At 43.6% G+C, this 143,972-nt stretch overlaps 4 protein-coding genes across 5 annotated transcripts in view; 3 read left to right on the top strand and 1 right to left on the bottom strand.

Moving 5' to 3' along the window:
* The first annotated feature begins 23,589 nt into the window (after positions 1–23,589).
* Positions 23,590–27,211, top strand: mtnr1al (melatonin receptor type 1A like). The gene is made up of 2 exons (XM_039011983.1): positions 23,590–23,821; positions 26,409–27,211. The coding sequence occupies exons 1-2, from the start codon at positions 23,590–23,592 to the stop codon at positions 27,209–27,211; spliced, it is 1,035 nt and encodes a 344-aa protein (XP_038867911.1).
* Positions 27,212–33,277: 6,066 nt separating this feature from the next.
* On the bottom strand, positions 33,278–116,338 carry LOC120062519 (proton-coupled amino acid transporter 1-like). 2 transcript variants are annotated; one of them, XM_039012556.1, is made up of 12 exons: positions 116,159–116,338; positions 96,284–96,376; positions 95,427–95,553; positions 95,063–95,153; positions 93,179–93,267; positions 75,107–75,196; positions 74,742–74,826; positions 62,666–62,884; positions 57,210–57,308; positions 56,646–56,812; positions 49,961–50,130; positions 33,278–36,371 (listed from the first exon to the last, which is right to left on the bottom strand). In XM_039012556.1, exons 2-12 carry the CDS (start codon positions 96,312–96,314, stop codon positions 36,097–36,099), a joined length of 1,443 nt encoding a protein of 480 aa, XP_038868484.1. In that variant the 5' UTR covers positions 96,315–96,376; positions 116,159–116,338; the 3' UTR covers positions 33,278–36,096. The 2 variants fall into 2 exon arrangements, with proteins under 2 accessions (XP_038868484.1, XP_038868485.1); XM_039012557.1 differs by having other exon boundaries at positions 116,248–116,335.
* A 643-nt stretch (positions 116,339–116,981) lies between these two features.
* LOC120062079 (copper transport protein ATOX1-like) lies at positions 116,982–119,390 on the top strand. Its single transcript, XM_039011884.1, has 4 exons — positions 116,982–117,092; positions 118,412–118,484; positions 118,696–118,852; positions 118,994–119,390. The coding sequence occupies exons 1-3, from the start codon at positions 117,084–117,086 to the stop codon at positions 118,821–118,823; spliced, it is 210 nt and encodes a 69-aa protein (XP_038867812.1). The 5' UTR covers positions 116,982–117,083; the 3' UTR covers positions 118,824–118,852; positions 118,994–119,390.
* Positions 119,391–138,639: 19,249 nt separating this feature from the next.
* LOC120062518 (SPARC-like) overlaps positions 138,640–143,972 on the top strand; it is a 25,613-nt gene continuing 20,280 nt past the window's right edge. The window contains exon 1 of the mRNA XM_039012555.1: positions 138,640–138,747. The gene's annotated coding sequence lies outside the window, so the exon portion shown is untranslated. The remainder of the gene's footprint in view (positions 138,748–143,972) is intronic.

The raw sequence follows: 143,972 nt of genomic DNA, 5'->3' as shown, positions 1-143,972 counted from the left end.
CCTCCATCTGGTAGAGGGAGTTTGTCTTCCCTCCGTCTGGTAGGTGGAGTTTGTCTTCCCTCCGTCTGGTAGGTGGAGTTTGTCTTCCCTCCATCTGGTAGGTGGAGTTTGTCTTCCCTCCATCTGGTAGGTGGAGTTTGTCTTCCCTCCATCTGGTAGGGGGAGTTTGTCTTCCCTCCATCTGGTAGGTGGAGTTTGTCTTCCCTCCATCTGGTAGGTGGAGTTTGTCTTCCCTCCATCTGGTAGGTGGAGTTTGTCTTCCCTCCATCTGGTAGGTGGAGTTTGTCTTCCCTCCATCTGGTAGGTGGAGTTTGTCTTCCCTCCATCTGGTAGGGGGAGTTTGTCTTCCCTCCATCTGGTAGGTGGAGTTTGTCTTCCCTCCATCTGGTAGGTGGAGTTTGTCTTCCCTCCATCTGGTAGGTGGAGTTTGTCTTCCCTCCATCTGGTAGGTGGAGTTTGTCTTCCCTCCATCTGGTAGGGGGAGTTTGTCTTCCCTCCGTCTGGTAGGTGGAGTTTGTCTTCCCTCTGTCTGGTAGGTGAAGTTTGTCTTCCCTCCATCTGGTAGGTGGAGTTTGTCTTCCCTCCATCTGGTAGGTGGACTGGTAGGTGGAGTTTGTCTTCCCTCCGTCTGGTAGGGGGAGTTTGTCTTCCCTCCATCTGGTAGGTGGAGTTTGTCTTCCCTCCATCTGGTAGGTGGACTGGTAGGTGGAGTTTGTCTTCCCTCCGTCTGGTAGGGGGAGTTTGTCTTCCCTCCGTCTGGTAGGGGGAGTTTGTCTTCCCTCCGTCTGGTAGGGGGAGTTTGTCTTCCCTCCGTCTGGTAGGGGGAGTTTGTCTTCCCTCCGTCTGGTAGGTGGAGTTTGTCTTCCCTCCGTCTGGTAGGTGGAGTTTGTCTTCCCTCATTCTGGTAGGTGGAGTTTGTCTTCCCTCCGTCTGGTAGGTGGAGTTTGTCTTCCCTCCGTCTGGTAGGTGGAGTTTGTCTTCCCTCCGTCTGGTAGGTGGAGTTTGTCTTCCCTCCGTCTGGTAGGTGGAGTTTGTCTTCCCTCCGTCTGGTAGGGGGAGTTTGTCTTCCCTCCGTCTGGTAGGGGGAGTTTGTCTTCCCTCCATCTGGTAGGTGGAGTTTGTCTTCCCTCCGTCTGGTAGGTGGAGTTTGTCTTCCCTCCGTCTGGTAGGTGGAGTTTGTCTTCCCTCCGTCTGGTAGGTGGAGTTTGTCTTCCCTCCGTCTGGTAGGTGGATTTTGTCTTCCCTCCGTCTGGTAGGGGGAGTTTGTCTTCCCTCCATCTGGTAGGTGGAGTTTGTCTTCCCTCTGTCTGGTAGGTGGAGTTTGTCTTCCCTCCATCTGGTAGGTGGAGTTTGTCTTCCCTCCATCTGGTAGGTGGAGTTTGTCTTCCCTCCATCTGGTAGGTGGAGTTTGTCTTCCCTCCATCTGGTAGGTGGAGTTTGTCTTCCCTCCGTCTGGTAGGTGGAGTTTGTCTTCCCTCCGTCTGGTAGGTGGAGTTTGTCTTCCCTCCGTCTGGTAGGGGGAGTTTGTCTTCCCTCCGTCTGGTAGGGGGAGTTTGTCTTCCCTCCGTCTGGTAGGGGGAGTTTGTCTTCCCTCCGTCTGGTAGGGGGAGTTTGTCTTCCCTCCGTCTGGTAGGGGGAGTTTGTCTTCCCTCCGTCTGGTAGGCTGAGTTTGTCTTCCCTTCGTCTGGTAGGTGGAGTTTGTCTTCCCTCCGTCTGGTAGGTGGAGTTTGTCTTCCCTCCGTCTGGTAGGTGGAGTTTGTCTTCCCTCCGTCTGGTAGGTGGAGTTTGTCTTCCCTCCGTCTGGTAGGCTGAGTTTGTCTTCCCTCCGTCTGGTAGGTGGACTGGTAGGTGGAGTTTGTCTTTAAAGACAAATGAAATGGTTCGACACGGGAACACTTTGACTACCCGGTACGTAGGGCTTCTGAATTTCAAAAAAGAAGTGCAAGCCTTTATTGTTGGCTTTTCTACAGAAATGGTTGGTGATCAACTAGGTTGGTGACCACTGATTTAGATGGGTGACTGAGGGTTGAGAAATCTCAGAGGCTCAATGTTCTGTACCCTGGTCTACAGTAGTACACTACCCTATGGGCCCTGGTCTACAGTAGTACACTACCATATGGGCCCTGGTCTACAGTAGTACACTACCCTATGGGCCCTGGTCAACAGTAGTACACTACCCTATGGGCCCTGGTCAACAGTAGTACACTACCCTATGGGCCCTGGTCAACAGTAGTGCTCTATAAAGGGAATAGGGTATGTTTTGGGAATCACACAGGGTCATTGAGTTGGAACACAACACACTCATTTTGGTGGGTAATTGAACTACATAAAAATGACTATGACATGGGCCTGAACTTTCCCCTAATTACCAAAATGATATTGCTACATTCACAGCAATGCAATTATAGTAATCATAATTATATCACTCCCAACACACACACACACACACACACACACACACACACACACACACACACACACACACACACACACACACACACACACACACACACACACACACACACACACACCTGGTGAGGGTGTTGTTAGTCAGCAGCATCCCCTCACTGACAACCCTTTGTTTAGACCCGCTGTGTAGTAAGTCATCACATCCACCCAGCTGTCAATCACTCCCCAGGCCTGTCAGTCTCCATCAGGCTCTCAGACACTACCCTCTCTCTAAAAACATGACACCGTTGAAAAACTAGCCTCTCTAAAAACATGACACCATCCAGACAGGTGTGTGTGTGTGTGTGTGTGTGTGTGTGTGTGTGTGTGTGTGTGTGTGTGTGTGTGTGTGTGTGTGTGTGTGTGTGTGTGTGTGTGTGTGTGTGTGTGTGTGTGTGTGTGTGTGTGTGTGTGAAGTCTAGTTTGTCCATAGTGATTACAGTGAGAGGTATCCCTACTGTCTAGTTTGTCCATAGTGATTACAGTGAGAGGTATCCCTACTGTCCAGTCTGTCCATAGTGATTACAGTGAGAGGTATCCCTACTGTCCAGTCTGTCCATAGTAATTACAGTGAGAGGTATCCTACTGTCTAGTCTGTCCATAGTCCATAGTGATTACAGTGAGAGGTATCATACTGTCCAGTCTGTCCATAGTGATTACAGTGAGAGGTATCCTACTGTCCAGTTTGTCCATAGTGATTACAGTGGGAGGTATCATACTGTTCAGTCTGTCCATAGTGAATACAGTGAGAGGTATCCTACTGTCTAGTCTGTCCATAGTGATTACAGTAAGAGGTATCCTACTGTCCAGTCTGTCCATAGTGATTACAGTGAGAGGTATCATACTGTCCAGTCTGTCCATAGTGATTACAGTGAGAGGTATCCTACTGCCCAGATTGTCCATAGTGATTACAGTGAGAGGTATCCCTACTGTCCAGTCTGTCCATAGTAATTACAGTGAGAGGTATCCTACTGTCTAGTCTGTCCATAGTCCATAGTGATTACAGTGAGAGGTATCATACTGTCCAGTCTGTCCATAGTGATTACAGTGAGAGGTATCCTACTGTCCAGTTTGTCCATAGTGATTACAGTGGGAGGTATCATACTGTTCAGTCTGTCCATAGTGAATACAGTGAGAGGTATCCTACTGTCTAGTCTGTCCATAGTGATTACAGTAAGAGGTATCCTACTGTCCAGTCTGTCCATAGTGATTACAGTGAGAGGTATCATACTGTCCAGTCTGTCCATAGTGATTACAGTGAGAGGTATCCTACTGCCCAGATTGTCCATAGTGATTACAGTGAGAGGTATCATACTGTCCAGTCTGTCCATAGTGATTACAGTGAGAGGTATCCCTACTGTCCAGTCTGTCCATAGTGATTACAGTGAGAGGTATCCCTACTGTCCAGTCTGTCCATAGTGATTACAGTGAGAGGTATCCCTACTGTCCAGTCTGTCCATAGTGATTACAGTGAGAGGTATCCCTACTGTCTAGTCTGTCCATAGTGATTACAGTGAGAGGTATCCCTACTGTTCAGTCTGTCCATAGTGATTACAGTGAGAGGTATCCTACTGTCCAGTTTGTCCATAGTGATTACAGTGAGAGGTATCCTACTGTCCAGTTTGTCCATAGTGATTACAGTGAGAGGTATCCTACTGTCCAGTCTGTCCATAGTGATTACAGTGAGAGGTATCCTACTGTCCAGTTTGTCCATAGTGATTACAGTGAGAGGTATCCCTACTGTCCAGTCTGTCCATAGTGATTACAGTGAGAGGTATCATACTGTCCAGTCTGTCCATAGTGATTACAGTGAGAGGTATCATACTGTCCAGTCTGTCCATAGTGATTACAGTGAGAGGTATCCCTACTGTCTAGTCTTTCCATAGTCCATAGTTATTACAGTGAGAGGTATCCTACTGTCCAGTCTGTCCATAGTGATTACAGTGAGAGGTATCATACTGTTCAGTCTGTCCATAGTGATTACAGTGAGAGGTATCCCTACTGTCTAGTTTGTCCATAGTGATTACAGTGAGAGGTATCCCTACTGTTCAGTCTGTCCATTGTGATTACAGTGAGAGATATCATACTGTCCAGTCTGTCCATAGTGATTACAGTGAGAGGTATCCCTACTGTCTAGTCTGTCCATAGTGATTACAGTGAGAGGTATCCCTACTGTCCAGTCTGTCCATAGTGATTACAGTGAGAGGTATCCCTACTGTCTAGTCTGTCCATAGTGATTACATTGACAGGTATCCCCAATGTTCAGTCTTTCCATAGTGATTACAGTGAGAGGTATCCCTACTGTCCAGTCTGTCCATAGTGATTACAGTGAGAGGTATCCCTACTGTCCATTCTGTCCATAGTGATTACAGTGAGAGGTATCCCTACTGTCTAGTCTGTCCATAGTGATTACAGTGAGAGGTATCATACTGTTCAGTCTGTCCATAGTGATTACAGTGAGAGGTATCCTACTGTCCAGTCTGTCCACAGTGATTACAGTGAGAGGTATCATACTGTCCAGTCTGTCCATAGTGATTACAGTGAGAGGTATCCCTACTGTCTAGTCTTTCCATAGTCCATAGTTATTACAGTGAGAGGTATTGTACTGTCTAGTCTGTCCATAGTGATTACAGTGAGAGGTATCCCTACTGTCTAGTTTGTCCATAGTGATTACAGTGAGAGGTATCCCTACTGTTCAGTCTGTCCATAGTGATTACAGTGAGAGGTATCATACTGTCCAGTCTGTCCATAGTGATTACAGTGAGAGGTATCCCTACTGTCTAGTCTTTCCATAGTCCATAGTTAATACAGTGAGAGGTATCCCTACTGTTCAGTCTGTCCATAGTGATTACAGTGAGAGGTATCCCTACTGTCCAGTCTGTCCATAGTGATTACAGTGAGAGGTATCCCTACTGTCCATTCTGTCCATAGTGATTACAGTGAGAGGTATCCCTACTGTCTAGTCTGTCCATAGTGATTACAGTGAGAGGTATCATACTGTTCAGTCTGTCCATAGTGATTACAGTGAGAGGTATCCTACTGTCCAGTCTGTCCATAGTGATTACAGTGAGAGGTATCATACTGTCCAGTCTGTCCATAGTGATTACAGTGAGAGGTATCCCTACTGTCTAGTCTTTCCATAGTCCATAGTTATTACAGTGAGAGGTATTGTACTGTCTAGTCTGTCCATAGTGATTACAGTGAGAGGTATCCCTACTGTCTAGTTTGTCCATAGTGATTACAGTGAGAGGTATCCCTACTGTTCAGTCTGTCCATAGTGATTACAGTGAGAGGTATCATACTGTCCAGTCTGTCCATAGTGATTACAGTGAGAGGTATCCCTACTGTCTAGTCTTTCCATAGTCCATAGTTAATACAGTGAGAGGTATCCCTACTGTTCAGTCTGTCCATAGTGATTACAGTGAGAGGTATCATACTGTCTAGTTCAGGGGTGTCAAACTCATTCCACGGAGGGCCTAGTGTCTGCAGGTTTTTGGTTTTTCCTTTCAATAAAGCCCTAGACAACCAGGTGTGGGGAGTTCCTAACTAATTAGTGATGTTAATTCATCAATCAAGTACAAGGGAGGAGCGAAAACCCGCAGACACTCGGCCCCCCGTGGAATGAGTTTGACACCTGTGGTCTAGTTTGTCCATAGTGATTACAGTGAGAGGTATCCTACTGTCTAGTTTGTCCATAGTGATTACAGTGAGAGGTATCCCTACTGTCTAGTTTGTCCATAGTAATTACAGTGAGAGGTATCCCTACTGTCCAGTCTGTCCATAGTGATTACAGTGAGAGGTATCCTACTGTCCAGTCTGTCCATAGTGATTACAGTGAGAGGTATCCTACTGTCCAGTTTGTCCATCGTGATTACAGTGAGAGGTATCATACTGTCCAGTCTGTCCATAGTGATTACAGTGAGAGGTATCATACTGTCCAGTCTGTCCATAGTGATTACAGTGAGAGGTATCATACTGTCCAGTCTGTCCATAGTGATTACAGTGAGAGGTATCATACTGTCCAGTCTGTCCATAGTGATTACAGTGAGAGGTATCCCACTGTCTAGTCTGTCCATAGTGATTACAGTGAGAGGTATCATACTGTCTAGTTTGTCCATAGTGATTACAGTGAGAGGTATCCCTACTGTCCAGTCTGTCCATAGTGATTACAGTGAGAGGTATCCCTACTGTTCAGTCTGTCCATAGTGATTACAGTGAGAGGTATCCTACTGTCCAGTCTGTCCATAGTGATTACAGTGAGAGGTATCCTACTGTCCAGTTTGTCCATAGTGATTACAGTGAGAGGTATCCTACTGTCCAGTTTGTCCATAGTGATTACAGTGAGAGGTATCCCTACTGTCCAGTCTGTTCATAGTGATTACAGTGAGAGGTTTTCTACTGTCTAGTCTTTCCATAGTCCATAGTGATTACAGTGAGAGGTATCCTACTGTCTAGTCTTTCCATAGTCCATAGTGATTACAGTGAGAGGTATCATACTGTCCAGTCTATCCATAGTGATTACAGTGAGAGGTATCCCTACTGTCCAGTCTGTCCATAGTGATTACAGTGAGAAGTATTCTACTGTCTAGTCTTTCCATAGTCCATAGTGATTACAGTGAGAGGTATCCTACTGTCTAGTCTTTCCATAGTCCATAGTGATTACAGTGAGAGGTGTCCCTACTGTCCAGTCTGTCCATAGTGATTACAGTGAGAGGTATCCCTACTGTCCAGTCTGTCCATAGTGATTACAGTGAGAGGTATCCCTACTGTCCAGTCTGTCCATAGTAATTACAGTGAGAGGTATCCTACTGTCTAGTCTGTCCATAGTGATTACAGTGAGAGGTATCCTACTGTCTAGTCTGTCCTTAGTGATTACAGTGAGAGGTATCCTACTGTCTAGTCTGTCCATAGTGATTACAGTGAGAGGTATCCTACTGTCCAGTCTGTCCATAGTGATTACAGTGAGAGGTATCATACTGTCCAGTTTGTCCATAGTGATTACAGTGAGAGGTATCATACTGTCCAGTCTGTCCATAGTGATTACAGTGAGAGGTATCATACTGTCCAGTCTGTCCATAGTGATTACAGTGAGAGGTATCCCACTGTCCAGTCTGTCCATAGTGATTACAGTGAGAGGTATCCCACTGTCCAGTCTGTCCATAGTGATTACAGTGAGAGGTATCCCACTGTCTAGTCTTTCCATAGTCCATAGTGATTACAGTGAGAGGTATCCCTACTATCCAGTCTGTCCATATTGATTACAGTGAGAGGTATCCCTACTGTCCAGTCTGTCCATAGTGATTACAGTGAGAGTTATCCCTACTGTCCAGTCTGTCCATAGTGATTACAGTGAGAGATATCCCTACTGTCCAGTCTGTCCATAGGGATTACAGTGAGAGGTATCCTACTGTCTAGTCTGTCCATAGTGATTACAGTGAGAGGTATCCCTACTGTCTAGTTTGTCCATAGTGATTACAGTGAGAGGTATCCCTACTGTCCAGTCTGTCCATAGTGATTACAGTGAGAGGTATCCCTACTGTCTAGTTTATCCATAGTGATTACAGTGAGAGGTATCCTACGGTCCAGTCTGTCCATAGTGATTACAGTGAGAGGTATCCCTACTGTCTAGTTTGTCCATAGTGATTACAGTGAGAGGTATCCTACTGTCCAGTCTGTCCATAGTGATTACAGTGAGAGGTATCCCTACTGTCCAGTCTGCCCATAGTGATTACAGTGAGAGGTATCCTACTGTCCAGTCTGTCCATAGTGATTACAGTGAGAGATATCCTACTGTCCAGTCTGTCCATAGTGATTACAGTGAGAGGTATCCCTACTGTCTAGTTTGTCCATAGTGATTACAGTGAGAGGTATCCTACTGTCCAGTCTGTCCATAGTGATTACAGTGAGAGGTATCCCTACTGTCTAGTTTGTCCATAGTGATTACAGTGAGAGGTATCCCTACTGTCCAGTCTGTCCATCGGGATTACAGTGAGAGGTATCCTACTGTCTAGTCTGTCCACAGTGATTACATTGACAGGTATCCCCAATGTTCAGTCTTTCCATAGTGATTACAGTGAGATGTATCCCTACTGTCTAGTCTGTCCACAGTGATTACATTTGACAGGTATCCCCAATGTTCAGTCTTTCCATAGTGATTACAGTGAGAGATATACCTACTGTCCAGTCTGTCCATAGTGATTACAGTGAGAGGTATCCCTACTGTTCAGTCTGTCCATAGTGATTACAGTGAGAGGTATCCTACAGTCCAGTTTGTCCATAGTGATTACAGTGAGAGGTATCCTACTGTCCAGTTTGTCCATAGTGATTACAGTGAGAGGTATCCTACTGTCCAGTCTGTCCATAGTGATTACAGTGAGAGGTATCCTACTGTCCAGTTTGTCCATAGTGATTACAGTGAGAGGTATCCCTACTGTTCAGTCTGTCCATAGTGATTACAGTGAGATGTATCCCACTGTCCAGTTTGTCCATAGTGATTACAGTGAGAGGTATCATACTGTCCAGTCTGTCCATAGTGATTACAGTGAGAGGTATCCTACAGTCCAGTTTGTCCATAGTGATTACAGTGAGAGGTATCCTACTGTCCAGTTTGTCCATAGTGATTACAGTGAGAGGTATCCTACTGTCCAGTCTGTACATAGTGATTACAGTGAGAGGTATCCTACTGTCCAGTTTGTCCATAGTGATTACAGTGAGAGGTATCCCTACTGTTCAGTCTGTCCATAGTGATTACAGTGAGATGTATCCCACTGTCCAGTTTGTCCATAGTGATTACAGTGAGAGGTATCCTACTGTCCAGTTTGTCCATAGTGATTACAGTGAGAGGTATCCTACTGTCCAGTTTGTCCATAGTGATTACAGTGAGAGGTATCCTACTGTCCAGTTTGTCCATAGTGATTACAGTGAGAGGTATCATACTGTCTAGTCTGTCCACAGTGATTACACTGACAGGTATCCCCAATGTTCAGTCTTTCCATAGTGATTACAGTGAGAGATATACCTACTGTCCAGTCTGTCCATAGTGATTACAGTGAGAGGTATCCTACTGTCCAGTCTGTCCATAGTGATTACAGTGAGAGGTATCCCTACTGTCTAGTTTGTCCATAGTGATTACAGTGAGAGGTATCCCTACTGTCCAGTCTGTCCATAGGGATTACAGTGAGAGGTATCCTACTGTCTAGTCTGTCCACAGTGATTACACTGACAGGTATCCCCAATGTTCAGTCTTTCCATAGGGATTACAGTGAGAGGTATCCTACTGTCTAGTCTGTCCACAGTGATTACACTGACAGGTATCCCCAATGTTCAGTCTGTCCATAGTGATTACAGTGAGAGGTATCCCAAGATGACCTGTGTCTGCCCTGTACCAGACTCCTATGATACGTTTCTTACCTCTGACATTTGGAGTGAAACTCAGTGTATGGACAAAGTGCTACTTATCTTCTCCTAAGATACCTAGTGGTTAAGACAAGGTTCTACTTATCTATTAGGATACCTAGTGATTGAGACAAGGTTCTACTTATCTTCTCCTTACATACCAAGTGGTTGAGACAAGGTTCTAATATTCTAAGATACCAAGTGGTTGAGGCAAGGTGCTACTTATCCTTACCTAGGATACCTAGAAGTTGAGACAAGGTTCTACTTATCTTCTCCTAACATACCTAGTGGTTGAGACAAGGTTCTACTTATCTTCTCCTAACATACCTAGTGGTTGAGACAAGGTTCTACTTATCTTCTCCTAACATACCTAGTGGTTGAGACAAGGTTCTACTTATCTTCTCCTAACATACCTAGTGGTTGAGACAAGGTTCTACTTATCTTCTCCTAACATACCTAGAAGTTGAGACAAGGTTCTACTTATCTTCTCCTAACATACCAAGTGGTTGAGACAAGGTTCTACTTATCTTCTCCTAACATACCTAGAAGTTGAGACAAGGTTCTACTTATCTTCTCCTAACATACCAAGTGGTTGAGACAAGGTTCTACTTATCTTCTCCTAACATACCTAGAAGTTGAGACAAGGTTCTACTTATCTTCTCCTAACATACCTAGTGGTTGAGAAAAGGTTCTACTTATCTTCTCCTAACATACCTAGTGGTTGAGACAAGGTTCTACTTATCTTCTCCTAACATACCTAGTGGTTGAGTCTGATTTCCTCTCCAAGCATAAGGCTACATAAACATGGCATATGATGATGCTATGGCAACAGGAATTATGTTAATAGAATGTTTTAAATTGTCTTTTTTTAAATGTTTCCCCCATTGATAATTGTTTTATTTTATTATGAGTACAGTACATAGACACACAACCATACATATGACTACAATAACAACATCCCAGAAAGACAGTGATAATGTCCAGAGACCATATGACTACAATAACAACATCTCACAAAGACAGTGATAATGTCCAGAGACGATATGACTACAATAACAACATCCCAGAAAGACAGTGATAATGTCCAGAGACCATATGACTACAATAACAACATCTCACAAAGACAATGATAATGTCCAGAGACCATATGACTACAATAACAACATCTCACAAAGACAATGATAATGTCCAGAGACCATATGACTACAATAACAACATCTCACAAAGACAATGATAATGTCCAGAGACCATATGACTACAATAACAACATCTCACAAAGACAATGATAATGTCCAGAGACCATATGACTACAATAACAACATCTCACAAAGACAATGATAATGTCCAGAGACCATATGACTACAATAACATCTCACAATGACAATGATAATGTCCAGAGACGATATGACTACAATAACAACATCCCAGAAAGACAGTGATAATGTCCAGAGACCATATGACTACAATAACAACATCTCACAAAGACAATGATAATGTCCAGAGACCATATGACTACAATAACAACATCTCACAAAGACAATGATAATGTCCAGAGACGATATGACTACAATAACAACATCCAAAGACTGTTGGATGATCATTTTACTTTGGATGACCTGTTTAAAGTATCTTCATTTCCAGGCAGGTGGTGGTTCCTCAAGCTAAGTATTTATCCTTTCACATGCTTAGAGTAGAGCCATAGAGGAAGAGGCGAACTGAGAGGGTTTACTCTGCCCAAGATGTGTCCACGTTAAGCAGATCATGAATTATTAAAGGTCAACTGCACTTCCTGATTTGGCCTCATTTTAGATTTTTGTTCATGAAGAAATCCTAGAGGCCATTACCGAATTCAAAGGCTAGTTGGTTTCTGGGTGTGGTTTGATGAGGGTGTCTTGTGTATGTGTTCACAGGTGGGAAGTTAGCAAAATGATTTCACCGCTGGTGTGTGACCTTGGCAAAGTTGGTTTGACTTTGGATAACCGATCTCCGGAGCTAGTTAGGGCCGTCAATAAATTACACTATGTAAATAAGACAATATTTTCATGTTTTATGCCTTTTAGTTTTGTTATTAAATGTGTTCAATATTTGTATATCAATTTCAACAATTTATAGTTGGTTTGAGGATTTTAAGTCACTGAAATTTGTAGCTATTGGAATTTTAACATATTGTCCCATGTACATTGTGCAATTTACAGATGGTCCCTAACTAGCCACATAAGGGTATCCAAAGTCAACCCAAATTTACCAAAGGGATTCCAGTCGGATCACGTGCAGCTGCACTCTGAACTGATGATTATTTGTGTGCTGCCAGCTGTGGATATGTGGACAGTATTGAAACAAACCCAACATTAATTTAAGTTGTGATGCAGTCATGACCACGAGTCTCACAAAACTCTGTTTTGGATGAGACTGACTTCATGGGGTGTGGAAGAGACTTCCTGACACACAAGGAGCTATAGTGGTGGAGGTGCATACTGGGAAATAGCGAGTCATTCGGGACGTGCGAGGTTCGACTTCAAACAAGGAAGCGAAACAGAATCCATCGTTCTACAGTTGAAGTCGGAAGTTTACCTACACTTATGTTGGAGTCATTAAAACTCGTTTTTCAACCACTCCACTAATTTCTTGTTAACAAACTATAGTTTTGGCAAGTCGGTTAGGACATCTACTTTGTGTATGACAATTTTTCCAACAATTGTTTATAGACAGATTATTTCACTTATAATTCACTTTATCGCAATTCCAGTGGGTCAGAAGTTTACATACACTAAGGTGACTGTGCCTTTAAACAGCTTGGAAAATTCCAGAGAATTATGTCATGGCTTTAGAAGCTTCAGTTAGGCTAAATTACATAATTTGAGTCAATTGGAGGTGTACCTGTGGATGTATTTCAAGGCCTACCTTCAAACTCAGTGCTTCTTTGCTTGACATCATGGGAAAATCAAAGGAAATCAGCCAAGACCTCAGAAAAAGATTTGTAGACCTCCACAAGTCTGGTTCATCCTTGGGAGCAATTGCCAAACGCCTGAAGGTACCACATTAATCTGTTCAAACAATAGCACGCAAGTATAAACACCATGAGACCACGCAGTCATCATACCGCTCAGGAAGGAGACGCGTTCTATCTCCTAGAGATTAACGTACTTTGGTGCGAAAAGTGCAAATCATTCCCAGAACAACAGCAAAGGACCTTGTGAAGATGCTGGAGGAAACAGGTACAAAAGTATCTATATCCACTGTAAAACTAGTTCTATATCGACATAACCTGAAAGGCCGCTCAGCAGGGAAGAAGCCACTGCTCCAAAACCGCCATAAAAAAGCCAGACTACGGTTTGTAATTGCACATGGGGACAAAGATCGTACTTTTTGGAGAAATGTCCTCTGGTCTGATGAAACAAAAATAGAACTGTTTGGCCATAATGACCATCGTCATGTTTGGAGGAAAAAGGTGGATGCTTGCAAGCCGAAGAACACCATCCCAAACGTGAAGCACAGGGGTGGCAGCATCATGTTGTTGGGGTGCTTTGCTGCAGGAGAGAATGGTGTACATCACACAATAGATGGCATCATGAGGGAGGGAAATTATATGGATATATTGAAGCAAGATCTCAAGACATCAGTCAGGAAGTTAAAGCTTGGTCGCAAATGGGTCTTCCAAATGGACAATGACTTAAGGACAACAAAGTCAAGGTATTGGAGTGGCCAACACAAAGCCCTGACCTCAACCCCATAGAAAATTTGTGGGCAGAACTGAAAGAGTGTGTGTGAGCAAGGAGGACTACAAACCTGACTCAGTTACACCAGCTCTGTCAGGAGGAATGGGCCAAACTTCACCCAACTTATTGTGGGAAGCTTGTGGAAGGCTACCCGAAACGTTTGACCCAAGTTAAACAATTTAAAGCAATGCTACCAAATACTAATTGAGTGTATGTAAACTTCTGACCCACCGGGAATGTGATGAAAGAAATAAAAGCTGAAATAAATCATTCTCTCTACTATTATGCTGAAATTTCACATTCTTAAAATAAAGTGGTGATCCTAACTGACCTAAGACAGGGAATTGTTACTAGGATTAAATGTCAGGAATTGTGAAAAACTGAGGTTAAATGTATTTGGCTAAGGTGTATGTAAACTTCTGAATTCAACTGTATATTGTGGTAGGCTGTTTTAGCAACAGCTGTGCTGGACTGTGGTCGACATGGATGATAGTTCTGATGGTGTGGGTTTGGATGATGATGTCATGGACCTGGATGGTCTGTGGTGAAAAGGAAAAAGATTTGGCTCTGCTATAAGTGTTGCTGGGTGAAGGTAGTGAATGGCCCTGCTATAAGTCCTGCTGGGTAAAGGTAGTGAATGGCCCTGCTATAAGTCCTGCTGGGTGAAGGTATTGAATGACATTGCTATAAGTGCTGCTGGGTGAAGGTAGTGATTGGCCCTGCTATAAGTGCTGCTGGGTGAAGGTAGTGATTGGCCCTGCTATAAGTGCTGCTGGGTGAAGGTAGTGAATGGCCCTGCTATAAGTGCTGCTGGGTGAAGGTAGTGATTGGCCCTGCTATAAGTCCTGCTGGGTGAAGGTAGTGAATGGCCCTGCTATAAGTGCTGCTGGGTGAAGGTAGTGAATGGCCCTGCTATAAGTCCTGCTGGGTGAAGGTAGTGAATGACATTGCTATAAGTGCTGCTGGGTGAAGGTAGTGATTGGCCCTGCTATAAGTCCTGCTGGGTAAAGGTAGTGAATGGCCCTGCTATAAGTCCTGCTGGGTAAAGGTAGTGAATGGCCCTGCTATAAGTGGTGCTGACAGTAGTGGCACTTCTAGTGTTGAGACCGTGAAGAGGGTTAAGGTAGTAAATGGCCCTGCTATAAATGCTGCTGAGAGCAGTGGCACTTCTAGTGTTGAGACCGTGAAGATGAGGGGGTCATTTCTGGGGTTCCGCTATCTATGTCCAAAGAGGGGCAGAGAAGTGAAAGCCTGTCAGTATTATTCATGTTTGAGAAGGTTTTACCTAACAAAGTACAGATGGGCCTCATGCATTTCACTGTTAGAGAGTTTGTCTCACCTCCATTAAGGTGTTTTAATGGCTCTGTGTAAAGGAAAGAAAAGATGTGCCAAGTGTGGAGGGGAACGTGATTATGGTGAATGTGGGAACAATGTCAAGTTAAAGGTTTTAATTGTGTGGGGAGGGGGGGGGGGCAGTGCAGCATTTGGTGGATGCCAGGTGCAGAAAGAGGCTAGAGAGGCTAGATATAAAGATATAACATCACAAGTCTAATAGATTCTGCTGAGCAAATTGGCCCTTGTATTACGCATATTGTTAATGTCTCTCTTGAACAAGGCACCTTTCCCAGGGACATGAAACAAGCTAAAGTTATACCTCTGTATAAGAAGGGGATAAAGTCTGACCCTGGGAATTATAGGCCTGTATCTATCCTCTGTGTAAATTCAAAGATCCTGGAGAGAATTGTACATGAGCAAATGTATGAATATGTTAACAAACAGGGTCTAATGTATGATTTTCAGAAGGGTTTTATAAAAACATACTCCACTGATTCATGTCTACTTTACTTGACTGACTTCATCAGGAAAGAGATTGATGAGGGAAATCTGTGTGGAATGGTACTGCTTGACCTACAGAAGGCCTTTGATACAGTTAACCACTGTCTCCTAAGCTCCAAACTGGAGGCACTGGGGTTAAGCATTATCCCTCTAGGCTGGGTAAAGTCCTATTTATCAGGAAGGGAGCAAGTAGTAGAGGTTCATGGTTCAATGTCTCAGGCAAAACCAATGAGTTGTGGTGTTCCGCAGGAGCGTGCTTGGGCCTCTGCTGTTTTTACTGTATATTAATGATATGAAAGATGCTTGTTCTTGCCGTCTTTTTCTTTATGCGGATGGCTCTACGCTTCTGGTGTCTCACAAAAGTAAAACTATGTTGGAGAGCATACTTAGCACAGAGCTTACTACATTAGCAAATGGCTGGGAGATAATAAGCTATCTCTGCACTTAGGGAAAACTGAAGCAATTCTTTTTGGATCCAGACCTAAATTGTGTAGGTTGTCTGAAATCAGAGTTGAGTTAAGGGGTGAGGTGCTGACTACTAAAACCTCTGTTAGCTACTTGGGATCTATCCTTGATGAAAGCTTGGGAGGTGTGAGCATGGCCAATAAAGTGCTAGGGAAGGTTAATGCCAAGATTAAGTTTTTTGGCAAGAAAGTCCAAGCTGCTTGATAAGGACTCCATGAAGGTGCTAGCTACTGCCCTCATTCAATGTCATTTGGACTATGCTAGTACTTCCTGGTTTGGGGGCTTATCTAAATTTATGAAGGGGAAGCTCCAGATAGCCCAGAATAAGTTGATCAGGGTAGTATTGAAGGTGAGTCCACGTACTCACATAGGCAGGAGCTGCTTTCAGGAACTAAACTGGCTGCCTGTTGAGGCTAGGGTGTCCCAGATTAGACTAGGTTTGGTTTACAGGAGTATTTATGGTCCTGCACCCAGATATTTAAGTGATTACTTTCCTCGTGTTAGGGATGCACACAATGACAGCACCAGATCAGGTGTTGCTGATGTGTGCTTATACAGGTTCAGGAGTAATGCTGGGAAAGGTACTTTCTTGTATACTGGAGCCTCAGAATGGAATGAGTTGCCTCTGCCTATAAAAACAATGTCCTCTCTGGGCAGCTTTAAAAATAAAGTAAAAATATGTTTGATGTCCTCTGTGCCCATATGAATAACCCCTATGATGTAACTGGAATGATGAGATAGATGTTCTTCTTTTATGTTTTTGTTTTATTATTTCACTGCCATACTGTGTTCGACCTTGTCTCAAGAGGACCACAATGGAAATAAGTCCCAGACTTTATTGTGTGTTATCCTCGATGATTTTATTGATGTGCATGTATGGCTTTTAAGTTTTATGTGTGCTTGTTTTTTTAAATGGTCGAATTAATAAACTAAACTAAACATAATATCTCTTATGCAGAGGCTGTGAGGCAGATTGGTGGAACTATTAGGCAGAACGATGGAGATAACAGGTCCAGTCCTGGAATAAGTCGACCTACTGTAGGAAATGTTGCTTATGTTGGTCCAGACACAGAATACAAGACCTGTTCAGAGATTTTGCTCTCACAAATGTGTCGTTTCAATGGACACCTTAATAGTTAATCAGATTGACTTTATAGCCTTCATTGGAAAGGTTATCAACCGGACTGTGTTTGTGGAAAGAACAACTGGCAAGTTGAAGATCATTGTGGGAGCAGCAACAGAGTTTTAAGGAGTAACAGATGTTACTGTCACCATGACTGTTGATATGTTGCCTCCTGATAATACTAATGATGGAATGTTACTGTCACCATGACTGTTGATATGTTGCCTCCTGATAATACTAATGATGGAATGTTACTGTCACCATGACTGTTGATATGTTGCCTCCTGATAATACTAATGATGGAATGTTACTGTCACCATGACTGTTGATATGTTGCCTCCTGATAATACTAATGATGGAATGTTACTGTCACCATGACTGTTGATATGTTGCCTCCTGATAATACTAATGATGGAATGTTACTGTCACCATGACTGTTGATATGTTGCCTCCTGATAATACTAATGATGGAATGTTACTGTCACCATGACTGTTGATATGTTGCCTCCTGATAATACTAATGATGGAATGTTACTGTCACCATGACTGTTGATATGTTGCCTCCTGATAATACTAATGATGGAATGTTACTGTCACCATGACTGTTGATATGTTGCCTCCTGATAATACTAATGATGGAATGTTACTGTCACCATGACTGTTGATATGTTGACTCCTGATAATACTAATGATGGAATGTTACTGTTACCATGACTGTTGATATGTTGACTCCTGATAATACTAATGATGGAATGTTACTGTCACCATGACTGTTGATATGTTGCCTCCTGATAATACTAATGATGGAATGTTACTGTCACCATGATTGTTGATATGTTGACTCCTGATAATACTAATGATGGAATGTTACTGTCACCATGACTGTTGATATGTTGACTCCTGATAATACTAATGATGGAATGTTACTGTCACCATGACTGTTGATATGTTGCCTCCTGATAATACTAATGATGGAATGTTACTGTCACCATGACTGTTGATATGTTGCCTCCTGATAATACTAATGATGGAATGTTACTGTCACCATGACTGTTGATATGTTGCCTCCTGATAATACTAATGATGGAATGTTACTGTCGTCATGACTGTTGATATGTTGACTCCTGATAATACTAATGATGGAATGTTACTGTCACCATGACTGTTGATATGTTGACTCCTGATAATACTAATGATGGAATGTTACTGTCACCATGACTGTTGATATGTTGACTCCTGATAATACTAATGATGGAATATTACTGTCACCATGATTGTTGATATGTTGACGCCTAATAATACTAATGATGGAATGTTACTGTCACCATGACTGTTGATATGTTGACTCCTGATAATACTAATGATGGAATGTTACTGTCGTCATGACTGTTGATATGTTGACTCCTGATAATACTAATGATGGAATGTTACTGTCACCATGACTGTTGATATGTTGACTCCTGATAATAGTAATGATGGAATGTTACTGTCGTCATGACTGTTGATATGTTGACTCCTGATAATAGTAATGATGGAATGTTACTGTTACCATGACTGTTGATATGTTGACTCCTGATAATACTAATGATGGAATGTTACTGTCACCATGACTGTTGATATGTTGACTCCTGATAATACTAATGATGGAATGTTACTGTCGTCATGACTGTTGATATGTTGACTCCTGATAATACTAATGATGGAATGTTACTGTCACCATGACTGTTGATATGTTGACTCCTGATAATACTAATGATGGAATGTTACTGTCACCATGACTGTTGATATGTTGACTCCTGATAATACTAATGATGGAATGTTACTGTCGTCATGACTGTTGATATGTTGACTCCTGATAATACTAATGATGGAATGTTACTGTCACCATGACTGTTGATATGTTGACTCCTGATAATAGTAATGATGGAATGTTACTGTCGTCATGACTGTTGATATGTTGACTCCTGATAATAGTAATGATGGAATGTTACTGTTACCATGACTGTTGATATGTTGACTCCTGATAATAGTAATGATGGAATGTTACTGTCGTCATGACTGTTGATATGTTGACTCCTGATAATACTAATGATGGAATGTTACTGTCGTCATGACTGTTGATATGTTGACTCCTGATAATACTAATGATGGAATGTTACTGTCACCATGACTGTTGATATGTTGACTCCTGATAATACTAATGATGGAATGTTACTGTCGTCATGACTGTTGATATGTTGACTCCTGATAATACTAATGATGGAATGTTACTGTCGTCATGACTGTTGATATGTTGACTCCTGATAATACTAATGATGGAATGTTACTGTCACCATGACTGTTGATATGTTGACTCCTGATAATACTAATGATGGAATGTTACTGTCACCATGATTGTTGATATGTTGACTCCTGATAATACTAATGGTGGAATGTTACTGTCACCATGACTGTTGATATGTTGACTCCTGATAATACTAATGATGGAATGTTACTGTCACCATGACTGTTGATATGTTGACTCCTAATAATACTAATGATGGAATGTTACTGTCACCATGACTGACACAATGACGGTTAGAGTAATGTTTTTTGTTCTCCTTCAGAGGAATGCCAGAAGCCTTTTTGCTAACCGTCAGGAGTTTAAGAAATATGCAATAGATTTAGAGATCAAACCTGATGTGATATGTATTGAAGAAACATGGCTTAGACCACTTCTTGATTTTATTATTCCTGGTTGTTGTTCAATCACATCTGATAGATTAACTGGACAGGGTGGTGGGTGTTATACGTTCATAGGGGAAGGTCTTGTATATCGTAATATACCTGTCCCATCTGAATTTGAATGAGTGACGGTGGAAATCTACAGTTAAATTATTTTATTTATTTAACCCTTTATTTAACAATATTAAGTTACACAATTTTTACAACCCTTGTCGTCAACTATCTTTAGCGACGTTTGATGAAATAAGAATTGGGCTCTAGAGAGATATGGTGCGATGACTTTAATACACAAAGTAGTTTATGGGGAAACACACGTACAGATACGTGCAGGTAGCCTAGTGGTTAGAGCGTTGGTCTAGTAACCGAAAGGTTGCAAGATCGGATCCCCGAGCTGACAAGGTTAAAATATGTTGTTCTACCCCTGAACAAGGCAGTTAACCCACTGTTCCTAGGCTGTCATTGAAAATAAGAGTTTGTTCTTAACTTGACGTACCTAGTTAAATAAAGGTAAAAAAATACTAATGGTAACATTTTCCAAACCAGCAGAGGCGTCACGAAAGTCAGAAATAGCAATAAAATAAATCACTTACCTTTGAAGATCTTCCTCTGTTTGCAATCTCAAGGGTCCCAGCTACATAACAAATGGTTGTTTTGTTCGATAAAGTCCTTCTTTATATCCCAAAAGTCAGTTTAGTTGGCGCGCTTGATTCAGTAATCCACCTGTTCCACTCATTCAAAATGCATACAAAGGAATCCCAAAAGTTACCAATAAACTTCGTCCAAACAAGTCAAACAACTTTCTAATCAATCCTCATAATATGTAAATAAACGCTAGAATTTAAGACAGAGAATAGTATGTTCATTACCGGAGATAAATAACGAAGTGCGAGCCCTCATCCACGCACGCCACAAGACTACAGTCAAAATGAGAGCCACCTAGAAAAACTACAAATTCTTGCTAATTTTTCAAAAAACAAGCCTGAAACCCTTTCTAAAGACTGTTGACATCTAGTGGAAGCCCTAGGAACTGCAATCTGGGAGGATTTCCTTTTATTTTCCCATAGACAACCATTTCAATGGGTGGTGACCTCAAAAAAAGAAAAATCAGGATCTATTCTCCTCGGGTTTTTGCCTGCCATATCAGTTCTGTTATACTCACAGACATTATTTTAACAGTTTTAGAAACTTCAGAGTGTTTTCTATCCAATACTACCAATTATATGCATATCCTAGCTTCTGGGCCTGAGTAACAGGCAGTTTACTGTGGGCACCTCAGTCACCCCCCTATTCCTAAGAAGCTAAAGAAAGGTCGCTGGACCAAGATTCAAAGGTCAGATTAAGAAGGAAGAGGTGGTGTTTGCTTGATTGCGCTTTGGACATTGTACATTGATCTCGTCATTACATCTGGTTGGCAAGCATGTGAATGGTTTGTGTCTGGAGTAGGGCTCTTTTTTTATTTTCTCAGAAGTACTGAGTTAGGTAGTAGGATTTAGACATGTTGTAAACCGTGATTGACCACACTCCAGCACAGTAGGTGGCGGCATGCACCTTTAACGTTGGTTTACGGACCGCCATTATATCATAGAAGAAGAAGACGGACGTTATGACCAAAATTATCCTATTTACACGTAGTACATTTTGACATTAGAATAAAGGTTTTTGACTCACTTCGATGCCACATAGGCTGTTTTCTAAATGAGAAGTTGTTTTTTAAGGGGCAGTTACTCTTTAAGCAAGTAAGGAGTTTTTGTATGACGGCCAATGAGTGTCAAATTTAGTAAATTTAGCTTTTTTGCTACATGAGCTTTGTTTGAACGAATATACGTTTTGTAATACTTAGGTTGTTGTTGTTACGAGTGTACTGATATAAGTGTGACGCGCGCGTGACATCCTGGCAATTTTGAGAAAAAAACGATTTATCTCGGAGTTGTCCCTGTTGGAATACGAGATGGTCTATGTATATTCATGAGGCTGGCATAACATCTCACTCTCCATTGAATACAGGTGGTTGATGTCAACACCCCTCATCGAATATTCAAAAAAGTATTCAAATAACAAGATGTATCCACCAATCCAAAGAGGTGGGAACTTGACAGCTTGCCGTTCCTCTCTGTGGACAACAAATCTCATTGTTAGGGCGGAGACACAAGCATCTCATCACTATATCCAGTATCTCTGGTGGAGCAGCGTTTCTCGAACTTGGTCCTTTACTTTAGATACTTAAGTATATTTTAAACCAAATACTTTTAGACTTTTACTCAAGTAGAATTTGAGTCATTTTCTATGAATTACTTTTACTCAACGTATGATAGTTGGGTACTTTTTCCACCACTGGATGTATACATGAAATATAAAATGATCTGGGCACTCAGTTCTTCTCCCCTTGTTCTGTGCTGGTACCAAAGTGCCCTATATAGGAGTCATCCTGGTCTAAAGTAGTGCTCTATGTAGGGAATAGAATGTGAAAAGACATGGACATTCTGGGATTCAGTAACTTGCTACCTCTTTTACATTGACTAACCCATGCATTTAAAATCATTTGGAAGGTGTACAGTATTAAAGAAACATGACTGCAGTAGCTCTTCATAGAGGGTCATAGAGGGTAATAAGTTAGATGGAATCCGGGTGAACCATCCATGATCTGCATGTCTGACCATACAGTAGTGTGTTGATAATCAGAGTTAGTTAGTCAACCGAATAGAACTGATGACTTGTAGCTACTGCAAACACTGCATGTTTAAGGGGTGTGATTATAGGCAAGCTAACAGAGTCATTCAAACCAACTACACCAAAGTCATGCCGAGACTGGAAGAGAGGAGAACAGTTACATTCATGCAAAATCAAAATCATAATTCATTTACTTTATCTAAACTAGTGTTGTATACTAAATAATATGTCCAACCCTTAAAGTCATGTCATTAAAATGTAATAACAAAGGATTTTAGTGTCTACAATGATGACTCGTAAATAGCCTATTGAACACGTGATGCATTTATGAAGCCTATTATCCAGCAAGAGGTATCTGCAAAGTTACCATAATATAATCTCTGAAAATACTCAATTTTATGACAATAAAATATTAGACTGCAGCTTTTAAGTTTGTCATTAATCATGTTTTGAGCACACATAGTTGTTGTTGGTTTTTCTTAGCGCGGGAGGGGTGCTATGGCAGGGGAATAGCCTTAACTTGCACGGTGAACGTACCGTGTGCTGAGGAGAGCCCAACATCAGCAGCAGCAGCAGCATCATCTGAAAACCAAGGTGAGGAAAGCAGAGACTTTCTCACGCACAGGAGTGACAGGAGACAAGACAACACCGACGCTAAAGCGGAGATACGGAACGGAAGGCATAACTATTGCGCACCACCGGATTGATAGGGAGAAAGTGGGGATACTAACCGCTCGAGGTGGGAAGGGTGTGGAAAAGTTCGCTGTGTGCGCGCCATCAAGATAATTTGATGAATGAAGGATTAAAGATTCCAGATGAAGGAAGAGGTTTATGAATACATTGTAGAGATTTACTGTTTCTATCACCATGGGGTTCTGTCACACAATTTTGCCAATGTGAGAGAATTCAATTACCTCTGCATGCATTGACTATTTGCCTACCCATGAATAAGCTGTTGTTCCAAGTTTAAAAATAAGAATTTGCTAAAATATCATATTTTTTGGGTTCTAATAATTTATTCTCATTATAAAATATAATGATAAATTACAATTAAATCTGCTATTATTCCATTTCAAATCAAAGTAGAAGAAGACAACATTCTTCTTTAAGAAGATTAGTTATCCCGAAAAATAACAAATTACTTTTGTGCATTCACTGACTGGAAGGACATACAACTTAAACTCAATGCAAGTCGTCATTGAAAGGACAAGGACCATGCAGGACATATTGTCCCTGACGTTAAAGGATGAAGTGAGGACGGTTGAAGATACTGTGGCCCCTAGAAACTCTTCTTCACAAGGGGATGGCAGGGACACAGAGAGGCATCCTTACCCGTTGGTGGTCACTCTACTGGCAACAGTCCTGATCGTAACTATTGTGGTAGACATTCTGGGGAACCTGCTGGTCATCTTGTCTGTCTTCAGGAACAGGAAACTCAGGAAAGCAGGTAATAACCTATTGCAAGTAGCCACCCAGTCTGTTTTTTTTCTGTGTTGTTAGTAGTACTATATTACTGAGGTATCTGTGTTGTTAGTAGTACTATATTACTGAGGTATCTGTGTTGTTAGTAGTACTACAGTACTGTGGTATGTGTTGTTAGTAGTACTACAGTACTTATATGTGTCGTTGGACAATTTCATTTGCGATTGTGATATTATGTCATGCCTTCAGAAGTGCTCATCTCCGTTTCTGATCAATTAACTTCATCCAGTTATATTTTCCTGAGCATCGTGTCCAACAGAGAGGATTGTAAAGTGAAGACAAATACAGTATATTCATATAAATAGAAGAATAGTTGATTTATATTTATATGGATACAGTATCCAGTGATTCACTCAGTGGTGTTCATATCCTTTCTTCAACTGATTTGAAAAGCAGATAGTATTTTGTTCTGGTTTGGGCCACACGTTGTCAGACAGAAACACTGTTGTTAATACGTTTTGACCCTTTAACCAGTGCAGTTACTGCAGGCATAGAGGACATGGACCCTGGTTGTGCTGCTTCATAACTGAGATCATCAGCTGCAGGTCACCCATCACGACGTGTCACAACAGGCACAATTCAATTTACTTCCTGAAGTGAGCGATCCCTATTGACTACTGATTTATTGAACCTTTATTTAACTAGGCAAGTCAGTGAAGAACAAATTCTTATTTACAATGATGTCCTACACCGGCCAAACCCGGACGACACTGGGCCAATTGTGCTCCGCCCTATGGGACTCCCAATCACGGCCGGTTGTGATACAGCCTGGATTCGAACCAGAGAGTCTGTAGTGTCACATCTAGCACTGAGATGCAGTACCTTAGACGCAGTGCCTTAGACCGCTGTTTAACTGTACAGCACATCTGTGAGTGAATGCGTCAAAGTGTTGAGTTGGCTATTCAGTGTGAACTATGGCGAGGCAGAGACATGATGATGCAGTACTTCTGTAAAAATCCTGCTCTTTCTTGCACCGGGGGACATGAATCCACCTACCAAGCTAAACCTCTATGCAGCCCTCAGCTCAAAGGGCATACCAGGCATCTGAGTACACTGTAGATGTCCACGTTGGGGTTAATTAACTCAGTTTTCAATTCAGGGTATAGGATTTCAAAATTCAGGCTCCTATGTAGGTGTCACCTCAATGAAAGTTCTGTTTTCTACAAGCATATCTTACGGCTCTAGAGAGACATTTTTAATTATCGAGACAATAAGGCTGTGTTCACACAGGCAGCCCAATGCTGTTCTTTAGCCACTAATTGGTCTTTAGACCAATCAGATCTTTCGTAAATAATTGGTAATTGGGCTGCCTGTGTAAACGTAGCCTAAGATACAAACTACCTAGACACACTATCAATTGAAAAGTTGTAGGGAGAGGGAGGCTATTTCAGGGAGTTCTACCCCCTTGTTTGATAACCTTATTACGTTACAAATAAATTCACCTCACTCTTTCCTCCTCTCCTTATCCTCATCTTCCTCCCCTCTCATCTTCCTCTTCCTCCCCTCATCCTCGTCTTCCTCCCATCTCCTTTCTAGCTTGGCCTTGTCACAGGTAATTACTTGATTATTAGTAAAGTTCTGTCAAAGACAATCATGTAAAGACAATCGAGCATCGTCTCTCGATGTAGATTCACTGGCAGCCTTCGCAGAGAGAGAGAGAGAGAGAGACAAAGAGAGAAAGAACAAGGAGAGAGGAGAAAGAGAGAGAGAGAGGAGAAAGAGAGAGAGAGGAGAAAGAGAGAGAGGAGAAATAGTGAATGTATGGATTTGTATGAATACCATCCATCTATCAGGACACTGATATTACTATCTGACTGGAAGCAATATTTCAACTCATTAGACTCCGGTTCAAGTCAGATCGTGTGTCTGACTCCAGGGGCTATTCAACTCACAACGTGTAAATGTCATGTTTATGTATTATGTTATTGCACACGTGGATGGGATGCTGTGAATTAAATCAATGAATGAAATAATCTAGCACGCAAGCACTAGCTGATGCTGAAATCCTGGGGGTCTTCATTAACTATTTACAATTATTATCATGTAGTTTTAACACACAAGTCAGTATGAGAATTAACAAGGATCCTCAAATCCCCTGGTCTTTCGCTATGTACTGTACATACTAATGGGAGTTTTATGAGAGTTTGGCAAGACAGGAATGATAACAGGGTCTTAAGGATATACCCTTAGAAAAAGGAACTATAGTTCATTTGGAGCAACCAGTACATATTAGATAGGGTAGGATTATTTTCCAATAATTATTTGATTTATAACGTTTTGGTGATATTGAATGGTTTTACAAAGAGGGTGGGAGACCTCAAACTTCTACTAATGAACGGTCACAGAACAGAGCAAAACGGACTATTTAATCTGAGGTATCCTCTGCCCCATAGGAAATGCCTGTGTGGTGAGTTTGGCTCTGACAGACCTTGTGGGTGGAAATGTATCAATATTTTATTGTATTTATTCTGTTTTTAGATTATAAATGAATATATTTACAAAATAAAAAATGGCAGCCCTTGTTTACTGTCCTAACACTCTCTGCCCTACAGGAAATGCCTTTGTGGTGAGTTTGGCTCTGGCCGACCTGGTGGTGGCGATCTACCCTTACCCTCTGGTTCTGACAGCCATCTTTCACAACGACTGGATCGCCGGGTACACCCACTGCCAGATCAGCGGCTTCCTGATGGGCCTGAGCGTCATCGGCTCCATCTTCAACATCACCGGCATCGCCATCAACCGCTACTGTTACATCTGTCACAATCTGAAGTACGACAAGCTCTTCTCCAACCAGAACACCATGTGTTACGTCATCCTGGTGTGGGCGCTGACTGTGCTGGCCATCGTGCCCAACTGGTTTGTGGAGTCTCTGCAGTACGACCCGAGGGTCTACTCGTGTACCTTCGCCCAGTCGGTTAGTTCCTTGTACACCATCACCGTGGTCGTGGTTCACTTCATCCTCCCCATCAGTATCGTCACGTACTGCTACCTGAGGATCTGGATCCTGGTCTTACAGGTGAGGAGACGGGTGAAACCGGACACGAGGCCCAAGATCAAACCACACGACTTCCGTATCTTCCTGACTATGTTTGTGGTGTTTGTGTTGTTCGCTGTCTGCTGGGCTCCGCTGAACTTCATCGGGCTGGCGGTGGCTATCAACCCCAGACTGGGTGTGAATATCCCTGAGTGGCTCTTCACAGCCAGCTACTTCATGGCCTATTTCAACAGCTGCCTCAACGCAGTCATCTACGGAGTGCTCAACCAAAACTTCAGGAAGGAGTACAAAAGGATAGTTCTAATCATTTTCAAGTTCCACTGCAGAGGGTTCGCTAGGGCTTCGGAACAGCACTGCTGAGGGTTCCAGAGGGTCCTGGAACAGAACTGCTTAGGGTTCCAGAGGGTTCTGGAACAGAACTGCTTAGGGTTCCAGAGGGTTCTGGAACAGAACTGGTTAGGGTTCCAGAGGGTTCTGGAACAGAACTGCTTAGGGTTCCAGAGGGTTCTGGAACAGAACTGCTTAGGGTTCCAGAGGGTTCTGGAACAGAACTGCTTAGGGTTCCAGAGGGTTCTGGAACAGAACTGGTTAGGGTTCCAGAGGGTTCTGGGACAGAACTGCTTAGGGTTCCGTAGGGTTCTGGAACAGCACTGCTGAGGGTTCTGGAGGGTTCTGGAACAGCACTGCTGAGGGTTCCAGAGGGTTCTGGAACAGAACTGCTTAGGGTTCCAGAGGGTTCTGGAACAGAACTGCTTAGGGTTCCGTAGGGTTCTGGAACAGCACTGCTGAGGGTTCTGGAGGGTTCTGGAACAGAACTGCTTAGGGTTCCGTAGGGTTCTGGAACAGCACTGCTGAGGGTTCTGTAGGGTTCTGGAACAGCACTGCTTAGGGTTCCAGAGGGTTCTGGAACAGCACTGTTGAGGGTTCCATTGGGTTCTGGAACAGCACTGCTGAGGGTTCTGTAGGGTTCTGGAACAGAACTGCTTAGGGTTCCAGAGGGTTCTGGAACAGAACTGCTTAGGGTTCCGTAGGGTTCTGGAACAGCACTGCTGGGGGTTCTGGAGGGTTCTGGAACAGCACTGCTGAGGGTTCCGTAGGGTTCTGGAACAGCACTGCTGAGGATTCTGTAGGGTTCCGGAACAGCACTGCTGAGGGTTCTGGAAGGTTCCGTAGGATTCTGGAACAGCACTGTTGAGGGTTCCAGAGGGTTCTGGGACAGGTAAGACTGAGACTAAAACACTGTGTCATGATGGGGGATGAGTCAAATGATGATGTCCTGGTCAAAGTCAGAGCTGTTGGTGATGTCACAATTAACTGTCAGCTGCAAGCTTTGACTTACAAATTCTGAAACTTTGGTTTTGATCTCACACCTTTTCCATGAGTTGTCTGTCTTGCATTTTCCCTGGAGGCGTTTTAGTATGGATCTGAGTGTAATGAAAAGTTGAATGCCAATCTGTTGAAGTACATTGTTTGGTCATGATGGAAATCAACATCGTTACAAATGTTTTTTACTGCACAACTCAATTCAAATACATATTCAGATTTATTTCATAAGCAATAGACTGCACTTCCATTAAATACCCCAATCCTACCTATCCCTGTAAACAATGTCCAATTCAAACTCCACACATTTGCTTCATAGAAACAAAGAATGAGGAACAGAAAACAAGAATTAATTAATTAATTAAAAATCGGAAGTTTACATACGCTTTTGTTGGAGTCATTAAAACTCGTTTTTCAACCACTCCACACATTTCTTGTTAACAAACTAGTTTTGGCAAGTCGGTTAGGACATCTACTTTGTGCATGACACAAGTAATTTGTCCAACAATTGTTTACAGACAGATTATTTCACTTATATTTCACTGTATCACAATTCCAGTGGGTCAGAAGTTTACATACACTAATTTGACTGTGCCTTTAAACAGCTTGGAAAATTCCAGAAAATGTCATGGCTTTAGAAGCTTCTAATAGACTAATTGACATGATTTGAGTCAATTGGAGGTGTACCTGTAGATGTATTTCAAGGCCTACCTTCAAACTCAGTGCTTCTTTGCTTGACATCATGGGAAAATCAAAAGAAATCAGCCAAGACCTCAGAAAAAGAATTGTAGACCTCCACAAGTCTGGTTCATCCTTGGGAGCAATTTCCAAACGCCTGAAGGTACCACATTAATCTGTTCAAACAATAGCACGCAAGTATAAACACCATGAGACCACGCAGCCGTTATACCGCTCAGGAAGGAGACGCGTTCTATCTCCTAGAGATTAATGTACCTTGGCGCGAAAAGTGCAAATCAATCCCAGAACAACAGCAAAGGACCTTGTGAAGATGCTGGAGGAAACAGGTACAAAAGTATCTATATCCACAGTAAAAGAAGTCTTATATCGACATAACCTGAAAGGCCGCTCAGCAAGGAAGAAGCCACTGCTCCAAAACCGCCATAATTTTTTTTGCAACTGCACATGGGGACAAAGATCATACTTTTTGGAGAAATGTCCTCTGGTCTGATGAAACAAAAATAGAACTGTTTGGCCATAATGACCATCGTTATGTTTGGAGGAAAAAGGGGGAGGCTTGCAAGCCGAAAAACACCATTCCAACCGTGAAGCACGGGGGTGTCAGAATCATGTTGTGGGGGTGCTTTGCTGCAGGAGGGACTGGTGCACTTCACAAAATAGATGGCATCATGAGGGAGGAAAAGTATGTGGATATATTGAAGCAACATCTCAAGATATCAGTCAGGAAGTTAAAGCTTGGTCGCAAATGGGTCTTCCAAATGGACAATCACACCAAGCATACTTCCAAAGTTGTGTCAAAATGGATTAAGGAAAACAAAGTCAGTGTATTGGAGTGGCCATCACAAAGCCCTGACCTCAATCCCATAGAAAATTTGTGGGCAGAACTGAAAAAGCATATGCGAGCAAGGAGGCTTACAAACCTGACTCAGTTACACCCGCTCTGTCAGGAGGAATGGGCCAAAATTCACCCAACTTATTGTGGGAAGCTTGTGGAAGGCTACCCGAAACGTTTGATCCGAGTTAAACAATTTAAAGGCAATGCTACCAAATACTAATTGAGTGCATGTAAACTTCTGACCCACTGGGAATGTGATGACAGAAATAAAAGCTGAAATAAATAATTCTCTCTACTATTATTCTGACATTTCACATTCTCTAAATAAAGTGGTGATCCTAACTGACCTAAAATATGGATTTTTTTCTAGGATTAAATGTCAGGAATTGTGAAAAACTGAGTTTAAATGTATTTGGCTAAGGTGTATGTAACCTTCCGACTTCAACTGTATTTGATGCGTCACAATACTTCATTATAAGGTCCAATGGGATCTCACTGGTAACGTGGGATGGGAATATCAATTGGCCAATTAGCTGCAACTACCCAATCCTAGGTCCAATACAATTTGATTTACTTATTTAATTCAAATAATAAAATATAAGGAAACAATTAAGGGAATGTTTCGTTTTTTTCATAGTTATTAAAATAGCCAATGAAGAAATGTGTAAGGATCGACGCTGGAGACGAGAAGCAAGTACAGGGAGTGAACATTTAATGAAACAACGGACATGAAACAGGCACAGGAACCGCGTCTGGACAGGGGAAAAATAACGACATCAACGCTGACACAGGGAACAAACTAAGTAGCAGACAGAAATAGAGGGGGTAATCAACAACGTAATGGAGTCCATGTGATAATGGATATTTATAATGGATATTTGACTCTGTCCATTAAACGGCATGTAAGGTGCACATGTTAGAACGGTGTTTTCCCACAAATTTCATTTTGAAACATTCTCGCACAGGCCTACCGCTGTGTGTACATTGCTGCGCATAAAACGTGACGAAATAATACTTGATCAACATTTGAAGCTAAACCTTCTGATTGGTTCCATCAGCCTTATTCATTAATAGAGCGTATACCTCCACTACACTACTTTGATACGCATTGTGGGGATTAAGAAGTGAGTATAAGAAATGAATGAATGTTTACATCTATTGTTTACGTGTCAGGCGTACGTATTTGTTTACATATAATGTTTTTGTTACGTATCACGTGTATATGTCTATCCTGTGAGTTATTTGAATGTCCTGGGTAGCTTGGTGAAAAATATGATTATTATGAGAATGTACCAGTTTTGTTGACATTATGCTTTTTTTTGTGCAAATTATCATAAATTCATAAAGATGATGGAGAATGGTATTTATGACTTTAATAAGTTTGATGAGAACATTTTGTGTCTAAGATAATTCAAATCAGTTTTAATAAAGATGTCTTGTGGATGTGCTGTTTTTTTCTTCTCTAGCTTTATATGTATTCGGAAAGTATTCAGACCCTTCGACTTTTTCCACATTTTGTTACGTTACAGCCTTATTCTAAAATGTATAAATATTTTTTTTCTCATCAATCTACACACAGTACCCCCCGAAAGCAAATTTATTCAAAATAAAAACAGAAATACTTTATTTACATAAGTATTCAGACCCTTTGCTATGAGACTCGAAATTGAGCTCAGGTGCATCCTGTTTCCATTGATCATCCTTGAGATGTTTATACAACTTGATTGGAGTCCCCCTGTGGTAAATGCAATTGATTGGACATGATTTGGAAAGGCACACACCTGTTTATATAAGGTCCCACAGTTGACGGTGCACGTCAGATCAAAAACCAAGCCATGAGGTTAAAGGAATGTCTGTAGAGCTCCGAGACAGGATTGTGTCGAGGCACAGATCTGGGGAAGGGTACCAAAAATGGTCTGCAGCACTGAAGGTCCCAAAGAACAAAGTTGCCTCCATCATTCTTAAATGGAAGAAGTTTGGAACCACCAAGACTCTTCCTAGAGCAGGCCGCCCGGCCAAACTGATCAATCAGTGGAGAAGAGCCTCGGTCAGGGAGATGACCAAGAACACGATGGTCACTCTGACAGAGCTCCAGAGTTCCTCTGTGGAGATGGGAGAACCTTCCAGAAGGTCAACCATCTCTGCAGCACTCCACCAATCAGGCCTTTATGGTAGAGTGGCCAGACAGAAGCCACTCCTCAGTAAAAGGCACATGACAGCCCAATTGGAGTTTGCAAAAGGCACCTAGACTGTCAGACCATGAGAAACAAGATTCTCTAGTCTGATGAAACTAAGATTGAACTCTTTGGCCTGAATGCGAAGCATCACGTCTGGAGGAAACCTGGCACCATCCCTACGGTGAAGCTTGGTGGTGGCAGCATCATGCTGTGGGGAGGTTTTTTAGTGGCATGGACTGGGAGACTAGTCAGGGTCAAGAGAAAGATGAACAGAGCAAAGTACAGAGAGATCCTTGATGAAAACCTGATCCAGAGCGCTCAGGACCTCAGACTGGGTAGAAGGTTTACCTTCCAACAGGACAACGACCGTAAGCACATGGCCAAGACAACGCAGGAGTGACTTCGGGACAAGTCTCAGAATGTCCTTGAGTGGCCCAGCCAGAGCTCGGACTGTACAGCGAAGCTCCCCATCCAGCCTGACAGAGCTTGAGAGGATCTGCAGAGAAGAATGGGAGAAACTCCCCTAATACAGGTGTGCCAAACTTTTTTTTTAAATAAAAAAAACAGTTTTTGCTGTGTCATTATGGGGTATTGTGTGTAGATTGATGTGGGGAAAAAACGATTAAATCAATTTTAGAATATCTATGATGCATTGTGGGTAAATGGTGACTGACGCTCTGATCTACAAATAATAGGCTGTGTTCGAGACCATCAAATCCATGATGCATTGTGGGTAAATTGTGACTGACTGATTTACAAATCACATAGTTATTTAAAGTGATTTGTAGATCAGTCAGTCTCGACTTGCCTTTCAAGTCAGCTGCAATGTCCAACGTGCCCATAATGACTAGTTATTTATAATTTTTACTTCCTGCTTGAACGGCTAATAGATACACATTTAATAACAGGATAATTAAACATTAGTCACCCCAAAGCCCTCTCTCTATGTCACTCATCAGTTCAGTCAAAACAGGATAATTAAACATTAGTCACCCCATAGCCCTCTCTCTATGTCACTCATCAGTTCAGTCAAAACAGGATAATTAAACATTAGTCACCCCAAAGCCCTCTCTCTATGTCACTCATCAGTTCAGTCAAAACAGGATAATTAAACATTAGTCACCCCATAGCCCTCTCTCTATGTCACTCATCAGTTCAGTCAAAACAGGATAATTAAACATTAGTCACCCCATAGCCCTGCATACTTAGAAGTCCCAGCAACTTAAGTTGAGAGCATTTTAAATATTGAGGAAATATGCACATCTTTTCTATATTTCACACTACAGGAGTTTCTATTTTGCTGAAATGACATTCGGTGACTCAAATTAACAACAATCCACTGGCTTAACATACATCTGTGAAAACCCCAAGACAAGCTGTAATGATAGTTGAGATATTCAGAATATGCAAATATTTATTTCCATTAAAGACATGCTCCGGTACTTTGGCGAATAGTAAGTATTTTGGGCTGGATGTGTTCATGCATATTTCATACATACATAATCTATGAGGAGAATCATTGTTTCACCTCAATTAGCCACAAAATCCTTAGCGTGACAGCAACTTTTCTAGAAGCTGTGCGGTGCCATTTTCCCTATATTTATCCCCACGTGGGCCAGCCCCCTAGCAATTTTAAGTTTCAGCCCCTCGCCATTTGAGTGACAGCTAGGAAGACACAAACACACACAGTAGATTGAGGGAGAGAGAGCAATGACGTGGTGCACATATGACGTAGTAGGCAATTTTTGGGGACCACTTTTGGCTCGTGGGCCACTACTTTCAGAACTATTGGCTAAAAAGTATGCAAAAGTAGCGGCGAGTATCTTTAATTGAGTTCTTTGATGGTTAAACTCCGAGTCATCCCCTTGTAGATAATTGCTAGAGTGAGACTAGTGAACGAGACGCCCTCTGCATCCTAAATGGCACCCTATTCCCTATATAGTGCACTACTTTTAACCAGGGCACATTGGACTCTGGTCAGAAAGTAGTGCACTATGAAGGAACTAGGGTGCCTTTTGGGACGCAAGCTATATGATGAGTACAATGTTTAAGGGATGTAAACATCTGAATTCCCGTCAACACCACAAGCATCAAAACAAATCAAACACAAATAAATGCATATGTATAATTTCCAGAAGTGTGAACTTTTTCATTAAGGCTGTAATTAAATAAAAACAATATATATACATATTATTTTTTACATGTTCATGATCACGACAAAAATACACCTTATTAAATGCTCAGCAGTATTTTCTCGTGGACAATTCAGAATACTAGATTTTTTATTTACAATAAAGTCCAAACTCAACAATAGTTCAAAACTTGCCATTATTCAAATCTAGTTGAAAAAAGTGGCAATCAGTTAAGTTCTCCCAATGCCATGTGGTATCACCATGACTTCCAAACCACTCTAAAACTGGGCCCATTCAGTCCAACCCACTCTAAACTGGGCCCATTCAGCCCAACCCACTCTAACCTGGGCTCATTCAGGCCAACCCACTCTAAACTGGGCCCATTCAGTCCAACCCAGTCTAAACTGGGCCCATTAAGTCCAACCCACTCTAAACTGGGCTCATTCAGTCCAACCCACTCTAAACTGGGCCCATTCAGTCCAACCCACTCTAAACTGGGCCCATTCAGTCCAACCCACTCTAAACTGGGCCCATTCAGTCCAACCCACTCTAAACAACCGAGACAAGTGATAAAACAAATGCTGCCTAAATAAAATAATAGAGCATGATGAATACATCCAGTGCCCAACTTGAGACAAATGTAATAAATGAAAGCACCAACATAAATGACCTCAACTGAGGAATAACACATGGTATTAGCTCCACAATATACACATTATTTTGTCATATTTCTTTACAGTCCCTCAAGTTAATCAGTATTACAGTAGGTGATCTGTACAGCTTGACTTGAAACATGTAAATGATGCTGTTCCTTTTCAAAACAAAAAGTTACCTTTCAACTATTACATCTTATTGTCTCTCAATTTGTAGTCAGGAAACTACGGTATATCAAATTTGTAGTCACTAAACTGTATTCAATTTGCAGTCAGGAAACTGTATTCAATTTGTAGTCAGGAAACTGTATTTAATTTGTAGTCAGGAAACTGTTTTCAATTTGTAGTCAGGAAACTGAATTTAATTTGTAGTCAGGAAACTATTTAATTTTTAGTCAGGAAACTGTATTTAATTTGTAGTCAGGAAACTGTATTTAATTTGTAGTCAGGAAACTGTATTCAATGTCAATGTCATAGCTACATTTGCAGCAGCAATGATGATGGTGATCGTCAGACTACAGGTTGTAGTGTTCTGATAGTCATATTAAACACCGTCAATCATTTACCATTCTATTGGAAATAGTCTAGTTGAAAGATACATCTTCCCCTTCACAAGGCCTATAGAATTATGATATGATTCAAAATGGAACTTAACTGTTATTTAAATGCTATTGTATCACTTGAACAACTTCCAGGATGTATTTCAACAGAACATCTAACACGTATTAGTATTTCTATTAGTACCTTGTTTAAACAATATTAAATGTTACGAGAATGTGATTGCTCAATATTCAATGATTTGGTTAAATTATTAACATAAAATAATAAAACATGTAAGATAGGTGCTCTTGCGGGCATGGAAGAGTTAAAAATATAAAAGTACGTCATAAAAATAAGAAGTTAAAAACATCGAAGCTCATAAGGCACAGAGAGAATGAAGCTCGTGTCATAGGGCGGAAACCATTGGCCCAGCGTCGTCCGGGTTTGGCCGGGGTAGGCCGTCATTGTAAATAAGATTATTTTCTTAACTGACTTGCCTAGTTAAATAAAGGTTAAATAAAATAAACGAAATGTGTTATCTTCTTGGCTATACGGTTACTGTAAAAATTAGTTTGGTTTACACTTATATTCCATTAAATAATTGTTCCACAGCGACTAATAACTACAACAGTAAACATACTCACAATATCAATAAATGTTTAATCAATGGAATAGAGCAAGTGAGAAAAAAAACATGTCTGAAGCCAGGGTGAAGACATCTTTTAACTGTGATTGTTTGACAGCAGTGGAGGCTGGTGTCACTAAATCGAAGGAAGGTACCATCCATACTAAAATGAGCCTGTCTTCAGATTTCTCCACCCGCCAGCCTCCACTGTTTGCCAGACCAACCACTGTCAAGATATCCTCCTCTTCCTCACTAGATCTCTCACTGGACCTGGAAGAAGGTCACATCCATATTGTCATGTCTGCCGTTGCGTTTGATGATCTCTGTGATGGATATATAGGTGCCGGTGATGAAGCCGATGAAGCCGATGACAGAGATCAGGGTGTTCTTGACGATGACCCAGGGAGACAGACCTTCGTTGTGGTAGGTGAGGATCTGGAGGAGTGGAGGGAAGATGAGAGCCAGGAAACTGCTGCTGACGGACCCCACTAAAGAGATGACCAGGTCCAGCTGGGGGATCAATATGGCCAGGACACCTGGAGACAGAGACAGAACCATTACATCCCCTGGGGGGGGGAGAGGACAGAACCATATCTCCTGCTCTATACAGGTAGGGTGAGGGGTCAGGGATGAGATGAGACACAAATGGACACACAGAGTCAACTCTTTCTCTTACCTGGGGAGGTAGGAAGGGGTGAGGGGGAATGAAATGAATGGCGGTAGCATAAAAACAAGTACATTGAAAAACAACAACTACCAAAGAAGCATAATTGTTATTGACTGTGTTTTTCATGTCTTTGGGGCTGGTCGGTGGCCTTCCGGTGCTAGGAGACAACTGGGGATCACCCATCATCATCTGTTGCTAAGGAGATTGATGTGATGTGATGTGAAAAGGAACAGGGGAGGGGCAGCTGTGGCAGCCCAAATAAGTTGAGTTGCTGTGCCAATGTCACGCTGTTCCACTACCCAGCTCCTCTCTGATCCCCTCACAAACCAACCACCTAACGAGACGCTCAGAGAGAGCGAAACCAATCAGTTCCCGTAAAGGCCCGGTGAATACTTTCCTAATATTGCGTTACACCACCTTGCCCTCAGAACAGCCTCAATTCCTCAGGGCATGGACTCTACAAGGTTTTGAAAGCGTTCCACAGGGATGCTGGCCCATGTTGACTCCAATGCTTCCCACAGTTGTGTTAAGTTGGCTGGATGCCCATTGGGTAGTGGACCATTCTTGATACACACCGGAAACTGTTGAGCGTGAAAAACCCAGCAGCGTTGCAGTTCTTGACACAAACTAGTGCGCCTGGCACCTACTACCATACTCCGTTCAAAGGCACTTAAATCTTTTGCCCATTCACTCTCTGAATGGCAGACGTTCACAATCCATGTCTCAGTTGACTCAAGGCTTAAAAAATCCTTATTTAACCAGTCTCCTCTCCTTAAATCTACACTGATTGAAATGGATTTAACAAGTGACATCAATAAGGGATCATAGCTTTCACCTGGTCAGTCTGTCATGGAAAGAGCAGCTGTTCCTGATGTTTTATACACTCAGTATATTTTCAACATTATGAGGTTGGAATAATACTGTGCAATTGTGAAAATTATGATAATGCACTTTTAGTGTAAGAGCTGATTGAAAATAATGTCTGAAATTTCAGCCTGTTTCGGTGGGATGGAGTTTTGGCCATCCATGGTGACATCACCAGTCGGTAAATTAATTACTAGAAAACAAGGAAGAGTTCCAAACCTCTCTGCTAATAACAGATCATTTTGCAAAGCTGTCATCAAGGCAAAGGGTGGCAACTTTGAAGAATCTAAAATATTAAATATATCTAGATTTGTTTAACACTTTTTTGGTTACTACATGATTCCATATGTGTTATTTCATAGTTGTGATGTCTTCCCTATTATTCTACAATGTAGAAAAAAGTACAAATAAAAGAAAAACCCTTGAATGAGTCAGTGTGTCCAAACATTTGACTGGTACTGTATGCATGTACAGGTTCTGTTGTGTGGAATCTGTGACAAGGATAATATGACAAAACAGGGACACAACCTTCACGTTCACTGTTGCGGCAGGTAGCCTCGTGGTTAGAGCGTTGGACTAGTAACCAGCAGGTGGCCTCGTGGTTAGAGCGTTGGACTAGTAACCGAAAGGTTGCCAGATCGAATCCCTGAGCCAACAAGGTAAAAACCTGTCCTTCTGCCCCTGAACAAGGCAGTTAACCGACTGTTCCTAGGCCGTCATTGTAAATAAGAATTTGTTCTTTGTTAACTGACTTGCCTAGTAAAATAAAAAAAGTTCTGCAGGGTGACAATGGTCCAACATTATTGCTCCTTTAATTAAATCATACTGAATAAAAATATAAAACACAACCATTTCAAAGATTTTACTGAGTTACAGTTCATATGAGGAAATCAGTGAATTGGAATAAATTCATTAGGCCCGAATCTATGGATTTCACATGACTGGGAACACAGATACAGTACGCATGTGTCGGTCAAAGACGGCTTAGAAAGAAACAATGGGCCTCACAATGGGCCTAGATCTCGTCACGGCATTTCTGTGCAATTGATCAAATCAAATTGTATTTGTCACATGCGTCAAATACAAAAAGGTGTAGACCTTACCGTGAAATGCTTATTTACAAGCCCTTAACCAACAACGCAGTTCAAGAAATAGAGTTAAGAAAATATTTACTAAATAAACTAAAGTAAAAAAGTAACAATAAAATAACAATAACGAGGCTATATACAGGGAGTACCGGTACTGAGTCAATGTGCGGGGGTGCAGGTTAGTCGAGGTAATTTGTACATGTAGGTGGTGGGGGGGGGGGGGGGGGGGGCAATGTAAATAGTCTGGGTGGCCATTTGAGCAGGCTTATGGTTTGGGGGTAGAAGCTGTTAAGGAGCCTGTTGGACCTAGTCTTGGCACTCCTGTACTACTTGCCGTGCGGTAGCAGAGAGAACAGTCTATGAGTGACTGGAGTCTTTGACAATTTTTGGGCCTTCCTGTTGACACCGCCTAGTATAGTATGAGGGAGAGATTCTTGTCCTGGCACCACACTGCCAGGTCTCTGACCTCATCCCTATAGGCTGTCTCATTGTTGTTTCATGGCAAACGTAATGATGGTGTTGGAGTCATGCTTGGCCACGCAGTTGTGTGTGAACAGGGAGTACAGGAGGGGACTAAGCACGCACCCCTGAGGGGTCCCAGTGTTGAGGATCAGCATGGCAGATGTGTTGTTGCCTACCCTTACCACCTGGGGGCGGCACATCAGGAAGTCCAGGATCCAGTTTCAGAGGGAGGTGTTTAGACTCAGGGTCCTTAGCTTTGTGATGAGCTTTGTGGGCACTATGGTGTTGAACGCTGAGCTGTAGTCAACAGCATTCTCACATAGGTGTTCCTTTTGTTCAGGTGGGAAAGGGCAGTGTGGAGTGCGACTGAGATTGCATCATCATCTGTGGATCTGTTGGGGCGGTACGTGAATTGGAGTGGGTCTAGGGTTTCCGGGATGATGGTGTTGATGTGAGTCATGACCAGCCTTTCAAAGCACTTCCTGGCTACCAACGTGAGTTTTTTTCCCATGGTTGCACATATGACATGCTGGTAGTAATGAGGTAAAACGAATTTAAGTTTTCCTGCATTAAAGTCCCCGGCCACTAGGAGAGCCGCTTCTGGATGAGCATTTTCTTGTTTGCTTATGGCCTTATACAGCTGGTTGAGTGTGGTCTTAGTGCCAGCATCGGTATGTGGTGGTAAATAGACGGCTACGAATAATATAGATGAGAACTCTCTTGGTAAATAGAGTACCTCATGATAAGCTGTAGACCACACTACCTCAGGCGTGCAATACATTGAGACGTCTTTAATATTAGACATCGCGCACCAGCTGTTAATGGCAAATAGACACACATCCCAACCCCTTGTCTTACCAGACGTAGCTGTCCTGTCCTGCCGATGCACGGAAAACACAGCCAGCTCTATATTATTCGTGTCGTCGTTCATCCACGACTCAGTGAAACAAGATATTTCAAAAATGTATTTCCTGTTGGTAGGTTAATCTCGAACGGAGATCATCTAGTTTATTTTCCAGTGATTGCACATTGGCCAATAGAACGGATGGTGGAGGCGGGTTACCCACTCGCCGACAAATTCTCAAAAGGCACCCCTATTTCCGTCTTTTCTTCATGCTAATGATGGGGATTTGGGCTTGGTCTCAGGGAAGCAGTATATCCTTCGCGTTGGACTGGCGCCATTACATTTAATTATTTTATTTTCAATGTCCGTAGTTTATGCCTGCCCATACCATAATCCCACCATGGGGCACTCTGTTCACAACGTTGACATCAGCAAACCGCTCACCCACACCACGCCATACACGTGGTCTGCGGTTGTGAGGCCGGTTGGAGGTACTGCCAAATTCTCTAAACAACGGAGACGGCTTATGGTAGAGAAATTAACATTAAATTCTCTGGCAACAGCTCTGGTGGACATTCCTGCAGTCAGCATGCCAATTACACAATCCCTCAAAACTTGAGACATCTGTGGCATTGTGTTGTGTGACAAAACTGCATATTTTAGAGTGGCCTTTTATTATCCCCAGCACAAGGTGCACCTGTGTAATGCTCATGCTTTTTAATCAGCTTATTGATATGTTTCACTGGTCAGGTGGATGGATTATCTTAGTAAAGGAGAAATTCTCACCAACAGGAACGTAAACACATTTGTGCCCAAAATTTGAGAGAAATACATTTTTAGTGCGTTTGGCAAACTTCTGGGATCTTTTATTTCATCTCATGAGACATGGGACCAACACTTTACATGTTATGTTCATATTTTTGTTCAGTGTATATCTATCTCTCAAAGGGAGGGATAAATAAATAAATTAAATGTTCGCTGCTCAGTGTTCGTGTACATTTATTGTGAAACCATGATTAAAATAATTGCATGTATACATTTTGGGTACTATGGGTATAATAGAGTCAGGCAGAAGCAGCAAGTTTGTGAATGAGGTTCAAAGACAGGCTCATTTGCTATTTTTATTTTGTGTTTCTTTATTCTCAACACAAGGCTCTTGTCAGGTTTATTCACAACACAGAGAAATCCCTTTTCTACAGTTACTCTCTTCGCTACAGCTTAACTTTCAATCTAACATGGTCTGAGAGAGTGAGAGAAGAGCTACCATGGCTGAGAGAGAAAGAGAAGAAAAGCTATCATGGCTGAGAGAGAAAGAGGAGAAGAGCTACCATGGCTGAGAGAGAAAGAGGAGAAGAGCTACCATGGCTGAGAGAGAAAGAGGAGAAGAGCTACCATGGCTGAGAGAGAAAGAGGAGAAGAGCTACCATGGCTGAGAGAGTAAGAGGAGAAGAGCTACCATGGCTGAGAGAGAAAGAGGAAAAGAGCTACCATGGCTGAGCGAGACAGAGGGGAAGATCTACCATGGCTGAGAGAGTGAGAGAAGAGCTACCATGGCTGAGAGCAAAATAGGAGAAGAGCTACCATGGCTGAGAGAGTGAGAGAAGAGCTACCATGGCTGAGAGAGAAAGAGGAGAAGAGCTACCATGGCTGAGAGAGAAAGAGGAGAAGAGCTATCATGGCTGAGAGAGAGAGAAGAGCTACCATGGCTGAGAGAGACAGAGAAGGGCTACCATGGCTGAGAGAGAAAGAGGAGAAGAGCTACCATGGCTGAGAGAGTGAGAGAAGAGCTACCATGGCTGAGAGAGAAAGAGCGCCTGAGAGAGTGAGAGAAGAAGAGCACCCAAGCAGGGGTGAAAATCAGTTCAGGCTGGTCGCATGCAATCGGCACGTTTTCAAATGCAGACACATTCTCTAAAATGGACGAACAAGCGCCACCCACTAATCATAGTATCATCAATGGACACATGGACAGCATATGCTTTTAATATGCTTTTAAGAAGTACCTAACCAACACAACATATCATTTTCATCAGATCAGATGCACTGCTATTACTAAAAACCTCAACACAGCAATATCCATCCACAGTAGAACTGAAAACACACACTAGATAGGTCATTGGAGGGACCTTTACCCTTTTCTCCCTGTAATCTCTGTACCTTCAGAGATCTTCCGTGTTCTTTAACCCAGGTGTCTCTTTGATTTTGGGGTACTTTCTCTTCGTGAGGGAAGAAGAGGAGACAAATGAGGAGGGATTAGGTTTGTGTGCAGAGGGTCTGTTGCCCTTCCTAGCCCGGTAGGGGGGTGACAGGGTGCATGTGTCTCTCTGGCTCTCTGTGTGTGTGTGGTGTGTGTGTGTGGACACTATCCTCCTCAGATTGGTCGACCAGGTCCCGGATGCAAGGACACCCCTCTGGTCGCGTGTCATGGCTCTCTGCCCCTGTACTCTCAGACAAGTTAGAGGTCCAAGGAGGCTCACGCAACATCCTGTTTCAATCAAGAGACACAGCAACAGACACGCTAGCCTCATCTTCCTGAGGCCTGCAGCACAGGGGTTTAGTACCCTGGGAATTATTCCTTTCCTCATCTGCCGTTTCACATTCATTCATTAATTAATTAAATGTGATGAACCTCTCTCTCTCTCTCTCTCTCTCTCTCTCTCTCTCTCTCTCTCTCTCTCTCTCTCTCTCTCTCTCTCTCTCTCTCTCTCTCTCTCTCTCTCTCTCTCTCTCTCTCTCTCTCTCTCTCTCTCTCTCTCTCTCTCTCTCTCTCTCTCTCTCTCTCTCTCTCTCTCTCTCTCTCTCTCTCTCTCTCTCTCTCTCTCTCTCTCTCTCTCTCTCTCTCTCGACCACGTAAATGGCAATAAAATCACAGTATAGAATCGCCTATACATATAGAATTGTGAAAAATCGCAATACATATGGTATCCGCACATAATTCTGGTGATAATATGGTATTGGTGAGGTACCTGACAATTCCCAGCCCTAAATGATACCCTTGGATATAACTAAACTTGATATGTTTTGAATTTCATTCACTGTAATTAACTTGGTCTTGTTTGAAATAAGCTCCATGGACTGTAGTCACAAGCTGACAGCAGCTGTTCTGAATGTTCACAACATGTTGATGACGGTGTTTTGTAGCCCTCACAAGAAAGTTAAAAGTGCAGCTAGAGATTTCTGATCGTATGCACTTTTTTTCCTCGACAGAGAAAGACAAACCGTGTTTTTTGTTGTTGTTGTTGTCCAGTTCGAAGCAGGCTACAAGATCAAAAGAACTGGGAGCATAAAAGTAGATTATACCAAATACATATCTCGTCAACCCAGCCACTGAACTCCATTGAACAGACAAACCTCTGGGATGAGACAAAGAGAGCTGCAGAGCACAATAAAGCCAATCTCCAGAGAATCCAGGATACATATCTTTTTGGTTTTCAATGTGAAAGGATCTATACAAAAGCCTTTCCTTCATCCTGTATATATATATATATATATATATATATATAACTCCATCCATTGAATGTAAAGTACTGCTAGCCAATGGAGAGGATGTGTCTTTGTGTTTTGGCCGTATATTGGATATATCATACAATCGGCTCATTCACTCGAATTAGCCGAGAAGCTACACTGACCTGGCAAAGACCTGGCAGTAAAGCAGAGGAGTAAAAGAAGAAGGACAGGGTGTTTCAGGGGTATGGAAAGACAGAGGACAGGGTGTTTCAGGGGTATGGAAGGACAGAGGACAGGGTGTTTCAGGGGTATGGAAGGACAGAGGACAGGGTGTTTCAGGGGTATGGAAGGACAGAGGACAGGGTGTTTCAGGGGTATGGAAGGACAGAGGACAGGGTGTTTCAGGGGTATGGAAGGACAGAGGACAGGGTGTTTCAGGGGTATGGAAGGACAGAGGACAGGGTGTTTCAGGGGTATGGAAGGACAGAGGACAGGGTGTTTCAGGGGTATGGAAGGACAGAGGACAGGGTGTTTCAGGGGTATGGAAGGACAGAGGACAGGGTGTTTCAGGGGTATGGAAGGACAGAGGACAGGGTGTTTCAGGGGTATGGAAGGACAGAGGACAGGGTGTTTCAGGGGTATGGAAGGACAGAGGACAGGGTGTTTCAGGGGTATGGAAGGACAGAGGACAGGGTGTTTCAGGGGTATGGAAGGACAGAGGACAGGGTGTTTCAGGGGTATGGAAGGACAGAGGACAGGGTGTTTCAGGGGTATGGAAGGACAGAGGACAGGGTGTTTCAGGGGTATGGAAGGACAGAGGACAGGGTGTTTCAGGGGTATGGAAGGACAGAGAGGACAGGGTGTTTCAGGGGTATGGAAGGACAGAGGACAGGGTGTTTCAGGGGTATGGAAGGATCGAGAGGAATGGAATGATCTGATACATGATGAGTGGGTTGAATCAAATGGTACACTGTTACAGCTCTTCAAATGAACTGAGCAATTCTTCAGGGATTTCAAAATGGAAATTTAAAGAAAATCTGCTGCCTCCTCAAACTTCAAGACATCACAGTGTGTTCTTTATCACATCCACAGGTTTAGAGTTAGGTAGCTAACTCTACCTCAAACATGAGGGTTGGATACTATGCCTAAATGAGGTTAGACTATGGTGGTGAGGTTTAAACTATCCCATTCAGAATACTAACTCAAAATGATCAAGTAGCCTAGTCTGGAGTTTGACGTCCCCTAATCTTAAAGGAAGAACTGATGTGGTGGCTCTTCAAGCTATACAATGTTGTAAAGGTCATTTAAATGTTGAGCTGGTAAATTGTAGTTCTTGTCAGCAGAACATTCTACAAAGGGAAACCGAGCCGCAAGCTTCCCAGTGACGCGAGCCTACCAGACGAGCTAAATGCCCTTGACGCTTGATGAAAGGCAAGCAACACTGAAGCATGCATGAGAGCACCAGCTGTTGAGGACGACTGTGTGATCATGCTCTCCGTAGCCGATGTGAGCAAGACCTTTAAACAGGTCAACATTCACAAGGCCGTGGGGCTAGGGCGTGTACTAGGAGCATGCACGGACCAACTGGCAAGTGTCTTCACTGATATTTTCAACCTCTCCCTGACCGAGTCTGTAATACCTACATGTTTCAAGCAGACCACCATAGTCCCTGTGCCCAAGAAAGCCAAGGTAACCTGCCTAAATGTCTTTTGCCCTGTAGTTCTCACATCTATATCCAAGAAATGCATTGAAAGGCTGGTTCATGGCTCACATCAACACAATCCTCCCAGACCCACTCAAATTCACATACCGCCCCAACAGATCCTTAGCAATCTCTATTGCACTCCACACTGCCCTTTCCCACCTGGACAAAAGGAACACCTATGTCTTCCTTTAGAATACTGTTCCTTGACTACAGCTCAGCGTTCAACACCATAGTGCCCACAAAGCTCATCACAAAGCTAAGGACCCTGGGACTAAACACCTCCCTCTGCAACTGGATCCTGGACTTCCTGACGGGCCGTCCCCAGGTGGTAAGGGTAGGCAACAACACATTTGCCATGCTGATTCTCAACACTGGGACCCCTCAGGGGGGCGTGCTTAGTCCCCTCCTGTACTCCATGTTCACCCACGACTGCCTCCAAACAGGCCCCCCATTAACATCGATGGGGCTGAAGTGGAGCGGGTGGAGAGTTTTAAATTCCTTGGTGTCCACATCACCAACAAACGATCATGGTCCAAACACACCAAGCCAGTCGTGAAGAGGGCACGACAACACCTTTTCCCCCTCAGGAGACTGAAAAGATTTGGCATGGGTCCCCAGATCATCAAAATGGTCTACAGCTGCACCATCGAAGGCATCCTGACCGGTTGCATTACCGCCTGGTACGGCAACTGCCTGGCATCCGACCGTAAGGCGCTACAGAGGGTAGTGTGTTCGGCCCAGTACATTCCTGGGGCCAAGCTTCCTGCCATCCAGGACCTATATACTACGCGGTGTCAATAGGAAGGCCCAAAAAATTGTCAAAGACTCCAGTCACCCAAGTCCTAGACTGTTCTCTCTGCTACCGCACGGCAAGCGGTACCGGAACGCCAAGTCTAGGTCCAAAAGGCTCCTTAACAGCTTCTACCCCCAAGCCATAAGACTGCTGAACAATTAATCAACTGGCCACCTGGATAATTTACATTGACACCTCCCCCCCTTTGTTTTTACACTGCTGCTACTTGCTGTTTATTATCTATGCATAGTCACTTTACCCCTACCTACGGGTACAAATTACCTCAACTAACCTGTAACCCCGCACATTGACTCAGTACCGGTACCCCCTGCATATAGGCCTTGTTATTGTTATGTAATTTTAGTTTATTTGGTAAATATTTTCTTAACCAACAATGCAGTTGAAGAAGTAGAGTTAAGGGCTGGTAAGTAAGCATTAAGCAGTAAGGTCTACACCTGTTGTATTCAGCGCAATGTGACAAATAACATTGGATTCGATTTTGATTTGAGCCAGAATGAAGGATATTTCAAAGCATCTTGCTAAGAACGGACCAGTGACAGTTTGAAGAACTCTGATCCACATACAACACAAGGAGTCTGAAGTTAGTCTGATGGCCACTTTACTAAACACCTAGTTCTATAGATTACTACTCTGAGTCAGAGATTGTAGGTCAGCTGACTAAGTATCAATCCCAGATCTCACACCAAGCAACTGATTTTCAGTCTCAACAGTATTACATGCAGACAGAGTGTTCATGTTTTTGTATATAACTAGGCGAGTCAATAAGAACAAAATTCTTATTTACAATGACGGCCTACCAAAGAGGAAAAAGTCTTCCTGCAGGGACGGGGGCTGGGAATGAAAAATAAAAAATGTAGGACAAAAACACACAACGACAAGAGAGACACCACCACAACACTACATAAAGAGAGACCTAAGACAACAACAGCATGGTAGCAACACATCATGACAACAACACGGTAGCAACACAACATGACAACAACACGGTAGCAACACAACATGGCGGCAGCAGCACAACATGGTACAAACATGTTAGGCACAGACAACAGCACAACATGGTACAAACATGTTAGGCACAGACAACAGCACAACATGGTACAAACATGTTAGGCACAGACAACAGCACAACATGGTACAAACATGTTAGGCACAGACAACAGCACAACATGGTACAAACATGTTAGGCACAGACAACAGCACAACATGGTACAAACATGTTAGGCACAGACAACAGCACAACATGGTACAAACATGTTAGGCACAGACAACAGCACAACATGGTACAAACATGTTAGGCACAGACAACAGCACAACATGGTACAAACATGTTAGGCACAGACAACAGCACAACATGGTACAAACATGTTAGGCACAGACAACAGCACAACATGGTACAAACATGTTAGGCACAGACAACAGCACAACATGGTACAAACATGTTAGGCACAGACAACAGCACAACATGGTACAAACATGTTAGGCACAGACAACAGCACAACATGGTACAAACATGTTAGGCACAGACAACAGCACAACATGGTACAAACATGTTAGGCACAGACAACAGCACAACATGGTACAAACATGTCAGGCACAGACAACAGCACAACATGGTACAAACATGTTAGGCACAGACAACAGCACAAAGGGCAGAACGGTAGAGACAACAAAACACACCTCGGAGTGTGGTGTCAGGAAAATAACCTCACACTCAACATCAACAAAACAAAGGAGATGATCGTGGACTTCAGGAAACCGCAGAGGGAGCAGCCCCCTATCCACATCGACAGGACAGTAGTGGAGAAGGTAGTAAGTTTTAAGTTTCTCGGCGTACACATCACGGACAAACTGAAATGGTCCAACCACACAGACAGCGTTGTGAAGGCGCAACAGCGCCTCTTCAACCTCAGGAGGCTGAAGAAATTCGGCGTGTCACCAAAAACACTCAAACTTTTACAGATGCACAATTGAGAGCATCCTGTCGGGCTGTATCACCGCCTGGTACGGCAACTGCTCCGCCCTCAACCACAAGGCTCTCCAGAGGGTAGTGAGGTCTGCACAACGCATCACCGGGGGCAAACTACCTGCCCTCCAAGACACCTACACCCACCCAATGTCACAGGAAGGCCAAAAAAGATAATCAAGGACAGCAACCATCCAAGCCACTGCCTGTTCACCCCGCTATCATCCAGAAGGCGAGGTCAGTACAGGTGCATCAAAGCGGGGACAGAGAGACTGAAAAACAGCTCCTATCTCACGGCCATCAGACTGATAAACAGCCATCACTAACATTGAGTGGCTGCTGCCAACATACTGACTCAACTCCAGCCACTTTAATAAGGAAAAACGTATGTAATAAATGTATCACTAGCCACTTTAAACAATGCCACTTTATATAATGTTTACATTACATTACTCATCTCATATGTATATACTGTACTCTATACCATCTACTGCATCTTGCCTATGCCGTTCGGCTATCGCTCATTCATATATCTTTATGTACATATTCTTATTCATTCCTTTACACTTGTGTGTATAAGGTAGTTGTTGTGAAATTGTTAGATTACTTGTTAGATATTACTGGACGGTCGGAACTAGAAGCACAAGCATTTCACTACACTCGTATTAACATCTGCTAACCATGTGTATGTGACAAATACAATTTGATGAACATAAAATTCAACATACCAATTAGCATCTGGCTAAAAATACTTGAATCAGTCATAGAACCCATTGCCCTTTATGGTTGTGAGGTCTGGTGTCTGCTCACCAACCAAGAATTCACAAAATGGTACAAACACCAACTTGAGACTCTGCATGCAGAATTCTGCAAAAATATCCTCCGTGTACAATGTAGAACACCAAATAATGCATGCAGAGCAGAATTAGGCCGATACCCACTAATTATCAAAATCCAGAAATGAGACGTTAAATTCTACAACCACCTAAAAGGAAGCGATTCCCAAAACTTCCATAACAAAGCCATCACCTACATAGAGAATAACCTGGAGAAGAGCCCCCTAATCAAGCTGGTCCTGGGGCTCTTTTCACAAACACAAACACACCCCACAGAGCCCCAGGACAGCAGTACAATTAGACCCAACCAAATCATGAGAAAACAAAAAGATAATTCTTTCCAATGTGTCAAGTAATTAACAAAAAAACTGAGCAAACTAGAATGCTATTTGGCCCTAAACAGAGACTACACAGTGGCAGAATACCTGACCACTGTGACTGACCCAAACTTAAGGAAAGCTTTGACTATGTACAGACTCAGTGAACATAGCCTTGTTACTGAGAAAGGCCGCTGTAGGCAGACCTGGCTCACAAGAGAAGACAGGCTATGTGCACACTGCCCACAAAATTAGGTGGAAACTGAGCTGCACTTCCTAACCTCCTGACAAATGTATGACCATATTAGAGAGACATATTTCCCTCAGATTACACAGACCCACAAAGAATTCAAAAACAAATCCAATTTTGATAAACTCCCATATCTACTGGGTGAAATACCACAATGTGCCATCACAGCAGCAAGATTTGTGACCTGTTGTCACAAGAAAAGGGCAACCAGTGAAAAACAAACACCATTGTAAATACTAGTCCATTGCACCAGACAATCTCAATCAAGCACAGCTAAACTATCTGAAAGAAAACAGAATCTATTTGAACTCAGGTGTGGATGGCCAGGGGCCATTGTCAGAATCTATGGTGGCCAGGGCCCAGTGGCCAGGGGCCATTGTCAGACAAGACATTTGTGGGACTGCGTGTCAGATAGGAACGACCAGCCAGCCAGCCAGCCAGCCAGACAGACAGCCAGGTGATAATGTATACAATTTGAACCCAGGTCTACTACATTGGTGACATAACAAGGGATGTCCCACTGCCTCCGGGCAGGGGTCGGCAACAGGCAGGGGTCGGCAACAGGCAGGGGTCGGCAACAGGCAGGGGTCGGCAACAGGCAGGGGTCGGCAACAGGCAGGGGGCGGCAATCTCTTACTGGGCTTAATTGTGGTCAATTTGCAGTGTACAAAATATTATAACAAAATTTGGCCTGCGGCTGAGCCTAGTTGCCTACCCCCGGCCTAGGCGCTTGAGACTTCAGTCAGACTCACAGGTGAAGTGATATTTTCAGAGTGGACTCTAGCCAGATGCAATACTACACACTGAGGCATTGGGGATGGTAGACTGCCCTGGGGGCGTCAGACAGAAAGACAGACGTCATACTCACAGGTGAAGACTACGAGCGCAGTGCGGATCAGGAGATCAACCGTCAGTTCCCATCTCTCTGAGACGCGGGACACCACAGGAGGAATCAGGATCGCAGCTGGCACGTAGAACTGAAGGGCAAAGGTGATGTAGATACCGAAACAGTAGAGAAGCTTTACAATCTGATACATCCTGGAGAAAGAGAGAGAGAGAGAGAGAGAGAGAGAGAGAGAGAGAGAGAGAGAGAGAGAGAGAGAGAGAGACAGAGAGAGAAAGAGGGACAGAGAGAGAAAGAGGGACAGAGAGAGAGAAAGACAGAGAGAGAAAGAGGGACAGAGAGAGAGAAAGACAGAGAGAGAGGTTAAAGTCACAGCAAAGGCAGACACACACAACCACCATGGTTTTATTGATGACTGCATTTCAAGTTCCTGAGGAGACATCATATTAATTAATGAGTAGGACTAATTATTACGTAATCAGTAATAGAAAGTAATAGTCAAACAGCACAGCATTTTGACAATAATACATCATGTAGAAACAGAAACAGAGATGGTAGATACAATCTTATGCCTTTTGATGGCTGCAATTCAAGTTGGGAGTGAACCCCTGTATGAGAGTAGCCTGATATGAATGGACCCCTGTAAGACAGTAATGTAGTCTGATAGAATGGACCCCTGTAAGACAGTAATGTAGTCTGATATGAATGAACTGTAAGACAGTAATGTAGTCTGATATGAATGAGCCCCTGTAAGACAGTAATGTAGTCTGATATGAATGAACTGTAAGACAGTAATGTAGTCTGAAATGAATGGACCCCTGTAAGACAGTAATGTAGTCTGATATGAATGAACTGTAAGACAATAATGTAGTCTGATATGAATGAGCCCCTGTAAAACAGTAATGTAGTCTGAAATGAATGAACCCCTGTAAGACAGTAATGTAGTCTGATATGAATGAACTGTAAGACAGTAATGTAGTCTGATATGAATGAACCCCTGTAAGACAGTAATGTAGTCTGATATGAATGAACCCCTGTAAGACAGTAATGTAGTCTGATATGAATGGACCTATGTAAGACAGTAATGTAGTCTGATATGAATGAACTGTAAGACAGTAATGTAGTCTGATATGAATGGACCCCTGTAAGACAGTAATGTAGTCTGATATGAATGGACCCCTGTAAGACAGTAATGTAGCCTGATATGAATGGACCCCTGTAAGACAGTAATGTAGTCTGATATGAATGAGCCCCTGTAAGACAGTAATGTAGTCTGATATGAATGGCCCCCTGTAAGACAGTAATGTAGTCTGATATGAATGAACTGTAAGACAGTAATGTAGTCTGATATGAATGGACTGTAAGACAGTAATGTAGTCTGATATGAATGGACCCCTGTAAGACAGTAATGTAGTCTGATATGAATGAACTGTAAGACAGTAATGTAGTCTGATATGAATGAGCCCCTGTAAGACAGTAATGTAGTCTGATATGAATGAACTGTAAGACAGTAATGTAGTCTGATATGAATGAACTGTAAGACAGTAATGTAGTCTGATATGAATGAACTGTATGACAGTAATGTAGTCTGATATGAATGAGCCCCTGTAGTCTGATATGAATGGACCCCTGTAAGACAGTAATATAGTCTGATATGAATGAACCCCTGTAAGACAGTAATATAGTCTGATATGAATGAACTGTAAGACAGTAATGTAGTCTGATATGAATGAACTGTAAGACAGTAATGTAGTCTGATATGAATGAACCCCTGTAAGGCAGTAATGTAGTCTGATATGAATGAACTGTAAGACAGTAATGTAGTCTGATATGAATGAACTGTATGACAGTAATGTAGTCTGATATGAATGAACCCCTGTAAGACAGTAATGTAGTCTGATATGAATGGACCCCTGTAAGACAGTAATGTAGTCTGATATGAATTAACTGTAAGACAGTAATGTAGTCTGATATGAATGGACCCCTGTAAGACAGTAATGTAGTCTGATATGAATGAACCCCTGTAAGACAGTAATGTAGTCTGATATGAATGAACTGCAAGACAGTAATGTAGTCTGATATGAATGAACCCCTGTAAGGCAGTAATGTAGTCTGATATGAATGAACTGTAAGACAGTAATGTAGTCTGATATGAATGAACTGTATGACAGTAATGTAGTCTGATATGAATGAACCCCTGTAAGACAGTAATGTAGTCTGATATGAATGGACCCCTGTAAGACAGTAATGTAGTCTGATATGAATTAACTGTAAGACAGTAATGTAGTCTGATATGAATGGACCCCTGTAAGACAGTAATGTAGTCTGATATGAATGAACCCCTGTAAGACAGTAATGTAGTCTGATATGAATGAACTGCAAGACAGTAATGTAGTCTGATATGAATGAACCCCTGTAAGACAGTAATGTAGTCTGATATGAATGGACCTATGTAAGACAGTAATGTAGTCTGATATGAATGAACTGTAAGACAGTAATGTAGTCTGATATGAATGGACCCCTGTAAGACAGTAATGTAGTCTGATATGAATGGACCCCTGTAAGACAGTAATGTAGTCTGATATGAATGGACCCCTGTAAGACAGTAATGTAGTCTGATATGAATGAGCCCCTGTAAGACAGTAATGTAGTCTGATATGAATGGCCCCCTGTAAGACAGTAATGTAGTCTGATATGAATGAACTGTAAGACAGTAATGTAGTCTGATATGAATGGACTGTAAGACAGTAATGTAGTCTGATATGAATGGACCCCTGTAAGACAGTAATGTAGTCTGATATGAATGAACTGTAAGACAGTAATGTAGTCTGATATGAATGAGCCCCTGTAAGACAGTAATGTAGTCTGATATGAATGGACTGTAAGACAGTAATGTAGTCTGATATGAATGAACTGTAAGACAGTAATGTAGTCTGATATGAATGAACTGTATGACAGTAATGTAGTCTGATATGAATGAGCCCCTGTAGTCTGATATGAATGGACCCCTGTAAGACAGTAATATAGTCTGATATGAATGAACCCCTGTAAGACAGTAATATAGTCTGATATGAATGAACTGTAAGACAGTAATGTAGTCTGATATGAATGAACTGTAAGACAGTAATGTAGTCTGATATGAATGAACCCCTGTAAGGCAGTAATGTAGTCTGATATGAATGAACTGTAAGACAGTAATGTAGTCTGATATGAATGAACTGTATGACAGTAATGTAGTCTGATATGAATGAACCCCTGTAAGACAGTAATGTAGTCTGATATGAATGGACCCCTGTAAGACAGTAATGTAGTCTGATATGAATTAACTGTAAGACAGTAATGTAGTCTGATATGAATGGACCCCTGTAAGACAGTAATGTAGTCTGATATGAATGAACCCCTGTAAGACAGTAATGTAGTCTGATATGAATGAACTGCAAGACAGTAATGTAGTCTGATATGAATGAACCCCTGTAAGGCAGTAATGTAGTCTGATATGAATGAACTGTAAGACAGTAATGTAGTCTGATATGAATGAACTGTATGACAGTAATGTAGTCTGATATGAATGAACCCCTGTAAGACAGTAATGTAGTCTGATATGAATGGACCCCTGTAAGACAGTAATGTAGTCTGATATGAATTAACTGTAAGACAGTAATATAGTCTGATATGAATGGACCCCTGTAAGACAGTAATGTAGTCTGATATGAATGAACCCCTGTAAGACAGTAATGTAGTCTGATATGAATGAACTGCAAGACAGTAATGTAGTCTGATATGAATGAACCCCTGTAAGACAGTAATGTAGTCTGATATGAATGAACCCCTGTAAGACAGTAATGTAGTCTGATATGAATGGACCCCTGTAAGACAGTAATGTAGTCTGATATGAATGAACCCCTGTAAGACAGTAATGTAGTCTGACATGAATTAACTGTAAGACAGTAATGTAGTCTGATATGAATGAACTGTAAGACAGTAATGTAGTCTGATATGAATGAACTGTAAGACAGTAATGTAGTCTGATATGAATGAACTGTAAGACAGTAATGTAGTCTGATATGAATGAACCCCTGTAAGACAGTAATGTAGTCTGATATGAATTAACTGTAAGACAGTAATGTAGTCTGATATGAATGAACCCCTGTAAGACAGTAATGTAGTCTGATATGAATGGCCCCCTGTAAGACAGTAATGTAGTCTGATATGAATGGCCCCCTGTAAGACAGTAATGTAGTCTGATATGAATGAACTGTAAGACAGTAATGTAGTCTGATATGAATGGCCCCCTGTAAGACAGTAATGTAGTCTGATATGAATGGCCCCCTGTAAGACAGTAATGTAGTCTGATATGAATGAACTGTAAGACAGTAATGTAGTCTGATATGAATGGACCCCTGTAAGACAGTAATGTAGTCTGATATGAATGGCCCCCTGTAAGACAGTAATGTAGTCTGATATGAATGGCCAGTGATTGAGGAAACGAATGCCGCAGCTATTTTCCTATCAAGTCTGGTCTGTATGAGGCTTAACAAACGGCTCATCATTGTCTGACCCTTTCCTACAGGTTCATGGCCTGCTGACCTGGCGACCTGGCTAGATCCAGTCAACATCCAATCAATGCCACCGATTAGTCAGCTCATTGAGGAACAGGGTACTGATACTCCAGCTCAGACAAACACGCGTGAAAAACATTCAGATGTATGTATGGAAGTGCGTGTCGTTGTGTTCCATCGTGACAAGTTAAAGAGCGTCTCCTATCCGTCTATAGATAGTCAGAACAGAAGGTATCCAGGTTTAGATGTCCAGGTGGAGGAAGCAGAGTGACCTATTGGCACAGCTTCCTGTCATTTGAGCCAGGTGGTGTGTGTGTGTTTATTTATAGGTTTGTGTGTGCGTGGCCACTATCCTATCCTGCAATGCCGGCCCTATTGACAGCTGAGAGCAGCTCCGAGAGCACAGTGGACTTGGTCGTGAGCCACGCCTCCTCACAGCTTCACTGGTCACCTCTCTTTCATGCTGCCTCCCTCTGACCTGTTCAATCTGTTCCTTCTATATCTACCTGACTGATCTGTTCCTTCTATATCTACCTGACTGATCTGTTCCTTCTATATCTACCTGACTGATCTGTTCCTTCTATATCTACCTGACTGATCTGTTCCTTCTATATCTACCTGACTGATCTGTTCCTTCTATATCTACCTGACTGATCTGTTCCTTCTATATCTACCTGACTGATCTGTTCCTTCTATATCTACCTGACTGATTACTTTGATTAAGGCAAGATTGAGCAAAGTATCAGCAGGCTTTACTGCCTTAAATTGAATTCTCCCTGGCTCATGGTGTCTGGCTCATGGTGTCTGGCTCATGGTGTCTGGCTCATGGTGTCTGGCTCATGGTGTCTGGCTCATGGTGTCTGGCTCATGGTGTCTGGCTCATGGTGTCTTGTAACCTGCCACCATGAACGAATGTGACTGCTGCATCTCCCAGTCATTGTGTCAGTGTCTCCATAGAGACAGATACAGTAGTGGTATTTACAGAACATCTAGTATAGCCTGTTAACTACAACCTCAGAGGGAAACCTGCACTGATGTTTTTTAAGCATGAATATAAATGCTGAGAATGTCAAAAATACAAATCTGGTATTAACTTGATAACTAATGGCTGAGATAGATTTTAATTTGGTGATTAGTGTCTAGATGAGCTATGATGACAAAACAATCACACAAACATTCTAAACTTGGACTTAGGGCCACAGTAAAGACAGAGAGAGGATCCTGTTCAGGGCCGCAGTAAAGACAGAGAGAGGATCCTATTTAGGGCCACAGTAAAGAGAGAGAGGATCCTATTTAGGGCCACAGTAAAGACAGAGAGAGGATCCTGTTCAGGGCCACAGTAAAGACAGAGAGAGGATCCTATTTAGGGCCGCAGTAAAGAGAGAGAGGATCCTGTTCAGGGCCACAGTAAAGACAGAGAGAGGATCCTATTTAGGGCCGCAGTAAAGAGAGAGAGGATCCTATTTAGGGCCACAGTAAAGACAGAGAGAGGATCCTGTTCAGGGCCACAGTAAAGACAGAGAGAGGATCCTATTTAGGGCCACAGTAAAGACAGAGAGAGGATCCTGTTCAGGGCCACAGTAAAGACAGAGAGAGGATCCTTTTATGGCCACAGTAAAGACAGAGAAAGGATCCTCTTAGGGCCACAGTAAAGACAGAGAAAGGATCCTGTTTAGGGCCACAGTAAAGACAGAGAAAGGATCCTATTTAGGGCCACAGTAAAGACAGAGAGGATCCTATTTAGGGCCACAGTAAAGAGAGAGAGGATCCTATTTAGGGCCACAGTAAAGAGAGAGAGAGGATCCTATTTAGGGCCACAGTAAAGACAGAGAGAGAGGATCCTATTTTGGTCAAATCTTCAAGACGATGCACACTTCGGGCAATCCAAAAATGACCAAAAGCCTTTCGATGAATACAATTATGACAAGTGTTACACTGTTAAAAAATACAGCTGCTTTGTGATTCTATACAGCACCATCTCTTCAGTATCTATGTGATGATTCTATACAGCACCATCTCTTCAGTATCTATGTGATTCTATACAGCACCATCTCTTCAGTATCTATGTGATTCTATACAGCACCATCTCTTCAGTATCTATGTGATTCTATACAGCACCATCTCTTCAGTACATTGTAAGAAGAACGCACCAGCAGTTGGGTAAGTTAAGGGTGACACTTCCCCCTATGGCCTCTCCAAAGGTCATGTACCCTATGGTCCCCAAGCTGATATAGAGGAAGGTGACGATGCCCATTCCCAGACATAGAACCCTATTGAAACACTGAGGCTTCTGCATCTTGTTCTCCAGGGGCAGGACCTGGGACATGGAGAGGAACAACGTTAGGTAACACTTCACCTTAAGTTGCCATTATTCCTATGAAACTACACCGTCCTTACTGCAGTAACGTTGTAATATCATGCAATTATGTCCTTATTAACATGTAATTACATGGTAATCATGTTTTTTTTGCGGCATATGTTCAACATTGGGGCAGTAGGGTAGCCTAGTGGTTAGAGCGTTGGACTAGTAACCGAAAGGTTGCAAGTTCAAATCCCCGAGCTGACAAGGTAAAAAATCTGTCGTTCTGCCCCTGAACAAGGATGTTAACCCACTGTTCCTAGGCCGTCATTGAAAATAAGAATTTGTTCTTAACTGACTTGCCTAGTTAAATAAAGGTAAAATACATTTTTAAAAATGAACAGTAATACGTTACCACTCCTATCCCCTCGAAAGCAAAGATGGCCGTTCCAAAGAAGAGAGGGTAGTCTTTGGCATGACCCACCTTGGGCAGGTTGATATGATTTGGGATGTTCTGGAAATCGAAACAGAAAAATTGGTTGAATATCAAATTAAGTCCAGTTAGGTCATTAAATAACAATGCATAGCAGTTAACATTATAGGATGTTTGAGCCTTCGCATAGATTCTACTAGTGACTGGAACTCTATTGGAGGGAATACGACGCCGTTCTTCCATCACAAATTCCATAATTTGGTGTCTTGATGATGGTGGAAACACTGGCGGAAGCACACAGCTCATCAGCCGCCCCAATGGTCAGGGTCCCCCCGGAGGTCACAGTATATGAACACGTCATGAGCCATGAATGTTTGTATTTATTTTTCATTACAGGAAATTCCCTCTTCTTCTAGCCATGGTAGCCAAAGATAATGGGCCACAGGCCATTTTTATACACGGCCCTAAGCATGATGGGATGTTAACTGAATAATTAACTTAGAAACCACATCTGTGTGGCAGCACCTGCGTTCAGTATACTTTGTGTCCTTCATTTACTCAAGCAGTTTCCTTTATTTATGCAGGTACCTGTATTTTGATCTATTATACATCTGCTTGGGTTAGTGATCATTTGAAGTGGCTCCATTTGCCCTCCAGCATGCATTTGTTCACCATTCTGAATGTCTTTAGCAGAGATGGGCAACTTTGATGTAGGTGGGGGCCAGAAAACCAATCAGAACTCATCATGAAGGGTCGCAGGGGCTCACGGGTCTGCACCCACATCGATACCCACACAGTCAGAGCTGGCTCTAGCCTATTTGTTTGTTTTAAAGAAACACGTTTGCTGCAATTCTACACATTCGGCCATGGAGCAGAGAGAATATTTAGCCATGGGGCGGAGAGAATATTTAGCCATGGGGCGGAGAGAATATTTAGCCATGGGGCGGAGAGAATATTTAGCCATGGAGCAGAGAGAATATTTAGCCATGGAGCAGAGAGAATATTTAGCCATGGGGCGGAGAGAATATTTAGCCATGGGGCGGAGAGAATATTTAGCCATGGAGCAGAGAGAATATTTAGCCATGGAGCAGAGAGAATATTTAGCCATGGGGCGGAGAGAATATTTAGCCATGGGGCGGAGAGAATATTTAGCCATGGGGCGGAGAGAATATTTAGCCATGGGGCGGAGATAATATTTAACCATGGGGCGGAGATAATATTTAACCATGGGGCGGAGATAATATTTAACCATGGGGCGGAGATAATATTTAGCCATGGGGCAGAGATAATATTTAGCCATGGGGCGGAGATAATATTTAACCATAGGGCGGAGATAATATTTAACCATGGGGCGGAGAGAATATTTAACCATGGGGCGGAGAGAATATTTAACCATGGGGCAGAGAGAATATTTAGCCATGGAGCGGAGATAATATTTAACCATGGGGCGGAGATAATATTTAACCATGGGGCGGAGATAATATTTAACCATGGGGCGGAGATAATATTTAACCATGGGGCGGAGATAATATTTAACCATGGGGCGGAGATAATATTTAACCATGGGGCGGAGATAATATTTGGCCATGGGGCGGAGATAATATTTAACCATGGGGCGGAGATAATATTTAACCATGGGGCAGAGATAATATTTAACCATGGGGCGGAGATAATATTTAGGAGCAGAGATAATATTTAGCCATGGGGCGGAGATAATATTTAGGAGCAGAGATAATATTTAGCCATGGGGCGGAGAGAACAATGTGCAGTTTTTAAGATGATATCCGATGATCAATGAGGCCCCCCAGTCAGTAATTTGACCAGGATTACTTTAAAGTTTAGATAGCTGGCAGCTAGACTCACTATAACATGTTAGCTGACATTGGCTAACTGAGTAACTGTCAGTGACTGGCATAAAAAGAGAAAAACTGCTGATCTACAACCAAATTTCAAAATTAACTCTCAACAGTAATAACTCTCAACAGTAAATTAAGACCACGACAGAGTTCCCAATTTCCCATCCCTGGTCTAAATTGAATTGGACCCCTCACCCCTCACCACCACCCCAGCCCCCAGTCTTGGTCTCGACTCAGACTCGATTTGCGCCGGTCTTGAATCAGTCTCGAACACAACACTGCCTGCCACTAGTCATGGCCTCTTCATCCATAACAACCACAACCCAATCAGTGGAGAGATAGGTGGCGGGGCTGGTTGCTATAGAATGCCTACATGAGAATGATAGCATATTGTTGGAACATTTCATTATATACATAACATGCAGTGGATTTAGATGGCTACTACTGTTATGAATGGAATTTTTGTTATGAATGGATAACATTGTTAAGAATGGATGTTTTGGAGCTTTGCATCAAGTAAGTTATGTATTTACTGTAATTCAGCTTTTAAGTGCCAATGTCATGAATAAACTAAGTAAAGCTGAGACTGAGGGAACGACCCAGTGTGTTACAGGCTTTTACATTTATATTTCAAGGTTGGAGGTAATCACGTTAACACATTGGTGTCACCTCGTTAGTCAGTATGTGTTACACCTTTGCTGGCTTGACATTTCATTAGTCAGAAGGTGTTTTACCTGTGCTGGCCCAGTGGATATTTAATAGTGGCTGGCCCAGGGGATATTTAATAGTGGCTGGCCCAGTGGATATTTCATAGTAGTTGGCCCAGGGGATATTTAATAGTGGCTGGCCCAGTGGTTATTTAATAGTAGCTGGCCCAGTGGTTATTTAATAGCGGCTGGCCCAGGGGATATTTAATAGTGGCTGGCCCAGGAAATATGTAATAGTGGCTGGCCCAGGAGATATGTAATAGTTGCTGGCCCAGGGGACATTTAATAGTAGCTGGCCCAGTGGATATTTAATAGTAGCTGGCCCAGGGGACATTTAATAGTGGCTGGCCCAGGGGACATTTAATAGTGGCTGGCCCAGTGGATATTTAATAGTGGCTGGCCCAGTGGATACTTAATAGTGGCTGGCCCAGTGGATACTTAATAGTGGCTGGCCCAGTGGATATTTAATAGTGGCTGGCCCAGGGGACATTTAATAGTGGCTGGGCCAGTAGATATTTAATAGTGGCTGGCCCAGGGTTATTTAATAGTGGCTGGCCCAGTGGATATTTAATAGTGGCTGGCCCAGTGGATATTTAATAGTGGCTGGCCCAGTGGATATTTAATAGTGGCTGGCCCAGGGGATATTTAATAGTGGCTGGCCCAGGGGACATTTAATAGTGGCTGGCCCAGGGGATATTTAATAGTGGCTGGCCCAGGGGATATTTAATAGTGGCTGGCCCAGTGGATATTTAATAGTGGCTGGCCCAGGGGACATTTAATAGTAGCTGGCCCAGGGGATATTCAATAGTGGCTGGCCCAGGGTTATTTAATAGTGGCTGGCCCAGGGGATATTTAATAGTGGCTGGCCCAGTGGATATTTAATAGTGGCTGGCCCAGTGGATATTTAATAGTGGCTGGCCCAGGGTTATTTAATAGTGGCTGGCCCAGGGGATATTTAATAGTGGCTGGCCCAGGGGATATTTAATAGTGGCTGTCCCAGTGAATATTTAATAGTGGCTGTCCCAGTGAATATTTAATAGTGGCTGTCCCAATGGATATGTAATAGTTGCTGGCCCAGGGGACATTTAATAGTAGCTGGCCCAGTGGATATTTAATAGTGGCTGGCCCAGTGGATATTTAATAGTGGCTGGCCCAGTGGATATTTAATAGTGGCTGGCCCAGGGGATATTTAATAGTGGCTGGCCCAGGGGACATTTAATAGTGGCTGGCCCAGTGGATATTTAATAGTGGCTGGCCCAGTGGATATTTAATAGTGGCTGGCCCAGTGGATATTTAAAAGTGGCTGGCCCAGAGGATATTTAATAGTGGCTGGCCCAGTGGATATTTAATAGTGGCTGGCCCAGGGGATATTTAATAGTGGCTGGCCCAGGGGATATTTAATAGTGGCTGGCCCAGGGGATATTTAATAGTGGCTGGCCCAGGTGATATTTAATAGTGGCTGGCCCAGGGGATATTTAATAGTGGCTGGCCCAGGGGATATTTAATAGTGGCTGGCCCAGTGGATATTTAATAGTGGCTGGCCCAGGGGATATTTAATAGTGGCTGGCCCAGTGGATATTTAATAGTGGCTGGCCCAGGGGATATTTAATAGTGGCTGGCCCAGTGAATATTTAATAGTGGCTGGCCCAGGGGATATTTAATAGTGGCTGGCCCAGTGAATATTTAATAGTGGCTGGCCCAATGGATATTTAATAGTGGCTGGCCCAATGGATATTTAATAGTGGCTGGCCCAATGGATATTTAATAGTGGCTGGCCCAATGGATATTTAATAGTGGCTGGCCCAGTGCTCCAGCTGTCTGGAGAGACAGTGGAGGGTTAACACCTTTAGTTGGCTCTCCCCATTTTGATTTCTAACAAACAAAAACAAAATGAGATTTTTCCCTGTTCTGCTCCACTTTGCGGTCTCCTTCCTGTCTAAGTTTGGTGTTGGTTTTAATTTTGTTTGCCTCTTCTTGGGCAAATTTTAGTGGGTGCTCATGGTGGGTGTCTTTTAGGTCCCAGTTGTTGCAACTTTCAGTAGACACCTTCATGAGTGTTTTTCAGAACCCATCCTAAAACCCCACCTGTTTCGTTTTGGTTGTTGTTAGTTTCCCCTTCTGTTTGACAACATTTTTGTGGGGTTTCTTGCTAGGGAATGTAACACGTGCCATGGGACTGGAGTGTATTCATTAGTGCACACTGTAGCAAACTGTACCAAAATGTTTTGCAACAGAAAACGTTTCGCAATGAAAAGTTGCGTTTCTTATTTGGACAAGTCCATGTTAGTCCCTCCCCCCAAAAGACACAGTCCTGCAGTACCTACCATGAAGCAGAAGACAGTCCTGTAGTACCTACCATGAAGCAGAAGACAGTCCTGTAGTACCTACCATGAAGCAGAAGACAGTCCTGCAGTACCTACTGTGAAGCAGAAGCCAGTCCTGCAGTACCTACCGTGAAGTAGAAGTTGCAGTACCTACCATGAAGCAGAAGACAGTCCTGTAGTACCTACCATGAAGCAGAAGACAGTCCTGCAGTACCTACTGTGAAGCAGAAGCCAGTCCTGCAGTACCTACCGTGAAGTAGAAGTTGCAGTACCTACCGTGAAGCAGAAGACAGTCCTGCAGTACCTACCGTGAAGCAGAAGACAGTCCTGCAGTACCTACCATGAAGCAGAAGCCAGTCCTGCAGTACCTACCATGAAGCAGAAGCCAGTCCTGCAGTACCTACCATGAAGCAGAAGACAGTCCTGCAGTACCTACCGTGAAGCAGAAGACAGTCCTGCAGTATCTACCATGATGCAGCCCTGCAGTACCTACCGTGAAGCAGAAGACAGCCCTGCAGTACCTACCATGAAGCAGAAGATGCAGTACGTACCGTGAAGCAGAAGAAGTAGATGAGGACCAGACTAGCACACATGGCCAGGTTGGCTGCTAGAGAGAGGGGTGCCAGGTACTTCAGGTTTGGGGTGAACACCAGGAGTATAACGGCTGGCAGGAAACACAACATGTAGAGACGGGAGTCAAAGCTGGGGACGGTCACAGCCGTCTGGTTTCTGTGGCAGTTCATGGTTGTCCCGTTAGAAGCCTCCACCACCTGAAGGAAGAATGCCAAAGAATAGTGAACACATAATAAGGGTATCCTTCTCACACGTCATGCCATCCTAAACTGTACTCTGCTGGATCTGGTATTTTCTTCATATTGCCATTTCCAGCAAGGTGCAAGCAACTGATGGATAGTGATGGCTTTGGATTTCTGAACTTTAAATGTTATGAATCATTAGTTGTAATAGAGACCTGAGGGGTGCCATAGCCGAGGGGCTACACCAGAGGTTGATGGTTATCTGTAGGGGGTAGGTATATGGTGGGTGCAGTTAAGCTTGGAATGTACTGACTGTAGGGAAAACGATCACCTGGCAGGCATTGATAAGAGGAGAGAGCCATGGATTAGTGATGAAGGGGGTCCAGGTCAGGTCACATTAAGGGAGAAGGAAAATGTTATTGCCCGTATCACTTAGTTTCCTGCCTAGCAATAAAGATAATGTTTAGCGAGAAGGAGGAGACTCCACCCAAAGTGGGGTACAAATACCACCACTATTTTAAACATGTTTTTGTGGCTTCAGCAGTTCGATCCTTTGGGAAGAATAAAGTTGGTTTAAGCTTTCACAGTGTCCGTTGAGTTCTTACTCTAATAATTAGAACCTAACGGTTGGCGTTGTCGGCAGGATTCCCCATGATTTATAGTCAAACCAGAGAGTCCAGAGCTGGCAACAAACAAGGTAAGCACAGTTCCTACACCTGTTTCCACTCATTTTGACATCTTGGGGAGATGAGAATCGTAGGCTGAAAACTTATAGGATACGGATCTAGAAAGCCTGAGTTTATTCAGTAGGCCCATTGAGAAACGACCGGTCGTAAATATATGGTGTAGGGTGGGTTCCTTTAAGGATAGGTCCCAAGTGGAGGTTTTCCTCTGCAAGATCTGTAAAAGGGGACAAAAAGTCCCAGCTGCAGTGACAGTGAGGCAGTAGAGCGTATGTGGATATTGATAAGAAGGTTACCTATAAACTCTGAAGGAAAGCCACATGCATGGTTAAAAGAAAAGCAATAAGATATTCAAACACTGTTTGAGATTCGTGTAGGAACAATAGCAATAAGGAGAGAGGTTGGTTTATGCCCTATTGGGGCGGTGAACCGTGACAGATTATGTGGAAATACTAGGAAGACAAGTGTGAATCATTCTGGTAATGTGTGTTATCAACAACAGTGATATTTGATGCGCAACACTTGAATAAGACATTGAGTCATCCGTATTCTCCAGTAATACATTTGCAGACGCTATAGTATTGGTTCTAACACAAGGTAATAAGTGCCATGACCAATTAATAGGCACAAATACCATAACTATTCTCTGGGGAAGTGGGTAGCGCTACCTTAGAAAATAGTTAATAGACGGTGGGTTTTATAGATGGGAGTGAAGAAATCTAAACACCGTGGACACCATGGGGAGAGGTTCGGGAATAATAACTATTGATATGGTGACAGACGGCTCCGATTCTCCCTGTAGAGCAGAGCTAGAGGATTTTAATAAAGCCATGGAGGCGCTGAAAGAAGCGCAAGAGCATTCTACCAATTCGGCTCGAATATGGGAAACATTTTTGCAAACTGGGTAAAAATTGGCCAGCTGTTGACGGAAAATTAAAATCAAATAAAGAACTCAGAGATGCTGTTGTGCACAATGACGTCAATGAGAAATAGCAAGCTCAATATACAAGTGTTTTGATGTCAGCGTTTAATCAACAGAAGAGTATAACTGATAAAAATGTAATTAGTAGATGTACTCAGCTTCAAAAAGACTGGGTACGTGAGTACATAGATACAATTTGTACTTCAGTTTTGATGGCAGGTTTGAAACCTGTGACCAAAATGGCAAATGCAGGGGCAGTGGATGAAATAGAGCAGGATGCTTTATGAGTGAAAAAAAAAAACTCTGTTCACTTCACAGATGTGCAAGGGGTTAATACGGCCACAGGGAAAGTCACTAACTATAGTTTCAATGGCCAAGGTAAGACAAAGAAACGTAGAGAAAAAACATCAAAGCTGTGGGGCTGTTGGTCATTGGAAAAAGGAGTGTAAAGTAGGAAGGAAGCCTGCTATATATGGAAGAAACGCTGCCAAGCAAGCGTTTGCCTCTTTTTCAAAAGAGCAACAACAAATCCTCCTGAAAGTAGCGGGACAGGAAACTTCCACATAGCGGTGTATGGCCTCGGTACGATCAACCGTAGGTCATAGAGATTACAGTTTCTATGTGAAGGAAGACGTATGAGATCACGTCTTACACAACTTTTTAATAGATGCCAGGATCAAATATCTCGAATTCCTTATGATGAGAAATTGGCTAAATTTGCCAAAGGAAAAAGGCATTTTGGGTTGAAGAATCTAGGCGAAATACCAGGGGGATGGATTCTAAAGAGGTAACACATTAACATTATCTGGCCAAACACTTCTTGCAAACTCAGAAAACCTTGGGAGGTTTTTAATCTCATGAGACATTGTCATTTTATTATGAATAGATTTACATTTGATGTTGTCTTATTCTGAAATAGATTTCTAGAATGGACGAAAGGGTGGAGGGGTCACGAGGAATTAGCATAGGGGTACCACACCTAAAATAAACTTTACATTTCTTGTTCATGAACATGGTAGTGTGGTGGTTATGAAGAATCATGGGGAAAAGAAACCAGTGAATCGTTGGACTCGGTGGTGAGATAAGGTCGCCGTGTCTAAGGGTAGTACATGCTAAATAAAAGATAAATAAAGGATGGGGTGGATTAAAACAAATGTTTAATGATTGAGGTAAGGACAGTGGATTTACCATTATCTTTGGTTTAGAATTAATACTTTTGGATTGCTGATTAAGATGTAGCATAGTGAATGCTAACGAAATGTACACTTTGTTTTCCAGAAGAGGAGGGGGTTTCATTATCTCTCGTTGGAATGTTCCCTGAGACTGTGGTATTTGGGAGAGCAGTTAATGATATTCAGCAGTTTTAAGTGTAAAAGGTTCTGGATTAGAAACGGAGTTCCCAGATAAGACCTGTTCATGTGTGTTTTTGACACACACACACACACACACACACACACACACACACACACACACACACACACACACACACACACACACACACACACACACACACACACACACACACACACACACACACACACACACACACACACACACACACACACACACACACACCTTACCGGTTATGAGTATGCGTTAGTGGTGTTGATACTCTGGGATTTATTTTGTGTGGGGTTTTATCAATTTGGTTTTAAATTGGGTATGCAATTACTGTACTTTATGAGATACCATTATTTCCTTATGGAGTTATCAAGAGTTGTAATTCTAAGTTGATTGGTTATTCGAATTTGTTTATTTTTGATGGAACATGTTTTTGAATCACAATGTGAATCATGTGTTTCGACGGGGAAATTACTAGTTCCCTGGGGCACTGGTCTTTGGGTAAATACACAAATGTATTTTGTTCAGTCTGCATATAGAAGGAAAAATATATGTTATTGAGCGTCACACTTCTCGTGGGCTAAAGGAAGAGTGGACCAAGGTGCAGCGTTTAAAGTGTTCATGATTTAATCCAACAAACCAATCGAACAAAAACAACAAACAGGAGAACGAAAGCGAACAGTTCTGTCAGGCAAACAAAACAGATAAACCGAAAACAACTACCCACAAAAACCATGTGGGAAAATGCTACCTAAGTATGGTTCTCAATCAGAGACAACGATAGACAGCTGCCTCTGATTGAGAACCACACCCGGCCAAACAACAAAGAAATACAAAACATAGAAAATGAACATAGAATGCCCACCCAAATCACACCCTGACCAACCCAAAATAGAGACATAAAAAGATCTCTTCGGTCAGGGCGTGACAAAGAGGGTTGACAGTTACGCCAAATGGATTGTGATATGTGAATTGATGATTTCATTTTTTGTCTTTGTATCGATACAAATTTCACCAGATTGGGTCTACTGTATTGTTGGGTTAGGGTGTTAACTCCCTGATCTGGTAACTCTTCAGAGAGGTCAGCAGTAAAAGAAGGGAGTACGAACAAATTTTGACAATGGTTGTTTCAACAGTAACAGTATGTTGTTATGCTCTTTGACATTTGTCGTAGAGATAACGTTATTAAGAAAACTGGGAATGTAATAATTTGTCATATAGTCAATGCTTGTCTGGATTTCTTGAATCAGAAATTAATTGAACTAAACTGTTGTTCTGATCTGTCGAGGTTATCGTGGAAGGTGACATCCGATCATGTCTTAATGCATGTAGGAATAATTGATGACAAACAGTGTGTGTGAAACTGAAATCCCTCCCTAACCGGCTGAAGAAAGAGCAACAAAGGCGTTCAATGCAATGTGATTTTTAACACTCCAATCTGAGTCAGAGCCATGAATGAGAAGAGTCATTACCAGCAATAAAAGGCCCCGTTTATAAATGTACATTCTAACCGTGATGATGTGTGTCAGGTTGAGAAGCTCAAATTCACGTGATAGACTCAAAGTAAGGCACTAAGGACTGTCATTTAAAATTTGGGTTGGAAAATGTATCAAATGTTTTAGTTATGATTCAGCTAGAGAGAGTTGCTCTCAAACTGTGAGGGGTGTGTGCACTGCCCAAATGTATTATGCCTAGGGAGTCTCTAGAAACCTTATCTTTAAGTGTCCTCTGACAGGGAGGTTATTAGACAACTCACTGGATGATAGATTGGTTCAAACATCATTTCTTGTTAAAAAAAATTACCATGTCATCAGAATTTTAATGTTAAATCGCATCAATACATATAGATTGCTGGATGATACGGTACAATGAATTGCATACAAGGCTCATAGTCTCTGTCTTGCGTTAACAGCCAAGGATGAATATGGAAGGAGCCGGGAACAGAGACCAGCATCACAAGGGCATAGAACATAACGGATGGACAGTTCTTTCCCCAGTTTTAGTTGCATCAAGGGTGGTGTGAAATTATTAAACGTGTACTTTTTTTCCTCTTTCCTTTTCAAGTCAATATGTTTTTAGGTTTCGTGGAACATAAGAGTGATCATTGTTCCAGAGGAGGAACTGATGTATATTGACAAATTGATTTAAGAATGTGTTAGTATGTTTATAACTGTAGAAGTGCATTAGGAGTAGTGACTAGCGTGTTATGGGTTAGATGGAATGATATATGTGCAAATGTATCTGTAGCAGGAGGCGAGGTACACATGTGGCCTGTGGTTGAGACAGAATGTTTACATAAGGCTGTTAGTTGAGATGGAATGTGACAGGGGTGGAGATCAGTGGAGGCTCATTAATAAAGGTTGTGGTGATAGTGTGGTATCATTCCCAGAGACCATGTACAGTTGAAGTCAGAAGTTTACATACACCTTAGCCAAATACATTTAAACTCAGTTTGTCACAATTCCTGACATTTAAACCTAGTAAAAATGCACTGTGTTAGGTCAGTTAGGATCACCACTTTATTTAGAGAATGTGAAATGTCAGAATAATAGTAGAGATAATGATTTATTTCAGCTTTTATTTGTTTCATCACATTCCCAGTGGGTCAGAAGTTTACATACTCAATTAGTATTTGGTAGCATTGCCTTTAAATTATTTAACTTCGGTCAAACATTTCGGTAGCCTTCTACAACCTTCCCACAATAAGTTGGGTGAATATTGGCCCATTCCACCTGACAGAGCACGTGTAACTGAGTCAGGTTGGTAGGCCTCCTTGCTCGCACACGCTTTTTCAGTTCTGCCCCCCAAAAAATTATGGGATTGAGGTCAAGGCTTTGTGTTGGCCACTCCAATACCTTGACCATGTCCTTAAGCCATTTTGCTCACAACCTTGGAAGTATACTTGGGGTCATTGTCCATTTGGAAGACCCATTTGCGACCAAGCTTTAACTTCCTGACTGATGTCTTGAGATGTTGCTTCAATATATCCCCATAATTTTCCTCCCTCATGATGCCATCTATTTTGTGAAGTGCACCAGTCCCTCAAGCAGCAAAGCACCCCCACAACATGATGCCCCCCCCCCCCCCCCCCCCCCCCACCGTGCTTCACGGTTGGGATGGTGTTCTTTGGCTTACAAGCCTCCCCTTTTTTCTCCAAACATAACGATGGTCATTTTAGCCAAACAGTTCTATTTTTGTTTCATCAGACCAGAGGACGTTTCTCCAAAAAGTACAATCTTTGTTCCTATGTGCAGTTGCAAACCGTAGTCTGGCTTTTAAATGGCGGTTTTGGAGCAGTGGCTTCTTCCGTGCTGAGCGGCCTTTCAGGTTATGTCAATATAGGACTCGTTTTAATGTGGATATAGATACTTTTGTACCTGTTTCCTCCAGCATCTTCACAAGGTCCTTGTGTTTTTTAGGTCTTAGCTGATTTCTTTTGATTTTTCCCATGGATGTCAAGCGAAGAGGCACTGAGTTTGAAGGTAGGCCTTGAAATACATCTACAGGTACACCTCCAATTGACTCAAATGATGTCAATTAGCCTATCAGAAGCTTCTAAAGCCATGACATAATTTTCTGAAATTTTCCAAGCTGTTTAAGGCACAGTCAACTTAGTGTATGTAAACTTCTGACCCACTGGAATTGTGATACAGTGAATTATAAGTGAAATAATCTGTCTGTAAACAATTGTTGGAAAAATGACTTGTGTCGTGCACAAAGTAGATGTCCTAACCGACTTGCAAAACTATAGTTTGTTAACAAGAAATTTGTGGAGTGGTTGAAAAACGAGTTTTAATGACTCCAACCTAAGTGTATGTAAACTTCCGACTTCAACTGTATATTGTTACTGGAGATAGCTTTGTAGGGAGACAGAGGACAGTTAACTGTGCACAATATAGGGTATATTATGAGTTCAATTGAACGTTAACACAGACCCAGATCATGGTGAAAGTAGAAGAGATAGTAATGGCATTTCAGACACTATTGTCAACATTCAAGAAACCTGTGACTCAGAGTTTTGTTAGGTTGGATATTCTTCCAACTTCATCTCTTCCCCATTCATAACAACCGGTGAACACTTGACAGATTCCATGCAGTAGTTACTCATGGCAGTCGCTGTAGGGACAGTATTTAAAGGAGGCTATAGTAACAGCATGGAATGGGACTACGGTATAAATGAGGGAGTTTGAGGTATGCATCATGGGCATTACTTTAGTAGCATTGTTGGGATATCAGTTTATGAGGACTCATGTCACATGGCTTGGTAGCTGGTAAGTGGGAGACCGATGGGAGAACCGGGGGCTGTTAGTCACGTCACAAATTAGTGATCTTGCCATAAATGGGAGAGTCTACGTCGTAAGGAAATGACCCATGCGTTGCAGTGTGTATATTCCCTAGTGGAAGCGGCACATGAGGAGCAAGAGATAACCGAGGGCACGGGCTGAATTCTGGAGAATAAGTGCACACACAGTCCTCCTTACAGCACCTGCAGCAGTAAAGATCGTCATGTCTCTCCTCGGTGGGTGCATAGCTGTCACGTGAAGTGAGGTCCAGCTGCATAATGGGTGAGCTTGAAGACACCATGACAGAGGAAGCGGAGCTAATGAGAGAGAGAGACTAGATTCCTCTGTAGACATACAGATGGGTCGGGTCTGGAAGCTACTTTAACCGCCATAAAGATACAATGTTTAGCGAGAAGGAGGAGACTCCACCCAAAGTGAGGTACAAATACCACCACTATTGTAAACATGATTTTGTCGATTCAGCTGTTCGATCCTTCGGGAAGAATAAAGTTGGTTTAAGCTTTCACAGTGTCCGCTGAGTTCTTACTCTAATAATTAGAACCTAACGGTAGGACTCAAAAGAGGACTGAACAGTGTACAGAGCATTCGGAAAGTATTCAGACCCTTTTACTTTTCCCACATTTTGTTACGTTACAGCCTCATTCTGAAATGAATTAAATTGTTTTTTCCCCTCATCAATCTACACACAATACCTCATAATGACAAAGTGAAAACAGGTTTTTAGACATTTTTGCAAATGTATTAAAAACAAATACCTTATTTACATAAGTATTCAGACCCTTTGCTATGAGACTCGAAATTGACCTCAGGTGCATCCTGTTTCCATTGGTCATCATTGAGATGTTTCTACAACTTATACCACATGTGGTAAATTAAATTGATTGGACATGATTTGGAAAGGCACACACCTGTCTATATAAAGCTCCCACAGTTGACAGTGCATGTCAGAGCAAAAAACCAAGCCATGAATTGTCCGTAGAGCTCCGAGACAGGATTGTGTCAAGGCACAGATCTGGGGATGGGTACCAAAAACATTTCTGCAACATTAAAAGGTCCCCAAGAACACAGGGGCCTCCATCATTCTTAAATGGAAAAAGTTTGGAACCACCAAGACTCTTCCTAGAGCTGGCCGCCCGGCCAAACTGAGCATTTGGGGGAGTAGGGCCTTGGTCAGGGAGGTGACCAAGAACCAGACGGTCACTGACAGAGCTCCAGAGTTCCTCTGTGGAGATGGGAGAACCTTCCGGAAGGACAACCATCTCTGCAGCACTCCACCAATCAGGCCTTTATGGTAGAGTGGCTAGATGGAAGCCACTCCTCAGTAAAAGGCTCATGACAGTCCGCTTGGAGTTTGCCAAAAGGCACCTAAAGGACTCTCGAACCATGAGAAACAAGATTCTCTGGTCTGATGAAACCAAGATTGAAGTCTTTGGCCTGAATGCCAAACATCACATCTGGAGGAAACCTGGCACCATCCCTACGGTGAAGCATGGTGGTGGCAGCATCATGCTGTGGGGATGTTTTCAACGGCAGGGACTGGGAGACTAGTCAGGATCGAGGGAAAGATGAACGGAGCAAAGTACAGAGAGATCCTTGATGAAAACCTGATCCAGCGCGCTCTGGACCTCAGACTGGAACGAAGGTTCACCTTCCAACAGAACAACGACCCTAAGCACACAGCCAAGACAACACAGGAGTGGCTGTTTTTTCTTTGTCATTATGGGGTAGATTGATGAGAGGGGAAAAAAAAACATTTAATCAATTTTAGAATAAGGCTGTAATGTAACAAAATGTGGAAAAAGTCAAGAGGTCTGAATACTTTCCGAATGCACTGTAGCTGAGTAAAAGAACGAGCAGAAGAGTTTGGCTGGAATCTTGTCCACACCAGTGATGATAACATCTAAACTGCTTGTCCACACCAGTGATGATAACATCCAAACTGCTGGAATCTTGTCCACACCAGTGATGATAACATCTAAACTGCTGGTATCTTGTCCACACCAGTGATGATAACATCCAAACTGCTGGTATCTTGTCCACACCAGTGATGATAACATCCAAACTGCTGGTATCTTGTCCACACCAGTGATGATAACATCCAAACTGCTGGTATCTTGTCCACACCAGTGATGATAACATCCAAACTGCTGGTATCTTGTCCACACCAGTGATGATAACATCCAAACTGCTGGTATCTTGTCCACACCAGTGATGATAACATCCAAACTGCTGGTACTGCTCAGGAAGAAGTAAACAATACCACCTGGTGGTGTGAAACAGTACTAGTCAACATGATGACATGTCCCCTCCCTGTTTGACGTTGTCACTGAGGAAGACAAAGTAGACAGTACTAGTCAACATGATGACATGTCCCCTACCTGTTTGATGTTGTCACTGAGGAAGACGAAGTAGACAGTACTAGTCAATATGACGACATGTCCCCTACCTGTTTGACGTTGTCACTGAGGAAGACAAAGTAGACAGTACTAGTCAACATGATGACATGTCCCCTACCTGTTTGATGTTGTCACTGAGGAAGACGAAGTAGACAGTACTAGTCAACATGATGACATGTCCCCTCCCTGTTTGACGTTGTCACTGAGGAAGACAAAGTAGACAGTACTAGTCAATATGACGACATGTCCCCTACCTGTTTGACGTTGTCACTGAGGAAGACAAAGTAGACAGTACTAGTCAATATGACGACATGTCCCCTACCTGTTTGACGTTGTCACTGAGGAAGACAAAGTAGACAGTACTAGTCAACATGATGACATGTCCCCTACCTGTTTGACGTTGTCACTGAGGAAGACAAAGTAGACAGTACTAGTCAACATGATGACATGTCTCCTACCTGTTTGACGTTGTCACTGAGGAAGACAAAGTAGACAGTACTAGTCAATATGATGACATGTCCCCTACCTGTTTGACGTTGTCACTGAGGAAGACAAAGTAGACAGTACTAGTCAATATGACGACATGTCCCCTACCTGTTTGACGTTGTCACTGAGGAAGACAAAGTAGACAGTACTAGTCAACATGATGACATGTCCCCTACCTGTTTGACGTTGTCACTGAGGAAGACAAAGTAGACAGTACTAGTCAACATGATGACATGTCCCCTACCTGTTTGACGTTGTCAATGAGGAAGACAAAGTAGACAGTACTAGTCAACACGATGACATGTCCCCTACCTGTTTGATGTTGTCACTGAGGAAGACAAAGTAGACAGTACTAGTCAACATGATGACATGTCCCCTACCTGTTTGACGTTGTCACTGAGGAAGACAAAGTAGACAGTACTAGTCAACATGATGACATGTCCCCTACCTGTTTGACGTTGTCACTGAGGAAGACAAAGTAGACAGTACTAGTCAACACGATGACATGTCCCCTACCTGTTTGACGTTGTCACTGAGGAAGACAAAGTAGACAGTACTAGTCAACACGATGACATGTCCCCTACCTGTTTGACGTTGTCACTGAGGAAGACAAAGTAGACAGTACTAGTCAACACGATGACATGTCCCCTCCCTGTTTGACGTTGTCACTGAGGAAGACAAAGTAGACAGTACTAGTCAACACGATGACATGTCCCCTCCCTGTTTGACGTTGTCACTGAGGAAGACGAAGTAGACAGTACTAGTCAACATGATGACATGTCCCCTACCTGTTTGATGTTGTCACTGAGGAAGACGAAGTAGACAGTACTAGTCAACATGATGACATGTCCCCTACCTGTTTGACGTTGTCACTGAGGAAGACAAAGTAGACAGTACTAGTCAACATGATGACATGTCCCCTACCTGTTTGACGTTGTCACTGAGGAAGACAAAGTAGACAGTACTAGTCAACATGATGACATGTCCCCTACCTGTTTGACGTTGTCACTGAGGAAGACAAAGTAGACAGTACTAGTCAACATGATGACATGTCCCCTACCTGTTTGACGTTGTCACTGAGGAAGACGAAGTAGACAGTACTAGTCAACATGATGACATGTCCCCTCCCTGTTTGACGTTGTCACTGAGGAAGACGAAGTAGACAGTACTAGTCAACATGATGACATGTCCCCTACCTGTTTGACGTTGTCACTGAGGAAGACGAAGTAGACAGTACTAGTCAACATGATGACATGTCCCCTACCTGTTTGATGTTGTCACTGAGGAAGACGAAGTAGACAGTACTAGTCAACATGATGACATGTCCCCTACCTGTTTGACGTTGTCACTGAGGAAGACGAAGTAGACAGTACTAGTCAACATGATGACATGTCCCCTACCTGTTTGACGTTGTCACTGAGGAAGACAAAGTAGACAGTACTAGTCAACATGATGACATGTCCCCTACCTGTTTGACGTTGTCACTGAGGAAGACAAAGTAGACAGTACTAGTCAACATGATGACATGTCCCCTACCTGTTTGACGTTGTCACTGAGGAAGACAAAGTAGACAGTACTAGTCAACATGATGACATGTCCCCTACCTGTTTGACGTTGTCACTGAGGAAGACAAAGTAGACAGTACTAGTCAACATGATGACATGTCCCCTACCTGTTTGACGTTGTCACTGAGGAAGACAAAGTAGACAGTACTAGTCAACACGATGACATGTCCCCTACCTGTTTGACGTTGTCACTGAGGAAGACAAAGTAGACACAGCAGAAACCCAGCTGGGTGATGATCAGAAACACGTTAACTATCCGCCTGAAGGAAAACAGGGACAAGGACACAAATAAACATCGGTTCTAAACATTAGAGGGGACTGAAAACACCAGATATTAAACCAAACACTAATTGAATAAGGTGAAAACACAAGGCATAATATAGAAGACTTATTACAGAATACATTTCATATGATTCATAACCTTCCTGTAGGTTCTTCTACAGTAACTACTGTAGACACATTCTACTGTAGACACATTCTACTGTAGACACATTCTACTGTAGACACATTCTACTGTAGACACATTCTACATATATTTACCTCCCCCATATTGAGTGCCTTCTCAGCCACGAGACATTCTCCATACCATACTGCACAGCATCACCATAGTCCAGAAAGGGCTTGTTCAACCTAGAACAGAGGGAACGTCACTCAGAAGAGGCTTGTTCAACCTAGAACAGAGGGAACGTCACTCAGAAGAGGCTTGTTCAACCTAGAACAGAGGGAACGTCACTCAGAAAGGGCTTGTTCAACCTAGAACAGAGGGAACGTCACTCAGAAAGGGCTTGTTCAACCTAGAACAGGAGGAACGTCACTCAGAAGAGGCTTGTTCAACCTAGAACAGAGGGAACGTCACTCAGAAAGGGCTTGTTCAACCTAGAACAGAGGGAACGTCACTCAGAAAGGGCTTGTTCAACCTAGAACAGAGGGAACGTCACTCAGAAGAGGCTTGTTCAACCTAGAACAGAGGGAACGTCACTCAGAAGAGGCTTGTTCAACCTAGAACAGAGGGAACGTCACTCAGAAAGGGCTTGTTCAACCTAGAACAGAGGGAACGTCACTCAGAAGGGGCTTGTTCAACCTAGAACAGAGGGAACGTCACTCAGAAGGGGCTTGTTCAACCTAGAACAGAGGGAACGTCACTCAGAAAGGGCTTGTTCAACCTAGAACAGAGGGAACGTCAATCAGAAAGGGCTTGTTCAACCTAGAACAGAGGGAACGTCACTCAGAAAGGGCTTGTTCAACCTAGAACAGAGGGAACGTCACTCAGAAGAGGCTTGTTCAACCTAGAACAAAGGGAACGTCACTCAGAAGAGGCTTGTTCAACCTAGAACAGAGGGAACGTCACTCAGAAGAGGCTTGTTCAACCTAGAACAGAGGGAACGTCACTCAGAAAAGGCTTGTTCAACCTAGAACAGAGGGAACGTCACTCAGAAGAGGCTTGTTCAACCTAGAACAGAGGGAACGTCACTCAGAAAGGGCTTGTTCAACCTAGAACAGAGGGAACGTCACTCAGAAGAGGCTTGTTCAACCTAGAACAGAGGGAACGTCACTCAGAAGAGGCTTGTTCAACCTAGAACAGAGGGAACGTCACTCAGAAAGGGCTTGTTCAACCTAGAACAGAGGGAACGTCACTCAGAAAGGGCTTGTTCAACCTAGAACAGGAGGAACGTCACTCAGAAGAGGCTTGTTCAACCTAGAACAGAGGGAACGTCACTCAGAAAGGGCTTGTTCAACCTAGAACAGAGGGAACGTCACTCAGAAAGGGCTTGTTCAACCTAGAACAGAGGGAACGTCACTCAGAAGAGGCTTGTTCAACCTAGAACAGAGGGAACGTCACTCAGAAGAGGCTTGTTCAACCTAGAACAGAGGGAACGTCACTCAGAAAGGGCTTGTTCAACCTAGAACAGAGGGAACGTCACTCAGAAGAGGCTTGTTCAACCTAGAACAGAGGGAACGTCACTTAGAAAGGGCTTGTTCAACCTAGAACAGAGGGAACGTCACTCAGAAAGGGCTTGTTCAACCTAGAACAGAGGGAACGTCACTCAGAAAGGGCTTGTTCAACCTAGAACAGAGGGAACGTCACTCAGAAAGGGCTTGTTCAACCTAGAACAGAGGGAACGTCACTCAGAAGAGGCTTGTTCAACCTAGAACAGAGGGAACGTCACTCAGAAGAGGCTTGTTCAACCTAGAACAGAGGGAACGTCACTCAGAAGAGGCTTGTTCAACCTAGAACAGAGGGAACGTCACGCAGAAGAGGCTTGTTCAACCTAGAACAGAGGGAACGTCACTCAGAAGAGGCTTGTTCAACCTAGAACAGAGGGAACGTCACTCAGAAGAGGCTTGTTCAACCTAGAACAGAGGGAGCGTCACTCAGAAAGGGCTTGTTCAACCTAGAACAGAGGGAACGTCACTCAGAAGAGGCTTGTTCAACCTAGAACAGAAGGAACGTCACTCAGAAGAGGCTTGTTCAACCTAGAACAGAGGGAACGTCACTCAGAAGAGGCTTGTTCAACCTAGAACAGAGGGAACGTCACTCAGAAGAGGCTTGTTCAACCTAGAACAGAGGGAACGTCACTCAGAAGAGGCTTGTTCAACCTAGAACAGAGGGAACGTCACTCAGAAGAGGCTTGTTCAACCTAGAACAGAGGGAACGTCACTCAGAAAGGGCTTGTTCAACCTAGAACAGAGGGAACGTCACTCAGAAGAGGCTTGTTCAACCTAGAACAGAGGGAACGTCACTCAGAAAGGGCTTGTTCAACCTAGAACAGAGGGAACGTCACTCAGAAAGCGCTTGTTCAACCTAGAACAGAAGGAACGTCACTCAGAAGAGGCTTGTTCAACCTAGAACAGAGGGAACGTCACTCAGAAAGGGCTTGTTCAACCTAGAACAGAAGGAACGTCACTCAGAAGAGGCTTTTTCAACCTAGAACAGAGGGAACGTCACTCAGAAAGGGCTTGTTCAACCTAGAACAGAGGGAACGTCACTCAGAAGAGGCTTGTTCAACCTAGAACAGAGGGAACGTCACTCAGAAGAGGCTTGTTCAACCTAGAACAGAGGGAACGTCACTCAGAAGAGGCTTGTTCAACCTAGAACAGAGGGAACGTCACTCAGAAAGGGCTTGTTCAACCTAGAACAGAGGGAACGTCACTCAGAAGAGGCTTGTTCAACCTAGAACAGAGGGAACGTCACTCAGAAGAGGCTTGTTCAACCTAGAACAGAGGGAACGTCACTCAGAAGAGGCTTGTTCAACCTAGAACAGAGGGAACGTCACTCAGAAGAGGCTTGTTCAACCTAGAACAGAGGGAACGTCACTCAGAAGAGGCTTGTTCAACCTAGAACAGAGGGAACGTCACTCAGAAAGGGCTTGTTCAACCTAGAACAGAGGGAACGTCACTCAGAAGAGGCTTGTTCAACCTAGAACAGAGGGAACGTCACTCAGAAGAGGCTTGTTCAACCTAGAACAGAGGGAACGTCACTCAGAAAGGGCTTGTTCAACCTAGAACAGAGGGAACGTCACTCAGAAAGGGCTTGTTCAACCTAGAACAGGAGGAACGTCACTCAGAAGAGGCTTGTTCAACCTAGAACAGAGGGAACGTCACTCAGAAAGGGCTTGTTCAACCTAGAACAGAGGGAACGTCACTCAGAAAGGGCTTGTTCAACCTAGAACAGAGGGAACGTCACTCAGAAGAGGCTTGTTCAACCTAGAACAGAGGGAACGTCACTCAGAAGAGGCTTGTTCAACCTAGAACAGAGGGAACGTCACTCAGAAGAGGCTTGTTCAACCTAGAACAGAGGGAACGTCACTCAGAAAGGGCTTGTTCAACCTAGAACAGAGGGAACGTCACTCAGAAGGGGCTTGTTCAACCTAGAACAGAGGGAACGTCACTCAGAAAGGGCTTGTTCAACCTAGAACAGAGGGAACGTCAATCAGAAAGGGCTTGTTCAACCTAGAACAGAGGGAACGTCACTCAGAAAGGGCTTGTTCAACCTAGAACAGAGGGAACGTCACTCAGAAGAGGCTTGTTCAACCTAGAACAAAGGGAACGTCACTCAGAAGAGGCTTGTTCAACCTAGAACAGAGGGAACGTCACTCAGAAGAGGCTTGTTCAACCTAGAACAGAGGGAACGTCACTCAGAAGAGGCTTGTTCAACCTAGAACAGAGGGAACGTCACTCAGAAGAGGCTTGTTCAACCTAGAACAGAGGGAACGTCACTCAGAAAGGGCTTGTTCAACCTAGAACAGAGGGAACGTCACTCAGAAGAGGCTTGTTCAACCTAGAACAGAGGGAACGTCACTCAGAAGAGGCTTGTTCAACCTAGAACAGAGGGAACGTCACTCAGAAAGGGCTTGTTCAACCTAGAACAGGAGGAACGTCACTCAGAAGAGGCTTGTTCAACCTAGAACAGAGGGAACGTCACTCAGAAAGGGCTTGTTCAACCTAGAACAGAGGGAACGTCACTCAGAAGAGGCTTGTTCAACCTAGAACAGAGGGAACGTCACTCAGAAAGGGCTTGTTCAACCTAGAACAGGAGGAACGTCACTCAGAAGAGGCTTGTTCAACCTAGAACAGAGGGAACGTCACTCAGAAAGGGCTTGTTCAACCTAGAACAGAGGGAACGTCACTCAGAAAGGGCTTGTTCAACCTAGAACAGAGGGAACGTCACTCAGAAGAGGCTTGTTCAACCTAGAACAGAGGGAACGTCACTCAGAAGAGGCTTGTTCAACCTAGAACAGAGGGAACGTCACTCAGAAAGGGCTTGTTCAACCTAGAACAGAGGGAACGTCACTCAGAAGAGGCTTGTTCAACCTAGAACAGAGGGAACGTCACTCAGAAGAGGCTTGTTCAACCTAGAACAGAGGGAACGTCACTCAGAAAGGGCTTGTTCAACCTAGAACAGAGGGAACGTCACTCAGAAAGGGCTTGTTCAACCTAGAACAGGAGGAACGTCACTCAGAAGAGGCTTGTTCAACCTAGAACAGAGGGAACGTCACTCAGAAAGGGCTTGTTCAACCTAGAACAGAGGGAACGTCACTCAGAAAGGGCTTGTTCAACCTAGAACAGAGGGAACGTCACTCAGAAGAGGCTTGTTCAACCTAGAACAGAGGGAACGTCACTCAGAAGAGGCTTGTTCAACCTAGAACAGAGGGAACGTCACTCAGAAAGGGCTTGTTCAACCTAGAACAGAGGGAACGTCACTCAGAAGAGGCTTGTTCAACCTAGAACAGAGGGAACGTCACTTAGAAAGGGCTTGTTCAACCTAGAACAGAGGGAACGTCACTCAGAAAGGGCTTGTTCAACCTAGAACAGAGGGAACGTCACTCAGAAAGGGCTTGTTCAACCTAGAACAGAGGGAACGTCACTCAGAAAGGGCTTGTTCAACCTAGAACAGAGGGAACGTCACTCAGAAGAGGCTTGTTCAACCTAGAACAGAGGGAACGTCACTCAGAAGAGGCTTGTTCAACCTAGAACAGAGGGAACGTCACTCAGAAGAGGCTTGTTCAACCTAGAACAGAGGGAACGTCACGCAGAAGAGGCTTGTTCAACCTAGAACAGAGGGAACGTCACTCAGAAGAGGCTTGTTCAACCTAGAACAGAGGGAACGTCACTCAGAAGAGGCTTGTTCAACCTAGAACAGAGGGAGCGTCACTCAGAAAGGGCTTGTTCAACCTAGAACAGAGGGAACGTCACTCAGAAGAGGCTTGTTCAACCTAGAACAGAAGGAACGTCACTCAGAAGAGGCTTGTTCAACCTAGAACAGAGGGAACGTCACTCAGAAGAGGCTTGTTCAACCTAGAACAGAGGGAACGTCACTCAGAAGAGGCTTGTTCAACCTAGAACAGAGGGAACGTCACTCAGAAGAGGCTTGTTCAACCTAGAACAGAGGGAACGTCACTCAGAAGAGGCTTGTTCAACCTAGAACAGAGGGAACGTCACTCAGAAAGGGCTTGTTCAACCTAGAACAGAGGGAACGTCACTCAGAAGAGGCTTGTTCAACCTAGAACAGAGGGAACGTCACTCAGAAAGGGCTTGTTCAACCTAGAACAGAGGGAACGTCACTCAGAAAGCGCTTGTTCAACCTAGAACAGAAGGAACGTCACTCAGAAGAGGCTTGTTCAACCTAGAACAGAGGGAACGTCACTCAGAAAGGGCTTGTTCAACCTAGAACAGAAGGAACGTCACTCAGAAGAGGCTTTTTCAACCTAGAACAGAGGGAACGTCACTCAGAAAGGGCTTGTTCAACCTAGAACAGAGGGAACGTCACTCAGAAGAGGCTTGTTCAACCTAGAACAGAGGGAACGTCACTCAGAAGAGGCTTGTTCAACCTAGAACAGAGGGAACGTCACTCAGAAGAGGCTTGTTCAACCTAGAACAGAGGGAACGTCACTCAGAAAGGGCTTGTTCAACCTAGAACAGAGGGAACGTCACTCAGAAGAGGCTTGTTCAACCTAGAACAGAGGGAACGTCACTCAGAAGAGGCTTGTTCAACCTAGAACAGAGGGAACGTCACTCAGAAGAGGCTTGTTCAACCTAGAACAGAGGGAACGTCACTCAGAAGAGGCTTGTTCAACCTAGAACAGAGGGAACGTCACTCAGAAGAGGCTTGTTCAACCTAGAACAGAGGGAACGTCACTCAGAAAGGGCTTGTTCAACCTAGAACAGAGGGAACGTCACTCAGAAGAGGCTTGTTCAACCTAGAACAGAGGGAACGTCACTCAGAAGAGGCTTGTTCAACCTAGAACAGAGGAACGTCACTCAGAAAGGGCTTGTTCAACCTAGAACAGAGGGAACGTCACTCAGAAAGGGCTTGTTCAACCTAGAACAGGAGGAACGTCACTCAGAAGAGGCTTGTTCAACCTAGAACAGAGGGAACGTCACTCAGAAAGGGCTTGTTCAACCTAGAACAGAGGGAACGTCACTCAGAAAGGGCTTGTTCAACCTAGAACAAAGGGAACGTCACTCAGAAGAGGCTTGTTCAACCTAGAACAGAGGGAACGTCACTCAGAAGAGGCTTGTTCAACCTAGAACAGAGGGAACGTCACTCAGAAGAGGCTTGTTCAACCTAGAACAGAGGGAACGTCACTCAGAAAGGGCTTGTTCAACCTAGAACAGAGGGAACGTCACTCAGAAGGGGCTTGTTCAACCTAGAACAGAGGGAACGTCACTCAGAAAGGGCTTGTTCAACCTAGAACAGAGGGAACGTCAATCAGAAAGGGCTTGTTCAACCTAGAACAGAGGGAACGTCACTCAGAAAGGGCTTGTTCAACCTAGAACAGAGGGAACGTCACTCAGAAGAGGCTTGTTCAACCTAGAACAAAGGGAACGTCACTCAGAAGAGGCTTGTTCAACCTAGAACAGAGGGAACGTCACTCAGAAGAGGCTTGTTCAACCTAGAACAGAGGGAACGTCACTCAGAAGAGGCTTGTTCAACCTAGAACAGAGGGAACGTCACTCAGAAGAGGCTTGTTCAACCTAGAACAGAGGGAACGTCACTCAGAAAGGGCTTGTTCAACCTAGAACAGAGGGAACGTCACTCAGAAGAGGCTTGTTCAACCTAGAACAGAGGGAACGTCACTCAGAAGAGGCTTGTTCAACCTAGAACAGAGGGAACGTCACTCAGAAAGGGCTTGTTCAACCTAGAACAGGAGGAACGTCACTCAGAAGAGGCTTGTTCAACCTAGAACAGAGGGAACGTCACTCAGAAAGGGCTTGTTCAACCTAGAACAGAGGGAACGTCACTCAGAAGAGGCTTGTTCAACCTAGAACAGAGGGAACGTCACTCAGAAGAGGCTTGTTCAACCTAGAACAGAGGGAACGTCACTCAGAAAGGGCTTGTTCAACCTAGAACAGGAGGAACGTCACTCAGAAGAGGCTTGTTCAACCTAGAACAGAGGGAACGTCACTCAGAAAGGGCTTGTTCAACCTAGAACAGAGGGAACGTCACTCAGAAAGGGCTTGTTCAACCTAGAACAGAGGGAACGTCACTCAGAAGAGGCTTGTTCAACCTAGAACAGAGGGAACGTCACTCAGAAGAGGCTTGTTCAACCTAGAACAGAGGGAACGTCACTCAGAAAGGGCTTGTTCAACCTAGAACAGAGGGAACGTCACTCAGAAGAGGCTTGTTCAACCTAGAACAGAGGGAACGTCACTCAGAAAGGGCTTGTTCAACCTAGAACAGAGGGAACGTCACTCAGAAGAGGCTTGTTCAACCTAGAACAGAGGGAACGTCACTCAGAAGAGGCTTGTTCAACCTAGAACAGAGGGAACGTCACTCAGAAGAGGCTTGTTCAACCTAGAACAGAGGGAACGTCACTCAGAAGAGGCTTGTTCAACCTAGAACAGAGGGAACGTCACTCAGAAGAGGCTTGTTCAACCTAGAACAGAGGGAACGTCACTCAGAAAGGGCTTGTTCAACCTAGAACAGAGGGAACGTCACTCAGAAGAGGCTTGTTCAACCTAGAACAGAGGGAACGTCACTCAGAAAGGGCTTGTTCAACCTAGAACAGAGGGAACGTCACTCAGAAAGCGCTTGTTCAACCTAGAACAGAAGGAACGTCACTCAGAAGAGGCTTGTTCAACCTAGAACAGAGGGAACGTCACTCAGAAGAGGCTTGTTCAACCTAGAACAGAAGGAACGTCACTCAGAAGAGGCTTTTTCAACCTAGAACAGAGGGAACGTCACTCAGAAAGGGCTTGTTCAACCTAGAACAGAGGGAACGTCACTCAGAAGAGGCTTGTTCAACCTAGAACAGAGGGAACGTCACTCAGAAGAGGCTTGTTCAACCTAGAACAGAGGGAACGTCACTCAGAAGAGGCTTGTTCAACCTAGAACAGAGGGAACGTCACTCAGAAAGGGCTTGTTCAACCTAGAACAGAGGGAACGTCACTCAGAAGAGGCTTGTTCAACCTAGAACAGAGGGAACGTCACTCAGAAGAGGCTTGTTCAACCTAGAACAGAGGGAACGTCACTCAGAAGAGGCTTGTTCAACCTAGAACAGAGGGAACGTCACTCAGAAGAGGCTTGTTCAACCTAGAACAGAGGGAACGTCACTCAGAAGAGGCTTGTTCAACCTAGAACAGAGGGAACGTCACTCAGAAAGGGCTTGTTCAACCTAGAACAGAGGGAACGTCACTCAGAAGAGGCTTGTTCAACCTAGAACAGAGGGAACGTCACTCAGAAGAGGCTTGTTCAACCTAGAACAGAGGGAACGTCACTCAGAAAGGGCTTGTTCAACCTAGAACAGAGGGAACGTCACTCAGAAAGGGCTTGTTCAACCTAGAACAGGAGGAACGTCACTCAGAAGAGGCTTGTTCAACCTAGAACAGAGGGAACGTCACTCAGAAAGGGCTTGTTCAACCTAGAACAGAGGGAACGTCACTCAGAAAGGGCTTGTTCAACCTAGAACAGAGGGAACGTCACTCAGAAGAGGCTTGTTCAACCTAGAACAGAGGGAACGTCACTCAGAAGAGGCTTGTTCAACCTAGAACAGAGGGAACGTCACTCAGAAGAGGCTTGTTCAACCTAGAACAGAGGGAACGTCACTCAGAAAGGGCTTGTTCAACCTAGAACAGAGGGAACGTCACTCAGAAGGGGCTTGTTCAACCTAGAACAGAGGGAACGTCACTCAGAAAGGGCTTGTTCAACCTAGAACAGAGGGAACGTCAATCAGAAAGGGCTTGTTCAACCTAGAACAGAGGGAACGTCACTCAGAAAGGGCTTGTTCAACCTAGAACAGAGGGAACGTCACTCAGAAGAGGCTTGTTCAACCTAGAACAAAGGGAACGTCACTCAGAAGAGGCTTGTTCAACCTAGAACAGAGGCTTTGTTCCCTAGAACAGAGGACGTCACTCAGAAGAGGCTTGTTCAACCTAGAACAGAGGGAACGTCACTCAGAAGAGGCTTGTTCAACCTAGAACAGAGGGAACGTCACTCAGAAGAGGCTTGTTCAACCTAGAACAGAGGGAACGTCACTCAGAAGAGGCTTGTTCAACCTAGAACAGAGGGAACGTCACTCAGAAGAGGCTTGTTCAACCTAGAACAGAGGGAACGTCACTCAGAAGAGGCTTGTTCAACCTAGAACAGAGGGAACGTCACTCAGAAAGGGCTTGTTCAACCTAGAACAGGAGGAACGTCACTCAGAAGAGGCTTGTTCAACCTAGAACAGAGGGAACGTCACTCAGAAGAGGCTTGTTCAACCTAGAACAGAGGGAACGTCACTCAGAAAGGGCTTGTTCAACCTAGAACAGAGGGAACGTCACTCAGAAGAGGCTTGTTCAACCTAGAACAGAGGGAACGTCACTCAGAAGAGGCTTGTTCAACCTAGAACAGAGGGAACGTCACTCAGAAAGGGCTTGTTCAACCTAGAACAGAGGGAACGTCACTCAGAAGAGGCTTGTTCAACCTAGAACAGAGGGAACGTCACTCAGAAAGGGCTTGTTCAACCTAGAACAGAGGGAACGTCACTCAGAAAGGGCTTGTTCAACCTAGAACAGAGGGAACGTCACTCAGAAAGGGCTTGTTCAACCTAGAACAGAGGGAACGTCACTCAGAAAGGGCTTGTTCAACCTAGAACAGAGGGAACGTCACTCAGAAGAGGCTTGTTCAACCTAGAACAGAGGGAACGTCACTCAGAAGAGGCTTGTTCAACCTAGAACAGAGGGAACGTCACTCAGAAGAGGCTTGTTCAACCTAGAACAGAGGGAACGTCACGCAGAAGAGGCTTGTTCAACCTAGAACAGAGGGAACGTCACTCAGAAGAGGCTTGTTCAACCTAGAACAGAGGGAACGTCACTCAGAAGAGGCTTGTTCAACCTAGAACAGAGGGAGCGTCACTCAGAAAGGGCTTGTTCAACCTAGAACAGAGGGAACGTCACTCAGAAGAGGCTTGTTCAACCTAGAACAGAAGGAACATCACTCAGAAGAGGCTTGTTCAACCTAGAACAGAGGGAACGTCACTCAGAAGAGGCTTGTTCAACCTAGAACAGAGGGAACGTCACTCAGAAGAGGCTTGTTCAACCTAGAACAGAGGGAACGTCACTCAGAAGAGGCTTGTTCAACCTAGAACAGAGGGAACGTCACTCAGAAGAGGCTTGTTCAACCTAGAACAGAGGGAACGTCACTCAGAAAGGGCTTGTTCAACCTAGAACAGAGGGAACGTCACTCAGAAGAGGCTTGTTCAACCTAGAACAGAGGGAACGTCACTCAGAAAGGGCTTGTTCAACCTAGAACAGAGGGAACGTCACTCAGAAAGGGCTTGTTCAACCTAGAACAGAAGGAACGTCACTCAGAAGAGGCTTGTTCAACCTAGAACAGAGGGAACGTCACTCAGAAAGGGCTTGTTCAACCTAGAACAGAGGGAACGTCACTCAGAAGAGGCTTGTTCAACCTAGAACAGAGGGAACGTCACTCAGAAGAGGCTTGTTCAACCTAGAACAGAGGGAACGTCACTCAGAAGAGGCTTGTTCAACCTAGAACAGAGGGAACGTCACTCAGAAGAGGCTTGTTCAACCTAGAACAGAGGGAACGTCACTCAGAAAGGGCTTGTTCAACCTAGAACAGAGGGACCGTCACTCAGAAGAGGCTTGTTCAACCTAGAACAGAGGGAACGTCACTCAGAAAGGGCTTGTTCAACCTAGAACAGAAGGAACGTCACTCAGAAGAGGCTTGTTCAACCTAGAACAGAGGGAACGTCACTCAGAAAGGGCTTGTTCAACCTAGAACAGAGGGAACGTCACTCAGAAGAGGCTTGTTCAACCTAGAACAGAGGGAACGTCACTCAGAAGAGGCTTGTTCAACCTAGAACAGAGGGAACGTCACTCAGAAGAGGCTTGTTCAACCTAGAACAGAGGGAACGTCACTCAGAAAGGGCTTTTTCAACCTAGAACAGAGGGAACGTCACTCAGAAGAGGCTTGTTCAACCTAGAACAGAGGGAACGTCACTCAGAAGAGGCTTGTTCAACCTAGAACAGAGGGAACGTCACTCAGAAGAGGCTTGTTCAACCTAGAACAGAGGGAACGTCACTCAGAAGAGGCTTGTTCAACCTAGAACAGAGGGAACGTCACGCAGAAGAGGCTTGTTCAACCTAGAACAGAGGGAACGTCACTCAGAAGAGGCTTGTTCAACCTAGAACAGAGGGAACGTCACTCAGAAGAGGCTTGTTCAACCTAGAACAGAGGGAGCGTCACTCAGAAAGGGCTTGTTCAACCTAGAACAGAGGGAACGTCACTCAGAAGAGGCTTGTTCAACCTAGAACAGAGGGAACGTCACTCAGAAAGGGCTTTTTCAACCTAGAACAGAGGGAACGTCACTCAGAAGAGGCTTGTTCAACCTAGAACAGAGGGAACGTCACTCAGAAGAGGCTTGTTCAACCTAGAACAGAGGGAACGTCACTCAGAAGAGGCTTGTTCAACCTAGAACAGAGGGAACGTCACTCAGAAGAGGCTTGTTCAACCTAGAACAGAGGGAACGTCACTCAGAAGAGGCTTGTTCAACCTAGAACAGAGGGAACGTCACTCAGAAGAGGCTTGTTCAACCTAGAACAGAGGGAACGTCACTCAGAAGAGGCTTGTTCAACCTAGAACAGAGGGAACGTCACGCAGAAGAGGCTTGTTCAACCTAGAACAGAGGGAACGTCACTCAGAAGAGGCTTGTTCAACCTAGAACAGAGGGAACGTCACTCAGAAGAGGCTTGTTCAACCTAGAACAGAGGGAGCGTCACTCAGAAAGGGCTTGTTCAACCTAGAACAGAGGGAACGTCACTCAGAAGAGGCTTGTTCAACCTAGAACAGAAGGAACGTCACTCAGAAGAGGCTTGTTCAACCTAGAACAGAGGGAACGTCACTCAGAAGAGGCTTGTTCAACCTAGAACAGAGGGAACGTCACTCAGAAGAGGCTTGTTCAACCTAGAACAGAGGGAACGTCACTCAGAAGAGGCTTGTTCAACCTAGAACAGAGGGAACGTCACTCAGAAGAGGCTTGTTCAACCTAGAACAGAGGGAACGTCACTCAGAAAGGGCTTGTTCAACCTAGAACAGAGGGAACGTCACTCAGAAGAGGCTTGTTCAACCTAGAACAGAGGGAACGTCACTCAGAAAGGGCTTGTTCAACCTAGAACAGAGGGAACGTCACTCAGAAAGGGCTTGTTCAACCTAGAACAGAAGGAGCGTCACTCAGAAGAGGCTTGTTCAACCTAGAACAGAGGGAACGTCACTCAGAAAGGGCTTGTTCAACCTAGAACAGAAGGAACGTCACTCAGAAGAGGCTTTTTCAACCTAGAACAGAGGGAACGTCACTCAGAAAGGGCTTGTTCAACCTAGAACAGAGGGAACGTCACTCAGAAGAGGCTTGTTCAACCTAGAACAGAGGGAACGTCACTCAGAAGAGGCTTGTTCAACCTAGAACAGAGGGAACGTCACTCAGAAGAGGCTTGTTCAACCTAGAACAGAGGGAACGTCCCTCAGAAAGGGCTTGTTCAACCTAGAACAGAGGGAACGTCACTCAGAAGAGGCTTGTTCAACCTAGAACAGAGGGAACGTCACTCAGAAGAGGCTTGTTCAACCTAGAACAGAGGGAACGTCACTCAGAAGAGGCTTGTTCAACCTAGAACAGAGGGAACGTCACTCAGAAAGGGCTTGTTCAACTTAGAACAGAGGGACCGTCACTCAGAAGAGGCTTGTTCAACCTAGAACAGAGGGAACGTCACTCAGAAAGGGCTTGTTCAACCTAGAACAGAGGGAACGTCACTCAGAAGAGGCTTGTTCAACCTAGAACAGAGGGAACGTCACTCAGAAGAGGCTTGTTCAACCTAGAACAGAGGGAACGTCACTCAGAAGAGGCTTGTTCAACCTAGAACAGAGGGAACGTCACTCAGAAGAGGCTTGTTCAACCTAGAACAGAGGGAACGTCACGCAGAAGAGGCTTGTTCAACCTAGAACAGAGGGAACGTCACTCAGAAGAGGCTTGTTCAACCTAGAACAGAGGGAACGTCACTCAGAAGAGGCTTGTTCAACCTAGAACAGAGGGAGCGTCACTCAGAAAGGGCTTGTTCAACCTAGAACAGAGGGAACGTCACTCAGAAGAGGCTTGTTCAACCTAGAACAGAAGGAACGTCACTCAGAAGAGGCTTGTTCAACCTAGAACAGAGGGAACGTCACTCAGAAGAGGCTTGTTCAACCTAGAACAGAGGGAACGTCACTCAGAAGAGGCTTGTTCAACCTAGAACAGAGGGAACGTCACTCAGAAGAGGCTTGTTCAACCTAGAACAGAGGGAACGTCACTCAGAAAGGGCTTGTTCAACCTAGAACAGAGGGAACGTCACTCAGAAGAGGCTTGTTCAACCTAGAACAGAGGGAACGTCACTCAGAAAGGGCTTGTTCAACCTAGAACAGAGGGAACGTCACTCAGAAAGGGCTTGTTCAACCTAGAACAGAAGGAGCGTCACTCAGAAGAGGCTTGTTCAACCTAGAACAGAGGGAACGTCACTCAGAAAGGGCTTGTTCAACCTAGAACAGAAGGAACGTCACTCAGAAGAGGCTTTTTCAACCTAGAACAGAGGGAACGTCACTCAGAAAGGGCTTGTTCAACCTAGAACAGAGGGAACGTCACTCAGAAGAGGCTTGTTCAACCTAGAACAGAGGGAACGTCACTCAGAAGAGGCTTGTTCAACCTAGAACAGAGGGAACGTCACTCAGAAGAGGCTTGTTCAACCTAGAACAGAGGGAACGTCCCTCAGAAAGGGCTTGTTCAACCTAGAACAGAGGGAACGTCACTCAGAAGAGGCTTGTTCAACCTAGAACAGAGGGAACGTCACTCAGAAGAGGCTTGTTCAACCTAGAACAGAGGGAACGTCACTCAGAAGAGGCTTGTTCAACCTAGAACAGAGGGAACGTCACTCAGAAAGGGCTTGTTCAACTTAGAACAGAGGGACCGTCACTCAGAAGAGGCTTGTTCAACCTAGAACAGAGGGAACGTCACTCAGAAAGGGCTTGTTCAACTTAGAACAGAGGGACCGTCACTCAGAAGAGGCTTGTTCAACCTAGAACAGAGGGAACGTCACTCAGAAAGGGCTTGTTCAACCTAGAACAGAGGGAACGTCACTCAGAAGAGGCTTGTTCAACCTAGAACAGAGGGAACGTCACTCAGAAGAGGCTTGTTCAACCTAGAACAGAGGGAACGTCACTCAGAAGAGGCTTGTTCAACCTAGAACAGAGGGAACGTCACTCAGAAGAGGCTTGTTCAACCTAGAACAGAGGGACCGTCACTCAGAAGAGGCTTGTTCAACCTAGAACAGAGGGAACGTCACTCAGAAAGGGCTTGTTCAACCTAGAACAGAGGGAACGTCACTCAGAAGAGGCTTGTTCAACCTAGAACAGAGGGAACGTCACTCAGAAGAGGCTTGTTCAACCTAGAACAGAGGGAACGTCACTCAGAAGAGGCTTGTTCAACCTAGAACAGAGGGAACGTCACTCAGAAGAGGCTTGTTCAACCTAGAACAGAGGGAACGTCACGCAGAAGAGGCTTGTTCAACCTAGAACAGAGGGAACATCACTCAGAAGAGGCTTGTTCAACCTAGAACAGAGGGAACGTCACTCAGAAGAGGCTTGTTCAACCTAGAACAGAGGGAGCGTCACTCAGAAAGGGCTTGTTCAACCTAGAACAGAGGGAACGTCACTCAGAAGAGGCTTGTTCAACCTAGAACAGAAGGAACATCACTCAGAAGAGGCTTGTTCAACCTAGAACAGAGGGAACGTCACTCAGAAGAGGCTTGTTCAACCTAGAACAGAGGGAACGTCACTCAGAAGAGGCTTGTTCAACCTAGAACAGAGGGAACGTCACTCAGAAGAGGCTTGTTCAACCTAGAACAGAGGGAACGTCACTCAGAAAGGGCTTGTTCAACCTAGAACAGAGGGAACGTCACTCAGAAGAGGCTTGTTCAACCTAGAACAGAGGGAACGTCACTCAGAAAGGGCTTGTTCAACCTAGAACAGAGGGAACGTCACTCAGAAAGGGCTTGTTCAACCTAGAACAGAAGGAACGTCACTCAGAAGAGGCTTGTTCAACCTAGAACAGAGGGAACGTCACTCAGAAAGGGCTTGTTCAACCTAGAACAGAAGGAACGTCACTCAGAAGAGGCTTGTTCAACCTAGAACAGAGGGAACGTCACTCAGAAAGGGCTTGTTCAACCTAGAACAGAGGGAACGTCACTCAGAAGAGGCTTGTTCAACCTAGAACAGAGGGAACGTCACTCAGAAGAGGCTTGTTCAACCTAGAACAGAGGGAACGTCACTCAGAAGAGGCTTGTTCAACCTAGAACAGAGGGAACGTCACTCAGAAGAGGCTTGTTCAACCTAGAACAGAGGGAACGTCACTCAGAAGAGGCTTGTTCAACCTAGAACAGAGGGAACGTCACTCAGAAGAGACTTGTTCAACCTAGAACAGAGGGACCGTCACTCAGAAGAGGCTTGTTCAACCTAGAACAGAGGGAACGTCACTCAGAAAGGGCTTGTTCAACCTAGAACAGAGGGAACGTCACTCAGAAGAGGCTTGTTCAACCTAGAACAGAGGGAACGTCACTCAGAAGAGGCTTGTTCAACCTAGAACAGAGGGAACGTCACTCAGAAGAGGCTTGTTCAACCTAGAACAGAGGGAACGTCACTCAGAAGAGGCTTGTTCAACCTAGAACAGAGGGAACGTCACTCAGAAGAGGCTTGTTCAACCTAGAACAGAGGGAACGTCACTCAGAAGAGGCTTGTTCAACCTAGAACAGAGGGACCGTCACTCAGAAAGGGCTTGTTCAACCTAGAACAGAGGGACCGTCACTCAGAAGAGGCTTGTTCAACCTAGAACAGAGGGAACGTCACTCAGAAAGGGCTTGTTCAACCTAGAACAGAGGGAACGTCACTCAGAAGAGGCTTGTTCAACCTAGAACAGAGGGAACGTCACTCAGAAGAGGCTTGTTCAACCTAGAACAGAGGGAACGTCACTCAGAAGAGGCTTGTTCAACCTAGAACAGAGGGAACGTCACTCAGAAGAGACTTGTTCAACCTAGAACAGAGGGACCGTCACTCAGAAGAGGCTTGTTCAACCTAGAACAGAGGGAACGTCACTCAGAAAGGGCTTGTTCAACCTAGAACAGAGGGAACGTCACTCAGAAGAGGCTTGTTCAACCTAGAACAGAGGGAACGTCACTCAGAAGAGGCTTGTTCAACCTAGAACAGAGGGAACGTCACTCAGAAGAGGCTTGTTCAACCTAGAACAGAGGGAACGTCACTCAGGGCCCTGATTCAGATCTGGGATCAGGTCTCCTCTGTCCATGTAACCTTATTCATTTTGGTCTGAATGGAAAAACTGAATATGGGCCCAGATTTCAACGACCACACAACTTGAAACAACCATCAATAAAATGACCATACACGGTGACCATACCCCGTGTACACGAAATGTGACCGTGTTACTTCAACTGGGGCCTGGTACCTGGTCACTAGTGTGAGGAACCTGACAGACAGGTTAGTGATATGACATTATTCACCTGTTTGATTGTGTAATAGAGAAGAGGGTTGTGAACAATGGATGTAGAGTATCCAACGCAAACTGAAATCTAGGGTGCATTCACATCGTGCTCATTTAGTTTCAGTTTGCTAGCATTACAACATAAACACGGTTTTCACTTCTCCTACAAAAGGAGACTAACCGCACTAGTTCAACAACATAACTTACAGTCTGAACACACCCATAAGGGTGTTACTAGAACATAGTGGACTGACGACTGGCTTGGTTTGTTTCATTAAAACATCCTGCTTTATCCAATGCTAGGCTTGATGGCATCGCTGCATCGTGGTGACATTGACTTAGATTAGCCTATGAACTGAACACATTTCAACAGTCCAGTTGCCAGGACAACGTGAGAGATGTCCTCATAGACGTCAAACTCAAAAAAGGAAGTGCATAATGTGAAAGTGCTGTACTTCTCTTCTTGATTCTTGATTCAAACCAAACTGAACAAAAATAAACAAATGCAACGTGCTACAATTTCAAAGATTTTACTGAGTTACAGTTCATAAAGGGAAATCAGTCCATTGAAATAAATTCATTAAGCCCCTGTAGAATCAGCTTCTTGATATGCCACACCTGTCAGGTGGATGGATTATCTAGGCAAAGGAGAAATGCTCACTAACAGGGATGTCAACAAATTTTTACACATAATTTTAGAGAAAGCTTTTTGTGCATATGGAACATTTCTGGGATCTTTTATTTCAGCTCATGAAACATGGGACCAACACTTTACATATTGAGTTTATATTTTTGCTCAGTATAGCTGTACAACAGTATCCACACCAATTGGATCTGTTTATGGGGCTCCCGAGTGGCACAGCGGTCTAAGACACTGTGATTGAGGCGTCACTACAGACACCCTGGTTCAAATCCAGACTGTATCACAACCGGCCGTGATTGGGAGTCCGGGTTTGGCTGGGGTAGGCCGTCATCGTAAATAAGAATTTGTTCTTAAGTTCTTAACTGACTTGCCTAGTTAAATAAAATAAATATATATATAATTATGGAACAACTGAGAAGTGCTGCAGACAAAAGGAGTGGGAAAGGCTCCACTTACTTTGCACTGAGGTGGTGGGAACATTTTGCAAGCAGATTCATACAGTGGACTGCTATTATCCCCATGGCAAACAGACTCAGAGGTCCTAACTGGACAGGAAGAGAGAAGACAGTGTCATTAGGTATAGTCACTAAGGTTGCAAAATTCAGGGAACTTTCAATAAATTCCCTGGTTTTCCACAAATCCCGGATGGAGGTTTCTAGAATCAGGAGAGAATAAGCAGAGAATCCGGAATCCTCCAACCAGGATTTATGGAACCCTAATAGTCCCATTGTGTCATTCCCTCACACCGCACTGGCAGAATACAAGCATTAGCCATGGACATCTACTAAGGAGCTCTAGAATAGATCAAAGTAAGATTGTTGAAATAATGATAAAGGTTTTGAACAAATACAAGAGGACAATTAAATAAAATGGTGGTAGAACGATGTTCCCTTTCTAACCCTAACCCTTACCACAAGGCCTGTGTTCCTGACAGCCAGAGGTAGGCCTAGCAGCCCTGTACCGATGTTTCCCCTTCTAACCCTAACCCTTACCACAAGGCCTGCGTTCCTGACAGCCAGAGGTAGGCCTAGCAGCCCTGTACCGATGTTCCCCCTTCTAACCCTAACCCTTACCACAAGGCCTGCATTCCTGACAGCCAGAGGTAGGCCTAGCAGCCCTGTACCGATGTTTCCCTTCTAACCCTTACCACAAGGCCTGCATTCCTGACAGCCAGAGGTAGGCCTATCAGCCCTGTACCGATGTTCCCCCTTCTAACCCTAACCCTTACCACAAGGCCTGCGTTCCTGACAGCCAGAGGTAGGCCTAGCAGCCCTGTACCGATGTTTCCCATCTAACCCTAACCCTTACCACAAGGCCTGCGTTCCTGACAGCCAGAGGTAGGCCTAGCAGCCCTGTACCGATGTTTCCCATCTAACCCTAACCCTTACCACAAGGCCTGCGTTCCTGACAGCCAGAGGTAGGCCTAGCAGCCCTGTACCGATGTTCCCCTTCTAACCCTAACCCTTACCACAAGGCCTGCATTCCTGACAGCCAGAGGTAGGCCTAACAGCCCTGTACCGATGTTTCCCTTCTAACCCTAACCCTTACCACAAGGCCTGCATTCCTGACAGCCAGAGGTAGGCCTATCAGCCCTGTACCGATGTTCCCCCTTCTAACCCTAACCCTTACCACAAGGCCTGCGTTCCTGACAGCCAGAGGTAGGCCTATCAGCCCTGTACCGATGTTCCCCTTCTAACCCTAACCCTTACCACAAGGCCTGCGTTCCTGACAGCCAGAGGTAGGCCTATCAGCCCTGTACCGATGTTCCCCTTCTAACCCTAACCCTTACCACAAGGCCTGCGTTCCTGACAGCCAGAGGTAGGCCTATCAGCCCTGTACCGATGTTTCCCTTCTAACCCTAACCACAAGGCCTGCGTTCCTGACAGCCAGAGGTAGGCCTAGCAGCCCTGTACCGATGTTCCCCTTCTAACCCTAACCCTTACCACAAGGCCTGCGTTCCTGACAGCCAGAGGTAGGCCTAGCAGCCCTGTACCGATGTTCCCCCTTCTAACCCTAACCCTTACCACAAGGCCTGCGTTCCTGACAGCCAGAGGTAGGCCTAGCAGCCCTGTACCGATGTTCCCCTTCTAACCCTAACCCTTACCACAAGGCCTGCGTTCCTGACAGCCAGAGGTAGGCCTAGCAGCCCTGTACCGATGTTCCCCCTTCTAACCCTAACCCTTACCACAAGGCCTGCGTTCCTGACAGCCAGAGGTAGGCCTAGCAGCCCTGTACCGATGTTCCCCTTCTAACCCTAACCACAAGGCCTGCGTTCCTGACAGCCAGAGGTAGGCCTAGCAGCCCTGTACCGATGTTCCCCCTTCTAACCCTAACCCTTACCACAAGGCCTGCGTTCCTGACAGCCAGAGGTAGGCCTAGCAGCCCTGTACCGATGTTCCCCTTCAGGAGGTGGATCAGGGTCTGTAAAAAACTACAACATAACAAATCAAACATGATCAGCGTCAAATCACATCACTTAACGCAATAATGTCATCAAACAATTATGAACACAGTGTCTCATACGCTCTCATATAATCAGCTCTTTGTATGGGGCCTCAGGTCTCAGGATGGAAACTGTGCTGCTAGGGATTGACTTGGACTTTGTTTCAATTCAACAATACAAGTTACGCTCTTTGATTTTGTATTGACCAAGAGCTGGAATGAAAAAAAGAGATATATATGCATGTAACATAACCGTACTTACGAAGTCCCTGTTCGGCCTCCAATTCTCTCGTACCGAGAATCAGGTCTGGGGGGCAGAGGTGGAGAAGGACAGAGAACATCCTCCTCGGAGGTGCTCGCTGATATCCTGGAGAGAACTGGACCTGGGCCTGCAATACGGGGACACACAGTTGTTCCTACAGTTAGATTGGTACAACGGCAACTTCAATAATACTTTATATTCAATCACAAACATTCCCCAGTCAGAAGAATGCCTTAATTCTGCTGCTGAGATGACAGATTCTGCTACATTACTTCATACTGTAGATAGTAGGGTTGTACTACACAGAATCCCCACAGAAGGACCAGAGTTCTAGCCATAATCAGTCTGCTAGGCTGGGCCCTGGTTTGTTGACACAAACAAAGCAGTGTTAGCTAATGATCATCCACAAACAAGACACTTTAGGCTACTTCTCATCCAAAAGAAAAACACTGAATGGAAAGTAATGAAATACATTATATCAGAAGAAAATAGCCTCTGTATGTGGAAAAATGTGTTATCTAATCAAATCACTCGTTACATCAGTTTCCTGGATATGTTCACTAGGCAAATGTCAGGAATAGACATGATCTTCTTCTACATGTCAGAGAATCTTGTTTGTCCTACATAATATATTGCAAATCAGCACGTTCCACAACGTTGAGCCCTGCTGAATGCAGCCCAGGGCCTGTAATCATGAAGCTACTCAGAGTAGGAGTACTATTTCTAGCATAAAATAATATATCAGCCTCCTGCTCATTCGGAGACACCGGTAGTAGATGAGCAGTCCTACTCTGAGACACTATGAATGCAGGCCTCTGTTCTGACTAAACAGAGCCATGGGGTTTCAAATTCAATACCGTCTTGACGATGGTCAGGGTCAGAGGTCATGGTTGGTCCGCTGGCGCTGGGTGGATCCTCCTGTTGCCTCTCGGATTCCTCCTCCAGAGACACTGTGGACAATGTAATGGTAGTTCATTCCATGCTAAACTCACCAAAAAAAAGAAACGTCCTCTCACTGTCAACTGCGTTTATTTTCAGCAAACTTAACATGTGTAAATATATTTGTATGAACATAACAAGATTCAACAACTGAGTCATAAACTGAACAAGTTCCACAGACATGTGACTAACAGAAATGGAATAATGTGTCCCTGAACAAGGGGGGGGGTCAAAATCAAAAGTAACAGTCAGTATCTGGTGTGGCCACCAGCTGCATTAAGTACTACAGTGCATCTCCTCCTGGACTGCACCAGATTTGCATGGACTGCACCAGATTTGGCAGTTATTGCTGTGAGATGTTACTCCACACTTCCACCAAGGCACCTGCAAGTTCCCGGACATTTCTGGGGGGAATGGCCCTTGCCCTCATCCTCCGATCCAACAGGTCCCAGGCGTGCCCAATGGGATTGGTACAGACATTGCAATTAATTGCACTGGCCACATCTGCAGTCCTCATGCCTCCTTGCAGCATGCCCAAGGCACGTTCACGCAGATGAGCAGGGACCCTGGGCATCTTTATTTTGGTGTTTTTTAGAGTCAGTAGGAAGGTAGTGTCCTAAGTTTTCATAACTGTGACCTTAATTGCCTACCGTCTGTAAGTTGTTAGTGTCTTAAGGACCGTTCCACAGGTGCATGTTCATTAATTGTTTATGGTTCATTGAACAAGCATGGGAAATATTGTTTAAACCCTTTACAATGAAGATCTGTGAAGTTATTTTGATTTTTACAAATTATCTTTGATAGACAGGGTCCTGAAAAAGGGACGTTTCCGTTTTTGCTGAGTTTATAAATGGTCTACCAGATACCAGACCTCAAGCACCAGCAGTGTTCTTAACTGGAGAAACTTAGAACTGCTGGAGTCGAGGCTAGTTCTATGCTATTACTGTACAGTCAGATTCTGACTGCGACTGCCGAACAACCTTGAAATTACAATTGCTGTACTGAAAAGGCAACGAGACAGGCTACATTCTTTCTGTTCTCCTGTACTGAAAAGGCAACGAGACAGGCTACATTCTTTCTGTTCTCCTGTTCTGAAAAGGCAACGAGACAGGCTACATTCTTTCTGTTCTCCTGTACTGAAAAGGCAACGAGACAGGCTACATTCTTTCTGTTCTCCTGTTCTGAAAAGGCAACGAGACAGGCTACATTCTTTCTGTTCTCCTGTACTGAAAAGGCAACGAGACAGGCTACATTCTTTCTGTTCTTCTGTTCTGAAAAGGCAACGAGACAGGCTACATTCTTTCTGTTCTGCTGTACTGAAAAGGCAACGAGGCAGGCTACATTCTTTCTGTTCTCCTGTACTGAAAAGGCAACGAGACAGGCTACATTCTTTCTGTTCTTCTGTTCTGAAAAGGCAATGAGACAGGCTACATTCTTTCTGTTCTCCTGTACTGAAAAGGCAACGAGACAGGCTACATTCTTTCTGTTCTTCTGTTCTGAAAAGGCAACGAGACAGGCTACATTCTTTCTGTTCTCCTGTACTGAAAAGGCAACGAGACAGGCTACATTCTTTCTGTTCTTCCGTTCTGAAAAGGCAACGAGACAGGCTACATTCTTTCTGTTCTGAAAAGGCAACGAGACAGGCTACATTCTTTCTGTTCTTCTGTTCTGAAAAGGCAACGAGACAGGCTACATTCTTTCTGTTCTCCTGTACTGAAAAGGCAACGAGGCAGGCTACATTCTTTCTGTTCTCCTGTACTGAAAAGGCAACGAGACAGGCTACATTCTTTCTGTTCTCCTGTTCTGAAAAGGCAACGAGACAGGCTACATTCTTTCTGTTCTGCTGTACTGAAAAGGCAACGAGACAGGCTACATTCTTTCTGTTCTTCTGTACTGAAAAGGCAACAAGACAGGCTACATTCTTTCTGTTCTCCTGTACTGAAAAGGCAACGAGACAGGCTACATTCTTTCTGTTCTTCTGTACTGAAAAGGCAACGAGACAGGCTACATTCTTTCTGTTCTGCTGTACTGAAAAGGCAACGAGACAGGCTACATTCTTTCTGTTCTCCTGTTCTGAAAAGGCAACGAGACAGGCTACATTCTTTCTGTTCTTCTGTACTGAAAAGGCAACGAGACAGGCTACATTCTTTCTGTTCTCCTGTTCTGAAAAGGCAACGAGACAGGCTACATTCTGTTCTACTGGGAGTGTGACTTTTAATATTTTGTTGTCTCTCTCGTGCGACAACATCCCAGGGCTTGGTTTAACTTCAACTTCTTTGTCAACACATGTAGGCCTATGTACACACACACACGTACCAATCCGTCAGATCCTCCCTCAGGGGAGTGATGGACAGTAAGTTATTAGCAGCACAACGTGCTACCATGTGTGCTGAAGAACAACTTAGACAATTAGCAAGTAGTCAAGTCAGTTTTATTGGCTATTAGGCCTAATCAATAGATTATTTTTACACTATCAAGTACAGTTCTTTTTTTCTTGTCGCTGGATCGAAGAAAAATGATCTTGCATTGAAGATGCATAGCTAGAAGATGATACCATTCTGGGAAATAGCTAGGACATGATACCATTCTGGGAAATAGCTAGTAGATTCTATTCATAGCCTAACCTGTTGCCGTCATGAAGCAATTCAATTTGCTGAATGTTGTCACTATTTATTTACATTGTTGCAGGTTATGTTAAAAACGCAAATAAGCTGATTTCTTCTGACACGGAAAATGCCAAAGTCATGCATAGTTCTACGGACGATGCAATAGAAACACAGCACTGGAGCTCTTATACAGACAGTGAGTCCAGACCTCACAGACTCTCTCTTATACAGACAGTGAGTCCAGACCTTATAGACTCTCTCTTATACAGACAGTGAGTCCAGACTTTACAGATTCTACAAGTGTTTGGAACTCTATTACAGGGATGAGCACCATTCTTCCACAATAAATTCCATCAAATGTTGTCAGGTTGAGGTTTATTGTCATGAGTCTTGCCCTGGAGATAGAACTGACAATTTCCGCTTGATAGGCCAGCTGCAAAGTCAAACTTGTCTGTTGTAAAAACTGATGAGCAGTGTGGTTAACGTTAGGGTTAAGGTTAGGTTAACAATATGATTTTATGACAACTCTGCATTGCTGCCTCCAGGGCAAGTCTCATGAGCAGTGTGGTTAACGTTAGGGTTAAGGTTAGGTGAAAAAAATCTAATTTTATGACAACTCTGCATTGCTGCTTCCAGGGCAAGACTCATGACAAGAATTATAAACAGGTTCAGCCCCTGGTTCGACTGTGACCTTGCAGAGTTACTCCACCTCAAGAATTGCATTTGGCAGGCGAAAGGCTCGGCACACGCATACTCAGGCTGACTGGCTCTCGTTCAGGCAAATGAGAAATAAGTGCACTCAGGCTATCCAGAAGGCCAAAGTTAGTTACTTTAAGGAACAGTTCTCTCTCTGTGGGTCTAACCCCAAGAAGTTCTGGAAAACGATTAAGGAAGAAAGGGTCTAAACCATCTGACCCAGATGTTTTTTGGGGGTCAAGTCTCAGGAGCTCCTTTAGCATCTCGGAATCAGTGACCTGCAGGGAGAAAATGTGTAGTGGGGCATTGGAAAAAGACAGAGAAGCATCGGGGATAGTCACATTAGAAGGGGTGGGAGATGAGGAAATGTTGGACGGGCAAGGAGGCATGGCTGAGTCAAATAGGAATCCTGACTTAATGAAGTGGTGATTTAAAGAGCTCAGCCATATGCTTCTTGTCAGTAACAACCACATCATCAACTTTAAGGGACATGGGCAGCTGTGAGGAGGAGGGTTTATTCTCCAGGTCTTTAACTTTTTAATAACAGGGGGCAGTATTCGGAAATTCGGATGAATGACATGCCCAAAGTAAACTGCCTGTTACTCAGGCCCAGAAGCTAGGATATGCATATAATAATTGGTAGATTTGGATAGAAGACATTCTAAAGTTTCCAAAACTGTTAAAAAAATGTCTGTGAGTATAACAGAACTGATATGGCAGGCGAAAACCCGAGGACAATCCATCCAGATTTTTTTTTTTTTCAGCTCACCTCTGATAACAATGGCTGGGAATGGGAATATAAAAGGAAGTCCTCCCAGATTGCAGTTCCTAGGGCTTCCACTAGATGTCAACAGTCTTTAGAAAGAGTTTCTGGCTTGTTTTTTGAAAAATTAACTAGAATTTGTAGTTTTTCTAAGTGGCTCCCATTTTAGCTGTAGTGTTTGTAGCGAGTTCCGGTGAGTGTGCGTACTTCGTTATTTATCTCCGGTAATGGTCTCCGGTATTCTCCGTCTTAAATTGTATTGTTTATTTACATAATAGGGTACCTGAGGATTGATTAGGAACATTGTTTGACTTGTTTAGAAGTTTATTGGTAACTTACGGGATTCATTTTGTATGCATTTTGAACGAGGGACACCGTTGGATTACTGAGTCAAGCGCGCCATTGAAACTTACTTTTTTGGGATATAAAGAAGGACTTTATCGAACAAAAGGACCATTTGTTATGTAGCTGGGACCCTTGTGATTGCAACCAGATGAAGATCTTCAAAGGTAAGTGATTTATTTTATCGCTATTTCTGACTTTCGTGACGCATCTGCTTGGTTGGAAAATGTATGTTACATGCTTTTGTACGCGGGGTGCTGTCCTCAGATAATCGCATGGTGTGCTTTCGCCATAAAGCCTTTTTGAAATCTGACAACGCGGCTGGATTAACAAGAAGTTAAGCTTTTAAATGATGTATGACACTTGTATTGTCATGAATGTTTAATATTACGATTTCTGTCATTTGAATTTGGCGCTCTGCAATTTCACCGGATGTTGGCCAGGTGGGACGGTAGCGTCCCAATGATCCATTAGAAGTTAACTTCTCTAGGATAGGGGGCAGCATTTTCACATTTGGATGAAAAGCATACCCAAATTCAACTGCCAGCTACTCATCCCCAGAAGATAAGATATGCATATTATTAGTAGATTTGGATAGAAAACACTCTGAAGTTTCTAAAACTGTTTGAATCATGTCTGTGAGTATAAGATAACTTATTTAGTAGGCGAAACCCCGAGGACAAACCATTCAGATTTTTTTTTTGAGGTCACTCTCTTTTCAATGGGTTTCATTGAGAATCCAGATTTCTAATTGACCTTCTTGCAGTTCCTACCTCTTCCACTGGATGTCAACAGTCTTTAGAAATTGGTTGAGGTTTTTTCATTTGTGTAATGAAGAAGTACGGCCATCTTGAACGAGGGTCACTTGAGGTGTACTGTTAGATAGAGGCGCGTGACCAGAAAGCTAGCTACAGTTTGTTTTAATCCTGTATTGAACACATATCATCCCGTCTTCAATTGTATCTATTATTTACGTAAAAAAATACCTAAAGTTGTATTACAAAAGTAGTTTGAAATGTTTTGGCAAAGTTTACAGGTAACTTTTGAGATATTTTGTAGTCACGTTGCACAAGTTGGAACCGGTGTTTTTCTGGATCAAACGTGCCAAATAAATGTTGGATTTATATCGACGGAATTAATCGAACAAAAGGACCATTTGTGATGTTTATGGGACATATTGGAGTGCCAACAACAGAAGCTCGTAAGGCATGAATTATATTTTTATTTCTGCGTTATGTGTCGCGCCTGCAGGGTTGAAATATGCTTCTCTCTCTTTGTTTACTCTGTTGCTATCCTCAGATAATAGCATCGTTTGCTTTCGCCAAAAAGCCTATTTGAATTCTGACATGTTGGCTGGTTTCACAACAAGTGTAGCTTTAATTTGGTATCTTTCATGTGTGATTTGATGAAAGTTAGATTTTTATAGGAATTTATTTGAATTTGGCGCTCTGCATGTTCTCTGGCTTTTGGCCAAGTGAGACAGTAGCGTCCCGCCTAAACTCAGATTTTTGGATATAAATATGAACTTTACCGAACAAAACATACATGTATTGTGTAACATGAAGTCCTATGAGTGTCATCTGATGAAGATCATCAAATGTTCGTGATTAATTCTATCTCTATTTCTGCTTTTTGTTACTCCTCTCTTTGGCTGGAAAAATGGCTGTGTTTTTCTGTGACTTGGCTCTGACCTAACATAATCGTTTGGTGTGCTTTCGTCATAAAGCCTATTTGAATTCTGACATGTTGGCTGGATTCACAACAAGTGTAGCTTTAATTTGGTTTCTTTCATGTGTGATTTAATGAAAGTTTGATTTTTATAGTTTTATTTATTTATATTTGAATTTGGCGCTCTGCATTTTTACTGGCTTTTGGCCAAGTGGGACGTTAGCGTCCCACATATCCCAGAGAAGTTAAGGTTGCGGCCCCAATCATCGCCAAGCCTATCGCCAACCTTTTTAACCAGTCTTTCCTTTCTGGGAAGGTTCCCATTGCTTGGAAGGCAGCCACGGTTCATCCTTTATTTAAAGGGGAGATCAAGCTGATCCTAACTGTTATAGGCCAATTTCTATTTTGCCCTGTTTAATCAGAAGTTTTGGAAAAACTTGTCAATAATCAACTGACTGGCTTTCTTGATGTCTATAGTATTCTCTCTGGTACGAAATCTGGTTTCCGCTCAGGTTATGAATGTGTCACTGCAACCTTAAAGGTCCTCAATGATGTTACCATTGCCCTTGATTTGAAGCAATATTGTGCTGCTATTTTTATTGACTTGGAATGGTCTACCGTATCAAAAGCTTTGGCCATTCTTGTGGGCCGGCTAAGGAGTATTGGTGTCTCTGAGGAGTCTTTGGGCTGGTTTGCTAACTACCTCTCTCAAAGAGTGCAGGGTATAAAGTCAGAAAATCTGCTGTCTCAGCCACTGCCCGTCACCAAGGGAATACCCCAAGGCTGGATCCTAGGCCCCACTCTCTTCTCAATTTACATCAACAACATAGCTCAGGCAGTAGGATGCGCTCTCATCTATGTATATGCAGACGATACAGTCTTCTACTCAGCTGGCCCCTCCCCAGATTGTGTTAAATGCTCTACAACAAAGCTTTCTTAGTGTCCATCAAGCTTTTCTCTAACCTTAACCTTGTTCTGAACACCTCCAAAACAAAGGTCATGTGGTTTGGTAAGAAGAATGCCCCTCTCCCCACAGGTGTTATTAATGCCTTTGAGGGTTTAAAGATTGAGGTTGTCACCTCATACAAGTACTTGGGAGTGTGGCTAGACGGTACACTGTCATTCTCTCAGCATATATCAAAGCTGCAGGCTAAGGTTAAATCTAGACTTGGTTTCCTTTATCGTAATCGCTCCTCTTTCACCCCAGCTGCCAAACTAACCCTGATTCAGATGAAAATCCTACCCATGCTAGATTATGGAGACATAATTTATAGATTGGCAGGTAAGGGTGTTCGAGCGGCTAGATGTTCTACTATTCGGCCATCAGATTAGCCACCAATGCTCCTTATAGGACACATCACTGCACTCTACACTGGTCATCTCTGTATACCCGTGGCAAGACCCACTGGTTGATGCTTATTTATAAAACCCTCTTAGGCCTCACTCCCCCCTATCTGAGATATCTACTGCAGCCCTCATCCTCCACATACAACACCCATTCTGCCAGTCACATTCTGTTAAAGGTCTCCAAAGCACACACATCACTGGGTCCCACCTCTTTTCAGTTCGCTGCAGCTAGCTACTGGAATGACCTGCAATAAACACTCAAACTGGACAGTTTTATCTCAATCTCTTCATTCAAAGACTCAATCATGGACACTCTTACTGACAGTTGTGGCTGCTGTGTGTGATGTATTGTTGTCTCTACCTTCTTGTCCTTTGTGCTCTTGTCTGTGCCCAATAATGTTTGTACCATGTTTTGTGCTGCTACCATGTTGTGTTGCTACCATGCTGTGTTATGTGTTACTGCCTTGCTATGTTGTTGTCTTAGGTCTCTCTTTATGTAATGTTGTGTGGTCTCTCTTGTTGTGATGTGCGTTTTGTCCGATATTTATATTATTATTTTTTTTTAAATCCCAGGCCCCTGTCCCCGCAGGAGGCCTTTTGCCTTTTGGTAGGCTGTCATTGTCAATAAGAATTTGTTCTTAACTGACTTGCCTAGTTAAATAAAGGTTAAATAAAATAAACAGGAAATGCCAACCTGCGTTTTGTTAACGGTGTTGGAAAACTTAGGTGTCAGGTGCAGCTCTAGAATCTCCCATAAGTGTTCAAATTTGGTTGAGATTAGACCCACTAATAATTACATTTTAGCAAAATAGTGATCTATGAAAAAAAAAATATATATATATATAATAAATTCAGAACCATTCATGCGTAATGCACATTCACTAATAAATTACTAACTTATTGGAGCAGGCTTTAGAAAATGAACACAGGTCTCATAAACCTCCCGGGTGGCGCAGTGGTCTAGGGCTAGTGCTAGCTGCGCCACCAGAGTCTCTGGGTTCGCGCCCAGGCTGGGCTGGGTTCGCGCCCAGGCTCTGTCGCAGCCGGCCGCAACCGGGAGGTCCGTGGGGCGACGCACAATTGGCATAGCGTCGTCCGGGTTAGGGAGGGTTTGGCCGGTAGGGATATCCTTGTCTCAGTATGTAAAAATGTAATAAAATGTATGCACTCTACTGTAAGTCGCTCTGGATAAGAGCGTCTGCTAAATGACTAAAAATGTAAAAATGTAAATGTAAATAAACAATCTCTCAAGCACAAGCCCACATTCTAGTGAGTAGCCAGCTAATCCTTATATTTCCAGTTTAGCCAACTTTTATCTATTTGCTCGCTAACAAGGTAGAACAGTTGAATTGTTATGAACACACCCTTCTGTCAGTCTCCAACTGTTTGAACAGCACGCTAGCTTGTCCAGCATGCACTTTGTTCAGATGTTGAAATCAAGTGGCCTACCTTATTTCTCAAAATGAGAATGAGTTGCCAAATCCTTATATAAATTGTTATTTTTTCTGCTTATTGCACATTTATCAAACAACAGACTATACAGCTAGTATAACAGTGTTTTGCTCAAATGATGCAACAAACTGCGCATTCATTTTCCAGAATCAATATTCATTGATACTCCTGTTTTAGTAGTGTCTGCTAGGCCGCATTTGAGGAGTTGAGACATAAAAGGTATCATTAGAAAAGTTAACTTCTCCTCTACTAAATAACGTCTCCATGTATTTCGGTGTCCATATGACCCATTCGGTTGGGCCAAAACTCAAATAGTGAGTTGACACCGCTTGTCAGAGAGGAAGTGATCTCTCATCTTTGAAGCTAAGCATACTGGGATTAAACCCCTCCCTCTGCAACTGGATTCTGGACTTCTTGACGGGCCACCCTCAGGTGGTGAGGGTTCACAACAACACATTCGCCAAGTTGACCCACATGGGGGCTCCTCAGGGGTGAGTGATTTGTCCTCTCCTGTACTCCCTGTTCTCCCACAACTGTGTGGCCACACACACACACACACACACACACACACCTCAAAATCCATCATTAAGTTTGCAGACGACATGACAGTGATAGGCGTGATCACTGACGACGAGACAGCCTACAAAGAGGGGGTCAGTGACCAAGCAATGTGATGCCAGGACTACAACCTCTCCCTCAATGTCAGCAAGACAAAGGAGCCATCGTGGACTACAGGAAATGGAGGGCCGACCATGCCCCCATTCATGTCGACAGGGCTGCAGTGGAGCAGATTGAGAGCTTCAAGTTCATCAGTGTCCACATCACTAAGGAATTATCATGGTCTACACACACCAACACAGTCGTGAAGAGGGCACGACATCCACCTCTTCCCCCTCAAGAGGCTGAAAAGATTCTGCATGATTCCCTCAGATCCTCAAAAAGTTCTACAGCTGCACCATTGAGAGCATCTTGACTGGTTGCATTACCGCTTGGTATGGCAACTGCTTGGCCTCCGACCGCAAGGCACTGCAGAGGGTAGTGCGTACAGCCCAGTACATTCTGCCATCCAGGACCTCTATACAAGGTGGTGCAGAGGGTAGTGCGTACAGCCCAGTACATCCTGCCATCCAGGACCTCTATACAAGGCGGTGTCAGAAGGCCCTAAAAATTGTCAAAGACTCCAGCCACCTAAGTCATAGACTGTTCTCTCTGCTACCGCACGGCAAGCAGTACCGATGCACCAAGTCTGGAGCCAACACTGAACAGCTTCAACCCCCTAGCCATAAGTCTGCTAAAATAGTTAGCTATATGCGTTGACCCTTTTTAAACTATAAGGCGGCTTTCAGCTCCACGCCGTTGATCTACGTGCGTGCGTGCACGTGGGTGGTCTTTTTTTGGGGTAGAGGACACTTTTCGTTGCATTACACCCAGAGAGGAAGTCCGCTTTGTGTAGTGTACAGTATATCCACTAGGGGGCTTGGGGAACCAGAGTAGCTGGCCAAGCAAGAGGAGCCTTGTGTTGTGGATATCCACTAGGGGGAACCAGAGTAGCTTACCAAGCAAGAGGAGCCTTGTGTTGTGGATATCCACTAGGGGGACCCAGAGTAGCTTACCAAGCAAGAGGTGCCTTGTGTTGTGGATATCCACTAGGGGGAACCGGAGTAGCTTACCAAGCAAGAGGAGCCTTGTGTTGTGGATATCCACTAGGGGGAACCAGAGTAGCTTACCAAGCAAGAGGTGCCTTGTGTTGTGGATATCCACTAGGGGGACCCAGAGTAGCTTACCAAGCAAGAGGAGCCTTGTGTTGTGGATATCCACTAGGGGGACCCAGAGTAGCTTACCAAGCAAGAGGAGCCTTGTGTTGTGGATATCCACTAGGGGGAACCAGAGTAGCTTACCAAGCAAGAGGAGTCTTGTGTTGTGGATATCCACTAGGGGGACCCAGAGTAGCTTACCAAGCAAGAGGAGTCTTGTGTTGTGGATATCCACTAGGGGGACCCAGAGTAGCTTAACAAGCAAGAGGAGCCTTGTGTTGTGTATATCCACTAGGGGGAACCAGAGTAGCTTATCAAGCAAGAGGAGCCTTGTGTTGTGGATGTCCACTAGGGGGAACCAGACTAGCTTACCAAACAAGAGGAGCCGAGGCACTCTTTTTGACTCTAGCTAGCGACGATGTTTAAACTTCCGTATCTGATGTTATGCCTGTTTACAAATCCTAGCTATATACCGGGCTAGTCTGGTGTTCTATGCTTTTTGACGCTACTTTTTAGCCACAGAAGCAAACATGTCTCTTTTTGAATTGCAACTTCTAGCGTTTGAACAACAACAGCTTGAACTGCTATTACTAATGAGGAGGAGAAGGGGGGGGGGGGGGGAAAGACTGAGAAAATGGCAAGTTCGTCGGGACAATGGAGAATTACACGTCTCTTGTCCAACCTATGCGAAGCATTGACGAGGAAAGACATTTTCAATATTTTCGGATGTTGTTTGCCAGATTTGACGACTTGCTTCAGCGGCTTGCCCCTCACATCTCGCACAAGATAATGCACAGCTAGCCAGTAAGTACTGCAGAAAGGTTGACTGTGACCCTTCGGTTTTTGGCACTGAATATTTCCCGTTCAATGTCTCCCATCCAGAAAAGAGCTGATTTCACATGTTCTAGCTAGGTCTGCTAAACATAAGATCACAAACACACACTGACTGTACAAAAGGACTCATATCGTATCTGGCATATTGCTGTCTGTCTGACAATGTTTCACATGAACACAAAGCCAATCCAGTTGTCTGACAATCGGTGGGACACACACCAGCGGCAGCTACACTCCTCGTCTCCTTAACCCTTTTCAGATTGCAAACATACCGGTCCCAAATCTTTCTCCATGTTTCTTTAATATCGGTATTGGTGTTCACTTCGTGATATCTCCCTCCAGCTGTCTTTTGCTTGCCTGTCTGAAATACAACCACATCGACGAGGTCCTCGTATTGTCTCACCAGCTCGCACAGACGCTCCTCCAAACTGGACATAGACATAATTGTGCTTAGCAAATCTCTAAATAAAAAGCACAAAAAAGGAAGCTTGTAAGAAGTACAAGCGTGTTTATACCAGAAGTAGCAGAACGTCCATCTCTTCTGTGTTTATACCAGAAGTAGACGAACGTCCATCTTTCCTGTGTTTATAGCAGAAGGGATACCGGAAAAAATGTGATACAGACACAGCGGCGGGACTTCCGTTGAAAAGAATAAAATAAAACTGCCCCTCAGTATTCGCAAGGAATGATACGTCCAAAGACGGCGCGTATTACAAGGAGCCATCCCCTTTGTGACGAAAAACGACATTGCAACACTGTGCTACGCTCCGTTGGCCCTTATTGCGTTTTGACTGTAAACACCTTTACTCTTTTAACTCAACATACGCTGGCGTTACTGTTTACTATCTATCCTGTTGCCTAGTTACTTTACCCCTACCTATATGTACATATCTAGCTCAATTACCTCGTACCCCTGCACGTCGACTCGGTACTGGTACCCCGTGTATACAGCCAAGTTATTACCTCATACCCCTGCACGTTGACTCGGTACTGGTACCCCGTGTATGCAGCCACATTATTACCTTGTACCCCTGCACGTCGACTCGGTACTGGTACCCCATGTATACAGCCAAGTTATTACCTCATACCCCTGCACGTCGACTCGGTACTGGTACCCTGTGTATACAGCCAAGTTATCCTTACTACTTACTTATTGTTAGCCACTCCTTGGGCTACAATACCTATTTTGCCAATTGGCCTGGACCCCTTTTACTACACGAAGTCCTGCTAATCCATCACGACTGGACTACTGATGTAATCTGCCCGAGGGTTCTTTTTGCAACAGGCCCCTCCGTCGCGATGTCCCCTGAATGCCCATCTGCTAGCCTGCTAGCCGCGGTCCACTAGCTTTCTAGAGCATATCGGACTGTTAGCTGAATAGGTCCATTGGCCAATTTCTTGGGCAACTATACCCATTTTGCCAATTGGACTGGGCACCTTTACTACACGGAACCCTACTAATCCATCAATGCTGGTCTGCACGAGGAGGCTCCGCACAAGGAGGCTACAACAGACGTCTTACGTCGCGACCTCTAAGGCCCTTCTGCTAGCTTGCTAGACCTGGCCCGCTAGCTGTCTGAATCGCCGTGTCTCCAGCCAGCTTAACTACTCACTTGGACCCCTATGATCACTCGGCTACACATGCCTCTCCCTAATGTCAATATGCTTTGTCCATTGCTGTTCTGGTTAGTGATTATTGTCTTATTTCACTGTAGAGCCTCTAGCCCTGTTCAATATGCCTTAGCTAACCCTTCACTTCCACCTCCCACACATGCAGTGACATCATCTGGTTTAAATGATGTTTCTAGAGACAATATCTCTCGCATCGTCACTCTATGCCTAGGTTTACCTCCACTGTATTCACATCCTACCATACCTTTGTCTGTACATTATGCCTTGAATCTATTTTATCGCACCCAGAAACCTGTTCCTTTTACTCTCTGTTCTGAACGTACTAGACGACCAGTTCTTATAGCCTTTAGCCGTACCCTTATCCTACTCCTCCTCTGATGATGTAGAAGTTAATCCAGGCCCAGCAGTTCCTAGCTCCACTCCCATTCCCCAGACTTTTGTACCTGTAAAAGCCTTGGTTTCATGCATGTTAACATTAGAAACCTACTCCCTAAGTTTGTTTTATTCACTGCCTTAGCACACTCTGCCAACCCGGATGTCCTAGCCGTGTCTGAATCCAGGCGTAGGAAGACCACCAAAAACCCAGAAATTTCCATCCCTAACTTTAACATTTCCCGACAAGATAGAACTGCCAAAGGGGGCGGAGTGGCAATCTACTGAAGAGATAGCCTGCAGAGTTCTGTCATACTATCCAGGTCTGTGCCCAAACAATTCGAGCATCTACTTCTAGCAATCCATCTTTCCAGAAACAAGTCTCTCACCGTTGCCGCTTGCTATAGAAAACCTTCTGCCCCCAGCTGTGCCCTGGACACCATATTTGAATTGATTGCCTCCCATCCATCTTCAGAGCTCGTGCTGCTAGGTGACCTAAACTGGGACATGCTTAATACCCCGGTCATTCTACAATCTAAGCTTGATGCCATCAATCTCAAACAAATTATCAATGAACCTACCAGGTACAACCCCAAATCCGTAAACACGGGCACCCTCATAGATATCATCCTAACCAACTTTCCCTCCAAATACACCTCTGCTGTCTTCAACCAAGATCTCAGCGATCACTGCCTCTTTGCCTGCATCCGTATTGGGTCTGCGGTCAAACGACCACCCCTCATCACTGTCAAACGCTCCCTAAAACACTTCAGCAAGCAGGCCTTTCTAATCGACCTGGCCCGGGTATCCTGGAAAGATATTGACCTCATCCCGTCGGTAGAGGATGCCTGGTTATTCTTTAAAAGTGCCTTCCTCACCATCTTAAATAAGCATGCCCCTTTTAAAAATGTAGAACCAGAAATTGATATAGCCCTTGGTTCACTCCAGACATGACTGCCCTTGACCAGCACAAAAACATCCTGTGGCGTACTGCATTAGCAACAAATAGCTCACGTGATATGCTACTTTTCAGGGAAGTTAGGAACCAATATACACAAGCAGTTAGGAAAGATAAAGATAAATTTTTCAAACAGAAATTTGCATCCTGTAGCACAAACTCCAAAAAGTTCTGGGACACTGTAAAGTCCATGGAGAATAAGAGCACCTCCTCCCAGCTGCCCACTGCACTGAGGCTAGGAAATACTGTCACCACCAAAACATCCACGATAATTGAGAATTTCAATAGGCGTTTTTCTACGGCTGGCCATGCTTTCCACCTGGCTACCCCTACCCCGGTCAACTGCCCTGCACCCCCCACAGCAACTCGCCCAAGCCTCCCCCATTTCTCCTTCACCCAAATCCAGATAGCTGATGTTCTCAAAGAGCTGGAAAATCTGGACCCCTACAAATCAGCCGGGCTAGACAATCTGGACCCTCTCTTTCTAAAATTAACTGCTGAAATTGTTGCAACCCCTATTACTAGCCTGTTCAACCTCGCTTTCGTATCGTCTGAGATCCCCAAAGATTGGAAAGCTGCCGCGGTCATCCCCCTTTTCAAAGGGGGAGACATTCTAGACCCAAACTGCTACAGACCTATATCGATCCTACCCTGCCTTTCTAAGGTCTTCGAAAGCCAAGTTAACAAACAGACCTTCTCCGCTATGCAATCTGGCTTCCGAGCTGGTCATGGGTGCACCTCAGCCACGCTCAAGGTCCTAAACGATATCATAACTGCCATCGATAAGAGACAATACTGTGCAGCCGTATTCATCGACCTGGCCAAGGCTTTCGACTCTGTCAATCACCACATTCTTATCGGCAGACTAAACAGCCTTGGTTTCTCAAATGACTGCCTCGCCTGGTTCACCAACTACTTCTCAGACAGAGTTCAGTGTGTCAAATTGGAGGGCCTGTTGTCCGGACCTCTGGCAGTCTCTATGGGGTGCCACAGGGTTCAATTATTGGGCCGACTCTCCATACAACACTCCTTCCGTGGTCTCCAACGGCTCTTAAATTGTAGTAAAACTAAATGCATGCTCTTAAACCGATCGCTGCCTGCACCTGCCCAGCATCACTACTCTGGACGGTTCTGACTTAGAATATGTGGACAACTACAAATACCTAGGTGTCTGGTTAGACTGTAAACTCTCCTTCCAGACCCACATTAAGCATCTCCAATCCAAAATTAAATCTAGAATCGGCTTCCTATTTCGCATCAAAGCATTCTTCACTCATGCTGCCAAACATACCCTCGTAAAACTGACTATCCTACCGATCCTCGACTTTGGCGATGTCATTTATAAAATAGCCTCCAACACTCTACTCAACAAATTGGATGCAATCTATCACAGTGCCATCCGTTTTGTCACCAAAGCCCCATATACTACCCACCACTGCGACCTGTACGCTCTCGTTGGCTGGCCCTCGCTTCATACTCGTCGCCAAACCCACTGGCTCCAGGTCATCTACAAGTCTTTGCTAGGTAAAGCCCCGCCTTATCTCAGTTCACTGGTCACCATAGCAGCACCCACCTGCAGCATGCGCTCCAGCAGGTATATCTCACTGGTCACCCCCAAAGCCAATTCCTCCTTTGGCTGCCTTTCCTTCCAGTTCTCTGCTGCCAATGACTGGAACGAATTGCAAAAAAAAAAAAATCGCTGAAGCTGGAGACTCTTATCTCCCTCACTAACTTCAAGCACCAGCTGTCAGAGCATCTCACAGATCATTGCACCTGTACATAGCCCATCCAACTACCTCATCCCCATACTGTATTTATTTAGCTCCTTTGCACCCCAGTATCTCTACTTGCACAGTAATCTTCTGCACATCTATCACTCCAGTGTTTAATTGCTATATCGTAATTACCTCACCACTATGGCTTATTTTATTGCCTTATCTCCCTTATCTTACCTCATTTGCACACACTGTATATATACTTTTTTTCTACTGTATTATTGACTGTATGTTTGTTTATTCCATGTGTAACTCTGTGTTGTTGTATGTGTCGAACTGCTTTGCTTTATCTTGGCCAGGTTGCAGTTGTAAATGAGAACTTGTTCTCAACTAGCCTACCTGGTTAAATAAAAATACTCATTGTGTACTTATTTCCTTGTATTATTATTTTTCTATTATTTATTTCGCTGCATTTATTTCTCTCTCTGCATTGTAAAAGGACCCTTAAGTAAGCATTTCACTGTTAGTCTACACCTGTTGGTTTATTAAGCATGTTGCAAAAACATATATTTGATTTTGAGAGTGGCGGGGGGAGGGGTTTGGTGTGTGTGTGTGTGTGTATAAAACAGAAAGGAAGAGGCAAAGCGAGAGGTTTCACTCTGGCCAAAATCTCTCAAAATAAGACCAATGCCTTTCTATGGGCTAATTTTGTCGTCTGCCTTCCCACTTTCGTGACAACGACTCCCATTGTTAGGACGGAGGCATCTCGTCATTATATACAGATCTCTGGTGTAAAATGGCAAGGTGCACACAGCACAGCAGGAGTGAAGGAGACAAGACCAAAAAAAAGAAACAACTTGATTATTGTGATACAGGCATTTGGAATATAGCTCCAAAAAACATGAATTACATATATATTGCCTTAGTTGAGATCTGGTGACGGACAAACAACCTTTATTTTAGCAGTTACCTGTACATTGTGTGAAAACTGCATGGCCACTAACCCTTACTTTGCATCTGAATATAAACATGCTTGGATTAGCCTAAAATGTTGAAGAACCTGGCACAGTGATGTCAGACGTCATTACTCATTTACAGTGCATTCGGAAAGTATTCAGGCCCCTTGAATTTTTCCACATTTTGATACGGTACAGCCTTATTCTAAAATTGATTGGTATGTATTTAAAAATATATATTTAATCTACACACAATACCACATAATGACAAAGCAAAAAACATTAGATTTTTTTGCAAATGTACTAAAAAGAAAAAAATTGAAATATCACATTTACATAAGTATTCAGACCCTTTACTTGAGTCTTCTTGGGTATGACGCTACAAGCTTGGCACACCTGTATTTGGGGATTTTCTCCCATTTTTCTCTGCAGATCCTCTCAAGCTCAGTCAGGTTGGATGGGGAGCGTTGCTGAACAGCTAATTTCAGGTCTCTCCAGAGAAGATCGATTGGGTTCAAGTCCGTGCTCTGGCTGGGCAACTCAAGGACATTCAGAGACTAGTCCCGAAGCCACTCCTGTGTTGTCTTGGCTGTGTGCTTACGGTCGTTGTCCTGTTGGAAGGTGAATCTTCGCCCCAGTCCTGAGTAGGTTTTCAACAAAGATCTCGTTGTACTTTGCTCCGTTCACCTTCCCCTCGATCTTGATTAGTCTCCCATTCCCTGCCGCTGAAAAACATCCCCACAGCATGATGCTGCCACCAACATGCTTCACCATAGGGATGGTGCCAGGTTTCCTCAAGACTGACATTTGGCATTCAGGCCAAAGAGTTCAATCTTGGTTTCATCTGACCAGAGAACCTTGTTTCTCATGGTCTGAGAGTCTTTAGGTGCCTTTTGACAAACTCCAAGCGGGCTTACATGTGCCTTTTACTGAGGAGTGGCTTCCATCTAGCCACTCTACCATAAAAGTCTGATTGGTGGTGCTGCAGAGATGGATGTCCTTCTGGAAGGTTCTTCCCTCTCCACAGAGGAACTCTGGAGCTCTTTCAGAGTGACCATCCGCTTCGCCCTTCTCCCCCGATTGCTCAGTTTGGCCCGGTGGCCAGCTTGGTGGTTCCAAACTTCTTCCATTTAAGAATGATGGAGGCCACTGTGTCAAAGATTTTTATAACTAAGCCAAGATAGACCACAGCTTGTCGTTTCCAACAGGAACAAATGAGTCATAGTGGGCAGAACAAGCAAGGAGGTGGGCAGAGCCAAGCACGCGCTAGCGATATCCTATTGGCGCGTTCTAGTATACATCTACATATTTCCGTTAGGGAAAGCCTAATCTGTGAAGTGCGCATGTGCAATAACTAAATGTACCTTTGCACTCGTAAACAGTACGATTTTTTACAACTTTTGTAAAGGGTAAAGTCTACAAAACTTAGTCTGTTCTGTTCATAACAGACTTTACTTTTGGGAACAAAGAACTGTATTGAGATCAAATGTGTAATTGATGGGAAGATTTGCATGTCAGCCAAAATCAATTTTATTCCATCTTCTCCCACTGCCTGACAGTGGGCTTCCTCTCATTACCATATTTGGTAGTGAGTGGAAACGCCAACCGGATGCTTCACATTTATACATCCAGTGAAATATCTGTCTCATTGTTCTGTGACTGTGTTCTTGGGGACCTTCAATGCTGCAGAAATTCTTTGGTACCCTTTCCCAGATCTGTGACTCGACACAATCCTGTCACGGAACTCTACGGACAATTCCGTCGACCTCATAGCTTGGTTTTTGCTCTGACATGTACTGTCAACTGTGGGAGCTTATATAGACAGGTGTGTGTGTGCCTTTCCAAATCATGTCCAATCAATTTAATTTACCACAAGTGGACTACAATCAAGTCATAGAAACATCTCAAGGATGATCAATGGAAACAGGATGCACCTAAGCTTAATTTCAAGTCTCATAGAAAAGGGTCAGAATACTTATGTAAATAAGGTCTGTTATTTTTTTAATGAATTTGTAAACATTTCTAAAGACCTGTTTTTGCTTTGTCATTATGGGGTATTGTGTGTAGATTGATGAGGGGAAAAAAACGTAACAAAATGTGGGGGGGGGGCAAATCAAGGGGTCTGAATAGTTTCCGAATGCGCTGTATGTGGACACAATAAGGATACATTAACTGATCATCAATGAACAGAATTACCAATAAAAGGGCTTTCGCACAGTAGCTGTCAGTTAGCTACTGTAGCTACTTACCCACAGCTATCCACTTATTTTACTAGTAGACAACAACAAAAAAGCTTTTGGTATGACGTTAACTAGGTACTGCACTTTATAGTAGCAAGGCTATGACCCCCTTACGAAAAAAGATTGCAGTAAGGGTGCAGTATAACTGCAGTAATTCTGCAATTACTGCGTCCAAAATACCACAGTCGACTGCAGTTAGTACACTTTTACTGCAGTTTAAAAACTGTCATATTGTTTTGAATGGTCTCAAAGCCATTATCAGAAACCGTTCTGTTGGGGCTGTATTCGTTAGCCAAACTAGCCTATATCAAGTTACAACATCATTGTTTGATCACATATTACAGCTATACCACCTCCAGCTGGATAATGTTAGTTGACAACACATCCGTTTGTTTTGCATGCTCCAATCCTGGCTAATTAGCTAGTCAGTTTGCCATGATTATTGTATGTTAATTCACCTGTAAAGCTGTGATTCCTGGCTCGGTAGTATTTACATCAAAGAAGTTAGCTGGAGAGGCATATCTTGCTAAAGCAGTATTTTTCCTACCGTCGATATTGTACTGGTTGTGAGAGGAAGAGGCGATCTCTGGTTCAATTACAAGTGAACTGCTAGTGCTACCTATCTGAAGACCCCTTCCGAAACACAGGGGGTTTGGTCACATGATCTGGAAGATGCCGCATATCAGCTGATTGCATTTTGGGTGCTTGGTTTTGTAGCTAGCTAGCTGGCTTGTTAGCAAACTAACTTTCCATCAAAATTAAGTCAATTATCGTTAGTGTGAAATCATGCCGATTGTCTGGTATGAAACATCACCCCAAACATTGAATTGGTCAAGTTGCTACAAGCGTGAGCCCTGCGTGTTGTCCCATGGAGCAAGCTGGGCTAGTTGTTATTATCAGAAAATGCGCGCCATAATCTATCGTTATTGTGATATGTTTCTTTTTCGCGGTCTCTCATATTTGGTTAATTTGTAGCAGTTTTGTAAAAAAAAAAAAAAAAAATCCACAATGTTCCAAGCTTCCAAGCCCGTATTCCGGTGTGACGTTTTAAGGGCTCTGGAAAAGTTACCTGCAGCAATATTTTTATGAAAAAAAACGACTTCTCCCCAAATAATGTAATTTGAAAGTGTTCTGCAAAATAATTCTATTGATATTAGTCAGTATAATTGTGCACTCGTCCCACCAACTTTCTACATGTAAATATTGAGTCAAATATGCAAAGTTACTTTCACCAATATCTAGCAACGTGTCGATGGTCCCTAACATTGATGTACTTTAGCTAGCAAGCAAGGCAAGGCAGCAACATATTCAGCAGCTAGTTCGTCGTGCAAGCGTTGAAAGAGGAGAAAGTCCATTGATCTTACGCTCTACCTCAACAGCAACATGACGACCGTGAGATATTGAATAAATTCGCACATTGTTATTGTTACATAGTGCTGAGATTGGACTGCAGTGCTTTATACATAGCTAGTTAGTCTGATTAATCATGTTGTAATGGACAATTAATTGGTGAACTGCATAATGCCTGCAAAATCGTGTAATTGTTCCTTACAAGCCAGAATGTTTAATACCATTTATATTTAAACGTACTCGACCGGTTGTCTGTGCGGTTTGTCCTTGAGACAAAATATCCACAGGAAAGTATAGTTTACCTAAATCAGTATCTGGGCGTTAGGGACCGAAAGCTCCGATTTTAAACTCTCATTCACCAGCTTTACAAGCGTTATGTCAAAATACGTTCGTTGATCACCAAATATGGAGTTTCGTTGAGCAACTATCTTAATTTACCCCCGTAACGGCCGGTATGTACTTCGAAAAAAGGTCTACATAAAAATGTACAAGCAACTGAAAAAAAATTGCCTATTTGGAACCTCCAATGTATTGAGCTGTTGTAGATTTCCCGACCTGTGCGTGGCAGTAATGAGTGTTTTTCGGTTGCTTGTACATTTAAAAAAAAATATATATATATATATATATATATATTTAGATGTTTTCTAGAATTATATAGTCATATGAACTCCATATTTGGTGATCAACGAAAGTATTTTGACATTTTATAATGCTTTCAGAGCTGGTTAAGGGGAGTTTGAATCTGCGCTTTCTGAGTATTAGAGAGGTCTCTAACACTTAGATACCGGTTCAGATAAACTACTTTCCTATGGAAGTATAGTTCTTTTTTTTTTATTGAAGATTTTTTTGTTGAAGATTTGAAATCCGATTAAAATAAAATTAAAATAACACAACACAAATGTTCTCCATCCTCCCCTGATACAGAAAAACATGGTGTTTCATTGTCATGGCATGCTTGGTTCAACAGCTATTGATGAGAGAACCGAATATCCAATACAACAACAAAAAATATCGGTGCAGACCCGAACATATACCTAGCTGCTTTATAAAAAGTCAGGTAAACAATGCTTTCCCGTGGATATTTTGTCTCAAATTTCAAGCAACTGAAGAACAAAATAAGCTGCACAGACAACCGGTGTAGAGTAAATTTAAATGTAATTTTATTCCACATTCTGACTTGTAAGAAACATTTACACGATTTTGCAGTCATTAGTTTCAGGCTGTATATACCATTTAATTGTGTATTACAGCCTGATTAATCAGACTAATAGCTGAGCTAGTCATTGCTTGCTAACTGATTAGCTGTCCCATACTAACATGAGAATGATGCATAACTCCTGGAATGTGAATTATTCCCACAGAAGCAGGAATTCTTTGTGGACATGACATGTGAGGGATGCTCTGGTGCAGTTACCCGAGTCCTCAATAAACTGGGTGAGTGTCTCTTATAGCTAAATGTCACAGCAAATCCAGCATTCTGAAACATCTGGAAGAGGTTGTTAAACAGCACTCGCATCCACACACACTTTGTTGAGAATCGTGTACTTTGGTTTCTATAAATTCAGCAAATATAGATTACTTGTCATATTGACTGGCTTGTTAAAATTGTTTCATTTTCTCTTTCTGTCTTATTTGTTGGCTTAAGGTGGTGTCCAATTTGAGATCGACCTCCCCAACAAGAAGGTTTTCATTGAGTCTGACAAGGACACGGACGTGCTTCTGGAAACACTTAAGAAGACTGGAAAGGCAGCTAACTACATCGGGCCCAAGTGAAGAATCATCCTCTTTCCTTTATAGAACAGGTGAACTCTCACCGCCTAAATATATTAAGTGACAATCAATTCAATATCGACCAAAACTTCCCATCCATCCCTACATGTCTTTCCTCTTCTCACCATTTGCAACCTACTTTTAGCCTAATTGTTCTTGTTTCTGTGTGTTAGCTGTTGGGTTGGTGCTTATCTGAAGGATGACAAGGAGAAGAAAGAACCCTCTGACTGCAGAACAGTCTTGCTGTCGTGTCTTCATGGATCACTGTAATGAGCTCGCGCTGTCCACTTTATTTAAACACTATTATTTATGCATTTATGGCACCCTATGGACCCCAGTCACTATATAGGCACTATATACGGAATAGAGTACAGTTTGGGACACATCCACTATGAAAATCCAGTATGATTGCTGACAAAATTAAATAGATAATGTACCTCTATGGGTTAATGTTAGGCCTACTGTTATGTAAATTCGATTATGTAAGATTGAAGTCAGTTTTGTCTTAATGAAGCAGCTATTGTAATTCACGTTGATTTGGACAGTTGGGGGGGGGGGGGGGGCAAATCATCCTGTGTTAAGGTTTCCTTTCATCTCTGAATATTGTTCATGTTTACCCATACGTAAAATTAAAAAGTTGATTCTAGTCACCTGTTCTCTTATTTGTAATACAAAGGACAGCCTTCCATAGAAGGTGTAACTAAAAAGCTGTTTGTTATCCCAACTAGATACTGCGCAAATGCAAAAAAAAAAGGGGCCAGCATACAGGTTTTAGAACTTCCTATATTGCGTGAACATTATTTTAGTGTGGGCTCCCGAGTGGCGCAGCTGTCTAAGTCATTGCATCTCAGTGAAAGAGGCGTCACTACAGTCCCTGGTTCGATTCCAGGCTGTATCACATTCGGCCGTGATTGGGAGTCCCATAGGGTGGCGCACAATTGGCCCAGCGTCGTCCGGAGTCGGCCGTCATTGTAAATAAGAATTTGTTCTTAACTGACTTGTATAGTTAAATAAAGGTGAAATACATTTTTTTTTTAAAGTCTTGCCAGATTTTGATGTGACACGTTGTGCCACTGGGTGGTAGTGTTAGTTCTTGGTTTAATTTGACCGGAGGAGCCATCCCTGTCAGCAATTCCATGGAATTAGACTTCATTGTCTTGCACAATGACATGTACATTTTTGCCATGCAAACATCAACAGTTTTCATCAAAGATAAATGATTGAGCTGTAATGCTCCAATGCAGTGATAAATCCTTTAGTGTTCACGTCAGCTACTTGAGACATTTCATAGCCTACCCGAGAGAATATTGAGGAGTTGTGCGGCAATGGCTCTCCTACCTCTGTTGAGCGCTGGTCTGATTAGTGAAGAGAGCAACGAAGGAGAGGGCACTGGAGCCAGAGATGAAGATCCAAGACAAACTATATGTACCTGATAATGAATCAAATACAGTAGGACCTCATAGGTATCTGACATTCATGCCATCAACTTAGCCTATGTTGTCATTTGTACACACAGTAGTAGGCAGTCAGTCAGCCATTACCGGTACATTTGTTGGGTTATTTAGAGAGAAACATCCACCATTTTTTTTAAACAGACTAGGACTGAAGTTATAATATACTTTAATTGAGGTTATATACTGTAACTGAAGCTATATACTTTAATTGTAGTGCTACATTGAACTGTTGTTCTCTTAGATGAAACGGGTGTGTATGTCAATGTAGTAAAGTTGAATGAATAGCCCACATTCATGACATCTTGTGAGTGGGTCACCGCTGCCTGATGTAACAAAGCTTTGAGTTTGATGACAGTACGTCACACTACTGCCAACATACTGTCATTTCAGACACAGTGGCCCAACTGTTGTGCTGTACAGTGATTTGGAATAGCACTGTATTCATCCCAAATAGAACCCTATTCCCCATATAATATAGTGCCCTATGGGCCCTGGTCAAAAGTAGTGGGAATATAAAGGGATATAATAACGATTAATATAAAAGGAATATGGTGGTTTGGGACGTAGCCACCCTCTCTCCACAAAAGGACGTCGTCCTGAGTTGACCAGCGAGTTCATCCTCCTGCGGGGAGGGAAATACTCCTGTTACAGCCTGTGGTCCCTGCCAAAGGAAACACAATTCAGAGGATTGAGCATATTGAGTGCTGAGAGTAAATATGCAAAAGTGGGTATACAGACATTGTTAGACTTGTTGAGATGTTATTTCCGTTCTGCACTGCCCACATCATTAGATTAAACTACATTTTGAAGGGAATTATTAAAATAAATGTTTGGTGTCTATTCTCTGATTTCAAACAGCCAACAACGGACCCGGATATTAAAGCCACAATCTGTAATTAGTTAATCAGCCGAGCAATAGCCTTGCCTCTGTAAATACCATGTCATAGTATGATTGAAGGCGCACAAAATGAAGCAAAGTTAAACGTTAGGGGTTGAGGGTAGCTGAAGGCTGGGAGAGAAAAAAATGAACAGAAGATAGTATATTTTAAATAAGTTGTCTGTGAAATGTATGGTATTTATAAACTGGAAGTAGAAGCCTAAGTGTTGTTGTCCATTAGTTTACTCCAATTAGGGGAGGGGTGGTAGGGTTAGGGGAAAATAATAAAGAAGGAAAATATATATATTTTTAAATATATATATATTTTGAATAATACATATATTTACTAAAAATGTAGATATGGGGGATTGGAATTGATGCGGACAATTACATTGATAGAAGCCACAATCTATCTGCAGTATTAAAGCTGATCTTGCCCCTTACATTATTTTGATGTAAATGGTCTTTTTAAACAACATCAATCCAGTCCCAGCTACTGATGGATTCTGTGAGGCCTGTCTTTTTAAACAAATATCAAGAATCATACCGAATTTTGTGTGGAGCTGCGGCAATGTTGGACATCAAAACAGCTCAGGCTTGTTTTGGCATGCTCACAGCAGTGATTTTCTTTGCATTCCGAAGTTGAATGTCTCCTCTGGGCAGTACTGATAGTACTGCTGATAACATGGAGCAGGGAGACTGATCACAGATCAGATTGGAGGGGGGGGGGGGGGGAAACATTTAGAGACAGAGACATTTAGGACATAGAGACATTTAGAGACACAGAGACATTTAGCGACAGAGACATTAAGAGACAGAGACATTTAGAGACACAGATACAGAGACATTTAGAGACATTTAGAGAAATAGAGACACAGAGACAGAGACATTAAGAGACAGACATTTAGAGACACAGAGACATTTAGAGACACAAAGACAGAGACATTTAGAGACACAGAGACATTTAGAGACGTAGAGACATTTAGAGACAGAGACACTTAGAGACATTTAGAGACACAAAGACATTTAGAGACACAAAGACAGAGACACAGAGATATAGAGACATTTAGAGACACAGAGACATTTAGAGACACAAAGACATTTAGAGACACAAAGAGAGACATTAAGAGACAGAGACATTTAGAGACAGAGACATTTAGAGACACCGACAGAGACATTTAGAGAGACAGAGACATTTAGAGACACAGATACAGAGACATTTAGAGACACGAAGACAGAGACATTAAGAGACAGAAACATAGAGACATAGATATAGAGACATTTAGAGAGACAGAGACATTTAGAGACACAGAGACAGAGACATTTAGAGACATAGAGACAGAGACATTTAGAGACATAGAGACATTTAGAGAGACAGAGACATTAAGAGACATAGATACAGAGACATTTAGAGACACAGAGACATTTAGAGACATAGAGACAGGGACATTTAGAGACACAGAGACATTTAGAGAGACAGAGACATTTAGAGACACAGAGACAGAGACATTTAGAGAGACAGAGACATTTAGAGACACAGAGACATTTAGAGACACATAGACATTTAGAGAGACAGAGACATTCAGAGACATTTAGAGATATAGAGACATTAAGAGACAGAGACATTTAGAGACAGAGACAGATACATTTAGAGACACAGAGACATTTAGAGACACATAGACATTTAGAGACACAGAGACAGAGACATTTAGAGATATAGAGACATTTAGAGACATTTAGAGACACAAAGACAGAGACATTTAGAGACACAGAGACATTTAGAGACACAAAGACAAAGATATTAAGAGACAGAGACATTTAGAGACATTTAGAGACACAGATACAGAGACATTCAGAGACATTTAGAGATATAGAGACATTTAGAGACATTTAGAGACACAAAGACAGAGACATTTAGAGACACAGAGACATTTAGAGACACAAAGACAAAGATATTAAGAGACAGGAACATTTAGAGACATTTAGAGACACAGATACAGAGACATTTAGATACACAGAGAAATTTAGAGAGACAGACACGTTTAGAGAGAGAGACATTTAGAGACATCGATACATTTAGAGATACAAAGACAGAGACATTAAGAGACAGACATTTAGAGACATTTAGAGACACAGATACAGAGACATTTAGAGACAAAGACATAGAGACACAGAGACAGAGACATTTAGAGAGACAGAGACATTTATAGACACAGAGACATTAAGAGACAGAGACATAGAGACCTTTAGAGACACAGATACATTTAGAGACACAGAGACAGAGACATTTAGAGATATAGAGACATTTAGAGATACAGAGACATACAGACATTTAGAGACATGGAGACATTTAGAGACACAGAGACATTTAGAGACACAAAGACATTTAGAGACACAAAGACAGAGACATTAAGAGAGAGACATTTAGAGACACAGAGACATTTAGAGAGACAGAGATATTTTGAGACATAGAGACATTTAGAGACATAGAGACTTTTAGAGTACCACAGACACAAGACAGACACAGAGAGAGATACTTCTCTCATGATCATGCAGACACTAACATAACAGACACATAACCCCTATCAGACCTTCAAATAAAAAAAGACTAGCCTCTAGGAAGAACCCAAAATGGAAGATGTGTTTATTTGTGAGACATGAAGCCAACAAAGCCTAAACACACATTCTGAGACTGAAAGACATTAGAGCATCCTGAGGGGATTTAAGAACACTGCAAGCAGGACTGAAGCAAACGGAATAATGTAGTACAGCTTTGCATGATTTTATCATCAAGAGTGAACATTAACACTCCTTTTAAAGCCACGTGGACACACCTCTTCCATGCGATGACTTCATCTGTCTGGCATTAAAGTAGGGCAGGCCCAAAGCAGAACTAGGCTGTGTGACATTAAAGCAGAGCAGGCCCAAAGCAGAACTAGGCTGTGTGACATTAAAGCAGGCCAGGCCCAAAGCAGAACTTGGCTGTGTGACATTAAAGCAAAGCAGAACTAGGCTGTGTGACATTAAAGCAGAGCAGGCCCAAAGCAGAACTAGGCTGTGTGACATTAAAGCAGGGCAGGCCCAAAGCAGAACTTGGCTGTGTGACATTAAAGCAGAGCAGGCCCAAAGCAGAACTAGGCTGTGTGACATTAAAGCAGGGCAGTCCCAAAGCCGAACTAGGCTGTGTGACATTAAAGCAGGGCAGGCCCAAAGCCGAACTAGGCTGTGTGACAATAAAGCAGGGCAGTCCCAAAGCCGAACTAGGCTGTGTGACATTAAAGCAGGGCAGGCCCAAAGCAGAACTAGGCTGTGTGACATTAAAGCAGGGCAGTCCCAAAGCCGAACTAGGATGTGTGACATTAAAGCAGGGCAGGCCCAAAGCCGAACTAGGCTGTGTGACAATAAAGCAGGGCAGTCCCAAAGCCGAACTAGGCTGTGTGACATTAAAGCAGGGCAGGCCCAAAGCAGAACTAGGCTGTGTGACATTAAAGCAGGGCAGTCCCAAAGCCGAACTAGGCTGTGTGACATTAAAGTAGGGCAGGCCAAAGCAGAACTAGGCTGTGTGACATTAAAGCAGAGCAGGCCCAAAGCAGAACTAGGCTGTGATATTAAAGCAGAGCAGGCCCAAAGCAGAACTAGGCTGTGTGACATTAAAGCAGAGCAGGCCCAAAGCAGAACTAGGCTGTGATATTAAAGCAGAGCAGGCCCAAAGCAGAACTAGGCTGTGTGATATTAAAGCAGGGCAGGCCCAAAGCAGAACTAGGCTGTGTGACATTAAAGCAGAGCAGGCCCAAAGCAGAACTAGGCTTTGTGGCATTAAAGCAGAGCAGGCCCAAAGCAGAACTAGGCTGTGTGACAATAAAGCAGTGCAGGCCCAAAGCAGAACTAGGCTGTGTGACATTAAAGCAGGGCAGGCCCAAAGCAGAACTAGGCTGTGTGACATTAAAGCAGGGCAGGCCCAAAGCAGAACTAGGCTGTGTGACATAAAAGCAGGGCAGGCCCAAAGCAGAACTAGGCTGTGTGACATTAAAGCAGGGCAGGCTCAAAGCAGAACTAGGAGAAACAACTCATAAGGCTCCTGCTTTGTAGCAGAGGGGAAATGTTATATTTAAAGTCTATTGAATGTGCAGGAAGATACAGAAAGTGGCAAGAGAAATCATAGTGTATCAGTTGAATGGTGCGTCAAAGTTTCTGATTCTGAGGACATGGACATGAGGACATTACAGTTGAAGCACTTCTTGAGAAAATGTTACAATGTCATTTCAAATAAAGTCTTGATTTCAGTGTGTCTAACATACATTTTCATATCAAGGAATGCTTGTTTTTGATTGTTAATGACTCTCTGGCAGATAAGTGATTTAAAGAAATCATTCTACGGTAATAATTCTACGGTAATAATTCTACAGTTTTAATTCTACAGTAATGGAGTCAGTGCTATCTGTTATGGGATGAGATCATAAACAATACAACACTTCATCCATTGTCATTGTCACTAATTAAATGCAAAGGGAGATTAACTGTGGCAGTACAGATCCACAGCGTGTCTCTCACACACACTCACACACACACAATCTACCATCTAACGATCTACCTCTGATGTTGCCCGCGTCCTCCAGATTGATGATACACTGTCAGAGGGGCAGATCACAAACCCCAGTTTGTTTCAAGGTTGTTCCTCTCTGTCTTGTCAAATTAATTTCCTTCCCACTTGGCGTTGACCCTGAGGAAAGACATAAAAGCTGGTTGGTTCAATATTTACATTTAAGTCATTTAGCAGACGCTCTTATCCAGAGCGATTTACAAATTGGAAAGTTCATACATATTCATCCTGGTCCCCGCGTGGGGAATGAACCCACAACCCTGGCGTTGCAAGCGCCATGCTCTACCAACTGAGCCACACGGGACCACATGTCTCAATGCACTGCACTCTCAGTGGCAACAGAACAATAAAAAGCACCCTTTCACTTGTTCATAAAATAAACAGACCGGTTTATGCTCAAATTTGTACGTTTTAGTGAAAGTTTCAGCAAATTAAAATTTCTGTAGAAATTCAAATAAACGCACAATGTGCTGTACTCCTCTTTACGGCCCTGACATCCTGTTTCATCTCCTCAGGTCAGCTAGGCAGGACGTGAGCCAAAAGTGTCTGGCCAGACCAGAACACCAAGCACAGGCTGTGATTCAGTACTCCCATACACCACGTCATCAGAGTTTTAAACAGTGGGCTACGTCTGAATGCATTTCACTACTCAGAGGGACTATTCGGCTGCCATGCAGGCAACTATCCCTCAGTTATAGCCAATTGTAAGGTATTTTCATCTGTTGGGCTGTAGTAAAAGATACTGTCCCATTTCAAGAATGAAAAATGTCTAGTATTAACCATATTAATGTAGCTAGTGGACCTGTCAGACAGTCTCAAGGGCTGTTCTTCACTGTTCTTAGCAGTCATTTTAAGTCATCTATGCATCCTAGCTGTTATTCTAAAGTCAGTTAAATGGGAGAATAAAATAACTGCCAAAATAGGTATTCTTCCCTATATACTGCCAAAATAGGTATTCTTCCCTGCATACTGCCAAAATAGGTATTCTTCCCTGCATACTGCCAACATAGTTATTCTTCCCTATATACTGCCAAAATAGGTATTCTTCCCTGCATACTGTCAAAATAGGTATTCTTCCCTGCATACTGCCAAAATAGGTATTCTTCCCTGCATACTGCCAAAATAGGTATTCTTCCCTATATACTGCCAAAATAGGTATTCTTCCCTGCATACTGCCAAAATAGGTATTCTTCCCTGCATACTGCCAAAATAGGTATTCTTCTCTGCATACTGCCAAAAGAGGTCATTTTTTAACTTCTTGTGGCTGCAGGGGCAGTATTGAGTAGCTTGGATGAAAGGTGCACAGAGGTGCCCAGAGTAAACGGCCTGCTTCTCAGTCATAGTTGCTAATATATGCATATTATTATTAGAATTGGATAGAAAACACTCTGAAGTTTCTAAACTGTTTGAATTATGTCTGTGAGTATAACATAACTCATATGGCAGGCAAAAACCTGAGAAAAAATCCAAACAGGAAGTGGAAATTATTAGGCTGGTCGATTTTCAACCAAGATCCCATTGAAATCACAGCGAGATATGAATGAGTTTTCACTTCCTACGGCTTCCACTAGATGTCAACAGTCTGTAGCACTTTGTCTTATGCCTCTACTGTGAAGGGGGGCCGAATGAGAGAGGAATTAGTTAAGTCTGCCATGACCTGACCATGCGCCTTCACATAAGAGGGAGCTCTGTTCCATCGCTCATCTGAAGTCAATGTAATTCTCCGGTTGGAACGTTATTCAAGATTTATGTTAACAACAGTCTAAAGATTGATTCAATACATCGTTTGACATGTTTCTACTGACTGTTACTGAACTTTTGGACATTTCGTCAGCTTTTAGGGAACGCGCTTCGTGACTTTGGAATTGTTTACCAAAAGCGCTAACAAAAGTAGTTAATTGGACATAAATAACGGACATTATCGAACAAATCAAGCATTTATTGTGGACCTGGGATTCCTGGGAGTGCATTCTGATGAAGATCATCAAAGGTAAGGAAACATTTATCATGTAATTTCTGGTTTCTGTTGACTCCAACATGGCGGCTAATTTGACTATTGTTCTGAGCGCCGTCTCAGATTATTGCATGGTTTGCTTTTTCCGTAAAGTTTTTTGAAATCTGACACAGCGGTTGCATTAAGGAGAGGTATATCTATAATTCCATGTGTATAACTTGTATTATCATCTACATTTATGATTAGTATTTCTGTTGAAACGATGTGGCTAGAATATGCAAAATCACTGGATGTTTTTGGAACTAGTGAATGTAACGCGCCAATGTAAACTCAGATTTTTTTATATAAATATGAATTATATCAAACAAAACATACATGTATTGTGTAACATGAAGTCCTATGACTGTCATCTGATGAAGATCATCAAAGGTTAGTGATTAATTTTATCTCTATTTGTGCTTTTTGTGACTCCTATCTTTGGCTGGAAAAATGGCTGTGCTTATTGTGGTTTGGTGTGACCTAACATAATCGTTTGTGGTGCTTTCGCTGAAAAGCATATTTGAAATCGGACACTTTGGTGGGATTAACAACAAGATTACCTTTAAAATGGTATAAAACACATGTATGTCTGAGGAATTGTAATTAAATTTCTGTTTTTTTAATTTGGCGCCCTGCACCTTCACTGGCTGTTGTCATATTGATTCCGTTACCGGGATTGCAGCCCTAAGAAGTAGTCAAAAACACATACTCTCAATATTACCAAGTTAACATCTGTAGGCTCGTCTTTTGTATTTCTATTGGATTTATTAAGGATCCCGATAAACTACTGCTGGGCTCCAGCAACATCAAGACTGTTATAAACAAGGACAAATATCACATGACATTACATTTCATAACAGTGTGTTCGCTCAGGCCACTACTCCACTACCACATATCTACAATACAAAATCCAGGTGTGCGTGTGTGTGTAGAGTACGTGTGTGTGTGTGTGTGTGTGTGTGTGTGTGTGTGTGTGTGTGTGTGTGTGTGTGTGTGTGTGTGTGTGTGTGTGTGTGTGTGTGTGTGTGTGTGTGTGTGTGTGTGTGTGTGTGTGTGTGTGTGTGTGTGCGCACGCACGCTTGTGTTTGTCACAATCCCCACAATCTGTGTGTCTCTGTGTAATTACAGAGTACAACTGCCAATCAGTATGCATCTCCTGGGTTACTGTGGGGTCAGACGGACAATTACGATAGCCTTGTCCCAGATCTGTTTGTGCTGTTTTTGCCAGCTCTGTGTTTGGTGTCACTATGACCACAAGAGTTGGCAAAGACATCACAAACAGATCTGGGACCAGGCTAGTGCCACGGAGCAAGAACAAAGAAAGCATTAAGGGGGTAAAACATTGTGCATAACAACATTCATGCATAGGGCTTGGTCATCATTGTGGGTGTTCACAAAAGCCTTATGGATTATTGACCTTATGTACCACAGAGGGACAAACAGAGGACACACAAGAACCTATAATTTACACTTTAACTAAAGAGTAAAACCCAAAATGTCACGACTTCTGCCGAAGTTGGTCCGTCTCCTTGTTCGGGTGGCGTTCGGCGGTCGACGTCACCGGCTTTCTAGTCACCACCGATCCATGTTTCATTTTCGTTTTGTTTTGTCTTCATTATACACACCTGGTTTCCATTCCATAATCAATGTTCCTTATTTAACCCTCTGGCTTCCCTTTCTGTTTTGTGCGTGAATGTCGTTGTCATGTGGTTTCGTTATTTTGTGCTCTGGATATTTGTGTTTTTTCATTATTGGAACAATTGCTTAATTTTTGAGTAAATTCTCTGATTATTACTCATACCTGTGTCCTGCGCCTGACTCCGCCTTATCCATTCACCTAATCGCTGACACAAAACTAACTCCCTAGGCTGTCATTTATTCCAGTCCGTGTTTGTGCTGTTGTTGGAGATGCATCCAAAATGCCAACTGTTCCCTATGTAGTGTACTACTTTCGACCAGTGCCGTTTAGGGTGCCGTTTTGAGCAGAGGTTAGGATAAAGCCTAACATCTATCATATAAAAGGGCCTCTGTCCCTAGCAGTGCACTAGTCATCGTTTTAAGACTCAGTGTGACTTTATAGAGGAAATGGAGGCGTTTAATGTTTGATGTTTCTAGCAGCATTTCATGTTCAGTCCAGTTCCCCCGTGACACGCACTTATGCTGAAGGATTTAGTTAATATACTTTACTAATTCACTTATGCTGAAGGATTTAGTTAATATACTTTACTAATTCACTTATGCTGAAGGATTTAGTTAATATACTTTACTAATTCACTTATGCTGAAGGATTTACTTAGTGTCACACCCTGATCTGTTTCACCTGTCTTTGTGATTGTCTCCACCCCCCTCCAGGTGTCGCCCATCTTCCCCATCATCCCCTGTGTATTTATACCTCGGTTCTCTGTTTGTCTCTTGCCAGTTCATCTTGTTTGTCAAGTCAACCAGCATTTTTCTGTCAGTGCCTACTTTTCCCCCCAGTCTCTCTTTTCTCATCCTCCTGGTTTTGACCCTTGCCTGTCCTGACCCTGAGCCCGCCTGCCTGACCACTCTGCCTACCCCTGAACCTGTCTGCCGTCCTGTACCTTTGCCCCACCTCTGGATTACCGACCTCTGCCTGACCTGACCCTGAGCATGCCGTCCTGTACCTTTGCCCCTGTTTCTGTAATAAACATTGTTACTTCAACACGGTCTGCATCTGGGTCTTACCTTGATACCTGATAGTACGAACTGGCCATGGCTGACCCAGCAGACCCGGGCCAGCTGCGCAACACCATCGGTATGCACAAGGAATTGCTTCGTGACCTTGTGGAGAGGATCCAAATGTTGGCTGAACGCCAGAACCGGGTGTTGAACAGTTTGGAGCAATTCCACGGGTTGTCTGGGAGGCCGCCGACCATGGAGGAAATCCCACAGCTCCTCAGCGATTCAGCTGCTAGCAGCGCTGTCTCATCGGTCACTCCACCTTCTAGGGAGCCCCGCTTACCACCTCCAGAATGCTTGAATGGAGAGCCGAGCACCTGTTGGGCGTTCCTAGCTCAGTGTGCCCTCGTACTCGAGCTTCAGCCCTCCTCCTTCCCCTCGGATCGCTCCAAGATAGCATACCTCATCACGCTGATGTCCGGGGGGGTTCTCACCTGGTCTACTGCCGTGTGTGAACAACAGCCGGCCATATGCGCTAGTCTGGAGGGGTTTGTGGGAGAAGTGAGGAAGGTTTTTCGATGCCTCGTTCTCCGGGCGAGAGGCCGCCGGTAAGCTAATCCAGCTTCGGCAGGACTCCCGCAGTGTAGATGACTATGCGGTGGATTTCCGCTCGTTGGCAGCGGAGAGTGCTTGGAACCAAGAGGCAGTGTTCGATATGTTCCTGCACGGCGTCTCGGAGGAGGTCAAGGACGAGCTTGCAACCCAGGAGTTACCTACGGAGCTCGATTTCCTTATCGCTTTGACCATCCGTATCGATGGGAAATTACGGGAACGATGGAGGGAGAGGAAATTGGATTTTGCTCGCACGTCCAGGGATCCCACCATCCCGGAAGCTCTCGACGGTCTCGTTACTGAGAGAACCCGAGGCTTCCCGACCTGCCCCGAGGGCTGCCGAAGACGGTCGAGTCACCACTTCCTGAGCCTATGCCACTAGGCAGAGCTGGGCTGTCGCCAGCGGAACGGCAATACAGGATCAACACGAAGAGTTGTCTGTATTGCGGGACTCTTGGTCATTTCGTGTCCTCTTGTCCTTTAAAGAAACCAGGCTCACCGGTAGGAGCAAGAACTCTGGTGGGCCATTTGGAGAACGTTCCTGCTTCCCCTGCTCGCACTCCTTTTCATGTCATTCTGCTGTGGGGAGACCAGTCCAAATCTCTCCGGGTTCTCGTTGACTCTGGGACCGACGAGAGCTTTTTGGACGCTACCCTACCCCCGAGCTGAACATCCCCACTCAGCCCCTCTCCATTCTTATGACGTTAGAGCGCTGGTAACCGGATGTTCATGTGGATGTGGCCCTGGTAACCGGATGTTCATTCCTGATGCCGCCGCTCCACAGTCCTGGAGTGGGCCCACTACTCCAGGCTTGCCTGCCACCCGGGCACCCGGCGGACCATGGCCTTTGTGCAACAGCACTTTCGGAGGCCTACTATGGTCCCTGACGTGTCCGCATTTGTCGCCGCTTGCACGGTGTGTGCACAGAACAAGACGCCTCGGCAAGCTCCGGCTGGTCTCCTCCAACCTCTGCCTGTCCCCCACCATCCCTGGTCTCACAATTCCCTGGACTTTGTCACGGGCCTTCCCCCGTCTGATGGCAACACCGCCATCCTGTCTGTGGTGGATCAGTTTTCTAAAGCCGCCCACTTCATTCCTCTCCCCAAGCTACCCTCTGCCAAAGAAACGGCCCGGCTCATGGTGCAGCACGTCTTCCGGATCCATGGACTGCCCGTGGACATGGTCTCTGACCGGGGTCCTCAGTTCTCGTCCCAGTTCTGGAAGGCATTCTGCACCCTTATTGGGTCGTCAGCCAGCCTGTCCTCCGGGTTCCACCCCCAGTCCAACGGCCAGTCAGAGCGAGCCAACTAGGACCTCGAAACTACCTTGCGCTGCCTGGTCTCTGCCAACTCTGGCACCTGGAGCCAGCAGCTTGTGTGGGTTGAATATGCCCGCAACACCCTGCCCTGCTCTGCCACAGGCCTATCAGCCCCGCTCTTCCCTGAGCAGGAAGAAGAGGGCGGCATATCTGGGCAGAAGGTATTTGTCCATCGCTATCATCGTACCTGGAGGAGAGAAAAGAGAGACCAGGGAAAAGAAGGAGCTGACACAAACACACTGGTTGACTTAACAAACAAGACGAAATGGCAACAGACTGTCACACCCGGCTCCCCAGTATAGTCTCGGGCAGAAGGTATGGCTGTCCACCCGGGACCTGCCCCTCCGTGTGGAGTCTCGCAAACTGTCCCCCCGGTATATCGTCCCTTTCCCCATCTCCAAGATCATTAACCCCTCTGCTGTCCGCCTTCTGTTGCCCCGTACCCTTCGTATTCATCATACATTCCATGTGTCTATAATTAAGCCCGTGTCTCACAGACCTTTGTCTTCTATTTCCAGACACACCCCTCCTCCCCGTGTCATCGATGGCCATCCGGCGTACACGGTGAGACGCCTCCTGAGGGTTCGACCGCGTGGCAGGGGTTTCCAGTACCTGGTTGACTGGGAGGGTTATGGCCCGGAGGAGAGGTGCTGGGTCCCCGCTAGAGACATCCTGGACCCAGCTCTCATCGCCGGCTTCCACCGCCGGCACCCCGGTCAACCAGGTATGCACCCAGGTAGGACGCCAAGTGCGCAGGTCCTAGAGGGGGGGGGGGGGGGGTACTGTCACACCCTGATCTGTTTCACCTGTCTTTGTGATTGTCTCCACCCCCCTCCAGGTGTCACCCATCTTCCCCATTATCCCCTGTGTATTTATACCTGTGTTTTCTGTTTGTCTGTTGCCATTTCGTCTTGTTTGTTAAGTCAACCAGTGTGTTTGTGTCAGCTCCTTTTCCCCAGTCTCTCTTTTCTCATCCTCCTGGTTTTTGACCCTTGCCTGTCCTGACCCTGTACCCACCTGCGTGACCACTCTGCCTGCCTGCCGTCCTGTACCTTTGCTCCACCTCTGGATTACCGACCTCTGCCTGACCTTACCCTGAGCCTGCCTGCCGTCCTGTACCTTTGCCCCTGTTGCTGTAATAAACATTGTTACTTCGACTCGGTCTGCATCTGGGTCTTACCTTGATACTTAGTATACTTTACTAATTCACTCATGCTGAAGGATTTACCTGGTGTACTTCGGGAAACCGGGAAGTTTATTATGCTACAGATGAAATAAGTTATGATGAACATCACATGGTGATGAAAGTGCAAGGTGATGAGCTTGACGCTCCTTTCCAGTAACTATTCAGGATCTTATTCTGGTGACATGATAATCAAATCGTTTTTTGGGGCCACATGCGCCGAATACAACAGGTGTAGACCTTACCGTGAAATGCTTACTTACTATCCCTTAACCAACAATGCAGTTCAAGAAATAGAGTTAAGAAAATATTTGGCAAAAAAAAGTCTGAAATAAAATAAAAAGTTACACAATAAGATTACATAACAATAACGAGGCTATATACAGTGGGTACCGAGTTAATGTGTGGAGGAACAGGTTAGTTGAGGTAATGTGTACATGTACTGCAGGTAGGGGTCAACTGACTAAGTATAGATAATAAACAGCGAGTAGCAGCAGTGTAAAAACAAAGGGGGGCAGGAAGCTAGTATATAGGTCCTGGATGGCAGGAAGCGTGGCCCCAGTGATGTATTGGGCCGTACGCACTACACTCTGTACGCACTCCGCCATACCAGGTGGTGATGCAACCGGTCAGGATGCTGTAGAACTTTTTGAGGATCTGGGGACCCATGCCAAATCTTTTCGGTCTCTTGAGGGGGAAAAGGTGTTGTCGTGCCCTCTTCATGACTGTCTTGGTGTGTTTGGACCATGATAGTTTGTTGGTGATGTGGACACCAAGGAACTTGAAACTCTCGACCCGCTCCACTACTGGCCCTCCTTTTTCTGCTCACATTGAGGGAGAGGTTGTTGTCCTGGCACCACACTGCCAGGTCTCTGACCTTGTCCCTATAGGCTGTCTCATCGTTGTCGGTGATCAGGCCTACCACTGTTGTGTCGTTAGCAAACTTAATGATGGTGTTGGAGTGTGCTTGTACACACAGTTGTGGGTGAACAGGGAGTACAGGAGGGGACTAAGCACGCATCCCTGAGGGGCCCCTGTGTTGAAGATCAGCGTGGCACATGTGTTGTTGCCTACCCTTTCCACCTGGGGGTGGCCTGTCAGGAAGTCCAGGATCCAGTTGCAGAGGGAGGTGTTTAGTCCCCGGGTCCTTAGCTTAGTGATGAGCTTTGTGGGCACCATGGTGTTGAACACTGAGCTATAGTCAATGAACAGTATTCTCACATAGGTGTTCCTTTTGTACAGGTGGGAAAGGGCAGTGCGGAGTTCGGGAGAGTAATCGCTGTTCTGATGTTCAGAAGCAATTTTCAGTCATAAGAGACGGTAGCAGCAACATTATGTACAAAATGAGTTACAAACATTGCACTTTTTTTTAAACAAAATAGCACAGTTGGTTAGGAGTCCATAAAACGGCAGCCATCCCCTCCGGCGCCCTTATTACATCGATGCTTGGCGGCCGTTTGACAAATAAAAAACACATTTGTCCATAACAATCTCATCATGTAGGCTATACCCACACTGTATCTGTGAGCTGTTGGCTAGAGCGCACGTGACAATACCAGAGTGGGCACACTTGCTATATAACACCCAACATTTTGTGAGAAGACCATCAGTAGAGTTGAAATTGCGAAGGAAAAGCAATGGTATGGTGTGTGATCCTCCCGCTACGACTCGTTCCTCCCACTACGACTCGGGAAACCATGCAGTTTATTTGGCTACAGAGGAAATTAATTATGATGAACATCACAGGTTGGTGAAAGTGCACGGTGATGAGCTTGCTGCTCCTTTCCAATAAATGGTCTTATTCTGGTGACATGATGATCGATCATCATTTGCCATTTGACAAATACAAATATTTTCACTCTTATCCATAATAATCTCATCATGTAGACAAGATAGTATTTTATAGTATACTAGATAGTATTTTTGGTGTCTTTCCTATATATAGGCCTACTGAACAAAAATATAAATGCAACGTGTAACAATTTCAAAGATTTTACTGAGTTACAGTTCATATTAAGAAATCAGTCGATTGAAATAAATAAATTAGACCCTAATCTATGGATTTCACATGACTGGGAATACAGATATACATCTGTTGGTCACAGATACCTTAAAAAAAAGGTAGGGGCGTGGATCAGGAAACCAGTCAGTATCTGGTGTGACCACCATTTGCCTCATGCGGAGCGACACATCTCCTTTTCATAGAGCTGATCAGGCTGTCGATTGTGGCCTGTGGAATGTTCGTACACGTCAATCCAGAGCATCCCAAACATGCTCAATGGGTGACATGTCTGGTGAGTATGCAGGCCATGCAACAACTAGGACATTTTCAGCTTCTAGGAATTGTGTACAGATCCTTGCGACATGGGGCCGTGCATCATCATGCTGAAACATGAGGTGATGGCGGTGGATGAATGGTACGACAATGGGTCTTAGGATCTCGTCATGGTATCTCTGTGTATTCAAATTTCCATCGATAAAATGCAATTGTGTTCGTTGTCCATAGCTTATGCCTGTCCAAACCATATCCCCACCGCCACCATGGGGCACTATGTTCACAACGTTGACATCAGCAAACCGCACGCTCATACAACGTCATACACGTGGTCTGCGGTTGTGAGGCCGGTTGGATGTACTGCCAAATTCTCTAAAACAACGGAGACGGTTTATGGTAGAGAAATTAACATGAAATTCTCTGGCAACAGCTCTGGTGGACATTCCTGCAGTCAGCATGTCAATTGCACGCGCCGTCAAAACTTGAGACATCTGTGGCATTGTGTTGTGTGACAAAACTGCACATTTTAGAGCGGCTTTTTATTGTCCCCAACACAAGGTGCACCTGTGTAATGATCATGCTGTTTAGTCAGCTTCTTGTTATGCCACACCTGTCAGGAGAAATGCTCACTAACAGGGATGTAAACAAATTTGTGCATGAAATTTAAGAGAAATAAAGCATTTTGTGCGTATTTAAAATGTATTTTTATTTCAGCTCATGAATAATGGGACCAACACTTTACATGTTGTGTTTATATTTTTTGTTCAGTGTATAATTCTGTAACTTTGTAAAACTTTGTGATGTATTTGTATGTTTTATGTGGACCCCAGGAAGAGCAGCTGCTGCATGTGCAGTAGCTACTGGGATCATAATAAACTAAACTAGTCTACCCGCACCGCACTGTATCTGCCAGCTGTTGGCTAGAGCGCAGGCACCAAGACCAGAATTGCCACATTTGCTATTTAATGCAACCGTTTTTGGGACAAAACTATCGGTAGAGGTGAAAATGTCATGGAAACACATCGAACATTCCATTTTTATTCAGTACATGAAAACTTAAGCAAAAAAATACATTACGTGTGCACTATGTTGTCACTCACTGATTTATATCTGCAACAAGTCCACTTGGTGGAAACATATCGCTGGTGGGAAAATGCACATATTTTCTTTATACGGATTCTTGAATATTCATATTAAAATCTGTCGCCAATTGAATGGAAACCTTGCTATAAATATCTCTCTATAAGTGATTGGTGCCAACTTTTGCCAACTTATTCTTTCTTTCTCAGATAATCATTTTGAGAATGAAGGTGTATATAGTAATCTGAGGCTCACACGCTGCTAGTTATCTGCACTGCAGGCAGGCAGCTGGGAATCTCAATTTTCAAACTGTAATGGCATTTATACACTAGATTGCAGCCCTTCTGTATAACTGACTCTGTGAGGACATGTTGCCTCAGATATAGGCTGTGTGCGAAATGGCATCCTATTTCCTATAGTGCACTACTTTTGACCAGGGCCCGCATAGGGAATAGGGGGCCATTTCAGACACGGCAGCCTGTACAGACAGTGCTGCTGCCACGTCTACTGGGAACCGTGAGACTCAGTTTAACTCCGCCTCCTTTCTCTCTCTCCATCGCATGCAGTGGGCCTGGGGTTTAAGAATCTGTTCCAGCCAGAATGGAAAATGCCACGTTGCATTGCAGCTATTTTTTCTCCCCTTGTCTGATCCAGATGTTGTTCTAGCTTCACACTGGTCTGACTGGAAACAGACATTAGTAATCCACCACAGAGAGGCACCATCCGATATATATGTATCTGTAAAACCTCACAGAAATGTGGATTTGAGTTTGATTATTTCTGTCTGATGGTTCCACGTTTCACCAGCACTGACTTCCCCCAATGATAAAGAAATGGTTGCAGGGGCCAATAGGATTACTCATCTCTACGGCTCTCAATTTGTTCCTTTGAGACTTTTGAGAAATTATGTTATTTTCTAAAACATGCTAAAATAGTCAAAGAAAATTTCACATGTTGAAATTTTAATATCTTTAAACTATGTTTTAACCTTATAGAAACAGTAATATGAATCAATATCTTATCTAATCAGACATTGAAATTGAGAGTGAAACATATCTTTGACAATGGCTGTGTTGTGAATTTCAGCAGCCTCTTTCAGTAGTTATATTGTTTGGCCTGTGGAGTCACTGTCAAATGTCATCTAGTTGCTGTGTGTATCATGCTGAGGATGGAAAACCCTAGGGTCTAATTAGTTAGGGGTGAACCCAGATGACATGACCCTGGTCAGCTACATCATAGTAATTACAGTCATTAGAACTCTCTGGTTTCTCAGCTGTTCCAGGCATCATAGAAGCTGAAACTAGGAGTGATTTCATGTTTTCAAATGTTTTCACTGTCAAGTAAAATGTACACATAGTAAAATATCTGCCATACACTGTAACAAATAGCTTAATCTCTAGAGCGGTTCTGCAAGCTAACGTTCCTACAACAATTCATGATTAAACATGTAGGCCCTGTCCTGTATACATTAAAACATTATATAACAGTGCAAATACTATAAAACGACAGCTGCCATATATGACTGTCTTTAAGGCTATACATTTTCTATTGCTATGCTAAAATGTCACAAAGTTGGTGTCACTTCTGAAATGCATGTAGATGATCCACCCAGTCTCTAAACAATGTACCAAAAACCCCCAACTACAAAGCAAAATAGGCCCCTGTAGAATCCATAAACCTTACGAGTTCCTGCTGTCTAGAAGGGAGCATAGAGTTAAATTTAGGAGCGTCTGTCAGACGTCCCACCCTCTGAGGAAGGGACGGGGTTAGGGGGTCTGCCTGAGCCTGCCCACAGCAAATGTCTTCTGTGTGAACTTGTGTAGCTGTTAGATAGTCCTAGTCCTCTCTGACAGCTGACTTCTCCTTTGGCTTTTCTGCTTGTTGGTGTTCTGAAGGTAAGACTGAGTATCCTCCTCAAAGACTTGCTGAGACTTAACCAGTAAGGACTTCTCAACTAATGTTGCATTGGAAACGTTGTGCACTGTTTTGAGTTGCTGTGATACTTGAACTATGTGATAGTATTTCAGAGTGTTTACCTGAACGACAGTGATTGGAGGCTTTGCTGTGGTTATATTCAAGTTGTGCAGGAAATTAATTGTTTTTTGCTTGACCACACCTTGAAAGTTAAAATATATCATGGTGCAAAAGTGAAAGATTTTTTTTTTCGGTGCAAACTTTGAAATTAGTAAATATTTCTTCTGAAACTCTATTGTCAATATAATATTTAGTTCAACAGAATATAGAAAAGTTATAATCAAACAATTTCTGTACCTTTTCATTCATGGAAAAGCTGTGCAAAAGTATACAGACAGCAGAGGAACTACATTTACATTTACATTTAAGTCATTTAGCAGACGCTCTTATCCAGAGCGACTTACAAGTTGGTGCATTCACCTTATGATATCCAGTGGAACAACCACTTTACAATAGTGCATCTAACTCTTTTAAGGGGGGGGGGGGGTTAGAAGGATTACTTTTCTGGAATTATCTATTAGAACAGCACAATGTTACACAAGTATTGTTGCCACATAGTTACTTGGAGGGGTGGTGGAGGGGATGGGGCTCGACAAAGCCTGGGAGAGAGTGGGGGGGGGGGGGGGACAAACACCACTGTAAATACAACCCATATTTATGTTCATTTATTCTTCCTTTTGTACTTTATTTGCACATTGTTATAACATTGTATATAGCATAATGTGACATTCGAAATGTATCTATTCCTTTAAACTTTTGTGAGTGTAAAGTTTACTGTTCATTTTTTATTGTTTATTTCCCTTTTGTTAATTATCTATTTCACTTTCTTTGGCAATGTAAACATATGTTTCCCATGGCAATAGAGCCCTTTGAATTTAATTGAGACACAGAGAGAGAAGGGGAGAGAGAGAGATCTTAGTAAGACAAAAATAATGGTGTTCCAAAAAAGGTCCAGTTGCCAGGACCACGAATACAAATTCCATCTAGACACCGTTGCCCTAGAGCACACAAAAACCTATACATACCTTGGTCTAGACATCAGCGCCATAGGTAACTTCCACAAAGCTGTGAATGATCTGAAAGACAAGGCAAGAAGGGCCTTCTATGCCATCAAAAGGAACATAAAATTCAGCATAGCAATACCAAATATTTGAATCAGTTATAGAACCCAATGCCCTTTATGGTTGTGAGGTCTGGGGTCCGCTCACCAACACAAATTTCACTAAAGGGGAGAAACACCAACTTGAGACTCTGCATACAGAATTCTGCAAAACTATTCTCAGTGTACAACATAAAACACCAAATAATGCATCCGGAGCAGAATTAATGCATGCAGAGCAGATACCCACTAATTATCAAAATCAAGAAAAGAGCTGTTCAATTCTACAACCACCTAAAAGGAAGCGATTCCCAAACCTTCCATAACAAAGCCATCACCTACAGAGAGATGAACCTGGAGAAGAGCCCCCTAAGCAAGCTGGTCCTGGGGCTCTGTTTACAAACACAAACAGACCCCATAGAGCCCCAGGACAGCAGCACAATTAGACCCAACCAAATCATGAGAAAACAAAAAGATAATTACTTGACACATTGGAAAGAATTAACAAAAAAACAGAGCAAACTAGAATGCTACTTGACCCCAAACAGAGACTACACAGTGGCAGAATACCTGACCTCTGTGATTTACCCAAACTTAAGGAAAGCTTTGACTATGTACAGACTCAGTGAGCATAAGCTTGCTATTGAGAAAGGCCACCGTAGGCAGACCTGGCTCTCAAGAGAAGACAGGCTATGTTAAACCCAATTTTGATAAGCTCCCATATCTACTGGGTGAAATACCACAGTGTACCATCACAGCAGCACGATGTGTGACCTGTTGCCACAAGAAAAGGGCAACCAGTGAAGAACAAACATCATTGTAAATACTGTACAACCCATATTTATGTTTATCTATTTTCCATTTTATACTTTTTGCACATCGCTACAACACTGTATACAGACATAATATGACATTTGAAATGTCTTTGTTCTTTTGGAACTTCTGTGAGTGTAATGTTTACTGTTTATTTCACTTTTGTTTATTATCTACTTCACTTGCTTTGGCAATGTTAACATATGTTTCCCATGCCAATAAAGCCCTTGAATTGAATTGAGAGAGAGAGAGATAAAGAAAGAGAGAGAGGAGCAATCTCAACACAGATCCCTCCCTCCCTCCGCTCCCAATTACTTCCATCAACAGGACTGCACGTTACCATGACAATACCCACCAGCTGTTTAGGCTCTTTGTGAGATCCTGCAGATGTCTGTTCTGATGGACTCTGAGTTTGACAAACTCAGACAGAAAGGCTGACATAACACACTCTCTGCCCATTGTTCTGCCTGAGAATTACTGCAACTTTGAACACAAATAAATACCTTTAAAACAAAGAAAAGTGACAACCATTTATTCTCAATTGCCTTTTTTTTTTGTACAAGAATATAACTATTAGGATATTAGTCAATGTTTCATTTTTTTCCATCATGTATTGAAGTTGTCAGCTTTTCAGGAAAAGCACATTTCACCCGTTGAGAAATCAAAGCTGGCTTATAGGATCTATTTGTCTTTTTTCAGTTTAGCAGTGAACTGAGTGAAGTATTCAGGTTTGAGTTAACGACTAAACAAACTGTTTATGCAATGGAATGGTTTTTTTCTTCACATATCCTCTTGCCTTTTGATGAATACAAATACTTTATTTAACTGTCTTTCACTTAGTATGAGAGGAAGTCGCATTTCCCTAAATAAAAATAGTTGTTTGGTTCGATGTGCTGAATGGTAGCTATTGTTGTGCAGAGTTTAAAGTTTAAACTAGGTCAAGAAAGAGAGAAAGGACTGTGGATATTTTGGATTGGCTGCATGGCAACCCTAAGAAAGCTCTAATCCTGGACAGGAAGGAAGCTATTGTGCTCATGCCATCTCTTCACCAACAGTCTGACGTGGAAATGGAAAACATTTTAACCCCTGAGTCAGCATAAACAAAAAAACAGCGGAATTAACCATAGAGTGTTAGCTAGACTAGGAATGCCAGATCTCACTCCTTCAACCACTAAGCAAATGTACAAAATCACAAGGGGATGGAAACAAGAGGATGGGTGTGTGAGAGAGACTCAGAGGAGGAGATGTACGGTTCCAAAGGTGGAAGGAAGCCGGAGCGTATTGCCTAGCGACACTCCTCTGGCTCCGTGCCACCTAGCGAGACGAGGGTCTTGAAGGCCTGTATCCAGTGTTGCAGACTGACTAGCCCACTGTAGATGACAAAAGAGCTTTTTGTGTTACATAGTAAATGACTAACATACTGTATACCACACCAGGTCAGACTTTAGAGTGAAATATATTGGATGCACATATTAAAAAATAAATAAAAACCTTTAGAGCAAACTTTATACTCAATACGAACTCAAACACTTGATTGGCACAGATTTTGTATTAGTTACAGCTTGTGGTAAATTGTTAAATTATTTAACTGGAGGATTATGAAACTGTTGGTGGTTTTTTATGTGAGACAGGTGTGTGTTTAGGGCCAGTAGACCAACTGAGAGGATTTAAGTCCAGAGAGAATGACAGAGAAAGGGTTTAACACACATTTAAATTATAGGACTCAGGAATTCCATTCAGATATGTATCTTAGTCACATGTTTTAACCCCCTGAGAAAGAGAGATGTGATGGTGGGATAGGGATGATTTAAACGGGTCAGGTAACTAAGTCTTAACTTGGGTTACATGGACTCCATATATCAGTCCTTGACTTTTCTCCCTCTCTCCTTTGTGTAGCTTAGAGGTCCCATGCGTTAGGAATAGGCCATGGGTGTCAATAGAAAACCTTTTCAAAACGTCTTTTGTTTGCCCCTCTTGAGATTTTTCCCCTCCTGAGATTTTTTCCCTCCTGAGATTTTTACCCCTCCTGAGATTTGCTCCTCCTGAGATTTTCCCTCCTGAGATTTTCCCCTCCTGAGATTTTATCCTCCTGAGATTGGCTCCTCCTGAGATTTTCCCCTCCTGAGATTTTTCCCTCCTGAGATTGGCTCCTCCTGTCACGTTCCTGACCGGTTTTCTGTTATTTTGTATGTGTTTGACGGTCAGGGCGTGAGTTTGGGTGGGTAGTCTATGTTATGTGTTTCTATGTTGGTTAAAGGGTGACCTGATATGGCTCTCAATTAGAGGCAGGTGGTTTTCATTTCCTCTGATTGAGAGCCATATTAAGGTAGGTGTTTTCACATTGATTGTTGTGGGTGGTTGTCTCCTGTGTCAGTGTTTGTGTATGTTATGCCACACGGGACTGTTTCGGTTTGTTTGTTCGTTCGTTCGGTTTATGTAGTCTGTTCCTGTTTCATGCGTTCTTCGTGTCATGTAAGTTCTTATGTTCAGGTGCGTCTACGTCGTTTGTTGTTTTGTAGTTTGTTAAAGTGTTTTCGTGTTTTTTCGTCTTTACTTTAATAAATCATTATGTCATATAACCACGCTGCATTTTGGTCGAATCACTACTCCTCCTTTTCGGATGAAGAGGAGGAGGAACGCCGTTACAGAACCACCCACCAAATCAGAACCAAGCAGCATATGTTCGAGCAGTGGAATACACAGGACTACTGGACTTGGGAGGACGAGCTGGATGGAAAAGGACCTTGGGCTCAACCAGGAGAATATCGCCGTCCCAAAGCTGAGCTGGAGGCAGCGAAAGCAGAGAGGCGGCGATATGAGGAGGCAGCAAGGAGACGTGGCTGGAAGCCGGAGAATCAAGCTCAAGACCGGAGATATGAAGGTAAGCGGCTAGCAAGGAAGCCCGAGAAGAAACCCCAAAAATTTCTTGGGGGGGGGGCTAAGAGGTAGTGGGCCAAGGGCAGGTAGGAGACCTGCGCCCACTTCCCAGGCTAACCGTGGAGAGCGGGAGTACGGGCAGACACCGTGTTACGCAGTAGAGCGCACGGTGTCTCCTGTACGTGTTCATAGCCCGGTGCGGGTTATTCCACCTCCCCGCACTGGTAGGGCTAGATTGAGCGTTGAGCCGGATGTCATGAAGCCGGCCCTACATATCTGGCCACCAGTACGTCTCCTCGGGCCGGCTTACATGGCACCAGCCTTACGCATGGTGTCCCCGGTTCGTCTACATAGGCC

Source organism: Salvelinus namaycush, chromosome 17 (genome assembly GCF_016432855.1).
Source record: "Salvelinus namaycush isolate Seneca chromosome 17, SaNama_1.0, whole genome shotgun sequence".
NCBI classification, from domain to species: domain Eukaryota; kingdom Metazoa; phylum Chordata; class Actinopteri; order Salmoniformes; family Salmonidae; genus Salvelinus; species Salvelinus namaycush.
This window is presented reverse-complemented; position numbering and strand designations above follow the sequence as displayed.

Excerpts from the sequence above, each read along its gene's own strand:
- LOC120062079 (XM_039011884.1), top strand. Across the intron at positions 118,485-118,695 it reads CCGAGTCCTCAATAAACTGG|GTGGTGTCCAATTTGAGATC; the intron begins GTGAGTGTCTCT and ends TGTTGGCTTAAG.
- mtnr1al (XM_039011983.1), top strand. The coding sequence starts at position 23,590 with ATGCAGGACATATTGTCCCTGACGTTAAAGGATGAAGTGAGGACGGTT. Across the intron at positions 23,822-26,408 it reads CAGGAAACTCAGGAAAGCAG|GAAATGCCTTTGTGGTGAGT; the intron begins GTAATAACCTAT and ends TCTGCCCTACAG.
- LOC120062519 (XM_039012556.1), bottom strand. The coding sequence starts at position 96,314 with ATGACCTCTGACCCTGACCATCGTCAAGACG. Across the intron at positions 95,154-95,426 it reads GGAGGCCGAACAGGGACTTC|TTTTTTACAGACCCTGATCC; the intron begins GTAAGTACGGTT and ends GTTATGTTGTAG. Across the intron at positions 56,813-57,209 it reads CTTTCGAGGGGATAGGAGTG|GTCCTGCCCCTGGAGAACAA; the intron begins GTAACGTATTAC and ends TCCATGTCCCAG.